Genomic DNA, 144,179 nt, shown 5'->3' with positions numbered 1-144,179 from the left:
ATTGCACTGAATGGACATTCAGCAAACTCTTTTGACTGTTCCCAATTTTTTAATAATTTTTCTTCATATTTCAAATGCATACTTAAACACATAGGATATGTGAAAATTCCTAGTGTCACCCTCCTCCGAAAAAAAAAAAATTAAAAAGGACAGGTAGTGTATTCATTTGCTAGGGCTGCCATGACAAATTGCACTGACCAGGTGACTTAAACAACAATTTTTCTCATATTTCTGGAGGTTAGAATTTTAAGATCAATGGGCCAGTAGTTTTGCTTTCTCCATTGGCCTCTTTCCTTGGCTTGAGTAATCTCTTCCTTGGCTTATGTGGTCACTTGTTCCTCTTCCCTTTCTTATAATAAAGTTATCATTTCTTTTGGAGAAGGTCCTTGGAGTAAGCACCTTTATGACCTCTTTTAACTCTAATTATCTCCCTAATTATCTCCCTATCTTTCCATATACTTACTCTAAGAGTTAGGGATTCCACATTTGAATTTCAGATGTACATAATTCACTGAATAATGTATAGATCAAAAAGTAATTAAATAAAACTAAAACTTCATCTGATTTGTTAGCATTTGACTATCATAATCAAAAAGGCTTGCATTTTAATTTTCCTGAGATAGAATTCAAGTCCATCATTCCAAATAACATAGAGAGTTATAAATAAGAATACTGCATATAACCAATGCTCTTGATATTTTTTACAATGCAAAAAAAAGAATCAACTATAAAAAAGTTGACAAGGGGAAAAGAAATAAGAAAACTTGTCAGAGTATGGATTCAGTGTTAAAAAAAAATTCACTCAGAAACAGATATGAAAGTTTTAGCATTCAGAGATCTCTGAACAGTGTAGTTCAGAAAAGTTTAATAAATTGGCATGAAGTGGTGCCAGTTTGGGGACATCACTGAGGACAAAATCAAAATAAATATGAATTATCTTTTGATTGATATCTCACATACAGATAAAACACAAGCCCATATAGAAACATAAAAGTAAAATATCATATTACAAAACATGCTGGCAAATAATCAGAAACAAAAAAAAAAAAAACAAATAATAAAAAACAACATAATTGTGATGGGAAGATTTCCAGATAAGTACCAGATGTAGAATATAATCAAAATATGTTTAATATCTTTATGAAGTATGGGAAATACACAAAAATTGGAAATGAGACACTAATAAAAGAAATGATGCTAATAAAAAGAAAGAATATAAAAACACATTGATAAATGAAGTTCTAGAAATAAAGTATAACACTGAAATTAGGAATTCAACTTTAGAGACTGAAAACTATAAGATGAAAAAATATCAAATTAAGAGTACAGTATATTTCATCTTCATCTCTAGAGTTCTTGAAGAAAAAAAAATGTAGTGACATTTGAAGAAAAAGTGATTAAGAATTTTTTAGAATAGTTAAAAGGAATATATTCAAATTTGATAAGCACAGTGAATCCCAAACAAAATGCATTAAAGGCTAGCCAGTTCTAGGTATGTGATTCTAAGGAGAACACCAAAGACAATGAAATGAAAGCAGTTAAGAAGAAAAGACAGATAATTTATGAAGAAATTATAATTAGACTCTCAACAGCCTTCCCAAACATAAGAGTATATGCCAGAGAATCCAGATAGAATATATTCTAAGTGGAGAGGAAATAATTGTCAACCTTAATTTCTGTATCACTGAAACGGTCTCATTTGAGTGTAAGGGAATGTAAAGTTATTTCTGCTTATGAGCAACAAGGACATGATACTTAGAAGCATTATCCTTTGAAACAGGATATTTTATATGAATCAACATTACTGAGAATACTTATTTTTGTAAGCATAAGATTAAAGAAATTTTGCTCCTTGAAAATACACCAGGGACCAGAAGGCCAGAATAAGTCAGTTCTGAACTGGAAAATGAATGAAATAGTGAAATTATTAAATCAGGCTTGATTTTGTGTAACAGCAAGTGAGTTTCTTTTACTGCTTCAGTTAGAAATATTTTTTTAAAAATATAGGCAGAAGAGCTAAATAGTCACTTCTCCGTGGAAGACATACAGATGGCCAAGAGAAACATGAAAAAATGTTCATCATCACTATTATCAGGGAAACACAAATCAAAAGCACAATGAGATAACAGCTCACACCTATGAGAATAGCTCAAAACAAAAAGACCAGAATCAAATGTTCGAGGAAATGTGGAGAAAAAAGAAACTTCATATACTCTTGGTGGGAATGTTGACTATTCCAACCCTTATGGAAAAAAGTATGGAACTTTTTCACAATACTAAAAACAAATCTACCATAGGCCCAGAAATTCCACGACTACCACAAGAATCTACCACAAGAATCAAAAACACTAATTCAAAAGATATATGCACTCCTAAGTTCATTATAGCACTATTTACAATGACCAAGCTATGGAAATACTTAAGTAACTAAGAAAAGACAAATGGATGTGGTGTACATACACAATGGAATACTATTCATGTATAAAAAAGATGAAATTTTAATATTTAGAACAACACAAATAGAAATGAAGAGCATCATGTTATACTGACTGATGCATCTCATATTTGGAATAGAGAGAAACAAAACAAAGGAACAGACAAGACTAAATCAAAACATATCCTAGAAATCTGACTATAGAATTGACTGTACCAGAGGAAGAGGGTGGGAGTGAAGAGTAGAAGGGGAAGGCGGAGGGCAGTGAACTATGGTGGAGGATTCTGATTGTGTCGGTGGGGAGTGTAGAGTGGTAAAGTATACCTGAAGAGGTGTGAATCTATATCCCTAAATCATGCACAGCGTTGTAAAGCACTGTTATCTGCCCCTCAAAATAAAGAAAATAGTCAAATCTACTCTTAATGAGGGAGTGTCTATAAGATCTACTTGAGCATTGTTGGAGGAAATTGTGTTCTAATGCAGGTCTCCCTTGCCTGGAACATTTCATGATGTCAGCATTGTTGCTGACAATGAGTGATATTGTCTTAATTAGGGCAAATTATATGCATTCCCAACTAACAAAACCAAACAATGGTAATACTAACAGATTTACACTATAGAGCAGGGTTAATAGAACTTCCTATGTGATGAGAATGTGCTATATATCCACATGGTACAATTAAGTAACTGCTAGCCACAAACTCTTATTGAGTGCTTGAAATGTGGTAATTGTTGACCACTGCGATCTAATTTTTAAGAAGCAAAGTAAACCTAATATGAAGGTTTGAGATCAAAAGTGTAGAGCATGCAAAAATCTCAATAAACATTTGAATTAATCATTGATTACCTATTTTTAAAAGACTAGCATGGGGATTTAAAAAGGTAGAACTAAAAAAACACATAATAATAACAATAAAAATTGATTTGAGTTAAATTGCCACCACTCAAATATTAAATTGTTCTGGAGTCAAGTAGAAGTATTGATTAAACTTATATTTTTTAATGTATGCATTTACAAACATACCAATACACACATATTTCCAAGGAATAGAGGGAACAAATTGAGTAATATAAACATTAACCAAATCAAGTGTGACAAAAATGGCTAAGAAAGTTCAGACCTTTACTTGGGGTATATTTGACCTGTAATCTTGTATTACTGTTAGGTGTATAAACAATGATTTGATATTTATATATATATATTGTATAATGATGATCAAAATAAGCCTAGATAACATCTGTTACACATTTTTTGTGTGATGAGACAATGTACTTTCAGTAACTTTCAAATTTACAACACATGTAATTATATTCACTATGCTATACATTATATTCCCTGGTCTCATTTATTCTATAATTGGAAATCTGTGCCTTTTACCCCCCAAATCACTTCTTTATTCTCTTTGCAGAGGTACATGAATAATTTGGGTAAATGAAAAAACATCCCCATTTTGGATCCCTCTAAACAAAATGAAAGCAACTGACTGCTTTTTTATTGGCTTTCCTACTTCCCTCTGATAGTGTTCACAAGTGATCCTCCCCTGTTTTCCCTTTGGTATACATTCCTTTCATTCTGATAAGCCTGAACTAAAAAGTCACTTTCCTCATTAAAGTAAATCCATTCAAAATAGGAAAAGACACTTTATTTTAATTCTATCTGTAAGTCTAAACTGAGAAGCACTGTAACTCTTTCCAAAGCCTTGATAGGAAAGATAGAAATAAACAGAATGCTTTAACATGTTTCTAAGGATACACAATCCAGAATTATAAATGAAGATGAGTTAGTTGGTTGACATGTTATGAGGAACTTGGGTTAAATTACTTTAATAAGAAATGATAGAAAATGCAGATAGGGGAAATGCTAAGGTTTAGTACAAGTCTCAAACTTGTACTAATCCCATCAGAAGTGTTTAGAATATCACAAGTGTTTAGCTATCAGAAGTGTTTAGAATAGCTATGATGTTTTGATAAAACCTTTTGAAGTAGCTCCTTGAAAAAAAGATTGGTCCATAATCCAGTTCTGCAAGCAAATAAGAGATAAATCCACTGGAGGCTTCAGAGAATTTTTCAACATCTTTAGACAATATTCAAAAATAGTTCCTGACTGTGGTATAACCTCAGCCATTTTTGTGGAAATGGCTTTAACCTGGCCATTGGGGGATTGGATACACCAGCAATCACTGCAATGAAAGGATTCCATTGCTGAATACATTATACTTTGCCAAAGATTTGACTGCATCTTAAAACAGACCGAATAAAGTAATGGTTTTACAGCTTAAACAAGTGGATGGTCCCATTCAGGTGAAAGCTGTCAATGGAGGAAAGCTCTGAATAAAGACACCTGTAGGCCCTCCCTGGTGGTTCAGGGGTTAAAGACACAGCACTATCAAATTATCCTCAGCCACTGCATCAGGAATTCGATCCCCAACCTGCCAGGGAGCAACCCACATGGCACAGCAGACCTCTCTTGTCTCTCCCACTGCTCCCCTCTGTAGTGTATTTCAGTCAATCTGTCTGTTCTGTTCCCCCACTCTGTCTCTGGGGAGTCCTCTCACCCCCCCACCCCTCTGGCTTATACCCCAGTTCATGTATGCATAAATAAATCTTTAAAAAAATAAAGACACCTGTAGATATTATAAAGGGAAACTAAATTGGGAAAAATAACTGTACCACGTTGTCTAAAATAATGAAGAAAAAAAAAAAGTGAGTGAACAAAGAAGGTAAAGAAGGACCAATTGCCCAATCTCCATTTTCTCTTTAACTCAGAGAAGTCACACTAAATGTTAAAGGGTAGATTTGAAATCTTTTAACTAAAATTTGCTTTAAATATATACTTGAATCCCCCGAACTATCCATGTATTAGATAACCATAACCTTGACAAACTTGATGTCTCATTCTATAACTCTCACTCCTAATATTTAAGAAAGGGTTGTTTCATTCTCCATTGTGACATCCACAAACTTAATAGAGAGCTCTGGAGTCAGAATCAGATTGCTCTGGTTCATGAGAACTGATTGTGCTCCTCTGTCGCCATTCTACATCCAGTGATGCTCCATTGTTGAATTGAAATTGAGCACACAGTATAGAAATTAGGACTTATTGGGCCTCCCAGTGGCGCAGTGGTTGAGCGCTGGGTTGCGAAGCTGCCCGCAGCCTCTGCAGCGCTGGTTTGATCCCCGGCTGCTCCCCGGCCACTGGAGGAGGGTCCCACATGGCGCGCAGACCTCTCCTGCCGCCCACTGCTCCCCTCAGCAGTGTACTTCGGTCCTTCTGCCTGCTCTGCTCCCCGCTCTGGCTCTGGTGAATTCTCTCACCCTCCCGCGCTTCTGACTATACCCAGTGCTTGTATAAATAAATAAATAAATAGATAGATAGATAGATAGATAGATAGATAGATAGATAGATAGATAGATAAATCTTTTTTTAAAAAAAGAAATAAATTAGGACTTATTAAAAATGAAATCTGGTTGTTAAATATAAATCACATTACAAACAAATTGTCAGGTTTTGAAGTTTCCTGAAGGTATCTACCTGGAGAGTACCATGTGAACTGATTGTTATAATTAGACAGTGTTTCCCAGTATCCTTTTTCCAAAAGAAGCTCAAAATAAAGATCTCTAGGAGGTACTAGACTATTACTAATCTCTCCTTATATGTGTATAACTTGTGGAATTCCTGTTAATGTTGTCATCAAGGGTTCTTTTTAACCCATCCAAATGAGACTCAATCTATTCATTGTTCTCCAAAACCAGAAATAAAACACTGACACCAATATTCAAAAGTCTTCTAGAAAAAGCACTAATCACCAACCCTTGTAATAAGTTAATCCTGCCAGACAAGAGAACCAATGGATAGGAATGCGGATTTATGCATAAGTTTAGTGCCACAAATAAAATAATTCCCTAGTTCCCATAGTTCTAAACTCAAATTCTATTGTCAGTGCTGAGCAGCTGTATCTTTTACAGCTACCGATTTGTGCTCTGCTTTCTTTAATGTCCTGGATTGAGGTTGTCAATACCCATGTACCTTTCTCAGGGAGATCAATAACATACCTAGATAACAACAGCAATTTACCTTAGAATTTTTTTGAGAAACACTCTCCTAATTATCACAAGTCCTTAAATAGAACAAAAGGATCACAATTTGCCTATAATGCATCTCTTTTCCAATATATTGAATCCAATTACTTTCTGCAATGTTCTAAAGGTGAAATGAGCTCAAAATTCATTCTATCTACTTGTTGATTTGGTCCAACAAAAAAAGAACATAATTTTTCCAAATAAAAGTTAAATTTGCCAAAATGAAGTCGATTGCATAAGTTATACTTATGCTGATGAGGTAAATCCGTCATTTTTAAGAAGTCCTCCCAATCGCTAAAGATAAATTTAAAATATTCCTATATTTTCCTGGCTATTGCCATAAATGAATACCCTAAATTTTTGAAATCATTGCACCAATTTATGATTTAATCAAGTTCTTGGTAAGCAAATACCTTACTTTAAATCTAAGTAAATAATTTTGTGATTTAAAATTATTTCTTCAGTAGCCACTTATATTTACTGTCATGTGTCTTGTCAGCTATATATACATGAGTAGGGACAGTCATTTTTGTCTGATTGTCACAGGAATAATCAGACATTTTAAGTTAATTGTGATCCCTGTCTTCATTTAAATCCAGTTCTACTCTATATACAGCAAGGAAATAATAGTTGCATTTAAATAGTAGAGTTTTTATATCATCTCCCCTTAAATTTGATATTCTTTTATATGGTGCTTAGCTTTGTGGCAACCTGAGTACACAAAAGTTTGCTAGGCCAAAAATCTTACCTCTTTTGAAATTCTATTACTTTATCACAAGCAAATCTTCATATAATATTGTAAAATTTTAAAGAAAAACCTGTTGTCCTTCCATTATAAGAAGAGGGAGAAACTCATTACTGCCCAATCTTTATTATAGAATTATCTTTATTATTTGTTGATAGTTTATATCTTAAGATAAAAATAGAGAATTAACAGGCTGGAACCACCTTAGCAGATCATAACTTGCTCTGCTAGAATAAAACCCTTTGCTGGAAGCAAAATCAACCTGGATGATAATACTTGCACTTACCAGAGCTTGCCAATTAGCAAAAAATAAAATGAATTAATATATATAATGAAAGTATGTCCATGACTTTGGAATGCTTACGTAAAACTGAGTTTTCTTTACCTCAACAGCCATTCCAATTTAAAAAAAAAAAAAAGTTTAAAAGGCTAAAGAATTTTTAATGTTTTCCCCAAAATTGACTATTATAATGGTACAAGTTATACAAAGAGATGCCAAATAGGCTACAACAACAACAAAAAATACCCTAACTTGTAATTATGCCACACAAGTAGCCAATGCTAAAATCCTTGAAGCCATAATGACACTCAAAAATACCTTTGAAGAAAGTGCAAAGAAACTATTGAGAAATGGATGTCTGTTCCTGGCTACAGAAACAGAATGAAAGTTGTTGGGCAAATTATTACTGCAATCACATAGCAGAGGATGCTGTCAAATAGAACCATATAAAAATAAATTTTTATGAAATTATCCATAGCTAGGAAAAAAGTGTTCTGTACTTAATATTTGGTATGGAAACTGTACAAATTGCTGGAGTAGTATGGACTACATATTTCACTGTTACTATTATTTTTTCCACTGTTTCCTAGTAAAAGAGAAAATATTGTGCATGAACAAGAGCCCAAGGTTCAGGAGCTATTATTATCTCCAAACATATATAATTATTTATAGCCATCTCCATAATGAATTTGGAAATGAGCCACTTTCTACTTATTCACAGAAGGCCTGAAATTTTGCCCTGCCAAATTATAACTAATTCTGAAGGATACAGAAAGAGAAATATTTGATTTAGAAGTCCCCAAACTTGAGACCCACAACCCACCCAATGATGAAGATATAGATAGATAGATAGATAGATAGATAGATAGATAGATAGATAGATAGATAGTCATTATTTTCTTTTTCTTTATTTTTGAAGATTTTTTATTATTTTTTATTTATACAAGAGCCGGGGTGCAGGTCAGATGCACGGGAGGGTGAGAGGATTCACCAGAGACGAGTGGGGAACAGAAGAGGCAGGCTAATGAAATACGCTGCTGAGGGGAGCATCCAGCGAGACAGGAGAGGTCTGCTGCGCCATGTGTGTTGCTCCAAGGCCAGCGGAGATCGAACCAGCACTGCAGAGGCTGCAGACAGCTTCACAGTGCTGCACTCAATCGCCTGCGCCACCAGGGAGGCCCTAGTCATTATTTTCATAAACAGCTTTGAAAACATTGTCAGTTTCTCAGGAACATCTCAGACACATCACCTCTAATCTTTGGGACTGGCATAAAAAGCAATACTACTTTGGGTGATGCGTCTGTAAAGATGTCTTTGAGGTGCATGTCATGTAGTGTTTCACCTATATTTCCTTCTATATGTATATGTGTTATATATATAGCAGCACAATTTACAATAGCTAAGCTTTGGAAACAACCTAAATGCTCCAAAATAGATGACTGGATCAAGAAGATGTGGTACATATACACCATGAAATATTACTCAGCAATCAAAAAAGATAAACACATGCAATTTGCAGCAACATGGATGGAGCTGGAAGGGATCATGCTCAGCGAAATAAGCCAGAAAGAAGAAGAAAAATACCGGATGGTCTCACTCATAGCAGGAATCTAGAAAACCTAAATAAGGGACCAGGAAAAAGAATAACTATAAGAAAGAAAAAAATCAAAATCAACAAACAACTATGAACCAGAGACACACTTTGTAGGGGGGGGGAGGGATTGGGGTCAAAATCAGGGGGTTGCAATTGTATGGGGAATATAGAAAGAAAAAAAAAGAAAGAAAAAAAGCAATACTAAAATAAAATCAGTGAAGTTCTCTAAGACACTTGAGCTTTCAGTACTGAGGATCTACCATTAGTTCTAAGAATTGACTCCTTTTGGGTTTTATCAAATCTCCTTTGTTTGAGATAGTTACAGGCAAAAACATATATCTACCAACATCACCTCTTAGACACAGCCCTGTTGTAAATAGAGGATAAATACTGCAACTTGTTTATCTTGTAAGCCCAGTCTAATCCACAGTACAAACGATGAATCACCTTTCTCAATATCTCTTTAAATAACATTTTATGTTGTAAAGACTAGAGAAGTACATGTTGGTCTTCCAGAAGAGATATTAGGAAAAAGATTTAAAGGCTTGACAAGAGCCAGAGATCTACTTCTAATAAATGTTTCATATGTTGTTGGATGAGGCATTAGTTCTTTGTTGAATGTTGCTAGGTTGTCTCTGATCCATACCATATGGGACTCTACAAAAATCTGATCATAATAGGAAGAGGCATCTCTTAAAGCAAGTTATCCAAGGGAGAGAACAGGAAGACAGCCATAGGATCATTTATTACTTACATTATTATGGCCCCACAGTATTGTACAAAATAAAAACAGCGAATCTATATACTTATATACATTATATATCATATGTGTTTCAATTATGTGATACACACATGTATGTAAATATATACATCTATATGCACATACACAATGAAAATCAAAATTTTAGAATATTATGAGGAACATCAAATTCAGGATAATTGATTTGTGCAAGTTGTTAGCTTATATAGGCAAGAAGTAACAATTTATATTGAGAAGAGAAACATGCATAGCTTCTATTACTTTTGATTTCATTTATTTCGCTAGCTGACCATTAATTAGATTTCATTTTACTACAGTTTATGAATTTTATTTTTATCTTCTTGAAGATTTTTTTAATGCATACAAGAACTGGGGTGTAGGCCAGAGGTGTCAGGGGTGAGAGGTTTCACCAGAGAGAGTGGGGAGCAAAACAGGCAGATCTACTGAAATATACTGCTGAGAGGAGCAACTGGCAAGGCAGGAGATGTGTTTATCCTGCCATGTGGGTTAGCTCTCTGGCCAGGGATTAAACTCATGTTGCAGTGGCTGGGGATAGCTTGATAGTGCTGAGACTTTAACCCCTGAGCCACCAGGGAGGCCCCTGTTTATGAATTTTAAGTTGGAAAAACTGTGTTGTATTTTCTTAGAAAATAAAATGAAGGAAAAAATGGGCCAATTTCATTTAATCATTTTACTCCCTGTATATACAACATTAATATAAGCACATAATTGCTTTGTTCTATATTTTCAGGGGCAATTACAGGTAAAAATTGTTAAGTTTTTCTTATGCAATATCCAATATAAAAATTCCCATAAATTGTATGAGTTTGAATTCTTGAAATGAATTGCACTTAGTTCATGCACGTTCTTTAGCACCTAAAAATAGTAAAAATGTTAACAGAAAAAAAAATACAAAAGAAAATGAAAAAAGTTAAAAAAAAATGGGAAACCTTAATGTTGTGGGCATATTTAAATTCCTTGGGTTGTAAGAAAGTGGATATTTCCATTTTGGGGGAGGACCCTGGAGTTGTACTTTTGTAGCACAAACAGCAACAGCTAAGATTAAGAACTAACGAAAACTTCTCCACCTTTGTAAGGTAGTACAAAACAAGATCAATCTGGTTATCAGCAATTACGCAAGGATTTCTGAGGAGGAAATGGATGGATGAAGAAGACAGGGCTATTTTAAGGGCTACAGAAATACAAAATGAAAATCTGGAAGAGTGAATGGAAAATACAAAGCAGATAGTATCTGCTATACATATTTATGCATGTGCATAAATATATATACTCTCTATAAAAATATAACTATACTATATATTTAGTATATATAGTATATATAGATATAGAAATTAGTATGCCTGTGCTTCTTAACATACCTAGAGTTCAGCCCTAGTGAATATCCAGAACAGAGTTACTTATCTATAGCAAAAGCAAATTAATACAGATTAAATATATAGTTGAAATACAAAAAAAGAAGCCTCCAAAAAAGTACAAAACCTGTATATCTCTTCTTTTTTTATCGAGATGCAATTGTTAATAGCAAACACAAAGTGGAGAGTAGACAGAAAATCCATGAACAGATGGGACCAACTGAACCGAACAAGCTTATTCTGCAAAGTAAGCAGAACTTAATTTGGGGTATTTCATATTAATGCCTTGAAAAATCATAAACAAATGGTAAACTGTTCATCATTTGACAAGGATGTAACCATTTTAATCCATTCTCTATCACTGGGGAGGCCCTAATATTGAAACCAATTACTACAAGGAATAAGCAGCCTCTGCATTCTCACTATATAAGGTATCTTCTAACAATAGCAAACCGCTGAGCCTCATTGTACTGTCCGTTTCAGAACTCTCAGTTTGCAAACTTTTCATGTATACAGTAAACTCATACTAATTACTGTCTTAGTTATCCAGTGGTTTAACTTCTGGCATTTTTGAATTTTTCATTTAACTAGTACATATCATTCTGTAAGTTTAAGTGTACAACTTTAGGTTGATTTGATTCATGTATATATTGCAACATGGCTACAAGTAGCCTTTGCTAACTCCTTTATAATGTCACATTTTTGTGGTGAGAATATTTAAACTCTAGTCTCTCAGCAGTTTTGAAGTGTGTATAAATTAGTATTGTTGACTATAATCACTGCGCTGTGCATTAGATCTCCAGAACTTATTTATCTACTACTTGCAAGTTTGTAATTAGAAAAAAAAAATACCACAAGGTAAGATTGTTTCATATTAGCCTCTAAGGAAAAGAGTTAAAATGTGTGTGGGTTTTTTGTTGCCCAAGGTATGGCAATTTTAGGAAGGTAATTACCCTCTTGACAGGAAATTTCTCCCTAATGAACTTTAAATATACACATGTTAGATTCAGACTGGAACATTTCTCTCTTTGTTCTTCTGTTTTATTCTTATTCTTTCCTCCCCCCACTAATCCCCATTCTCTGTTTGTATGCCCCATCACATATTTTATTCTCTTTTCTCCATTTCTATGTGATAGATGTGAACTACATTCTTTATAACAATTTGGACTCGATTAAATTTGCATTTAATTTTCAGTGCACCTCTATTAATGAAATGCTGTTATAGAGAACTGATAAACTGATCGTGCAGGCGTAATGTTAGGTTTGAGAACTTGGTTATATTTTCTGAATTTGGTGAAAGTGGTTCTTTATGTTGTTTTGCATGTTGTCTTCTGAAATTTTTAAATTAAATACACCTGAGAAAGAGAGATACCAGTTAGAAATTTCTTAGGAATTGTTCCAGGAAAAATAATACAGACTGCCTCTCATGATGACAAAATCTATTCTGGAAAGACATTCCTAAATAAGCTATCTTTGGCTGGAACAAAGAAGTAAAGGAAAAAAAAAAAAACAACAGAGGAAACACTGACAGTGATTTTATTTTTGGATATTAAATTCTCTGTATGAATAAAATAGGAAAGAATCATTTTATTAGTTCTGGGGGAATATAGAATTTGGTGATGGCAGGAAGTTTGCAGTGATCAAATTTTTCCTATCTATAAAATGTGGAAATTTTATATTGTTCACATTTTATAACTTGGACTATGTTGATACTTGGTGCGTAGTTTATGTACAGATATTTTCTAGTGAGCTTCATTTAACCACACATCTGAACAATACACACTATGCAAGACGGAAAATAGAGTAAGAAGTGACTTTTGACTAAGTGTGTCCAAGTTTTCACTGTCTCAAAAGGATTATAAGCCATATGTATTTTACTGTATATTTTACAAATGAGGTAATGGACAGAATTTACAGTTTTTACAATATGGGCTACCTTCTAGCTTGCCTATAGACAGGTGTTTTTACAATGCTTCCCATGCAGCTTTACAGTCCTTATTTTTCAGAAAATCATCTGATCTTCTATAAACCAGTTGCATATATTTGTTTTATCATTAAAACCTACAGCCTGAAGCCAATAAAATAGTCAGTCTAGTGACATAGGATAAAATTCCCCAGTACTCAATAGCAAAAGAAGAGTTTAGTTTCCAAGAAGTTTTTTCGAGGAAAATCCAGACGATTTAGAATTTAGGAGTTTTCATCTGATTTCATTTGTAACAATCACATGAGTACTGAAATCACCCTAACCGTTGTAATAATGAAGACTTAGAATTAAGACCATCTGACAACATTACTTACACTTCTGCTATTGCAACTTCTTGCCCAATATGGTGAGGCTGGATATAATGAACTTACATATTTGCTTCTGTAATTTATATAAAATAAATTTTTGGCAAATAATTGTCTAGACAAGGAGATTATTTTAATTGAAATAGATTGATAACCTGGGCTAAAAGTCTGCTTTTTAAACAAATGTATACAAATAAAAAATTTGTATCACGATGCACACTAGTACTAAAATCAGGTCATGCAATACTGCACAATTCTTAGACCCTCACATTTAATGATATGCCTTCAAACATTGATGCCAAACTCCTAGTGCAGTGTCAGGAATGGGCACTGAGCAGATTTTCTGATCCAGCAGACAGATAAAGGAGGAAAAAGACCTGGAGCCCTCAGTGGTTTTTCAGGCTTTTATTGGGATTTACCAGGTACAGCAGGCAGGGGTGCTGGGGGGCCGGGAGGCTAGCTGGCAGGCCTCCCAGTCCCTAGCAAGTCTTCACTCTTTCTGGGCTCTCTCGTGGTTCTCTGCTTTTGTTTCTGTTTCTCCTGGTGTCCCAGTGACGCCGCCCTTAAAAGCCAGGCTTAGCCCAGGTGAATCCCATCTGCATATGCCCACACCCTATTCCAGGTGCCCGCCATCAGGCATGCATTCGAGACCTCCGGGTTCCGTCATCTATCCTAATGGTGGGAGGGCAGAAAAGCCTGATACTTTTACCTTACCCTATACCTAGTCTGTAAATATCTTATGAAGCATATCTTTCATACACTGCTCAGTTTCTATGAAGATGACATTCATCCTGGCTGTAGTAGGTTGATAATTTTAGGTAAATTCTGGCGGATTTATTTTTGGGGATGGGTAGTAGGCAGTTACACACTAATCTATAATAATACTATCTTTAATAGCAATAAAACTGGCAATACTTTCAGTTTATGGAGAAATAAATGAACATGACCAATACATTATTTCATTCAATAATGAAATTATTTCATTCCCAACTTTTTCTTCTCCAGATTTATTCCTCTGGATTTTACACAATAACCCACATTATTTAAATTTATTTGTTCTTAATTTGAGTATTTTATGCATTTTTAAAAAGCAAGTGCCCATCTATCTGCACTTGAGCTAATTATGTTGTAGGGTAAATGAAAGTTAATCAGGGTTTCCCTGCCCTACCGCCATTGGCATGTATGATGGACACCTGTGGGATGGTCTTCTACGCATGCCTGAGGACGGAAACCTGGAGTAGGTGTAGGCATGCGTAAGTGGGCAAACCTTAGCCGTGAGGCTGCGCATACGAGGATGAAAGAGGGCCTTGCAGCAGACCGCAGTGGAGGGCTGTGGAGAACGTCAGAGGGCCCAGAGGAGTAAAGATTTGCACCAACCTAGGTAAGATAAGCTAGGAAGGCTCGTGGCATGTGACAACAGATGCCATGAATCATGGTTCCACCCTCAAATGAGCAGTACCTTCAGCAGCAGACTTTAAGGATCACCTGATGGCACCATAACCTTCATAACTTTTACCTAGGTTGGTGCCCTAACTAGGCTTCTGGTAATCTGTTGGTTTTTGTTGTATTGTTGTGTTCAGTTATATTTTCCTTGTTTTTCTCTGGGTTATGGCTTCAGGGTTTATATTTACCAAGGGAAATTTGTGTTGTAGTAGAAGAAACAACCAAAAAACATGAGGGGGTGAATTGTAGAGGAAATGGAAGATAACCAGGTTTTTTCCAACCTCCCACCATTAGCATCTATGAGCAACAACTGTGATGGTATTACCTCCTGCTTGATAGGTTCCATCAAGTGGTGTGGCCATGTGTAAGTAAGCCCCCCTGAGCTAAGAGACTGCACATATAAATGCAGTGAGCACAGAGCCACTGAACAACTGGGAATGGGAAATTTACAGACACTAGGGAGAAACAGACACCTGAGAGCCCTAGCCCAGGGGTAGGGGGGGAGCGCCCAGGAGGGTGAGCCTCTTAAATTCACTGTTCACTGTTAAATAAGGGTGAGGCACCATCCTCCTGAGATGAGTGGGGGATGTGGCTTGTGGCACAGAAAACAGCCTAAGATGGGAGGAGAGAGCCCCATGTGGAGCTTGTATCCACAGGACTCTGATGCAAGTGCACTTGCAAAGAATTGGCCTAAGCACAGGGGTCTGCTCTTCACATTAGTGGATATGAACCTGAGTGATGGAGGGACAGCAGTGAGTACCCCTCAGGATTGCTTAATTACTCCATTGTCCCCCAGAGCATAGGGAGTCGCAATCTCAGAGCACCTGGGGGTGGATGCAACCTATGGCTTGTGTCTGAGACTACAGCCAGATAAGCCAGGAGGGCTCCTGGCATGTGATAGCAGATGCCCAAGTGAAGCGTGGTTCCCCCCTCACATGAACAGTGCCTTCAGCAGCAGCGTTCAAGGATCACCTGCGGGTGCCATAACACTCAAAACTGTTAACTAGGTTCGTGCCCTGACTGGGCTTCCAGTATTCTGGTTGTTGTATTTTTGTTTTATTGTATTGTTGTATTCCTTCACTTTTTGGGGTCATGGCTTCAAGGTTCATATTCATCAAGGGACATTTGTGTTGTAGAAGAAACAACCAAAAAAAAAAAAAAAGGGGGGAAGGTGGGTTGCAGGAGAAAGTGAAGACACCAGGTTTTTTCCAACCACATGCCATAGCATCTATGATCAACAACTTTGGTGGACCTCATGCTTCATGGCTGACACTTTGAGCATGGTGTGGACATGCATAAGTAAGCTCAAAATTGGGAGATTTACAAAAACCAAGGAGCAAAGGGAGCCCCAAAGCCAGGAGGGGATGAGTCCCCCAACCTCCCACCCTTTGTGCCTTTAAGGGCCAAGCCCCCCAACCTCCCGCTGGCTTGCCTGAAGGGAGAGCCCCTCACATTTGCCCCCCATTTCCCTTAGGTCATTAATTGATTGGTTGTCAGATGGTTGCCCTGTTGATTGTTGTCTGCCCGAATTTGTTGCCAGTTGCTCCAATTCCTTGCCCAATGGGTTACTTACTTGCCCATTTCCCCCCCACCCTTGATTTGTTGCCTTAGGAGCATTAGTTCCCCTTTGGTTGCCTAGTTACCCAGTTGGTTGGTTGCTACTTGCAACCAATTAGTTGCCTACTTGCCCAGTTGCCCTTTGGCCAATTGATTAGTGACCATTATTTGCCAGCATTAATTTTCCACTGTTAGTTGCCTAGCTGGTTACCCACCCAGTTGCCCATTGGTAGCTGCCCATTAGTTAGTTGCCCAAGTTTGTTGGTTGGTTGCTAGTTGCCCGTTTAGTTGCCTATTATTAATCATCCAATTAGATTAGTTGTCCATTAGTTGTCTCTTCTTCCATCCTCATTAACTACTCATCCGTTAGTTGGTTGTAGTCACTTAGTTGTCCATAAGTTTCCCAGAGTTAATAATTAGTTGGTGGGTGGTCCAGTACTTGGTTGTGATTGGGGAATTATCTGTCAGATTAGATTAGTCATCCATTAGCCAGTCGTGGTCCGGTTGTCCATTAGTTATTGGTCTGTCGGTCATCTGTTCATGGTCTGTGGTCAGTTGGCCATCTGGCCTGTCAGTTGTCTGTTTGTTTGTCAGTTAGTTGGATGTCTGATTAGTCGTCAGTTGTGGTCATTAGTTGTCATTAGTCAATTAGTCTTCCATTAGTAGTCTGTTGTCCATTAATTAGTCATCAGTTATTTAGTCAGTCACCTGAATTTACATAGTAAATATTTACAATAGTAAATATTGAATATATAGTAAGTATTGAATATATGTATGACATGAAATACAGTGAGCAAACATGAGGGAATGAATCTTATTCATTCGTTAACTTCTGAATGCAAGACACCACAGAACTTATTCCCTGACTCTGATCTCAACTACATAAAATCTTCCCCTTAGTAGAAATTTATAAGAAAACAGGTTCTGAAGCCAACCTATCTAGATGTCTTAAAATTGAACTAACATTTCAGTATGACATCGTGTCATTTCCAGGAGTGCATCATTATAAATCTGTCCATATATATATATATGGACATATATATATATATATATATATATATATATATATATATACACACACACACACTCATTAAATTCAATGATACAAGTCCAGTTCTATCCAGCACCATATATTTGATCCCTTTAACCCAATTTTGTCACACACCCCCTTTCCCTTCTACTTCTGGTAACCACTTCTTTGCTCTTTAAAATTTCTTACAGTTTTATTTATTTCGTTTGTTTGCTTGTTTTCTGTATATGCCACATATGAGTGATATATACAATGTTTGTCTTTTTCATTCTGGATATTTCACTAAGCTTAAGTCCTTGTAGTTCCTTCCAAGTCATTGCAAATGACAGAACTTTATTTTTTTTTTTATAGCTGACTAGTATTTTATGTGTGTATGTATGTGTATGTATACACACACACACACACATAAACACCACATCCTTAAACACTGTTAGTGGGAATGTAAATTGGCTTAGCCACTACAAAAAGCTATATGACAATTCCTAAAACTTGTAATAATTGAGTATGTATTTACTAATTCTTTGATAATATGCCCTTCCAGTTGTTACTGATCCATGGGTGAGATAATTGTTTGCAAATATGCCCCTCAGATTCTTGATATTGAGCCCATCAAATTATTGCTTGCTAATCTGCCTGTCTGGGTGCATATCCAATCCCACTTCTGGGTATATACCCAAAGAAACTGAAATGAGTATCTAGAAGAGCTATCTGAAGACCAGCGTTTATTGCTGTGTTCTTCACAATGGCCAAGATATGGAAACAAACTAAATGTTCTTTCATTTTCATCAGCCTGGATGAATTGATAAGATTGTGGTGCATCTATGTGTATGTATGTACACACACTGGCGTATCATTCATCCACATTAAATAAGGAAATTTTACCATTTGCAACAAGATGGAAGATATTTGGGGGAATTATGCTAAGTGAAATCAGACAGAAATGCAAATCCTGGATTATCACTTACACACACGTGGAATTTATTTAAAAGTCAATTACGTAGGAACAATAAAATCGTGGCTTCTAAGGTCCAGGAGGGGGGAATGAGGTAACATAGACTGCACATTTTCTGCTATAAGAAAACTAGAGGAGGTGGGCCTCCCCGGTGGTGCAGCGGTTGAGCGCTAGGTTGCAAAGCTGCCCACAGCCTCTACAGCGCCGGTTCTATTGCCTGCTGCTCCCCAGCCACCAGCGGAGGATCCCACATGGCGCTCAGACCTCTCCTGCCGCCCGCTGCTCCCCTCAGCAGTGTACTTCGGTCCTTCTGCCTGCTCTGCTCCCTGCTCTGTCTCTCACCCTCCCGCACTTCTGACTGTACCCAGTGCTTGTATAAATAAATAAAATAAATCTTTAAAAAAAGAAAAGAAAGAAAACTAGAGGAAAATGAGGATCTAAATGCTCAGGATCTAATTAATATATAGTGTGGTAACTCTGGTTAATAATACAATATGGTATTTAAAAATGTCACTGAGAATAAATCTTACCCATTTTAAGCACACACACACATACACACACACACACAGGAATTACCTATATGAAGTGATGATTGTTAATTATCTTCATTCTGGTAATCATTCCACAAGTATATATACAATCATATTTATATTTTTAAAATGTGCAAATATATTTACCAATTATTTTTCAGTAAATTTTGAAAGAAACTTTATCTTTAAATTCCCTGCCAGCCAGAACCACAAATTAAATGATATAGGGAATGTTTCCTTAGATGTTCCATATATATTTGTATTCACGAAAATAGAAATAATTTTCTATTATCTGTTCATATCTATTGATATTTTCCAGAACTGGAATAATTGTTTTCCCCAACCTATCAGTTTCTTCTCTTTGATTTATTACAAATTTGTGGGACATAAAAAGTCATTTACCTTTATCCTTCCTTCTAGTGTGTTGCATTCCCAATTCCTGACTCTTCGACATTTTCTTTCCTTTGTGTCCAACATACTAGTTTAACTGACAATCATTATACTTTCCCTAAATGATTTTTGATTCTCTCCTCTCCAGTTCATTTCTAGAGAGTGTTACTTCATGTCTTTCAAATTTATCACTTTATAATTCTTGACATGAGTAATATAGATCCCCTATCTTTTTTTTTTTTCAAAAATGATTTTACCTTTCTAGATTCTTGGAATTTTCATATAAATTTTAGAAACAATTTTTTAATTTCTAAGAAAATAAAAATCAGATTTTTATTATTTAATTGAATTTTATCTAAAGAAAAATTTAGAAGATATCACCATCTTAACAATATTGAATACAAGCTCCATAACCAGGGTATGTTTAAATTTTTCAAAGTCATCATTTCTCTTGGCAATGTTATAATCTTTAGAGTAGATGTCAAATACCTTTTGGCAGCTGTCTCTAAGCTTACACATGTAATACTATTGTCAATATTTTGACTTGTGGTTGTTTTTCTTGACGTAACAATGCATTATAACATAAGTTTCAGTTGAACATCTCAGATTTAATGTGTTCATATACTATATTGTGTAGTATTTAGACATCTACAATTGCATTTTGTATAGTGAAATTATATACTGCAAACTTTTTAAATTCACTTTTTAATTTTAGGAACTTTAGATTTCTTAGCATTTTCTATTTTGTTGACAACGATATACAAAACAGAGTTTTATTTCCCTTTCAATCAGCATGACTGGAAATTCTCTATCATTTTATTGCCAAGCTAACAAGTTCCATTACAATGTTGATAATATATTTTAAGAGGATTTCCTTATAAAGGAAAGAAAGGGAATACTTTTGAATCATTCACCATTAAAAATTATTAGAGGTGTAGTTTTTTCACAAATCTTTTAAGGTTCGGTAGTTTCTGTGTGTTTCTAGTTTACTGAGGGTTTTTTTTTTCTTTTCAATGTTTTAAATATGGCAAAATATAGTGATTGATTTTTACATGTTAAATTACCCTTGTGTAATCACCCAAAGCAGTGATAGTGAAGGCAAAGATCAACAGCTGGGACTACATCAAATTAAAGAGCTTCTGCACAGCAAAAGAGACAATAACAAAAACAAAGAGAAACCCCACCAAGTGGGAGAAAATTTTTGCACACAACACTAATGATAAAGGACTGATCACAAAAATCTGCAAAGAGCTGATGAGACTCAACAACAACAAAGAAAATAATCCAGTCAAAAAATGGACAGAGGAACTAAAAAGAAACTTCTCTGAAGAGGAAATGCGAATGGCCAACAGGCATATGAAAAAATGTTCAACATCACTTGCAATCAGGGAAATGCAAATCAAAACTACCATGAGATACCATCTTACACCAGTGAGAATGGCACATATTAAAAAAAATAGCAACAACAAATGTTGGCGAGGTTGTAGAGAAAAAGGAACTCTTCTGCACTGTTGGTGGGAGTGCAAACTGGTCCAACCACTATGGAGAGCTGTGTGGAGATTTCTGGACCTACTAAACATAGAGCTTCCACAGATCCAGCAATTCCACTCCTAGGTATTTACCCAAAGAACACAGAAACATCAATTCCAAAGAGCACCTGCACCCCTATGTTTATAGCAGCACTGTTTACAATAGCTAAGCTTTGGAAACAGCCCAAATGCCCAAAAATAGATGACTGGATCAAGAAGATGTGGTACATATATACCATGGAATATTACTCAGCATTCAAAAAAGATAAACACATGCAATTTGCAGCAACATGGATGACGCTGGAAGGGATCATGCTCAGTGAAATAAGCCAAAAAGAAAAAGAAAAATACCGGATGGTCTCACTCATAGCAGGGATCTAGAAAACTTAAATAAGGGACCAGGAAAATGAATAACTATAAGAAAGTGAAAATCAAAATCAACAAAAAACTATGAACCAGAGACACTTTTTGGGGGTTGGGGGGCGGGAGGGGAGGGATTGGGTTCAGAATGGGGGGATTGCAATTGTATGGGGAATATAAAAATAAAATTTATTAATTAAAAAAAAAATAAATGCGTGTTTGAAAAAAATAAATAAATTACCCTTGTGTAACTGGTATAAATCAAATTGGTCATGATTTATTATCTTTTTGTACATTGTCAAATTCAATTCACTAAAAACTTATCTCTGTTCTTGAGGAATATGGGCCTGTGGTATCTTTGTAATGACTTTTTTGATTTTCTTATCAGAGTAATGTTAGTCTCATAGGATAAGCTGGTAAGTGTTCCTTTATTTTTTTTTAAATGTTCTTAAATATTTTATGTCAAACTAGTATTTCTTAAATGTTTTATTAACTCAACTAGTGAATATCTCTGAGCTGGGAGCAATACATGTGAATAGATTTTTTTAAGTAAAGTTAAATTTATTAAATTTACAGTGGGATATTCAAGTTATATATATTTTTTCTTCAGTGAGCAGTGGTTTGAAAACTGTCCCCCAAAACCTTAATTTTAAGTCAAATTAAACAGTTCCAAAGCTGGGGACAGGTCACATCACTGTGGGGTCTCATCCCTGCACTCACAATTGCAAGACACTTCCCAGATTCACAGTGCAACAACAGGGTTATTAACAAGTGGGAAACTGGGAAAAGGTAAGAGTTTCTAAGAGTTTCAATTTCACTGAAGTAGTTGAAATAAGTCAAAGGTTTTGATAATAGTCTCAGTATCCTTCTATTTCTATGGCTGTGGTGACTTTTCTATTGCCTATATTGATCCTTTGTTTGATTCTTATTTATTCTTAGGACATCAAAATCAGTTTGTATTAATTTTTTAATTATTTTTTTCTACCTTGATTTCTGATTGTATCTCTATTTCCTGGTGGATGGCTGTCTCACCCCAGTTAGTGTCCACAGTGCTCAGCAGTTCCACACAAAGATGCACAATCAAGATGGCGCCATTCCTTTGACAAAAGCCTGGAGCTGGTGGCACATGGGCAAGCGGTGGATGAGACTCAGGTCACAGTGGCAAGTTCACGCTGCTGAGGTGGCACCATGCCAGCCAGCAACAACTATTCCAAAGCTGAGCTAGCCAGTGTCAGACATTGGACTGTACAGAGCCAGAGGATCAGAAGTAGAAGCCAGCTGTCAGAGGTATCCAGAGACAGGTCAACAGTGCTGACCATGCCAGAGTACAGGCACTAGTGTGACAGCTCTTTTAGAGACACCAGGCCCAGGCCAGTGGGCACAAGCCACCGGTGCCCATCAGTAGGTGGCATCGGAAGCTAGGGCAGAAGCAGGAACAGTGATTAGACTGTAGTTTGAAGTGGCACTCAGATGTAGAGGTCTCAGAGTTTTACAAGTCTATGAAGTCCTCCCAGGAGGTCTGAACTAATCTTCCAAGGAGTTTATGTCCGAAGGTCTATATGACTCCTAACCTTCTGGAGCCACCGCTTTTATCCCCTGCATTTGAGGCCTAATGGCCCATGTACAATTCCTGCTCACTCATTGGTGCTGATCAAGCTCCAATTGGATTGGTCCATTTTTTAATTCTAGCACCATATCAAAAGGGAAACTCTGGCTGGCCTGCTGCATCCAGGCCCCACCTGCAGTGAAGTCAGGGCAGGCATCTCTGTGGTGCACTCAGGGAAGCTGCTGTGGGACTGGACATTCGTCCCAGTGTCCCTGAACCAGGCCTATGCAGCTGGGGTTGGCCTGCAGACTGGATTCAGTGCCAGCCCTTACTTGTGGTAGCGGAAGCCCTGTGGCTCCTGTTTCAATTTCATTGAAGTAGTTGAAATAAGTCAAAGGTTTTGATAATAGTCTCAGTATCCTTCTATTTCTATGGCTGTGGTGACTTTTCTATTCCCTATATTGATCCTTTGTTTGATTCTTATTTATTCTTAGGACATCACGATCAGTTTGTATTTTTTAATTATTTTTTCTACCTTGATTTCTGATTTTATCTCTATTTCCTTTGCTCTATGTATCTTGTATGTAAGTTGCTCTTTCTGAAATTTTTAAGGCACAAGGTTTAATGAATGATGTAATACCTGTTTTCAATTTTAGAAATTATAGTATTATGCAATACTAGAATATGAATTTCCTTTCGATACTGCACTGTTTGACTAGCATGCATTTTGATGTCATGTTTTCATATTTGCTCAGTTTAAAATACATTTTAGTTTACTTTTTGATTTCCTCTTTTCTGTGTATTTTTGAGACAGATGTTAATTTCAGAAAAGGGATGACCCAACTATTTTTCTATTATCAATTTCTAATTGATAATTGATTTAAGTCCAATTTAAGTCCATCCTATCAAAGAAAATACAAAGTCTTCCAGATTTCTTTTAACTTTATAGGGACTTGTATTGCTCAAATATGGTCTACCTTGAGTAAATGCGCTATGTGCATGTGTATTTCAGTATTTGTTGTTCAATTACATGAAGTTGGTTGACTTCCATGTTAAATTTAATAGGTTCTTAATTCCTGCCAAAATGTCCTCCTGATTATTGAGTGTTAATAAAATTTAGTTTCAATTGTAGATTGTTCTATTTATCCTGTTTCATAAGCTAATTCTTCATGTATTCCTATTCTCAAATACATATTTAAGATATGTATATCCTCTCAATTGACTCCACTGTCATTATTAGACTTTATCCCTAGTAATTAAATTATCTAATATAGATATATTAACTCCATATTCTGTTCGATTAGGGTTATATCTTTTTTTCATCCATTTACACTAAATATATTTCATTTTAAAGTCATTTTGTAGTGGCAATATCATTAATTAATGGAATCATTTTAATATTTGTTGAGTTGTGATTATTAGGGCACTAAGACCTCAGAGTTTATGTAATGGCTGATTTAAATTTACCATCTATTGAATTCTTATGACTTGAATACAATTTGTCATTCTATTTTATATCCTTCTGTGGTTTATTAGTCATAACTCATTTTTTTATTTGTTACATTCATATTTATAGTCCAGATTTTTTAAGTTATCATAGTTTACATTGACTTCAAAGCATGAAGCTACATGAAATGTGAGAAAGAACTTTACAGTAATATATTCACATCTATACTTCTGTCTTGTTGGTGCTACTGACATATTTTACAGGTATTATGTAAATTTGTATTATGTAAATCTTGAATTTTACATATATAAATTTTGAATTTTACATATATTATGAACCACATAATCCATGGCTGCTATTGCATGTTCAAGGTCAATTTTGGAAAGCCTTCCATTTCTGGAAATATGGAATACATACGCTTTTCCATAATCCTCTCATTAAAAACAAACTCCGAATAAGGCAAAAATGACCCTTGACCTTATACATAACTTTCTCAAAAGTAAAATTATAAAACTTTTAGGAACAAAAAGTATAAAAACCATAGGAGAAAACTATGGGGTGTCAGTCTAGATGAAGAGCTCTTAGACCTGATGTTATAAAGTATGAGCCACAGAAAAAATAAATGATAAATTGAACTCATTAAAATTAATTTTCCCCTCTGGAAAAAATCCTGGTAGAATAAAAACAAAAATTAAAGGATGTGGAGGAATATTTTAATCCCTATATCTTTAAAAAAAAAAATACTACGCTATTTAAACAACTCTAAAGAGTCAACAGTAAAACAAATCCAATTAAAAAACAGACTAGTGATATAAAACAGATACCAGAGTATACCAACCAGGGCATAAACATTAGAAAAACTAAAGACATTAAAGATAAACCATCAAAGCAATTCAAGGTAAGACCATGATGATGTTAGAATGATGTTAGAGCTTTTTTTCAAAAAAAATGATGGGCCTCCCTGGTGGCGCAGGCGGTTGCGCACTATGCTGTGAAGTTGTCTGCAGCCTCTGCAGCACGGGTTCGATCCTAGCCAGCCAGCGAGTATACCAGAGGGCAAAGCAGACCTCTCCTGTCTTGCTGTCTTGCCCGCTGCTCCCCTCAGCAGTGTTTTTCAGTCAGTCTGCCTGTTCTGCTTGCTGCTCTGTCTCTGGTGAATCCTCACATCCTCCTGCATATCTGGCCTGTACCCTAGTTCTTGTATAAATAAATAAAATCTTAAAAAAAAAAAGACAATGTAAATGCTGGTGAAGATGAAGAGAAACTTAATTACTCACATGTTAACAGGTAGGAATAGAAAATGACACATCCAGTCTGGAAAAATAATTGCCAGTTTCTTTAATTTTTTTTTTTTTTTTTTTGTGTGTGTGTGGGACCCTCGACGGTGGCGGGGGATCAAACTGGCGCTGCAGAGGCTGCGGGCAGCCTTGCAACCCAGCACTCAACCGCTGCGCCACCAGGGAGGCCCAATTATTTTTTTTTTTTAATGAAAGCAGACACACTTAATATATGTCCCATCAATAGCAGTCCTGAGTAATTTTCTACAGAAACAAAAACTTCTCCACACAAACCTGTACATGGTGGTTCACTGTAAAGTGGCATAACAGCTCAGAATACTACTCAACAGTTAAATAATTAGCTATTGGTGCAGGTAGCAGCTTAGAAGGCTTTGAAAAATATACTAATATCAAAAAAGTAATATCGAAAGATCACATACCGTATGATTCTATTTGTAAAGTATTTTTGAAATGATAAAATTATAGAGATGAAAATAGATTAGTTGTTTCCAAATATGAGGAGAAAACATGAGAAAATTGGTGCGACTGTAAAGGACTAGATTAAAGGTGATCTTTGTGGTGATAGATTCTACATCTCGATTGTGGGTGTGGTTGCATAAATTTTCCTTTACCTCCTTATTTTATATTATGTCCCTTTCTAATAAATTCTGAGACAGTTACCATGTTCTCTAAGACATAAATCTCCTTTTTTCCCCCCTGTCTCTTTGGTAACACCCAATTAAAAAACTTTAGAATGTCCATGCAAACATCAGAAGAAATCTCTATTTTTTCTCCTTTTTACTTTAACAGACACACACACACACACACACAGAGGAATACCACTCAATTATTTTATAGAAAACAATGAAATCCTGCCATTTGCAACAACATGGACAAATCTACAGAGAATGACAAATGCTACATGATTTCACTCATATGAGGTATATAAAGAAACCAAACAAATCAATGAACTAAATAAAACAAAAATAAACTCTTAGACTATAAGACCAAATAAGTGGTTACCAGGGGAAGGCAGAAAGGTTGTTGGGTAAATAAAATAAAAAGGCCAACTCTGTGATAAAGGATAGAATTGGACTTTTAGTGGTGAACTTAATATTGTATGTACAAGTGGTGATGTCTAATGATATAAACTGAAATTTACATAATGCTATAATGCAATGTAGCATTATAGCTTCAATAAAAAATCATAATAAAATAACCACAATTTATGTTATATTTACATCATACTTCATAACATTCAAAACATGTCATATTTAATTATACATAATATTTGTAAATACAAATATAAAAGATTAACACTGTTCATTTTCTTATAACAAATATTAATACATTTCTCATTTCTTACCACTTGACAAGAATTGGCTGTCTTCTGCTTATCTCTTGGCTGAGTCTTATCCTTCTTGTCTTTCCATCTGAGCCATCATGTTCCAGTGTTAAACCAAGCAACCTCTATGACCATATACATAAAAAGGGTTATAAATGTCATTTACAAATAAACGGTAAAACAAATCTCTTTTACTTCTATTGGCCTCTTCTTGATGATTCCAAAAACAAAACTATATAAAAAAAAAAAAATACATGGAAGTGGACCTCCCCTGGTGGCGCAGCGGTTGAGTGCTGGGCTGTAAAGCTGCCCGCAGCCTCTGCAGTGCCAGTTCGATCCCCGGTGCCCAGCGAGGGTCCCACATGGTGCGACATACCTCTCCTGCCTCCCACTGCTCCCCTCAGCAGTCTGCCTGTTCTGTTCCCTGCTCTGGCTCTGGTGATTTCTCTCACCCTCCTGTGCTTCTGACTGTACTCAGTGCTTGTATAAGTAAATAAATAAATCTTTAAAAAAAAAAATACATGGAAGCAAGAAGCTGGACTCACCTGAAGACGCAGGTGAGATAATCCAATGAGTGACTTAGAGCCCACCTTCTGGATTTCTCCTTATGCTTTTGGTGCAAGGACCACCACAATTGTGCAGCCTAAATTGTGAGGTAAAAAGACCTTTTGTACACTGTCTACATTGATTAAGTCAATGTGCACCTTGGAAACACAGCATTAAACTACTGATTTTGGTTTATTTAGTCACTGAATTATTTCATTCTATCTTGATTTTTTTGAGTTTTCATTTTCAGTTTTGCTTGCATATAACTCTGCAAAACCTTCATGAGTCTTCCATTGTTGATTATTATGCTAAAGGTCCAAAGTATTTCAGAGTGATTAAGGGAAATCAATTCATACTTTCATTTCTTCTTTTTTCTTTAAAATAAAATTAAATTTCAAGGTTCCTTTTGATCATTCATCGTTACATGTTATGGCTTAATTTATTTCTTATGTGGACCTTTTCTTTCATTGACAATATATCTTCCCTGAAGTTGGATTTACTTTTTCCAAATCAACATTCTGCAAAAGTGATGTTTTTAATAAGATGTAATATTAAAGACATGGCCAACATTAATTTTTAAAAGATTTTTCAAGTTATAGAAAAAATGTTTCATGTGGGCTAAAATTCCATCCTAAATAAAATGAACTCCAGAAATGGTAAATCATTTCGTGCATTTAGAAGTGAAAGGCAGGTTGAGACAACCATAAGCACATACACTCACACACAAGTGCAAAATGAAAAATATTTCTGAAGCTATTGCTGCATTGGAACTAACACAATATCTGAAAGAATAATATGGATGTATTGTCATATAATTTCATGATAGGAATTAACTGTTAAATGAGGTTAGGACTTAAATTTGCTAAATATAACTGAGACAGCTAGTTTAAAAATAATGTTTCCAATAATCTGTTGGTTATATATTTCTGGCTTATTTTCAATATTTTGAGCATAATGTCCACAATACATTCTACATTAAAAAAGAAAAAGAGGCAAATAATACATTAAAGAGGGCTTGGCAGGAAATAAAACAGTCTATTTCAGTAAAGATTGATCATACTATCCACTTCCTGAATTTTTTATAAATTGCAATTAATGTGTTTGAAGAATGCTAAAAGATGTCTGAATTTTTCAAGTATTATTCCAAAGCACTATGAAAGTTATCACGTTGACATTTGAGTTCTGATTTTATTTTCTTTTGCTGTATAGAGCCTTATTTAACATCTTTCTATTAGCAAAAATAAAGATCATTTCATATTTTCCAAGTTTGTTTTTCATGTCTTTTGCCTCAAATTTTACATTCTTTTTACTTTTTATAATTTCCTAAGATTCACTAATTTATTCAATATGTATAATATTACTGTTACACTCGTGCATTTTAAAATAATATATAAGGAGATTGTACGTATTTTAAAAGTTTTGCTAGTTTGCTAATAAATATAAGTTGCAGATAGCCATGCTGTCATCTAATGTCTACATCACCAAATAAACCTTTGGTTGTTAAGGCAAACATTTAAAATATATCTGACATTCCAGTGATCATTTTTATTTTTATTACTATTCAGCCTTATGTGGATATTGAAATCATGATGCCCAGAGTTAGGTAGACTTGGATTCAAATTCTATTCTTCAGGGCCTCCCTGGTGGTGCAAGGGGTAAAGACACAACCTGTGAAGCTATCTGCAGCCACTGCAGCAGGAGTTTGATCCCTGGCTAGGGAGCCACCCACATGGTGCAGCTGACCTCTCCTATCTCACCCGCTACTCCCCTCAGCAGTGTACTTCAGTCAATCTGCCTGTTCAGTTCCCCACGCTGTCTCTGGTGAATCCTCTTACCTCCCACACCTCTGGCCTGTACCCCAATTCTTGTATGCATGAATAAATAAATCTTTAAAAAAAACAAATTCTATTCTTCAGTTAACAGTCTATTATGTCCCAAGCACTGGAGATCTAGGCACAAACTAAAATTCTTGCCTTTTAAAGAGCTTATGATCTAAAAGCAAACTTTAGAATTCATATACTGCTTGATTCTCTATTTGCCACCACCTTAGGCCCACCAACAGATCCTTTCTCTGCCCTTCTCAGCTTTGTTAAGGATTGAACCTGTGGGCTACATCAGCCTGACCGCCTTCACCTTTGACTTTCAACTATCTTGAAAGAATGAGATTCACTAGCAGAAGATGCTGAATAGAAGAGACAGGTCAGTTGTATTTTTATCCCTATGCCCTTCCTGTCTCATTCTCACTTTTTTGGGAGGTGCTAAGTGACACAGGACAAAGGCTGTGGCTCGGTCACCAGCTTCCTTACTATTTTCTATCTTTGCTACTTCAGACTTCGGAGTTGTTAATGGCTTCATACATTGGGCTAGCTACAGTGGTCTCAATATTCCTTTTTGGATTCTGTAACCCTGCACCTATATCTGTTAACTAGCATCATTAAATTCTCTTGAGTTAGTCTTGAGTAGAGTTATCTTCCTAGATATTTTCTTTCTAAACCACTGCAAAGATAATAATTTTACTCTAGAAAATAATAGAACATTGCAGGTAAGAGGAGAATCTAGAACCAGACTATCTGGATTTCAAGTCCAGCCCCACTATGGATAAACCAATAGATTTCACTCTTTTGCACTTTCCTTACCTATAAAGTGGACATGATTACTTTGTACCTGTCGCTCAAGGTTGCTTTGCAATAACTATACCCTCTAGTGTAAACCACTTTAACTCATGACTTACAAAGAATACATATATATATTATCTATCATTTTTCTGATAAAAATATTAAATAAGATTAAAAAACAAAGAATGGTATAAAATGTCTGAGAAAGTGAAGTAATTTTAATAAGATGTTAGTGCAAATAATTGATTTTTCTACAAAGTATCTCATTACTCATATTAGAACAGGTTATATAGCTTGATAATTTTTCATGTACATTTTAATGCCATTTAAAGTATCGATATTGCTAATGATTATTCATTCACATAGAATCTTTCTTTCCTGAATCTTCCACAAGAGTCTCTCAAAAATTTGACATCTCAAATATTTCTATATTTTTGCAAGGGTCAGAGGGATAATACTTGGACCTTAAATAGTCATTTGCTTTTGCTTGATTTCCCCATAGCTGAAGAGTTTTTGCTTTCTTGGTAAATACATTGAACCCTTATCATTCAACCATCTAAGCAGGGAGGCAGAAATACTACGTACCATGATTTCTTTAAACACCAATCTCCAGGCACCATACATACTGTATTCAGTACTGGTGATGATGGGAGCATAAATTCTGGAAGGCAAAATTAACAGAAATCATACTATCATACTATAATCATGATATTTCCTAGAAACCAAACTTCAATACCCCTTTCAAGATAGGTAGTTCAGCCTTATTGAAAGTAAAGCAAAGCAGTATATATTATCATTATCAGCAAGCAGGATATATTTACCCTAAAAGGAAACTATACTATATAGGCAAATATGTAGCATTTGTCATAGTCACAGACAACAATTTTTAAATCTGTGATTTAACTGATACAACTTTAATTCAGTATTGATATTCTGAAGAATATATTTGGATTAAATATACCTTCATATAAATATATAAATTTATAAATTAAACAAGTGTGCATATATTTATATGTGTGTGTGTGTATATATATATATGTGTGTATATATATATATATATATATATATATATAGTATTTTTATCCCTATGCCCTTCCTGTCTTATTCTCACACTTTTGGGTGGTGCTAAGTGACGGTAGGAAAAGGTTGTGGCCATACACACACACGTGTGTGTGTGTGTGTAATGACTATATAACCTCATTGAGACTTGATCTCATTTATAAAATAAAGATAACAATCTCTCTTGTACTGATCCAGAATTTTTGCCATGATGAGTTAATTATGCTAATTTATTATTTCAAGTGATGCGGGCAGGCAATGAGGGAAGAGATAAGTTTCAATGAAAATTAGTTATTGAACATACTAAATTTTCTTTTTTAAAATTGCATTATTTGTTTTTGGGGTAACATTTCTTTAAAACACTGTATTTGATTTAAGGATATAGGTCTAAGTCTTTTCAGATGTACATTATTGCACCACACCCACTAAAAAAAATCAATAACCCTTTTTACAGCAAGGATGCTAATTCTGGCCATGTCAAATTCATACAAATGGTTCCCAATATTTTATAAATATTGTACATATTTTAAAAAATGAGTAAAGTGAGTCTAAGAGCATTATAGACATTCTTATTATATGACAACTGTCAGAAAGTTCACATATTTTTCCAATGAGGATATTTTCCTATCATGGCAGACTTAGTTGTTTTCCAAATACAATTAATTTAGTGATTCCATTATATCAGTATTTCATTTTTTAACTTGGACTAGTTCCAGTGGAACGGGCTTGATTCTCAACTCTGCTATAAATTTGTCTAGCAGAAAAATAGTTTTGCCAATATAAACATATGACTAAAATGTAAAATAATTTGTTTTCACATATGATAGCCAACTATTTATTAATCATTCATTAAAGACACTTCAAAAGTCACGACAGGTAAATGTTGGCCGAAGTTTCTAGATGACATAAATTAACTGACATTGGCTACTGATCTCTCAAAATAAGCTATGATTACTATATGGATGTATTTTTATAGAAATTTAAGTGACCACTCAGGCAATATCAAAACAGAAATGTAGTCCTAAGCCATTAAACTTATTGTAAAATTGGATTTTTTTTAATTAAGGCTCTGATAAGATGATAGGGGTAAGAGAGCTACTTAAGAAGCAGAACAATATACTTCTCTATAAGTGAAAAATATAATACTTGCCCTATACTGTCAGATCATAGTAAATCTATAACCAGCAGGGAGTTTAATATTGCATATGACAAGAAAATATATCCAAGTTCACCTACAGTACTCCCTGACACCCTTGGCATAGCTACAAGTGCAAGTGTAGGAAAGTGACAAATATGACTCAAAATATTTAGCCTTTCTTCATAGATTAAATAATAGCCTTCTTTTATATATTTCCATCTTTTATGAGATTTAATACACCTTCCAAAAACATATCAATCCATCATTGACCTTGAATAAATGCCAGCATCAGTTATAGAGTGAGAAAAAATTCATGTTTACAAACAGTAGAACTTGAAAAGTAGCTAAGTTCATGTGGGATATGTTGTAGCCTAAAAATAACATTGTGAGAATATAAAAACATTTTAAAATGTGTTTTCACCTCGTCAGAAAAGAGGAAATCAAAACAGAATGCCTTTTTACTATTTAAATTTTAATACTGGCAGGCATAAAAATATCACCTACCAATAAAGAAAAGATTCTAAAATAAACTTGCTAACATTTATTAAATCACTTGGTGACAGAATAGGAAGAAAAATATTCCCAAAATGTAAGGTGCATCCATTGACTAAAGAACACTCTTGTCATTTATTCTACATGACATTTCAATTAATAATGAGAAATAGCTTTATACTGAAAAATATAAAATAAGCAAAGATTGAGTTTATATTATAACAAATATTTTCTTTAAAAATTTCGAGCAAAGAACATATTTGATTTTACTTATTTCCTCTCATATTCTCTTCATTGTTTTGTTTTTAAGAAAATTCCAAGACATATTAAAGATACCATTCTAATTGGATAGTTTACCCAACATAAGCAGGAATCAAATATATTGTAAGACTATCTTCCATGAATACAATATTCTATTGCAATATTTTATTGCAAGAATAATCAAATTTATTGCATTTGTCATATATATGAGTATAAGAAACAAAGAAAATATATGAGAAAATAGAATTTGGCAATTAACATTTTGGGAGGATTTATAAATTTGACCAATTTTAACAGAAATAACAGTGTGTGGACAGGGTCTCCCTGGTGGCGCAGGTGGTTGAGCGCAGCGCTGTGAGGCTGTCCACAGCCACTGCAGTGCCGGTTCGATCCCCGCTGGCCTCGGAGCAACCCATATGGTGAGCAGACCTCTCCTGTCTCTCCCACTGGTCCCCTCAGCAGTGTATTTCTTCATTCTGCCTGTTCTGTTCCCCCCTCTGTCTCTGGTAAATCCTGTCACTCTCCCATGCATCTGGACTGTACCCCTGTTCTTGTATAAATAGAATAAATCCTTAAAAAAAAAATAGTGTGTGGACTTGTTACAGACACTCAGTACAAACATTGCCACTGCCACACACAAAGATATCTACAGAGAAAGGAAGGGTACGTGGGAGTTACTATGTACTAAGAAAGAGAGGGTTCAGGCAAAAAAAGCTGCATGTGCAAAGATCTTGCTATAGGAAAAAAATAGGCAAATTTGAGGAACTAGAGAAAAACTTTAAGGAAAATATTAAACCTATTTTTTTTCAAATTAATGAATAATAGAGAAAATGGTGCAATACAAATAGGCAGAATTCCATACCAATTGCTATGAAAATGATATTAGAAAAAACTGATGCAATATATCTATTGCCTATCAGACCATATGTGGACTACCTGGGAGAGATTATATAAGAAAGGAATCCTCAATAAGCCAGAGTCAGGTGTAGTATAGAGAGCTCTTAAAGACAAAGGAAGAATCAAACTCTTTGAAGAACTGCAAGTATTAATTTGAAGCACAAGTAAAACAGAGGAAGGACACGACTAGAAAGGAAATCTATTAATGGAGAAAAGAGCAAATCCTATAAACCACCAGAAGATAAAAAGGTAAACTTTTATCTCCGGATAGGAAAAAGAATGCAATCACTAGACTGATATATGAGTAAGGATCTAGTAATTGTATGGATCACTCTGCTGAAAAAAAGTATAATTCCTTATTAAATAGTATATATCTATATAACATTTACAAGTGATAGAAATGTAAGAAAATGTCAAGTCTAGAAAATGGATGAAGGCAATGACCTACAGATGTAAGACAAACACTCTGAGGAGTTTTCTCCACTAAAACATTTGCAAATATAATGAGCATGAGCTAGGTTTTCAATATACTCACAAGGAATAGGTAAAAATATATTCAATTTTAAATATGAACAAAGAAAGCATTAATAAATTTGATCATTTAAAGTCTCATAATTTCTTGACCACTTTAGATTAGGAAGGATGTGCTATCTGTGTTTTCTACCCTGTTCACTATCTCTCCTTGCCCCAAAATTCTATATCACTGGTTTGACAAAAAGGGCTAAATTTAATAGTTGGCATCCACATGAAAAAAATACAAATAATTATAAATAGGAGCTGGCCAACATCACAAAATAAATTTATATGATTTGGATATTATGTAAGGTTTCAATTGAAGATGAATTTTGCCAATCAGGTTCTTACGTGTCTTGTTGGTATAGGAAATCTATGATTGATAAAAAAAATGGAGAAAAAAAGAGATTCATTCAACATGATAGTTGAAGAATATCCTAGATTGAATAATGTCTAGGATACAACTCTAGAACATTTTATACTTCCCCATAAATAATTTTAAAATGTCTTATAGTCAGTTGAATCTTTTCATATCAAATCTATATTTAAGACTATTGAGGTTTAATGGACATTGTTTTTATATACTTAAACCATTAACCATGGAATCCAGAGTAGTATAATCAAATTATAATTTACTGAAGTTACAGCTATATTCTATCCTATTAAGCAATACATCTTCCATCACATTTTATTTTCATACTCTGTGTTGAACACAGGGATAATCTACCTTAATCGTATTGATATTGTGCAATTTATAATTATTTTTTTGGAAGGTATTTGTCTTGTGCATATTAGGATGGCTAGCAGCATCCTTGGCCTCTACTAGTTAAAGGACTATTTTGAAGAACAGAATTGCCTCCACAAAGTGCCAAATTCTCTAGAGGACAAAATCATACCCTCTAAAAAATTAAAACTATGAATATGACAAATAGGGCCCATGACCTCCTTCTAGAGGTAACAAAAAAGTATCACTGAATAAACTAAGTACTGATTGTTTTTAATGTTTCAAAGGTATTAAGTAGGAGGTATGCTAGGAATGAAGGAGACCAAAGTTGACTAATATGTTCAGGGAGTGCTTCTTTAGAAGGTGGCTCTTGAACTGAGATCTGAAGAATGAAAAGAAGATCTCTGTGGGAGAAGATTAAATCTTCTAAATCTGCCTGGAAAAGGCAGAAGTTTTCTTAGAAGGCTTTCTATCTAAGGTGGAGATACTATGAACTTGCCTTTCAGAGTTGAAGGTAATTTTCTTTCCCTAGCCTCCCATGAAATGGAAATAAAGTAACAAATCAAGAAAACAGAAGATGGTGTTAAGAAATATGGAATCTAAAATTTTATCCTATTAAGTTAACAAGTTAGCTTGCCACATCGTGAATGCTGGCAGATGATAATAGACTCCTGGGTTTGGGACAAAAGACAAATGATTACTCACAATGATAATAGTATTCAAATTGCCAGAAACTTCTTTGCTGGTTACCAGAACCCCAATTCCCACAGAGTGGCTAAACAAAGGCAATGTACTGGAGACTGGAGTAGATTGCATAACAGGGGAGGTACCCAAGTTTAAGAAACACAAATGTTTTATGATGGCAATAAACATGCCTTCCCTACATTTATCCCAGTGGAAGTCATTGTTTTGTCATACTTGACTGTAAACAACTTTGCCCTTTTCTTTGGAGAGAGACTATGCCTATCTTTTAGACTTCTGGTTATACAAACATTCTTTAAAAAGATAAAAACATTCTTTTTAAACATTCTTTAAAAAAACAACCAAAAAAAGTAGTCATTGTCTCTGCTTGCAAGATGTGAAGAAATGAGACTTGTGGAAAACTGTCTTAGAACATATGGAAATGGTTTCATTTAGTCTATAGTATAGACTATACTGCGTCCCCTAAAAATTCATATAGTGAAGTATGTATTTAGAGATAGAATTTAAAGAGCTAGTAAAGGTAAATTTAGATCATATGGGTAGTCCCTAATTCATTATGATCAGTTTTCTTATAAGAAAAGGGGGAGATATCAATGGTGTTTAAGAAAAGAGAGAAGGCCATGGAGAAGGGGGTCATGTTCAAACTATGGAGAGAGGCATCAGGAGTAACCATGATCACCAACTCCTTAATCTTAAAATTTCAGGCTCCAGAGCTACAAAAAAAATTGTAATGTGTGTTACCTTGTTTGTAATATTTTGTTATGGTATCCCTAGAAGACTACTGCAACTAATAAGCATGTTTGGAAACCTGAAGTATAGATTATACATAATATAATGAACAGTCTTCAGAGAAAAAAGTATAATTTTGATCATAGGACCATTTAAATGTCAACATTTTTGAAAAGTCTCAGATTTTTGCTTACTTCTAAATTACCAAGCTAGAAGGTTACATTTTGGTAAATGCTGGTATAATATGTGAGATTCTAACTGGGCCAGAGATAAGGGATATTTTATATCCACAACAGTAGCAATAGCTAGATTATGAGCATCTTGTCTTGATTTCCTGAGCTCTAGTTCCCACAAGGCATGATAAAGAAGGACAGATGACATACAGGTAGTGGTTGACATTTAAGTAAAGGAAATCTGTATATAGGAAACATGGATCCTTTCTATGGCCAATAGGTATGCTGCTACTTTAACCTAGAAGGAGATTGTCTTCTAAGGATATAAGCCCACCTGACTTTTGCAGCAGATGGAGAAATTATCTAGCTTCCCAAGCTCTTAGCTACATCAACATCCTTGAGAATTAGCCCAAAACTAGGGACCTGCAAGATGTAATAGAGAGAACAGCAAGTTACCTTTAACATTAAGATCAAAAAAGAAAGAACCAATGATGTCTATATGAGAAATAAGTCTTGCACATCTTTTTTTGTTTGTTTGTTTGTTTGTTTTTTCCTGCTGATAGTTTTCTTTGGAAAGGTGGAATGTGCAGTTCCCTCAAGTCAATTTAAGGGGAAACATGGTGATGGGTTTTTTCACAGATATAGCTCTGCCTTTACTCATGTCTGAAGCCCTCAAATGCTACTATCGCATTTTACACTTTGGGAAAAACATGCCATTCCTAAATCTTCATTTTAGATAATAGATAGTCCCAGGAAAGATAAAATTATTGTAACTAACATTTTGGTGTGAAGTTTTAGCTCAATGACTTCTTTCCTAACAAAAGAAATAGGAGTACTGGAGAGCAGTAGGAAATTTTACAAGGTAGGAAGATATAAGCAGAAAATATAGGTGTTTAAAGATAATTTAAACAATATTTACATTAGGAATGTCTATCTTCTTCCTACAATGCAATAATTTTCTACATTTTGAATTTTATCCTTTTACACTGGCTAGTAAATGTACTCTTAAATATGTGTATGACTGTTTTTCTAACGCCTACTGACTTTTTTTTTTCAAATATTTATTTATTTACGCATACAAGAGCTGGGGTACAGGCCAGAGTGCGGGGGGTGAGAGGATTCACCAGAGACAGAGTGGGGAACAGAACAGGCAGACTGACTGAAATACACTGCTGAGGAGAGCAGTGGGCAAGACAGGAGAGGTCTGCTGCACCACGTGGATTGCTCCCTGGCCAGCCAGGGATTGATCTCATGCTGCAGAGGCTTAGGATTACTTCATAGTGTGGTGCTAAACCCCTTGTGCCACTGGGGAGGCCCTGCCAACTGACTTTTTAAAAATTCAATATTAGGGCCTCCCTAGTGGCACAGCAGGTTTGGTGCAGCACTGTGAAGCTGTCTGCAGCCTCTGCAGCGTGGGTTCAATTCCCGGCCAGCCAGGTAGCTACCCACATGGCAGAGCAGACCTCTCCTGTCTCACCCACTGCTTCTCTCAGCAGTGTATTCAGTAGTCTGCCTGTTCTGCTCCCTGTTCTGTCTCTGGTGAATTCTCTTACCCTCCCATGCCTTTGGCCTGTACCCCAGTTCTTGTATAAATAAATCTTTAAAAAATTCAATTTTAGACAGACTTTACTTTTAAAACAAAAATTAATGATGTTCAGCTCCTTGGATAATTAAATTTCCTTGTCTAATAATGAGTGCAGTGTTTAACGCCATAAAATTCTGACTCAAGCTTAAAATATTAATCAGCTAGTTAATATGGTAAGGGATTTCTATGGGCAAGACTAAGATTCTACTGTGATAATATATTTGCATGTGTATTTATTTTCAAGCTATACTTACATTATATTTTTATACTTATATACTATTCTTATTATAAGTATGTATGTGCAAATATGTTGTATCAGGGATACTCTAGTATGTCCCTGAGGACACACTGAAAGAGGAGTCGAGGAGCAGATTTGCAAGACAAGACTCTGCTGCTCAGTGAGAAGTCCTCTTGCTCTTTATTTATTAGCAGTATGAACCAAGCATGATTGATTATGTGATAAGAGCAGGAACAGGGTCCAGGGGAGATAAATGGTAAGCAATTTTTATAGGGTACCCGGGGTGGGGGGGATATGTTGACCACATATACAGGGAGGACTTCCACTGTAGGTACTTGATGTAATTTCTCAGCTATTCCCAGACCACCTCAGATCATGGTCACACAATCAGTCAATGGCTACCTAAAAGCCCCCAGGTTTGCCTCTTAATGTGGGCCATTGTCTTAGGGCAGTCATACGGTAATGCTTCTTCCAAATCCTACATGCACAGGTGCACAGAGAGGCCACACAAATACATACTTATAATAAGTGTAGTACTAACCCTAAAGAGACTTTTCTATTTCACATGCATCTGAATAACTGCAAGAAATTATGTTTGTGTCAATTATGTGGTACAAACCACAAATTCCAAAGTATGTAGAGAAGGGGTAAATCACTGTAAAGAAAAGTGTACAGAAAAAGGAAAGTTTTCCCTTTAATGGAAACAAAACTTTGGATACATAGGGAGCGCAAAGCTATGGCAAAATAGAAATATGTTGATATACAAAATTAAAGACAAGGTTGTTGTTATGACTGAATTGTGTCCCACCTGAAATTCATACATTGGAGCTCCGATTTCCAGTGAAACTTCACTTGATGATAAGCACTTCAAAGAGGACATGAGGGTGGGGCCCTAATCTGATTCTAAAGCTGTCCTTATCAAAAACAGAAGAGACTAGTGCCCAAAGGAATAACCGGTGAGGAAATGTGGAGGAGATGGACTGTCTGTGTCACCAAGAGCTAACTCCACTGACCTTGATCTTGCACTATCACAAGTGTGAGAAAATATATTCTGTTGTTTAGGCTACCTGGCCTGTGGTACTTCGGTATGGCAGTTCAGGCTGATTAACAAATATGTAAGACATGTTTCAATAATGTGGCTGTGTAGTCTAAGGAAAGATTTCTATCATTCAGAACATAACAATAACCAAAATAAATAAATAAATAAATTCCTAGAACTCATATTGTGTGCATTGATTACTTAAAGTTCTGCATGTAATTATGGAAGTATGCTGTATGGTAAACCATCATATCAGTTGATATCTTGGGGTTAAAACTTGAGACTGTAGATGAATCCAGAAAGGACTGACAGAACTGCATAATTAAATAACATTTAGTTAAGACTGTTTATGACAGAGCAAAAAAGAATATAACCCTTAACTTGGATATTTTCTTTTCTACTTAGGTCAGAAATGGTAGATTATGGGAACATACAACTTGGAGCTATTTTTTTTTCCTTTCATCCATGATAAAGTTTCATTCATGATAAGTTAATCATACTCACTTCTTCATGCTATTTCATGAATTATTACATGACCCTTTGTTTCCAAAACAGTCTGATATTTTTGATCACAGTTCCTGCTTTTCAGACTGTCATAGGTGTTAATCTAATCATCTATAAAATATTTCATCCTCAGTTCCCTTTTCTTCTCCCTTCCCAGCATTAGAATATTCTACTCTCCTTCATACCATCCACAAACACTTACACTTGAGCCTGAAATAATTTTATAACAGCTCCTCAAAAAATAGTACTCTCTCCATAAACAATCCTATGCAATATGCAAAAGGGATTAGAAATAGTATTCTAAACAGAATCCATAATCAACATAATTTTATGCATTTATATGATGTGTTAATTTTATGCATTTATGAGATATGTTAATAATGTAATAATATTGTTATATATTACTCTTACATATATATATCCCCTTCTTATTGAAGAGGAAACTTAATATCAAAAGGGTAAAATGTCTTCCTCAAACCATGCAAGCTGGCATCAAAAGCAGGTGTTCAGTATGAGTTTGCTATTTTCTTCATTATTTCTCAGTATTTTCAATATTGACATTACTACCATCATTTTATATTAAGATATCTCTTTGAGGTAGTTACAGAGCCATAGAAAGCATATAGGCAGGCCTCATTTTTTAAGTAATAAGGGATTTCTGCCAACCAAAAGCTACAGTGAATTGATATAAGGTGAAATATTGATTGTGCATAAGCAAAATATTGATTATACATATTTATCCACATATTGAGAATATGAAATATCTAGGTAGTTGAATCCTAGCATAGTAGATTCCATCTTCTGAAAGGCAACTCTAAGTAAAAAATAAGAGCAGGATTGAGAATCAATATTAATATATTTAAATAACTGGAAGTTATGCCTTAGTGTCTTAACTCAAGCACATTGAATATTCAAAACTCTCCTTCTCAAACAACTGAAATTCAATGTGAAACCCAATGTAAAACCATTCAGTCAAGAGGCAAAATGTACTGGTAGAGCTAGAAATTTCACATTACTGCTTCCGTTGAGTGGTATAGCTATCTAGGACTTCTAAATTTCTACTCTGTCCAATTTTCATCTCTTCTTTCTGCTTGATTTTCCCAGATCAACTTCCTCTGCATGGTTGGAAACTTGACAGCCTGCACAGTTTACATCTATTTGATTTGCTAGTAGTGTGACAGACACTCTGATTATTTAAACCTCGAAAGTTGTCTGTCCACCAGTCAGATTTTCTATGAGATAACCAGCTCTTAGTCAAGCAGATACTGAAAAGAGGCAGAGTCCACCTAACACAAAGGTGGACACTAGACCTCAGGTCTATGCGTTATCAAGATACTCAAGAATAGAATAGAAAATACAGTCATATATAACAAAATTTCTTTTCCCACATTGGAGAAAGAGTAAAATAATGTTGGCAGATGGAGATTTTCTTAAATAAAACCCAGAAAAGGGGCTCTGGAGACTGTTTGTGACTTGCAATGATGCAAATGTATTCAAAGCCATCTTGTTTTAAAATTTGGACAGGGAGTGGCTATTTGTCAGTAAAGTTGCACAAGAAATGCAATATTTCTTGGACTCATTAGATAAGATGATCACTGTTTAGAGTTTCCTCACACCATGTTGATGAAATCCAAAACACAGACTATGGAACGTAATCAATTTGAGAGTATTCTCAATGGTCAAAGTTATTATGATTGTAATTGAACTGGAACTCTGACACTAATTCAGAGTTTGAAGAAGAGAATTCCACCTGAATCATAATTTTAGGTATTTTAAACACTAACACTAAAAGGCAATTCATCCAGAAGCTGGAATGGCCCAGCACAAGATTGACTGAATTATCTTGGTCCCACATGCAGTAAAGACAGCTAATGTGAATAATTCAGGCCCTCAAATGAATCTCAATTTTGTGAACTAAAAGCCCTTAGATTTCCCACATGCGTTGTAGTTATGCCAAAGCGAACTAAGAGTACATCTACCTCCTTATTTTTCCATCTCCTTTCTCTTTTCTCCCTCTGCTATTTGCTTGCCAACATTTTCAACTAATGTTTATAACCGCCTTAATTCCCCATAAACTAAAAATGTAATAAGATACTGCAAAATATAGCTCTCTCTTTAGTGATGTATTGGGTGGAGCAGGGTTTTATATTCTCAGTCAGCCGTTTATAGCCAGAATTATGAAAGCCCCTTTTGGCACCAGGCTGCAGGGATGATGTATGGGGACAATGGACAAACAAAAAAGAAAAGCAATTTCTCCCATGTGAAGATTTCACCCGTTTAGTCATAAGTGGTCTAACTAAAATTATAATACATATTAGAGAAATGAAGAGTGAATTAGTGAAAAGGTTTGGTTTTAATATTTCTTTTTTTTCATCATTATTATCATTTATTTATTTGTGAAGTGATGACAGGTACTTGGCTTTATTCAGGCTATTAGGGGAGACAGAGTTCCTGCCCTAACAGTTTTCTATTGAAAGTGCACAAATTCAGGAAGTAAGGCATGATTTGGTTTATATAGGGATAGGGATGAGGTCCTTTTTTTACAGAAGTGTGACATTTTACTGCTATTTTTTCTCTACTTAAGGGAGAGAGTGATTGATGCCAAGAAAAAAAAAAAAAGAAAAAGCCTTCTTAGGATAAGTGAATAATCCTCAGTAGAAATGCAATATTGTAAAGGAAGGAAACAATTTAGTTATTATAAGTTATACAAAGCATTATAGTATCAGATGCTCCTAATTAATAAATATCTATTTTCTGTTACCGGACAATGGTGTCAACAAAATGTCTTCTGAACAGGAATATCAAGGCACTTTAGAAAGAACTCCTACCATAGAAAGAAAAAAAGAAACTTTAAAAAATAAACAAAACTTTTTGGCACACAAATAAAAATATAGAATCCTCGGTCTGATAAGCTGTTCATGAATTATGGTCTTTTAAAGACCAAAAGACACTACTGTATTAACAATGATTTTTTTCCATTATGTCATTTATGCAAGAAAAAGGAAACAAAGCTTCTTCCTGATCTTTCCCCACTGAAGACAGAGACTAAAAACTTCAGATAATATCGGTATGCCGGTGGAAAATCGAATGAACACCTGAATTGTGCTTTTGAATTTGCTTCCAATTAGGAGTGATAGATTGTATGCATATTTGATAAATTATGTTTGGTGCAGAGACAAAATAAACATTGTTGATTCCAAATTAAAGCACAGATGGAAATAAAGCCGGAAAAGACAGCTTCCAAACCTTCCCTATAGCACTTGAATTATGTTTTAAAAGATTGCATCGTCCTGTTTCTGAAGTTATGCAGGGGAGGGAATCCTTTTCCTTTTCAAAGATTACACATGAGGTTACTTGTCTTTTCAGAAAATCCCTGTGCAAAGATGTCCCACTTTGGTGTACTGCATTTTTCTTTGGCAAACTTTTACAGCTCAGCTCGTCAGCATTACAAGGTATGGCAGTCTCCAAATTCCTGGCTGCCAGCAGGACAACAGGAAATTCCCACCACAATAAAAGAGTTTATAGTTTTAAAAAACTTATTTTCCAGGAGCAGAAAAGCTGATCTTCTCAACAGGCAAATATAAAACACTTCACTGTTAGAAGAAACTATGCTTTTTCACTTTTTCTTATAATTATTTCAAACAGCTCTAGTTGAAAGACACTCAGTGCATTCAAGGAAAATCAGCAAACAGTTATGGTAAACCACATGGCTTTGTTCCTTATGAGGATGAAAGTGATTCAAAGTAAAAAGCCAGGAAAGCTGATGACTAAAAATAAATGTACATGCATATTTCTTTGATAAAATAGAGCTTTTGTAGTTATAAATTACTCCTGTGTGAGGTCTCACTGTTAAAATATCATTATTATTTTTGGTATTTATTCTCTCCGGGGTACATTTAAGATAACCCATTTGCAGGTGTACATTTTAGGAACTAGGTTTTTTTTTTTAATTTCTTCTAATTTTCAAATTTATAGACATCTACACAATGAATTTGAACAGCCAGAGCAAATAAAAGTCTTCTTTTAAGTAAGTTCAATAGTTACATCCAATAGAAAGACGGGTCTGCCAGGAAAAGAAGCCCTTAATCTGTTTCCCAGCCAAAGGAAAACATCACCAGTAAAACTATTCCCAGACCAGGGAGAACAAAGTTCTTCATTCACAAAATGAAAGACGCCAAGGACAACCAGAATGTTTATTGAAATCCAAGGAATAGCTTTGATTGCAAAATGTTCAATCTTTTTAAGTGGAACTAAAATTTATTTGGAGATAGTTGCAATTTATTGACATCAGGAAGAGACGCATATACTCACTATTCTTTCACAAAACTTCTTTGTCTTTGTGTACCTCCATATTTACTTTAATTTTGAAATATATTACATTCAACATATCAAACTCCTGTTACTGTATTTTTTTTTCATAAAATCACACCCTTTGTACAAACCACTTCAGAAATGCATCACATTAACACTCTTTGTTCTAAGCTAACTTTTTTTTTTTCTTTTTTGCTTCTAAAGTCATTCCTGGATAGTATGGTATGTATTTTTTCACACACAAAAAAAAAAATGCTATAGAAGAATTGGCACAGCATGTTAAGAGAAGGTTCACTAAGCAAGTGAAGTTTAACTACATCAGTTAAGCAAGAGTAAGGCATAGGATGGAAAAGATTATTAAAATTTGTTAAGAGCTTTAAATGTCTTTTTTAAGAAGTTTGGATTTGTCCCACAAACAATATAATGCCATTGCTGGTATGGAGGTGGTGGGAAGGGTGGGATTAATGGTTTGTGAGAATAGCTTAATCAGAGATAGGGTAATCAGATCTAAATTTTCACAAGATCAATCACTGTGATGAATGAGGAGAAGAGTAGAGAGTCTGGAGTATTGCCAAATGTTAAGTTTTTATTGTAATAGCTTAGTTAAAAAATGATGAAATTCTGATATCAAGAGGATAGAGAAAGGAAATTAAAATGCTTTGGATGGGGAATTTTTGTAGGTAGAGTTTAAGGCAAAATATATGGCAAGGATTTTAATGTAGAGGGCTAGAAGAGGTATAACCCTAATAATTGACATAGGAATCATGAGAAGACAAACCAATGTGGACATATCTATGAATTTTGAGATATAAATTTCACTCAATATGATCAGCAGTGGTTACCAATTGGAAGAAAAACATAAAGCAACTCATAAACTGTTATCACCTCATTGTTGTCTCCTTCCTATAATGAGAAGATAACCTACCTCACTAACTATAAAATAAAAAAAAAACCAATGTAATCTTAGATATTTTCAGTCACATACTTGAAAATAGAGTTAAACAGAAAGCTTAAGTAACCTAATAAATATACTCGGTTTAGGAATCATTTTATAGGATTTTATGCATCATTCTTTCTCCTCAAAGCAGCAAGATATAAATCATATATCACAATTTAGCATAAAGAAAATAAAATATTCACTTCAGAATATAAAGAAGCAAAAGGAAACAAATCAAGGTTAAAATAACAGTAACTATTAATAGGTAACAATCATTAGACCAGAGTACATTATCTGTATTATATTACATATAAAAGTTGATTAACCAGCCTCCTTGGTGGTGCAGTGGGTTGAGCACAGCCCTGTGAAGCTGTCCACAGCCTCTGCAGTGCGGGTTCAATTCCCAGCCAGGGAGATTCCCACATGGTGGGGCTGACCTCTCCTGCCATGCCCGCTGCTCCCCTCAGCAGTGTATTTTGTCGGTCTGCCTGTTCTGTTCCCTGCTCTGGCTCTGGTAAATTTTCTCACCCTCCCACGCTTCTGACTATACCCAGTGCTAGAATAAATAAATAAATAAATCTTTAAAAATAAATACATAAATAAACTTCTTCCTTAAGAAATACCAAGACACCATTCTGACCCCAATCCCTCCCCTGGGGTGTTTGCAATTGTATGGGGGAATATAAAAATAAAATTTATTATTTAAATTAAAAAAAGGAAATACCAAGACATTGGAAGATGGTTATAAAAATCTTTAAATTATTTTATATTACTGAAAACTAGCTATTATGCAGTGCTCTACCCTGTCAGATTGTTCCTTTACATATCACATCATCATGATATAATAACATCCTTAGCTGTAGCTTTGAATACATGTACCTACTGTTTTTTTCACTTATACATTTTGGGATACAGCTTGAGGAGGATGTCCAGCTTCCCATTTGGAATTACAGTATGCCAGTCATTGACATTTATTAAATATATTTGTAAAAAAGAAATTCATTGCAAACACTGAAGGTACTAGATTTCAGGACAGAAAAAGAATCGGCAGAGCAAATGAAACAAGAAATATCATTACATTCCCTAACGCCAATAATTTTTTTCTTCCTAAAATTAGCTTTTCACCTCCCACAATTAGTCTTTCTTATTCCTAAAATTAGCCAAAATAATCCCCAGTTTTAAGATCTGGAAAGATGAATATATTTTAATAAGAATTTAGTTGAAAGAAAAAGAATGGGGTAGAAGTTCTGGTGTTAACAACCAATACAATTTAGAAACTCATTCTAATTATTTGTTCCAGATTTAATTAAAACTCTATCCTGTGGAGAAATTTAAGTGTCTATTGGAAGTTTGCAATGCCATACTTCCACAATGATAAACTAAGTTAAATGTCTACTTTCAAACCTGAAGACAAAGAGAGAGATTTAAATTTTCTTTAGTCAGAGAAAAAGCCCCATGGTTTTCCATGATTAAATAAATTCAAACGACAAGCTAAAATCAATTAAATTTAAAGCCGAACTAATACAAGATGCAATAACTTTAATCTGAAATAAAGAATTTGCAAATAATTTTCATATTGGCATGCATTTGTTTTTCATTATAGTTGAAGCTGAAAATAATTTGGAAATTAATGCATGTGTATTAATTTATTATGTAAATAAATATGTATTGAGATATGTTAAAGATAGTATAGTAGGCATTAGACATATAAACAATAAAGGACAAGAGTACATTCTGTCTACCAGGATGTTGTGATTTAATGGGGCATTTCTTGTCCTGAGTTCTACATATGACTAATTTTGAGACACAATATCAAATATTTTGAGAACACACTTTCATTATCAAATAAATTCAAGAAATTTGCTTTTATTCCCTTGAAGTATATTTTCCATTATGTGTATTAGATGTTGAGATCTAAAGGGTAAAACTATGAATATTTGAATGACTTTCTTATATGTCTCCTAAATCTTGTACAGGATACAATATACATGACTTAATTTATGGCTAAATTTATATTTCCTGTTGGAAGAAGATATTATGTGATCTAGCTCCAGAATTAGACCATTTTATTGTTTTATTGGTTGAGGATCACATGAAATATTTGGCTTGAACTTAGAAGCCAAAGCATGTTTAAAATGTGTAAGTTTAAACATTATTTGCAGCATCAGCCAGTTGCTACCATTGAAATGTATGAGATAACTTAGACCAGTTGAACTAAAATTAAATTCATATAGCTTACCTCAGTTTTATTCTGGAGCAAATGACAAAATCATTTGCAATATTTATATGTCTTTTTCCTCATATTTGTTTATATGCTTATTTTTATTTTCTTATTTACTTACTTTAAATAGTTGAGATTTCAAGTTGTATTCTAAATGAGATTTTTCTTGAATGTGGGCTATTTGTGCTTGTTGAACCTATTTTATGAATGTCTTGGCTATGGAATTTGTGCGTTTATGTGTGTGTGTGTATATGTGCATAAAACTTAATAATTATTCTCAGAAATAGTGTCCCACGCTATTCTAATATGCAAAGTCAGTGTCTTTAATGAGCAATACGAATTTGGTGAGAAGGTAGTTAGGAGAGAAAAATGATTAAAATATAATTTGTTGTTTTATAGAATATATCCATCAAGCTTTGTCATTATCTGCATGATTGAAGCAAGGCAATAATTTCATTTGTACATAATGAATGTATTTTTACATTTTTCTATCCCTGTTGATATCAAATCAAACCTAAAAGAAATTACATATTTCTCATATTTTCTATCAAGTCTCTATATCAATTAGCTATAGATATTAAAATAATAAAAAACAGATAATAAATGGCAGTGGAGAAAGAAAAAATATGAGACTTAAAAATTAGATTCTTTTTGGGTAGGTGAGGAGACTTTCTCAAGGGAACAACAATTATCAAGATTTACAAGCTAATTATTTCTTTGAAGACTCATATAAATTCAACAGACATAATATGAGCAAATGACACCTCAGAACAAATTAATTTATCAGACTGACTTGCCTCAAACACATTAAGGCCATAAGGGAATTAACAAAGTGTAGGCTAATTTTGTGGTAGAAAGAACTTAAGGAATGTGATCAAGAAGGGAAGAGGTAGATAACAAATTGAAGTGTTGAGAGTATTATGGATCCACTAAGTACCTGGGATACAATTATAGATAAATGAAGGAGAAAATAAAAAATAGTTAAGATTCTGAATTAAAATTCATATTCTTAGCAACTTTGGTCAGCTTTCACTCTTAAATAGGCAGTACATGTTCTAAACATCTACCCAGGAGTTGTTAATGTTTACAGAAAATAAAAAGCAAAATTTTTAGTGAAAGGAAAATTAAAGGAACATTTCACACACTTTGGGTCACAATCCTGAATCATTCTACTTTGTTCAGTTGAACACAGCAAATCATTACTATGAATTATTTATTACAAAAAAACTTCTCAAAACTACAACCACATGCCATTGCTTTCAGATAAAAACACAGAACTACTTATCATCATGGAACAAATATACATTTTTATGCTATTTTCATTGATTAGTTCGTACATAGTTTACTAAAATGCTAACTAATCCTAGAATGACATAAATATGTGTTGATACTACTTCTTTTATATTATTAAAAATGTAAAATATCAAACTTTTAAATAGTCTACAAGGGAAATAACAACAAAATACCTGTCATATTGAACACTGTGTAGTCTGATTAAGAAATAAGTAATTGACAATTATGAAATAAACAAATTATGGATAGGCATTTTTGGATGAACTTTAGAATTGTTAAATATGTAGTTTAAAGCACATTTGAACTGGTATGGGATATAATTCCAGTGCTTATAAAGTAAAAAAAAAAAAAAAAAAGAACATCTTGTAAAATTTCTGTCAAAGAATTAGAGAACCAAATAGATTTTCTATTATATGTCTACAATAAAGAGAAAATATAAAGAAAAATTGGAATCATTTAAAACTAAAATGTGTCATTTAGCACTAAATACAATGGAATACATACGTAACAAAAGTTTTAAAATGTATTGTGTGTTTAAAACACATGTAAAAGCGAAGTATATGTCATCAATGGCATGATAAAAGAATGTAACTGGGACTATAAATTGTATTTTATGTGATTCTTACACTCCCTGGAAGTTATATAATATTATTTAAAAGTTAACTCAGATTATTTTAAAGTGTACACTGATCACATTTTTTAAAAGTGATGGAATAGATAAGTTGGTTAAGAGATAAAATGGAGGGCCTCCCTGGTGGTGCATGCAGTTGAGTGCCACATTGTGAAGCTATCTGCAGCCTTTGCAGGGCAGGTTTGATCCCAGCGAGAATCCCACATGGTGAAGCAGACTTCTATTTCGCCCGCTGCTCCCCTCAGCAGTGTATTTAGTCAGTTTGCTTGTTCTGTTCCTCACTCTGTCTCTGGTGAACCCTCTCACCTTCCCGTGCATCTGGCCTGTTCCCCAGCTCTTGTACAAATAAAATAAATCTTTAAAAAAAAAAGAGAGAGAGGGGCGGAGCAACATGGCTGCGAGGAGACGCTGCGAGTAAGATCTCCCATTAAAAAAAGTTAATAGGGAGGAAAAGCGGCAGGTCCCAGTGAGAACTGGGACACGGAAGGTAAAAGGGTGACGCCAGCAAACTGCCCTAAGAAGAAAGTTGCCATAAAAGAGGACCAGAAGGGAGGAAAGCACAGAACCCTGCTCCCCTCCCCCGCCCACAGAGTCGGCACTCTCCGACCAGCAGACAGGAGGGAAACAACAAACTAAAACGACCAACAAGAACAAACAACGCAGCAAGCGGGACTGTGAGTGGAAAGGAACTATTGCAGCCACCACACCCCATGAACAGGAGCTGTGGAGAACCCTGCAGGATTCGCCCCAGCAGTGAGCGAACGGCTCCGGGCGCCATTAGAGAAGAACAAAGAGACTCTGGAGGAGACCTGCACTCAGCCCCCCTGCCGGCCAGTAAGCTTGCAAGCATGCTTGGCGCCCTTGAAAAGCAAACGCGGACCTAGATCACTGCTGCCTAGGTCCCCGCGCCTGAGACCTAGGCTTGCGGGGAGACAGCGGAGGCCCTCACGGGGGTGAAAGTCCCTCACTGAGTGAGCAGGAACCAGGCGCCCAGGCACGGGAGCAGGTGCAAAAGGCGCCATTCCCGCGCCACTGAACTGGGCTACACCCGCGACCTGGACCTGAGGGCTTTGAACTGAGACCCGGGGCACGAAATTCTGGGCGTGGGTTCTCCACGACAGTGGGGCACAAGGCAGACACAGCACCCCAAAGCCGTTGAGGTTTACCCTAACATTCTCGCTCTGTTCCCTGTCCCACGGGGGTGGGGGGATTGAAAAACAGCCCCCTAAGGACAATAGGAGAGATCTCTGGCGCCACCTAGCGACCAGAAAAAAAAGTCACTAACACCCCATAGAACAGAGAAATTTCTTAAAAAAGACTTCTTCAAAAGGGCAGAAGGCTTCTGGAGGACCCAGTGGCCAGCTGGAAAGTTAGCCCACACCAGGCCCCTTCCAACCAGCATTCTGAGTCCACAGAGGGAGCAGGTACCCACGTCCGGGGCAGACCGGGCACACAGAAGAGTGTGCCTGAGACCGGATGCGCAGGGACAGCGTCCCGCTTCGCCAGTTTAGAACAGAGACATTTCTTCAGTAAAGACTGCCTAAAACCAGCAGAAAGCTCCCCAGAAGCCAGAGATGGTTCCTGGAGGAGCCAGAGGGGAGCGGCGAAATTCACCCAAGATGCCGGCCAGTCCGAGCAACACAGTGTCCCAATGCATACGACAAATTAGAAAACAGACAGTAGGGAGTAGAAGAACCACACGCAACCTAACAACGCCTCAGGAAAGAAGCCCACCACAAAAAGAAAACACCCTCCAGATTGCAACGACAGTAACTTGGAAGAATTTCTGAGCCTTCCAGAAAGAGAATTTAAAATTGCCGTGATTAAAAAACTGACAGAAGTCATAAAGGAAAACAATGATCAGAAGAAGGAAATTGAGTCCCTAAAGAGGGAAAACAATGGTCAGAAGAATGAAATTGAGTCCCTAAAGAGGGAAAACAATGGTCAGAAGAATGAAATTGAGTCACTAAAGAGGGCAGTAAAAGAAATGCAAGAGATCAAAGAATTAATGGAGGAACTAAAGAACTCTGGGAAAAGCAATGAAAGCAGAATAGATGAAATGGAAGAACGAATAAGTACTCTTGAAGACACAGAAATAAAAAGAACCAAAACAGAAAAGGAAAGAGAAGTACGAAGGAAAAAGAATGAAGAAAGACTTCGGGAACTATCTGACTCCATGAGGAAAGGAAATATAAGAGTTATAGGAATTCCAGAAGGAGAGGAGAGAGATGTAGGAACAGAGAAAATATTCCAGGAGATAATTGAAGAGAACTTCCCAAATGCGAAGAAGGAGCTGAAAATGGATATACAAGAAGCAAGAAGAACACCAAACTTCCACGACGAAAGGAAAAACACAGCAAGACACATAATAGTAAAGCTCCCAAGAATCCAGGACAAGGAAAAAATAATGAAGCTGACAAGAGGGAAGAAACAGATAAAATTCAAAGGAAAACCAATCAGGCTGACATCAGACGTCTCTGAACAAACACTACGGGCAAGGAGAGAGTGGAGGGACATAGTCAACAGACTCCAAGAAAACAGATGCCAACCAAGAATACTCTATCCCGCAAAGCTCTCTTTCCTCCATGAAGAAAGAATATGGACCTTCCCAGACAAAGAGAAACTCCGGAATTTCATTACGACTAAACCCCCACTCCAAAAAATACTACAAGGAATCCTAAAGCCAGAACCTCAGAGGGACGAATAACAACGAAAGAAGACAAAAAAAAAAAAGTTATTAAAAAAACAAATAAATAAAATCAAAGGAAAGACAAACACAATGGCAAATACAGATGCTAACATATCAATATTAACTCTAAATGTAAATGGACTAAACTCTTCAATAAAATGACACAGAGTTGCAGCCTGGATTAAGAAACAAAACCCAACCTTTTGCTGTCTCCAGGAAACACATTTAGCTACAAAAGACAAAAATAGGCTCAAAGTTAAAGGATGGAAAACAATCCTACAAGCAAATGGACCAAAAAAAAAAAGCAGGAACAGCTATACATATATCAGATAAAACAGACTTCAAACTCAAAAAAATAAAGAGACCCCAATGGTCACTACATTATGATCAAGGGGACAATACTTCAAGAAGAAATAACACTCATTAACATATACTCACCAAACGAAGGAGCACCAAAATATATCAGACAGCTGTTGTCCTCTCTGAAAACAGACATCAGAGAAAACACATACGTAGTGGGAGACTTCAACACACCACTATCAACAATGGGTAGATCAACAAGACAAAAAATAAGTAAAGAAACTAAATCTCTAAATAAGGATCTAGAGCATTTGGGTTTAACAGACATCTATAGAACACTAAACCCTAAAAAAAAGGAGTACACATTTTTCTCAAGCGCACATGGATCATTCTCCAGGATCGATCACATACTGGGGCACAAGACAAACATCAACAGATACACCAAGATTGAAATCATCCCAACCATCTTTTCTGACCATGAAGGCATCAAACTAGAAATAAACCATAAAAAGAAGGCAAGGAACTATCCTACCTCATGGAGATTAAAAACCACACTACTGGAAGACCACTGGACTAACGAGGAGATCAAAGAAGAAATTAAAAAATTCTTTGAATTGAATGACAAGGAGGACACTAATATCCTAAATGTATGGGATGCAGCAAAAGCAGTAATAAGAGGAAAATATATAGCAATAGAAGCTCACATCAAAAAACAAGAAAGAACTCAAAGAAACAACCTAATCTCGAAGCTCAGAGATCTAGAAAAAGAACAACAAAAAAACCCCAAAACCAGTAGAAGAAAAGAAATAATAAAAACCAAAGCAGAAATAAATGAAATTGAAACTAAAAAATCAATCCAAAAGATCAATGAAACCAAGAGCTGGTTCTTTGAAAAAATCAATAAAATAGACAAACCCCTAGCCAGGCTCACAAAGGAAAAAAAGGAGAAAGCACAAATAAACAGGATCATAAATGAAAGAGGAGAAATCACAACGGACACAGCAGAAATCAAAAGAATAATCAGTAACTACTATGAACAGTTATATGGAAACAAGTTCAACAATCTAGAGGAGATGGACAAATTCCTACAACTCTACAATCACCCAAAGCTAGATAAAGAAGAAATAGAACACCTAAACAGACCAATTACAATTAGCGAAATTGAAATGGTAATAAAAAACCTCCCCAAAAACAAAAGCCCAGGACCTGATGGATTTACAAATGAATTCTACCAAACATTCAGAGACGAATTAGTGCCTATCCTTCACAAACTCTTCCAAAAAATTGAGAAGGAAGGGACAATACCAAACACGTTTTATGAAGCCAACATTACACTAATACCAAAACCGAACAAGGACAACACAAAAAAGGAAAACTACAGGCCAATCTCCCTAATGAACACTGATGCAAAAATCCTCAATAAAATTTTAGCTATCAGAATCCAACAATGTATCCATAAGATAATTCACCACGACCAAGTTGGATTCATTCCAGGGGCACAAGGATGGTTTAACATCCGAAAATCAATCAACGTTATCCAACACATCAACAAAAAGAAATATAAAAACCATATGATAATATCAATAGATGCTGAGAAAGCTTTCGACAAAGTGCAACACCCATTCATGATAAAAGCCCTTGAAATTCTTGGGATACAAGGAACATACCTCAACATCATAAAGGCCATCTATGACAAGCCAACAGCCAGTATCATCCTCAATGGTGAAAAGCTGAAAGCAATTCCATTAAGATCTGGAACAAGACAAGGATGTCCACTCTCACCACTGCTTTTCAATATAATACTGGAAGTCCTAGCCAGAGCAATAAGACAAGAGAAAGACATACAAGGAATCCAAATAGGAAAAGGAGAAGTTAAACTATCACTATTTGCAGATGATATGATAATATACATAGAGAACCCCAAAATCTCCACAGAAAAACTAATTCAACTCATCAATCAATTCAGTAATGTGGCAGGATACAAAATCAACACACAAAAGTCAGTAGCCTTCCTATACACAAACAATAAATCTGAAGAAGAAGAAATCAAAAAAACCATCCCTTTTATTATCGAAACAAAAAAAATCAAATATTTGGGAATAAATCTAACAAAAGAGGTAAAGGACCTATACAAAGAATACTGTAAAACACTGTTAAAAGAAATAGAAGAAGACACAAAGAAATGGAAAGACATCCCCTGCTCATGGATTGGAAGAATAAACATTATTATAATGGCCATCCTACCAAAAGCAATATACAGATTCAATGCTATTCCAATCAAAATCTCAATGGCATTCTTCAAAGAAATAGAACAATTATTGATGAAATTCATATGGAATCACCAAAAACCCCGAATAGCCAAAGCTCTACTGAAAAAAAAAAGAAGGAAATGGGGGCATCACACTCCCAGACTTCAAACTATACTACAAAGCCATAATCATCAAAACTGCATGGTATTGGAACAAGAACAGACATACAGACCAATGGAATTGAATAGAAAATCCAGAAATAAACCCACAGATTTATGGTCAACTAATCTTTGACAAAGGAGCAAAGACTATGCATCGGAGCAAAGAAAGTTTGTTCAATAAATGGTGCTGGGAAAACTGGGTCGCTACATGCAAAAGAATGAAGCTTGACCACTACCTCACACCATACACAAAAATCCACTCAAAATGGATTAAAGAACTAGACATAAGACCTGAAACCATAAAATACATAGAAGGAAATATAGGTGAAACACTACGTGATTTGCATATCAAAGACATCTTTACAGACACATCACCCAAAGCAGTGATAGTGAAGGCAAAGATAAACAGCTGGGACTACATCAAATTAAAGAGCTTCTGCACAGCAAAAGAGACAATAACAAAAACAAAGAGAAACCCCACCAACTGGGAGAACATTTTCGCACCCAACACTAATGATAAAGGACTGATCACAAAAATCTGCAAATCGCTGATGAGACTCAACAACAACAAAGAAAATAACCCAGTCAAAAAATGGGCAGAAGAGCTAAAAAGAAACTTCTCTGAAGAGGAAATGCAAATGGCCAACAGACATATGAAAAAATGTTCAACATCACTTGTAATCAGGGAAATGCAAATCAAAACTACCATGAGATACCATCTTACACCAGTGAGAATGGCACATATTAAAAAAACTAGCAACAACAAATGTTGGCGAGGTTGTGGAGAAAAAGGAACTCTCCTGCACTGTTGGTGAGTGCAAACTGGTCCAACCACTATGGAGAGCTGTGTGGAGATTTCTGGACCTACTAAACATAGAGCTTCCATATGATCCAGCAATTCCACTCCTAGGTATTTACCCAAAGGACACAGAAACATCAATTCCAAAGAACACCTGCACCCCTATTTTTATAGCAGCACTATTTACAATAGCTAAGCTTTGGAAACAGCACAAATGCCCAAAAATAGATGACTGGATCAAGAAGATGTGGTATATATATACCATGGAATATTACTCAGCATTCAAAAAAGATAAACACATGCAATTTGCAGCAACATGGATGGCGCTGGAAGGGATCATGCTCAGCAAAATAAGCCAAAAAGAAAAAGAAAAATACCGGATGGTCTCACTCATAGCAGGAATCTAGAAAACTTAAATAAGGGATCAGGAAAATGAATAACTATAAGAAAGTGAAAATCAAAATCAACAAAAAACTATGAACCAGAGACACTTTTTGGGGTGTGGGGGCTGGGAGGGGAGGGATTGGGGTCAGAATGGGGCATTTGCAGTTGTATGGGGGAATATAAAAATAAAATTTATTATTGAAAAAAAAGAGAGATAAAATAGAATAAAAATTGACTCAAACTCAGAAAAGACAGGAAAGTAGCAAAAAAGAAAAAAAATGTAAAAAGAACAAATGGGAACAAATCGAAAACAGTTGGCAAGATGCCAGCCTTTTGTCTAATCATACCAATAAAAAAAATGTTTTTCCTGAATTTGATAATGCCCAATAAAAATTAATGACCCTTCAAAAATGGGAAAATATTATTAAAATATTTTGCAATTCTTCAATATAGACTCTTGGACTCCAAAACAGTATAGAACCATTCTGACTTGTGTGCAAGATAATAAGGTTTTGAATAACATTGGAAAACACATGAAATTTAGTCAAAGAAGCAGTGAAAGAGTATTTACAAGCTGCTCACTCTATATTTATGTCCTTAATATCACTTTAAATAATCATATCCATATTAACCTATATTAGTAATTATTGTTTTAAAAATAAAATAATGTACATATATAAAAGTGCTTTGATATTTTTGTTGTTTTAATAAGGGAGTGTACTATAATAAAATGTAAACTATTTTAGAGAATGCATTGAAAACTGACATTTGGCTTACAGCAAATAAGCACTAACCATCAGTTGATAGCATATATTGAATAATATTTATGAATCTCAGGGGATAATTGTGTGTGTCAAAATCTTGATATGCTGTTTCTTCCCCTGCCACCATGAGTCAAAGTATGAACCAGTGTTTGAACAGAGACTCTGATTCAGTAGATCTCAGGTGGAGATGCAGTGTTTAAATCCACATCAAGTATTACAGCTAATGTTTGTGCATTCTCCTAATCAGCAGCTATGAACATCATTGCTGTCAACTTAATTCTTTTGAGTTAAGACTATTGTCAGACCAAGTAAGGGAATCCTAAAAATTATCTGTGTGAGTTAAGAAAATCTTGTTTCTTGGCAAATTTGGAAGGGATGAAATTATGGAATTGGGACTATACTATACTATAATATTATATAAATACATATAAATCATAATATTGCTCTCAATTAAAAATTCAGAACCCCAAGATATTTCAAATTTCAAGTAACTGGCATGCATTCAATTTTTATATCACCTAAACCATCACACTGGACAGTTATTAAATTATGGAATCTCATGATCTTGAACCACAAGTGCTACTTTTAGATTATTTAACATTTATTATGTTAAAATTTCATATACATATACAAGTATAATCCATCTAATATGATAGTATAATAATGCATGTAATCATAGTAAATAACGTTTATGTTGTTTTATATGGACACATCTCTATAACACATTGCATTCAAAATGTTAATTCATATTTTCTGAGTGGTTTATCTAAATTAATATGAACATTGTGCCTGGTCATTTATACTGCTTCTTTATGCTACTTGGTAACCTAAAATAATAGCATTTTAATATTGCAAATCATAAATAACTCACTTTCTAACAATAAAAAAAATAAAATCCTAAATGTTTTGTAGCTCCAAATAATGCAGTTATAATCTTCATAAGGTTTGAATGTCCCTGGAGAGTGTTGAACACAACATTCAAAACCAAGGCTAGCAAGAAAAAAATATATATGAAATTTCCTCTAAGCAGGACTTTGTTGCTCAGAGGAAGAAAAGTGTGTCAGCCAGAAGTGGGACACTTTCTAGGACTGAGAATAATAAGAAGGTAGGACCTCCCTGGTGGCACAAGGGGTTAAGCACCACACTATGAAGCAATCCGCAGCCTCTGCAGCTCAAATTCAATCCCTGGCCAGCCAGGGAGAAACCCATATGGCGAGGCAGACCTCTCCTGTCTCACCCGCTGCTCCCCCCTCAGCAGTGTATTTCAGTCAATCTGCCTGTTCTGCTCCCCACTCTGTCTCTGGTGGATCCTCTCACCCCCCACATCTTTGGCCTGTACCCCAGCTCTTGCATGCATAAATAAATCTAAAAAAAAAAAAAAGAAGAAGAAGAATAGGAAGGTAGCAGAAAACTCCTGCAAGGAAGAACGGAGGCAGATGGCCCATTCCCAACCGGCAACAGAAGTTCCTTGCTATACTGTTTTGGCACCTCACTCTCACATTAAGGAATCTCTCTAACTGTGCTTTGCAAGCTCTATTTACTAAAGTAAAACATTTGTTTGATGAAATTACTCTGAAACCCTGAGCGACTCATTGTAAATGGTATCTAAATAGCTTTTTATGTAACTTTAATAATAATGCATGATACATAATACTGGTTGTAGATGAAGGAATGCTTAGTACATATAAAAGAAAAGTCAAGAAACATGGAAACATTTAGCATTACTAAATGTTATAAAAGCAAGATGATAAAATAAAGAACACACAGAGAATATCACCGCCTGTTTTATTTTCGTTTTGAAAAAACTATTAGCTTTTATCTTTATTTTTAAAACAATCTCAGTCTTGCATGGCACCTAGTAAAGTCATGTTTTCTATTACTGTGTGTAAAAGATAAGTTTTTACCTAGATATAATCTCTTAATTTTATTCTGCATATAAAGAGCAAAACAATTTCACATGTTTCTTTGGTTCCTTCTGTCTGCATTTAATATTCTCATCTTGTCTAGATCATATTTCAGTGGTTTTTAGAGTGTGGTCAATGGATTCCTGTGTGTCTCTGAGATGTTTTCAGGGTTCCATAAGGTCAAACCTACATCCATCACAATACTAAAATACTTTTTTCACAGGATGTATCCATGGTAGAAAAGGGGTCAGTGCAGGGGCATGAACTGAGACTGTGTTACCAAACAATAGCAGTAGGTTTTTGTTTTGTTTTGTTTTGTTTTTTTCCAAGTTCCACACACTCACATAGGGAAAATAAAACAACAACCAGGTTTATTTAGGAATACCCTGATGAAGCAACAAAATGTAAATCATTCTAAATCTCTAATCTCTAAATCTCTATCTCTAGATATGCCTTTTAAAAATCCTTTGATGAAATGGAAAGTACACATAAAGTGTTGTCACAGCAAAAGTAGAAACATTGTTTTGATGAAAAGCACATGTGCAATTGAGTTGCTAGCTGAACTAGCTGCTTCTTCAGTAGTGGGAAATCATTGTTACCTGAAAGAATGACTGAAGAACAATGGTTATCCAGACATGGGTATGTGGCAGATATTGTCTCATAAAATAACATAGTAACAAGTAATCCTGTTACTTCTATGAAATCAAAAGATACAATTTATTGCTAATAAAAATTTTGATCTTTCAAATTTAAGAGTATTGAAAAACTTGTATCTGCTACTCAGCTTATCTGTAGTTGAAATCATACTATTGTAACTACTTAACTACTCAAATTGTCCATTGTAATTTCTTATCTGATTGTGCCTTCAAAGTACATATATATTGTATAAATAAATAATAAATCTTTAAAAAAATAAAAAACAAAGTACATGTATAGCTTAGGGTCCTTTTCATAGAGGACACATATAAATGCATGTTGTAAAAATAATTTTCTATTGGACTTCAAGTTTCCTCTCTTGTAATTGTCTTGTTTTCTTCCTCTAATCACTTCTCACAAGCTCCTCTTTGTTCATGTTATCATTCTCCAGGTTTCCATCCTTGAGTTCTTTATTTTTCATCTGTTAACTTCAGTTGCACCTATGATTTTAATTTCTATTTGTTTACTAATAGTTCCAAATCATTATTTCCCAGTGACTTCTCTCTTGAGATCATGATTCCTTTAATCAACTGCTTACTGGGCACATCTAATTGCTGCTATCAACATATGAAAGTCACAAACAATAAACTCAAATTTGACTTTGCCACTTTCTCCTCAAGACCAATTTTCCTCTCCTCTACCTGTATTCATCCAGTTAACAATGTCTCCAACTCCCTACTTACTCAAGAAAAAACCAATCTAAATCCTTCCTAATATAACAATATCTCTCTGTAAAACTCCATCTAACCCATACTTTTATTCTCTGACAATACCGATTCTATTCCATAAACATATCTTGACTAACCTTCTCTCCAACTCCACAGATCTTCATTATTTCTCTTCATTATTTCTATGGACAATCACAGAGACTAAATGATTTCTCTGACTCAGTCCCCTACTCCTGTACACCATCCTGCAAATTGCTGCTAGTGTGATTCCCCAGACACAAATCTGACCATGTAACCTCCTTGATAATATTTCTCCTCAGACCTATCATCATCACTATACATGCAATTTCAATCTCATATTGCAGTTTTTGCCTACTGAAATGATCATGAGGAAAAAGTGATATTATTTATTTATTTTAAAGATTTATTTGTATACAAGAGCTGGGGTACAGGCCAGAGGCACAGGAGGGTGAGAGAATTCACCAGAGTCAGAGCGGGGAGCAGAACAGGCAGACGACTGAAATACACTGCTGAGAGGAGCAGCGGGTGTGACAGGAGAGGTCTGCCACACCATGTAGGAATCTCCCTGGATGGCCAGAAATCGAACCCGCACTGCAGAGGCTGCAGACAGCTTCCCAGTGCTTCGCTCAACCTGCTGTGCCACCAGGGAGACCAGGGAGGCCCACTACCAAGTTTTAAAATAATACTTTCTAATGTTATTTTTATGTAAAAAAGATAAATTTGTAAGTTTATTTCATTTCATAAATATTTGTATCTATAAAATGTAATCAGTTTTCATATAGGATCACCTCTAATATGCCACATTAGAATGAGTGGTTATTATTTTAATCACGAAAGTTTTTATTTGGCTTTGTAGTGATGATGTCAGACATTTTCTCCTGGTATGTCTGCTAGCATACACTTCTGTTGATGACATATTTCTGCTACATGACAACTGTTTGTTCCAAGGGGCTATGATTGCTCCATTCTAATTAGCATGGCCACTCTGGTTTTACCAAGAAGGTTCTGTGTCATTTTTTCCATTTGAATTGTCAAGTTTTAGCATTTCATGCTATGTAATTTTATAACCAACTTAGAATCCTCTGAATAACAATTCTGCTTGCTTAATTTACTTACTGGTAAAAGGAAAAGCAGGCAGGCACAATATTTTTTTAGGCATGACTAGAAGATTTCGAAATATCTCAGTGGTGGAAACATTTTCCTCATTGATAATATCTGTCTCTCAGCTCTGCAGAGTTGTCAAGATATGTTTCCTTCAAAATAATCCATTAAATTTTAAATGCAAAAAGCATAACAAAGTATTTTTGTAGAAATGTTAATGGAATTATTTAGAGGTATTTTTCACAAGAATTTACAACTTTCTCATCTTAATGGCACTCTCGCCTTATCTCCTAATTGATTGTTTCTCTGAAGAAGATAAACTATTTCAGGACAATATGAATATGTTTGGTATTCCCTTTTAAAATTTGAACTGCTTTTAATTAGTGCAACTGGCATGATCATTCTGATATCTTGCTTTGTAAGTCCTTCGTGGGTAAATTTTCCTCAGCATTTAGAACAATGCAGTGCCAACATCATATAACTGACGGGTTTCATGGTTTAGCACTACTTCAACATTGTTATCCGTGGTGTTCCTAGCACATGTCATGTAAAAGTTCTTTCTTTCTTGAGTGTATCCTTTTGTTATAGGAGTAAAAAAGATATTTTTTCCAGCATCTACTACCCCTGCTGATTAATAAGGAAAATGCATAGAGGTGACACTAACCAACATCACTGGATATAGCCTAAGTTTTCAGCTCCTTCTCCAGCACAGAAACTCTAGGCCTGTTGATCTGGAAAAGAGATTTCCATTCATCTGATATGAGGTCCAGATGAAAGGTAGCCTATCTTTTCTTCAACTCCTTTTGTCCAAATCTCATTCAAAGTGATCAAAAGAGGTATTTGTTCAAATAAATTGTTCTATCCTAAATCCTTGGTGGGTACTCTAGTATTTTATTTGCCATGCTTTTTGGTAAGCAATCTGTACATATTTGAGTATTTTTACATGAATAAACTTAAATCCATTTCAACATAGTACACATTCTACTAACCCAACACTAACCCCTTGATCCATCCTCAGCTTTCGAGAAAATGACTGAATAGAAGGGACACTAAATGAAATTTTAAACTTTCAACTAATGTAATTTACATAGAAATCTTATACTCCCTAGTCCATAGATTGTAGGAAAAGGCAATTATTCAAATCCTAACCTCTAATCTAGGAATTAAGGGATCAAGCTAACCACTATTGCTCTCATTTTATATCCTCCCTTTTTTGATGAATCCTATTTCCTAAGACAGTCTTTAATAAGATAGCATACTGCCATAAAAATATCTTTAGTATGTGAATTGTCTTGGCTACAAAATACAATTCTGAAACCTGTATAGAGACATCTGGGTTGTTGTGGTGATACTGATGTATGTTCTACAATTTACTTCCTTGTGTCATAACACATAGATTGCACATAAAAGAGTTAGTTTGGCCCCTCAAATATTTTCTTCTGATACTTTTACCATTTGTAAAGCTATTTTTAATATTTTGTAAAACTTCCCTCTGTGGGTCCTCCCTGGTGGCACAAGGGGTTAAGCACCTCACTATGAAGCAATCACAGCCTATGCAGCACAAGTTCAATCCCCAACTGGCCAGGGAGCAACCCATATGGTGTAGCAGACCTCTCCTGACTTGCCCGCTGCTCCCCTTAGCAGTGTATTTCAGTCAGTCTGCCTGTTCTGTTCCCCACTCTGTCTCTGGTGAATCCTCTCACCCCTGCATCTCTGGCCTGTACCCCAGCTCTTGTATGCATAAATAAATAAATCTTAAAAAAAAAAACTTCCCTCTGTGATAAAAATGATTCCTGTAGGATCAGTGTTCAATTTGCTAAGGAACTCATTCTTTGTATAAGTCGTCCTGACTCCTAATCACATGATACTAACATGTGACACACTTCTTTTTTCCCAGTGATAACAAATATCTTATTCTGCATTTAAAGCCATTATAATTTAATTTTCTAAGAAGGCCTATCACAATGTCTAAAAAAGGGCTCCATTTTAATAAGAACTCACAATATATATATATTAAAATAAAAATTTGATGGAATCATGAGGTTTTTATCATTTTTTATATTAACATACTATAAACATTGCAATTTACTTTAGACCAATGACTTAACTTTCAAGACTCTGAACTGCTTATGTTTGTGAAGTTTCACTCTAACTGAAGAGTCCTTACATGTAAATGCCTCTGAGATATGACTTTCTAAGTGGAGTGACTAGTTAAGCAAGGATCTACAAGTATTTTGCTTATTTCCTGTAAACACCATTTGGGATTTTTACTTTTAGTAAAAAGACAGATACCACTATTTAAAGATAACATGACCCAAAGTTGTGTTGTCAGATGCATAGCAGTGGTATTGGGAAGGAAGGTGGACTAGAAAAGCATCATAGACACTCTTGGCCAATCCCCCAAATGCTGCTTCCTCCATGTACATTTCTAAGTCTCATTGACTATGCTTATTATTCAACTTCTATCTACTCACCCCACTCTAGAAAGTATCTGTGGTTAAATAAGGGAAGTAAAACAAGGTGGCCATCATTAGGGTTCTCAAGATTAAGGATTTAAAAAGAAATATTTTGAAAAGTAAATGATAGATAGGGATTTGTCCTGGACTATATTCTGTATTCAGAGACTTTAATAAGTAATAACAAATTCTCCTTTAAAAGTAAGTTTTCCTACTTTGTGGGAAAATTTGCCATGATGTAAAATACAGTTTTATCCTAACCTAACAATTCATAGAAGAACTTTTAAAGCAAAGACTGTAACTACTGTAGAATTGACTGCATAATTTTTTCAATTCAAAACATTTTAATCTATATCTTACATTAGGTAGAAATGTACAATTTTCCTAAGATTATTATCAAGAAAAGAGCTATTTTATTGTTCACAATTTGTTACCCTCCTCACTCTCCTTTCTTATCCTTCCACATTCATACTAATCTATAAGACATTATTCACCATTACCTGATTGAAGAAAATTTCCATTTTCTGGCAAACATAAGCTCATGAAATCCCCAAAGAGACAAGTAGAAAAGATAAAACCTCTCACAAAGAACGAATTGTCAGTTGTTCTTATAAATTCAAAGTTGAAGAAAGAAACAGTTGTAATCATCTAACAATTATGTATTCGGGAAGAAACTGTTCAGTAAAACTCACATAGCATTAAACCCTCTTGAGATATTATTCTGCATCTTGAAATATATTCAAGGAGATCAAAATACAGGGTGACCTTTACCAGAACGCCCACATTTCAAGACACTCTCCCCATTCCTGATTCCTTTCCTACAGGGTCGGTCTTTTCTAGCAGCTGCTGTATTGTAACAATCCCTTGGTATGACATCATTTTTCCAAACAGTAATTTATCATCTCAGACTTAATACTTTCATTTGACTAAATTCTAAATTTATCACATGTTAAACAATTCCTGAGGGAAATTATGCATGCCACCTAGAAGCCATTCTTTAAAGTACAGTGGTTAAGCAGTATTGCCAAAGATTAGGCACACTGCCAAACTGCTATCATTTAAAACAAATCAAAAGAGTTTAATTATGTTGCATTAAATACAATGATTATAAGTAGGATGTGTGTAAGAAACACTAGACAATTTATATTAATCAAGAACCATTTGGGATTAAAGCACTTCTTTCCCAAAAGTAAGTCTCAGAAACTTTTAAGAATCAACACTTAGGTTCCAATTCTACAGTTAAGTAGAGGTGTTGGAATCTCATAAGGATGGAAATGTAGAAAATCTGTTGTCCACTTTTGCCAAACATGGGAGGTAGCCCAGATCCACCCAGATCATCACTTTCTTCCTTTACTCTGAGTGGAATACCCACACCACAACCTGCAGTATCCCTAGCATTATTTAGCAAAGCAGTTAGTTGCTTGCAAAATCACCAATGACAATGAATCAGATGATAGTCTTGTCTTAGTAAAACATGAACTCTTGTCTGGGCTAAGTGTCAGTGGAAATGATGTCAGCAAAAATGGCGAAGAGATATAAAGGGGATGATAGTCAAATTATTTTGTGCACGAGGCATGCTTTGCTACTTCCAGCTGGATTATGTCTCTTTTGAAAGGAAGGTTTTTAACATAAACTATCTGTCCTCTTTTTATTACTTATCAAGCGGAATATTCAAACTTTCTGTATAATTTGAAATCAGAACAACCATATTACATTTTTGTGCTTCATTTTCAATTCCAAAGTGATTTTGGTGCACCCCTTACTAAAAGCACCATTCTCTCTTCCATGTCTCAGTGTGACTTGGTATCAGAAAGAAAAATGTGTGGGAGTGAAAAGAACTTGAAAATGTTTGTCAAATACTTCTCAATCATTTCAGGCTAATTTTTTTTTTTTTAATAAGAGGGAAGACTCCTTTTGTTTCCAAAAGATTAGAAAAAAGCAACATCAAAGTTTAGCCCTATCTCAAACTTCATTTAAGTTTCAAAATATCAGTGGCAACATCAAAATGAAATGTGCTCTTTATTTATTGAGGTAACATTGATTTACAAGGAAATGTGTTCTTTGTTTTAGGTTTACTTATTTGCCTGTATTTACACTCTACTACATGGACTGTTATAACTTCTCAATAACTGTGCAAGTTATAAAAGTTTTACGGTTTCCATGCCTCTGGAATGTAAGAGTTAGATTTTAAACATTCAACACTTAAATGCCAAAATGTATTGCTGGGAGAAGTTATATAATCTCTTGCTGGAGGTCTTTAAGGACAGAATAGATACCTCTCCCCTGTGTTAGTTTAAATGTAACTATGCCTAGAGGGAAGGAAAAAACAGTAACTAACCTCTTGAGAGACTTCTAAACTCTATGATTTATGAAAGGGTACACAGGATTTCAGAGTTGTGTTTAGAAATACCATCTGGTGGCCCTTAACACAGAAAATTATGAAATATGCATACTAGATAGTACATTTAAAAGAACATGTTTTAATGAACTACAAAAATTTAAGTTTCAATTTGTTGACTTGATTGGAAAATCAGATAATATTCACTGACTACAATAATAGACCAAAAAAATGTTCCCACAAAATATATACAAACCAAATCCTGGGAAATCATTAATATTATTTGGGAAAAGGGCCTTTGCAGATGTGACAAAATTAAGGATTTTGAGAGATGGACTTAATCCTGGATTGCAGGTGGATTTTAAATTCAGTAACAAATTATATAGTATATAATAAAAACAGATTAGAGATAGAAGATACAGAGATGGCGAGAAGGCAATATGAAGACAAAGACAGAGCTCAGAGAGATACAGCCGCAGCCTCAAGCCAAAACCAGGGATGCTGCAGCCATCCCATGCTGCTCCGGAAGCTGGAGGCCAAGAATAGATTCTCCGAGAGCCCCCAGAGAGTAAGGCCTTGCCAGATAGGACATCTAGCTTGCAGAACTGTGAGATAATACATTTCTCTTGGTTTAAGCCACTAAGGTTGTGATAATTTGTTATAGAAGCCACAGGAAGCTCATATGTCATGCTTTAATAAAATGTTAAATCTTAATCTTATTTAATATGACAATCATATTGAATCATTTGACTTACATAATTTTTTATATTCACTTTATTACTTATATTCAAAGGATCTACTAAATAATATTATATATAAACATAAGTTTTTGCAACATTTATAAACTATGTTCCCGATTTCAGAACTAGGACAATAACAATCACTGCACATTCCTATTTGTTCCACCCACTTCAGTCCCTGCCATCTATCCAGGGGCTATCATTGTTAGAAAATTTATGATCATCATTCATTATATTTTTATTACTTTATCCCATCTTTATCCCATATTTATATTTCCATAAACAAGATAAATGGTTATCCCTTGTAAGCATTAAAAATGGTATCATTCTGAATATAGTCTACAGTAACACATTATTTTTTCAACAATACAGATTAAAAATGTGTCTTACAGCTTTAGTTCATTTACTTTCTCAGTTATACAAAATATTTTATTGCATGACTGTAGGAGCTTTGGGTTGTCTGCTTCCAGTTTTTGATACAATAAATAATACTGTCATTTTGATTCTTTTATACATGAATTCTGAGGCACATATACAAGGGTTAAGTCAGTATCTCTCATTTTTTTATAAAACCTTTCTTGGTCGGATTCCCCAGCTCTGACTCAAGCTTTTGTTCTAGTCTCTCTTTTCATTTCAGTCACTAGCTTCGCTAATCTTAGTCTGCCAACATACTTGATATTGGAGTCTTTGCTCTCCATCTTCCTTTTGCCTGAAAAGTTTTTTTTTTTTTTCCCCAGTAACTTCCTTCCTTGTCTTTCATTTCCTTCAAGTCATTTCTCAAAAGTCAAATGCTTACTAAGAACATACTTCATTGAAATCTCTGTCTTTTACCCGACTGATAATCCTTGTCCCCTTACTCTGCCTTTTCCTGCTCTAATCTCTCCACAGTACTTATTACTTTCTCACACAGGGTATATGTGAGATTTTTTAAAAATCATTTTTGTTTGTTTGTTTTATCCTCCGTAAACAAGATAAATGTTTAGGATAAAAGTTTTTAATATTATTTTTAAAGCAATATATCATACATGCAGAACCCTGTCTAGTAAATGTTGATGTGAGGTATAAAGTAGGTGAATAAGGAAATGAGTTGTCCAAATATTCTCCCCAACTTGTGTCTTGCTTTTTCAATATTTTCACAATATATCAATATACTAAAGCCCTTAATGTTATCAGAATAAATTTATCTTGCTTCTAATCCACCTCTTTATACTAAGGTCATAAACTAGTTTGACATAATTTCCTGTAAACTTTAAAAAGTTTTACCTTTCACATTGCTGTAATGAGTGTGTTTGGTGTGAGGACTGAGAATTCCCTTTTCCCCATACAGACAATCAGTTATCTCTGGATCATATATTGACTAGTCTCTTTTCCTCAAGGCTCAATAATGTCATAGATCTCACATTTAAAGGTTTTATGAGATTGGTCTTGTACCAGGATTCTGTGATCTGTTCACATAGCCAATTTGACAATTCCAGCCCCAATATTATGTGGGCCTAAATTATATTACTTTATAAAAACTCCTCATTGTAGACAGGATATACCTGATCATATCCTTTATTTTTAGGGGTATCTTTTTTCTTATTAACCTTTTGCTTGCCCAGAAATTTTGTCCACCAAAAAAACACTTGATGGATGGCGGGGGAGGATTTTTTATTATAATTGCAATATATCTTTACATCAATTTTGGGACCATTGACAATGTTGTCCTATTGAGAACTCCTAGCTATGGTTTTGGTACTTACCTGTAATGATTTAACATTTACAAATATTTCTACTAGTCATGTGTTGTTCACCTCTCATAAATCCAAATATATTATGATATATTCCTTGTACTTTAGTGAGGTCTGCTAATAATTTAATATTCTTTGTATGTAGGAGTGATTTTGCCTACAATTTTCATCATTTTTTCTAGTTTTCATATCAAGTATCATGGTATAAAACATGAATTATGGTCTAATTACATTTTCTATATTCCTTGAAAGAGTTTGAGTAATTTTAGAATAATTATTTAAGTTAGATAGAATTTTTCTGATAAAAAATACCTGGCCTGGTATTTTTACTGTGAAAATAATTACTTCTAATAAGTTATTAGATTATTTAATTTTCAATGAACAGAAGGCAACCAAAAACAAATTTAAACAAAAGAGCAGAGTTCATTTAACTAGAACATGAAAGCAATTAAGAAATTGTTCAGACTGTTTTTATGAAGAAAATAGAAGTACAAATAATTAGCCCAAAGAAAGGAAATATACCATCACCTGTTCTTTTGGTTTTTGTTTTTTTTTTTTTTTTTTTGTTAAAGGGAGATTACATTTTTTTTTTTAAGATTTATTTTTATTTATTTATACAAGCACTGGGTACAGTCAGAAGCGCAGGAGGGGGAGAGGATTCACCAGAGCCAGAGCGGGGAGCAGAGCAGGCAGAAGGACCGAAGTACACTGCTGAGGGGAGCAGCGGGAGGCAGGAGAGGTCTGCGCGCCCTGTGGGACCCTCCTCTGGTGGCAGGGGAGCAGCCGGGGATCGAACAGGCGCTGCAGAGGCTGAGGGCGGCTTCGCAACCCAGCGCTCAACCGCTGCGCCACTGGGGAGGCCCTGTTCTTTTTTTTTTCCCACAATACAATGATTATTATGAGTGTCAAATTCCCAACTACATAAATTTCTTTCTAGGAAAATATGTTTTATAAATTAGCTTTAAAAGAAAACATGAATGGGAAAATATTTCAAGAAAAAAATTAGAGCATTATTTATAATGCTGGAAAAGTATCACTGAATCCAAAATAGGAAATGCACAGCTCAACTCATCAGAAACTGCAACAAAGAAACATGAAGCCCAAAAGCTCACTGGCATTATACCCATAATTTCTGCAATGTTACAGAATCTCTTATTTCTCTTCTATGCACATAAACTTCATTCTCTTTTTTGTTTATAACTACACTGTTCAGTACAAGAGGTACTATGTAAATTTTAATTTATTATGTAAAAATATTATATTCTCAAACTAATCAATTCCCAATAATCAGTAGCATCCTGTGGATACCATTGAACAATGCAGATGCAGCATATTTTGAATAGTGTAGATATAATATACTCTTACCATCAATTTCATGATGGAAATATCAGAAGTTGCAACTAAAAACCAACTTTATAACAGTTCTTAGATAAAGATATTAACAGACATTTACTGGAATGTACAATTTTCCAATCTCAAATTGCTAAGGAAGACAATTTGGTGACTCTAGATGAACTTAATGGCTGCAACTATTCTAGACAATTGGGACAAAAGAAAGGATGGATTATATGTATTTGATGTAATAGACAGTATTCATAGGATTGGACCAAATGAACCATCTCACAATATTCTAGAAGCACTGTAATTCAATACAGTTTTTGTGATATTTGCCAAAGCATTTTAAGTGGTGTGAGAGCACTTAGGTATTTACATAAAAAATACTCAGATACATTAAAATGTTTATATAATTAGAATCTCTGTGATTTGCACTCCAACTGCTTGAGAGCTGCTTCCTGAGAATTTGTTTTTTCTTACCCCACTCTCTCAACACCCATCCCCAATACTCTCACTCTTATCATTAAGGGACTAGGGTTGCAATTAGGTGACATTCCCTGAGGGTAAAGGAAAGACAGTAGCACTTTGCTCTGGAAGGTATGCCATCCCTTTGAACAACAACCCACTTGAGAGACTGGGAAATCCCCACTGGAATTCCCACGGAGGGGAGGGCTGACACCAAATTTCATACATGAAACAAATGGAAAGTGAACCATGGGAAGTGAGAAAGTGGTGATTACAATGTGCCCACCACCATGTCGAAAATCTTGCTTACATGGGAGAAAAAGTAATATTCTGAAGAAGTTGATATAGAAGTTCAAGGTTTTCAATTTGTTTAGTTTGCTTTAAATAGTTGAATGTAGGCAAGGAAGTACTATAATAGAAGGAGTAGAAATTATTTTTTTTAAGTGTACAGAGTATAATGGAAGGGGAGATGTATCAAGTACTATTTCTCCCATGGCTTTGTAATTCCTGCAGTAGCATGATGATATGTGGGAACTGGATTATAGATGGTAAATCAAGGGCTAAAAGATTAGTGAGTACTGTTTAGACTGAATTAAGTTGTGAAAATGACTTAGAGCTTTAAATTTTTCGTAAACAAATAATACATTTTAAAAGACTAGTGTCCTTGTTCAGAAGCAAAGTGACAGATTAAACTATCATTATTAAAATACCCTATTTTGTGTTTCTTAAATTCTATTTCCTAAGCAATCTTAAATAATTTTTGAGTATCTGCAGAATCAATGATAAAATATACAGATAGGACTAACATTTTTAAAATTTATCTTTCAGTTGCATGTTAGTTTTAAAAACTTCTTTCTCTTTCATAATGCGTTCTCATATGATACAAATATAAAAATTAACATGCATATGCAGTCATTGATTGAGAGTTAATTTATACAGCACCTATAAGTGCTATAGTCTGCACTGTTATCCTAGACTGGCATTCTCACAATACCTTCTGGTTATACTTCAGAGTCAGCTCTATTTTCATTGTTTACTGACAGAGCAGTACTGCATGTTAATGTTTTGAATTTCACCTCAACTCTGAATAATTTAATAGTTAAATAATCATAATCCAAAGCAAATTTCACAAAATGAACTGATATTAGCCTCCCTAACTTTTGACATTCATTTGAAACTTGCTATTATTATAGGTAGTATTAGCCATGAACCAGAAAATGTGAATTCTTTAATAGTAGAAATATAAAATACCTCTGCTACTAAACTCTTCAGAGGAAGCTGACAGTGAATGAGATGACAATTCAACAGTTTTCTGGCACAGAGTGTTTAAATATTAAAATGTAACTATATGATTTCTTTGAGATAAATCAATTATATTAATGGTTATCTCAGGGTTATTTCTTTTATAAGATAGTGTACTCATTCTGTTACACTATTGTTTAGGGAATGACTTAACTTTAACTAAATTCTGTTGTAATTTTATATTCATATTTACATGAAGGAATCCTACACATAATTATTTAAGAATCTATGTAATGCTCATTAACTAGTCATCACTTCATAACTTGAAACTTCATAACTTGAAGTTTGGGATAATAATATTTGTCGTATATGTTAAAATGTATTTTAAAATAATTTATCTCAAAAGTATATGTAAAAAGGAACATAGTTTTCCAGTAAAACCTAAGTAACTGCAAGTAAATATATCAAAGATGATCTTAGCCAATCAAAATTGAATTGCACTTTGTCTAGTTACCATTTTTGAAACAAGCACTACTCTTCTTTAATTCTATAAATTGTTGGCATGATATTCTTGATTAAAAATGACATTTGGTATTATAAATTGTCAAGAACAATCCAGCCATTTTTGAAGTTATCTATACTGTGAACATTGTAAATACAACCAAAATGATTAATTGAGAAGAAATAAAACCAAAAGTTTTGGAAGTTATTAGATAAGGACAGATAATATATCTTTCCCTTTGATTCTTCCCCAACCTCCAACTGAGTCCTAGAACTTTCCAGTTGTCCTGAAGTTCTCTTTCTAACTGCCCACATCTTCACAGTTCCAAGTCACTCATAGCATAGGGTTGGAAATCATTTCCCACTAAGCAAGTTTTGCTTTCTTAGCATTAAATTTGTTAACAATGCAGCTTCCACTAAAGGACTTCAAATTTATGCAATAAACAACTTGTAAACAACTTAGTTTATTCATTTTATTTCTTTACACCCCTGACCCTTTCCCTCAACACCTCCCTCTTAACGTCAAAAGCTTTACTTCTTTCATTAATGCCACTATTTCTCCCCTAAAAAGAATTCTGCTTTGTAGAATTATTATTTGTTTGGTTGTTGTTGTTGTTGCTGTTGTTTACATAAACAGCCTTACCCTGATCTGCTAGTGTCTTCCTTTTATCAAGATCCAAGTGCTTAAATTCTACTTCACTGTAGCATTCAGAAGTTGCCTGGGTGGGGGCAAGGCAGATGTTTTGAATATCATAGTCTCAGGCTGAAAATGTAGCCTCTTTCAAAGAGATCACCTTAGGGTGACCTGATCCAACTCTACTGGTTGGGCTCCAGAAGTTCTACATTGAGAGCCTAGGGCTAAAACCAGTCAGCATCACTCTGCAGGCTTACTCCTCTATTTCTCTAGTAATGCACCACTGTCCTTTATGCCAACTCTTTCCCCCATTCTCCCTTTTTCTGTGTAGTTACTGGTCTCAAAAATATCTCATGTGGGTGTGTGTCTCTCAGTTAACAGTAGAAGACTGCATATGAAATCTTCCCCCTGGGATCTAGAGGGTTGCACTGCCCAGGAATTGTTGCAAATAGTTTAATTAGATTTCCCTACCCCTTTCTGCTACACTGTTGCTCCCAATGTACAGTAATCCACTGTCTGTTCAGAGGTTGTTTACCTTTTTCTGTTGTAATTTAGTTATGAATAAGTGGAGATGAGCCAGGCATCTTTACTTTGCTGCCATCTTGACAGACTAAAACTATTTTTAAAATGTATGGTTTACTAAATATTTAGCATAAACACATTTCCTTGTGTATGTTCTTGTGTGTGCATCTATATACATATTTATCTATGTAGCTATGTACGCTGTGTTTTGACAGTAAATATCTAATATAGCTCCCTATGACCTTCATCATCTAGTGATCTAGTATTACATATAATGTCTGATCCTTAATGTTGACCACACTAGTGACTTATTTCTAATGAATAGAATATGGTAAAAAGTTTGAAGATTTTAGAACTTTCACTTCTGCTTTCTTTTGTTCTCTCATTTATTGCTTTGATGGAAGCCACCTTCCACTTTGTAAACCCATGTGGGAAGATACTGAGGCAGGTCCAGGGCCAAACAGTCATTGAGAGACTAAGCCCCTAAGTTCAACTACTCCTGAGGAAATCAGTCTGACCCGTAACAACAATAATGAACTGGTAAACAGTTTCTTTCCTATTTCAAGGTCTGCAAAACCAGTTGACCCTTTAGTTGAGATGCAACTTTATTTGCAGTCTTGTAAGAGACCGTGGACAAGCCAGAAGTAGCCAAATTTCTAAACAACAAATACTGTGAGATAATAGATTGTTATTTAAGCCCCTGCATTTTGGGATAATTTGTTATGCAGCAAAAGGTAACTAATGCATCTAAGTATCTAATGATGCAGTACTACTGAAATATTTACTCTTGATTCTATCACTTACAAAGGTAGTGGTAAATATCTTAACCAAGTGCAATAAAAGGTCATCTAGCTTTTTCTGTTCCTGTTAATTACTGCATAGATAAGTTCAAGTTCTAAAAATTAATAAATGTATGTTTTTTAAATGTAAATTGGGAAAAATACTATCATTAAAGTCTGCAGACACATTATCATTAACTACTTTTCTCTGCTGGACCAACAATAACATAAATATTCTTTTAAGCTGCTCCAGTATTACAGGCTGAATACTATTTCAAATGTTTTATTTTTTAAAGTTGATTCCTCCTGCTTCCTATTAAGAGATAACCTTCCAACTTTTTTTATTTTTTTTTCCCCATACACTCTGTCTAATGTGGCAGCATGGTGCTTTTCTGTTTAATTAGATTATGATTTCTAATTTGTGTCTATGCTGACTTTGGGAAAATTAATTCCTGGAGTTCATAGCTACATGTTTCAAAGATGGCTATCTCAGAATAAAATATAAAAGAAAATTCCAGTATTCGTGTCTCAATTTACATAGTGATTTAATATTTTAAGGGAACCCATTCTGTAGAATGACTATAAATGGAAATATTTTGTTTGTTAGGGATAATAGTGTTGGTGATAATACTAATATTTAAACAATATTTATTAGCTTTGAATAGAGCTTTCACATATATTATGTTTTCCTAAAGAATACATCCTGTATTAGCTAGTAGTATCCCCATTTTCATATGAAAAACATGTCAATTAACTCATGAAAGGCCACAATTTCTAACAATTGTGTTAGAAATTAAGTTTATATACTTTGAATTCAAAGTTCTGCTTTTTATTACAATTAAGAATATTTAGCATGCCTCCCTGATGATGCAGGCAGTTGAGCGCCACACTGTGGGGCTGTCTGCAGCCTCTGCAGTGCAGGTTCTATCCCAGCCAGCTGGTGAGAATCCCAAATGGTGCAACAGACCTCTCCTGTCTCGCCTACTGCTCCCTTCAACAGTGTATTTCGTCAGTCTGCCTGTTCTGTTCCCAGCTCTGTCTCTGGTGAATCCTCTCACCCTCCCACGCATCTGGCCTGTACCCTGGTTCTTGTATAAATAAATAAATCTTTAAAAAAAAAAATAAAGAATATTTAGCTTAAGCAACTGGTGCCAATTATATGGTGATGGATTAAAACTAAACTTTTGTTGATGAACCTAATAAAGTATACAGATGTTGATCTATGTCTAAAGTCTATATAATATTACAAATCAATGTTTCTTCAATTAAAATATATATATATAATATAAATGAATCTTAAGAGTCACAAAAAGAAAAAAAGATGAGCCAAGTAACAGAGAATCCACAAGACAGAAGTAAAAATGATGTCTCAAGAAAACAGTGAATTAAACTACAAATTTAGAAAATTTGAAACAGAGTAGCAAAGCCACCAAACCAGGCTGGAGTATGTATAGAGGAGCTTTACTAGTCACTGAAGGAGCATTAAGGCAATAGGTACAGATGTCTACGGAGCTGGAAATGGTCTTCCTCAAGAAAAAAATGGGAGTCTTAAGATGTTGGGTTACTATGAAAAGAAAGCCAGTAAAATTTTATCCACCAGTTCAAGCAAGAGAGGGAAGCTTGACAATTTTTTTCATGACCATGGCTTAAAAATAATTCACCCTGGAGAAACTGAAACCACAGATCTCAGACACATGGAGCAGTGGGGTGCTAATTCACACAACTGACATTGTGAATCTTCAAAATGAGAAATTATTACCAAACTGTTCCACAGCCATGAGGCTTTGATTCTAGAGACTGTAGAAGAAATAGAAACGTGCTTCTAAAGTAGAATAGATTGTGACAAAGGGTGCTAACTAGAACAGAATGTTAAGTCAAGAGGTTTATGAATATAGAATAGATTTCAACCTATATAAATTAAAAAAAAATGTGTTGTAAATAGGGAACAGCAATATATACAGGTGAGTTGTAACTCAATAATGGGAATGCAGTCCTCTTCAAGAGGGAGGGAAGACCAGTAAATAAGAAAGTAACCCTTCCTATGTGGAAGAGAGAAAGTATAGAATTAGTATGTAATTAATAATACATTTGTGACACTGAGGTATATTTTCAAATATACCTGTATATTTGAGGTATATTTGAAAATATACCTCAGACAGTGTTATAGAAGGTAATTATTACAAGAGTAATGTAATGTGCTTGCAAATTTATTTTATAAAAACTTCTTATAGTTATTTAAAACACAGGGATTGTCTTCTGAAATTAAAGTCAATTAAAAAAAAAAGAAACTACCATATGCAAGATTGACTGACTTAATTAGCATTTAAGAAGCCCTTTACTATCTGCCAGATAATCAATAAGTTAATTGAATAAAGATAAAATGTTTGATAATTTGATTTCTATTATCTGTCATACACTAGTATCAGGTTTTTTGTTTTGAATAATACTTAATTCCCTGAGTTGGAGGAGGCAGGCAGGGATTGTGCTGGAACTTTATGAGAAAATATACATTTATTTTGAGGATAAGACTAAGGCATACTTTTTGACAGAGGGAAAGATCAGACTATAACAGAGAATGGTTGTTTTCCATTTCTGGCATGTAACATGTTAAGTTACACCATCTGAAATTATAATACATATATTACATTCAAATGTATTGACATTTTTTGAAATGAAGTGAAAATTAGTTCAATTTTCATTTTGTGCTATTTTCTTGTTGCAGAAATAAGCCATTAAAATAAACAACTGTTTGTTAAGTTGTCTGATACATTATATGATTGTATTGTCACCAATTTCTTTTTACAAATTATTCTGCCCACAAACACATTTCTTAAGAGAAATCCTACTTATGCAGCTTTGCCAAAAGATAACAGCATATTATTAAAAGAAAATACACTACTTACACCTTTCCTTTAATATTATAAAAAATTCTACACCTAAATTCTAGAATTTACTTTTTTAAGACAAAAAATTGCTCTAACAAATCTTATATCACATAAAGCATCTTTAAAATTATTTTAAGATAGGATTCCAATTCCTCTGGGTTTGAGGTCATTGCTTTGAAGTACCAAGTTTTAAAGAATTTTCCCCACTGAAGTATTCAATTAAAGAGAATCAATAATCAACTGGAGTTTTTAAAGTATTGTATATTGAGGATAATTTTATACATATTTGGGCCAACCCTATTTGGCTGGGCATTTACCCACAAGGGGACGGATAATTTTAGGTTTTTCATTGGAAAACTATTATCCTTTCTTCTCATCTCTTTATATGCTCACAAATTATATTAAAGTTATCTTCTATTGAAGGTCTTAAACACTAAGAATATGCTTTTTTCCTTATTCAGCAGATGGCAGAACCTATTTAGAGTCTGTAAGTTTGGGGGCCTGAGGGTTCCCCACAGCCTGTATCCTAACACTACAGCAATAAATATATCAATATGCTGTTCACTTTAACCTTATCTAGTGTCATATGGCAATCAATCAATTTAAATTAGTAGAAGGAATACTAAAGATGATGTTTTCCTGATCTCCACATTTCAAACATGACTTTCACCATGGTAACTGAGTGGAAGAAGACTCTTGCTGTTACAACAGTAAAAACAAAAACAAAAGCAAAATAAAAAGGTTCCCTAGACTAAAAATTATGAATAAGTGGCATTAAACTCTAATCATCCTTTGTTCTTTGTTCCTTCTACCCACTCCCATTGAGTAACGATAAACCATATTCATCTGCATTCCTGGGAACTTGGAAAACTGATTTGAGTAACATTCCTAGTAAAACTCTCTGCACCCCTCTGGGGTCTACAGTAGCATCAAAAACTAGCATCTGCTAATTGCTGAGAAAACATTCCCTAGGAAAAGTCAAGCACCTTGACTTGCCAGGCACCTCCTGGAACCTGGAAATGTGAAGTCCTGCATTTCCCTCACATTCCTTTGCCCCTTAAGGATCCCAGCACTGGGGAGCCAATTTTTTTTTTTTGGGGGGATGCCTGTCTGCCCCTTCCATTGATGACCATCTCAAATAAACTCCTTCATGTGAACACATTTTCTTGGTTCAGAGTTGGGCTCTCTGAGCACCTGCAAAGGTCAAATTCAGTCTTTTATAATGCCTTCGTGTTTTTGTTTCTGTTGCAAGCCTGTTGATATTCTGAGGATTTGTCAACATTTTCACTTTCACAGGTTCTTATTTTCAGAGTCTTTTAAAATCCTCTAGACATAACCTACAGTAACATCTAAGCTCTATAACACCACTACAAAGTAGAAATATGAGTCATCATTTTAAATTTTCTAATAGTCACACAAAAATGTAAATGAAATAAGCATAAATTTTAATAGTAATGTTACATAGCAACCCTAATATAAAAGGGGTTGCCTGGCTGTGGGTCCTCACCCATGCGCTTAAAGGGGACTTATTAATGCTAAACTGCTGACACACACACAAGGTTGATAAAAGGTTTCTTTACAAGGTAAGGGGGAATGGGGAAATGCATAACTCAGGGAGAAAAAGAGGGAGATAAGTTTGTAAATGCATCCTACCTGTTCCACTGACCTAAAATCCCAATGACCTGCCAAGCTGGCAAAAAAGCAAGCAAGCTTCATAGCCAAGAGCGCAACCCCTGGCCAAATGGCTGGTTATATACTCAAACAGAAAACAAAGTTGCTTAACTACACCCTCAGGTCCTCCCAACCTTCCCTTTGGTTGCTGCAGGGGGCCTTGATGCCCCAGCCAGATAAGACACTGGCAAGCAGCTAAGTCAGAGGGCCTCACATGGTGGGGCTAAAGCTAAAGAGCCTCACACAGTGGGGCTGAAGATCTAACATTCCTTCATTTTTTTGTTCTTGGTCATAAAAAGAAACAAAATTTCTCAAAAAGTACATTAGGCAATAAATTATATGCATCAGTATACTTCAAATAAACGACACAGAAAATTATCTGTTCAGAAATTAGTTATTAAACAATTTGGCCCACTTGACAATGGGAGACAATTTATTGTCTATATCTGACAAGCAATCCAGCACAATTATAGTAAATCCTTCTTTTGCTTTTTTAGAAGTTTCTTTGGAAAGTTTTTAAATGAAGTTAACTGTGTTAAGAAGTTTCTAGGTAGAAAAAGTTCTGATAGCTGAGCAGCAGCTGCTCTCCGGCTGAAGGCCACAAGAATAGAATAGTCTTTTGATGCTTAGGCTTTAGCTGATAGGGAAGCACTGGCCTGGCGGCTATCAACTGTCTTAGGTAATTGTCTAGCTGAAATAATAAGTTTTACTGTTAGGTTTGTTTTTTAATCTATTAACCTTGAAGACGACTGTCTAGCTGAGACCAGTAGGAGCCAGTAGTCCATGGGAATATAATACACTAATTGTTTCTGCTTTGTGCATGATGATGTAATTTTTCTGATTACTAAAAATGAATAAAAACCTGCTGAGTGTCTGCAGAAGATACTTGCACCTCATCCAGTGTCAGTGTCTCCTCACTACCTCATCCCCTTCCCTTTAGCCCCTAACTTGTCACTTAGGCCGTCTCATCCTTTCAGGAACCCCTGACACGACATTTTGCCGTAGGCTGGTCCCCAGCATTTGGTGATCATGGGATTTGTATTTCCCAGTGTCTTGATGAAATGAGGGTGGAGTGCACAAAGTCTGTATAGAGTTTGTTCAGGACATCCTTTCCCCCTAACAGTAACATTTTAACCCAATATATATCCAAAACATCCTATCAATATGCCCATTGAATATTATATACATTGTCAATTCAATGGTAGAAATTAACATCAAAATGATCATATCTCATCAATATTAAACAATATGAGATCTTGCTGTCAACTGAATATTTGTGCCCTCCTTTTCCCCCAAAAAAATTCATATGTCAAAACCTATATTACGTTATTTGGAGGTAGAATCCGTAAAAACCAATTAGTTCCTGAAATGGAACCCTCATGAGTAGGATTGGCACATTAAAAAAAAAAAAAAAGATTCAGAGTTCTGCATCCCTTCTGCCATGAGAGGATAGAGCAAGACTATAGTTTATCTATACAGCAAGAAATAGACTCTTATCAGACACTGAATCTACAGGCACCTTTTCTTATCTTGGATACCTTGGAGGCTGGGATAAATGAATTTTTAATAAAATTTATTTGGGCCTCCCTGGTGATGCAAGGGGTTAAGTCTCAGCACTATATAGCTATTGACAGCCACTGCAGCATGAGTTCGACTCCTGGCCAGGGAGCTACCCACATGACACAGCAGACCTCTCCTGCCATGCTCGCTGCTCCCCTCAACAGTATATTTCAGTAGATCCACCTGTTCTGCTCCCCACTCTCTCTCTGGTAAATCCTCTCACCCTGACACCTCTGCCTACATCTCAGATCTTGCATGCATAAATAAATAAATCTTAAAAAAATAAATCTCTTTTAATAAAATTTATTTATAAGTAAATGTTTATAAGCCATCCAGTCTATGGTATTCTATGGAATACAGTCCATCAGACTGACCCATCTTTCAATCTTACCTGTTCTTTTCAAGGCTCTGATTTTAATGTGTATTTGATACTGATACCATATCTTGATCCAAATTAACCACATTCTAAGTACAAAACAGCAAATGGAGGTGGTAGCTAATCTATTGATCAGCATAGATCTATAGCATGTTTGTCTATGTGGTAGTATCAATAAGGTAATGATAAGATAACTTGAAATCTGGCAGTCACATTTCATAGACTTAAAGGGGACTACAGAGAAAAAATAACAATTTGCTTCTATGCATGTAATATTTCTTTTCCTTATATATCACCTTGTTTTGCTTCGGTCTGAGCCCAGGGGGATATTTCCCTACCCCTCTGGGTTCTTCTCAGACTGATAAGTAATGAAACAGTGTCAGAGGGCTGACAGAAGACAAAAGATCAATTTAATAAAGTATACAAGAGCTATCTAAAGTGATTATGTGGATCCAGATTTTAGTCAAGGAAAGCAGGATTTATTGTAAATCCTAAACTAAATAATGGGATACAGGTCTGCAATGCCAAGGGATGGGAGGATACTTCACTTGGGTGATGACTTCTTACTCTCAATGTAAAGATGGGTTTCTCAGATAGAGAGGGCATTTCTACCCATAATCCTACACATGGATAATACTCCCAATTTGCATTCTTCTAGGTAATAAAAGTGGGACAGCTTCTTCAATTGCTTCTCCTTAACCTTGAGGGCTTTCATTGTTCTCATCTTGAAATAATCTGCATTCTACATACAAGAACATGTTTGTTGCTTGAGACCACTCTGAGAATCTTGGGAAGGTCAACTCTGATAATATTGGGGTGATCTTTATTGAGCACCCCCACTAGCTTTCCTTTCTCTTTTAAGCAGAAACAATATCTATCCATCCTGGGAATTGTTCTTTATTTATGCCCACTCCCCCACGCTGCCCCTGTGCTATTTCCCATATTAGCCCATGCCTCTATACAAATGACAACTTGTTTGAGCATGCCTATTTAAAGTTGCATTACAACTATATTTAAAATTTTATTTTGTTCTCATTATGATCCCCAAATGCTGAGGAGTTGGCATTAACACTTACATTCTCCAGATATTCCCAGAGGGAATTGTGCTTAGCAATTTGATGTGAAATGCAGGTGTTAGAAATAAAAGTGCTCCTGAAAGCAGAGCTGTTGGGCACCACTGTTATTTTGTATTCTTCTTCTGGCTAGAAATTTGATACTTTGATGGAACTACATTATGTGCTAGCCCGATAAATCTCCCTCTAGGCACATTTAATGGATGAAAAGGCTAAGGCAAAGAGGAAAGATTAATTAGCTTGTCTGAGGTCACTTAACACTAAAATGGCGGGGACTATGGCAGAGATATAAACCAAGAAGCACAAATTAGTAAGAATTCACACAAAATAGTTAGAATTTCATTTTCCTTGATAACACTATAACTACAGTTATAAATAACAGTAATTTCTGGATGCTACCCTTTCAATTAACTTAAACTGCTCAGTCATATTAGTCTCATTTAAATACTTTTGTATTAATTTTGTATTTGTCCTCAGGCTTTCTCCTATGAAACTATATCTGTATTGTTGTACTATCCTTATGAAATCCAGGGGATGTTAACTTATTATACAATCTGTGTTCCCAAAGGGATCTTTATATTTCTGCTTTACTTGAAAATATTTGACTCTGAATTCTTGTAAGAAGTGCTATCAAAGAGCTCATACCAATCTACCCATCAGTTACCAGTTATATGCAGCTCATTTAAATCTTAAATTACATATTTGGAGCTAGAAATACTGCAAGTATATAATATAAATGTGATAATATCACAGATTACAAGCATTATGAGTATTACATAAGAGTTTATAAAATGTAAACACTATTTCTTAAGTTATAATACTAAAATTCACAAAATTGGAAGGCTGAAGAATAGAACATAACCCAAGCTGGTGATAATAGTGCCAAAATATGTGAAAATGTAAATTTTATAAAGACAGCATTCCTTTATTCATTTACCAAGATGGGCTTGGTGTTCTCAGCATTTCAACAAATTTTTGGGTTCCTGACCTCTCTGAAAATATCTACTTTAAAAAAGTTGCAGTTATAAATTCTTTCTCTACTCCCTTTAAGATAAATCTCACACTCTCTTGCCAATATTACAACCCATGACTGTCTTCCGCAACAACCTGAGAGTCATCCTTTCAAAGTTCAAACATTAGAACAGCATTCTTACCCCACAGTGTCTGAGGCAGGTAAGGGCCCAACTTTGATGAGCACCAATTAGCAAACATATGGTCTAATGATGTTGACCAATGTTCCCTTTAATGTCCTCCATACTCTTACTAGCTCACCTAGTGCTGAAAAACCCTCCTATCTTATGTTTTAACAAGTTCCATTCTTTCACTTAACTGCGATAGTCTTGACCCCTATTGCCATGGCATTGAATAGTCTTTATTACCACTTTAAGCCTGTTATTCTATGAATGCAAATATAATTGAAAAAATATATATACACATATATATATATCTTGTTATATATCATCACATATAAAGTTACATGTATGTATTTACTAATATGTATTGTTTTAGGTATATACAGTAAATACATAGGTATCATATCTACATATGTACAGTTTAAGTATACATATTTATATAGGTAGGTATATACATATGCATATATGTATAGTTAAAGAATATATATATATTTATTTTAGGAATGTATTTAAAAGATTTAATGGTATTTTTGAATAAGGTTGTTTAAACTACAAAATTTTTAGAATAAAACATTAAAGTCAATTGAAATTTTAAGTAATAAGGAATATTGTACCTTAAATTCATAATATGGAATATTGTACCTTAAATTCATGATTTAAGACTATTTTTTAACATGCATATGCTCAGATTGTATTCGCAGTTGAAGAAGTTACAAAATAGAACATGTACAGTAATAGCACATTACTCAAATTTTAATTTGAGTGCATTTAAGTAAAATAAAGTCTGAATATAACATCAAATAAATTCATATAGAATAAAATTTACACCTTTAAGATAGTAATTGCTGGGTGTGTCCTTTATCATGCAACTTTAATTTACATCTTTAAAAATGCATTGTCAATTAATTTCTCTGCATTTAATAAATACAGCATAAGCAATAAATTATATTATTTACCTTAAATTTAAAAAAAAATTAAAACTTCTTGGTGTGAATTTATGATATTTTTTATATACACTTAGGTCTAAATTTCCTGAATATATATGGTGGTTGGGAAAATTAACTTGTGCATGTTTCATTATTCACACAGCTGTCTTAATTACAAGAAAATTGGAAACAGTGAAGTTTTTTTTCTGCCATACACCCTTCAGCTATTTTTTAACTTCTTCATGTTTTATGCTTTATGATCAACTGAAATTAAAAGAAAGTAGTTTTAATTTAATACAAAAGTTAATTGTTCAGAACATTCTGCCAGTTTGTCTGGTCTTAAGTCTTTAAGTACTTTGCCTGAAGCAAAACAATTGCAGTTACTCAAAATACATAACATTTGCAGGGTGTATGTATTTTAAGACTCTCTGCACAGACTGGCCACAAAGTTACCTTCTGTTGTGTAATGATCCTTTCATTGAGCGAAGTATTATTTTTAGCAGAGTTAGTCTTCCATAGCCTGTAGCAAAAAGACAGAAAAAAAGAAAAGACTAAAACACTAGCCTTCCTTTTTTGTGACATATGTTAGTTACTATGAGGCACTGTACTCCATAGACTTTAGCACCTGGAGACAGAAGAAATTGAGAAATTGTTTTTCTTGTATCTGCCGTAGACATCTGATTTACTAAGGGGAGGCAGCAGTGAGGGAAGAAGATACTCTTTTAATAAAATTGGGTGCAATTTGCAGTACAATTACCTGGTTACCCTTTCAGAACTGAACATCAAAACGTTGAGGACTGAATCAGATAAAATATAAAATCATTCCCAAACATTCTTCTTATTTACTTCAGTTAAACAGAATTTCTTTCATAAATTCAGATTGACTTGGATTAATATTTCTGATTTTTTATGTTCTTCAGACCTAGTAATTTCTTGGGTGTGAAATTAACCCTTTCTCCCTATTTTGTTAAACAGATGTTAATGTTTAGAACAGTTTTAGATTCACAGCATCATTGAGTAAAAGATAAAGAGACATTTTGATGCCCTGCAAGTTTTGGCAATTATCAATGAAGCTGCTGTAAACATCCCTGTGCAGGGTTTTTTGTTGTTATTTGTGTGTGTGTGTGCGCGTGTGTATGTGTCGACATACATTTTAAACATTGAGTAAATACCAAGGAATGAAACTGCTAGTTTGTATGCTAAGTGTATGTTTAGTTTTGTAAGAACCCACCAAGATGTCTTGAATAGTGATCATACTATTTTGCATTTGCACCATCAAAGTATGAGAGCTCATCTTCTGCCACATCCTGGCTAGTATTTGCTGTCATTGTTTGAATTTTGGCCATGTGCTTTGGTATGCAAAGGAATCTCATTAATGCTTGTTAACATATGATGTAGGGCATATTATATGCTAATTTTTCATTTGCATATTTTTTGTGAGCTGTCTGTTAAGGTCTTTACTCCATTATCAATTAGGCTGTTATTGTTGAGATTTAAGAGTTCTTTGTATATTTTGGATATCCGTCTTTTTTTAAGACTTATTTTCTGTATTCATGCTTACAAGAACTGGTATGTAGACAGAGGTGGGGGTGGTGAGAGAATTCACCAGAGACAGAGTGGGGAGCAGAACAGGCAGATCCACTGAAATACACTGCTGAGGGGAGTAGCGGACAAGACAGAAGTCTGCTGCACCATGCGGGTTAGCAAACTGTCCAAGGATGGAACTCAGCCCATATTGGCTGGTGATAACTTGATAGTACTGAGACTTTAACCCCTGCACCACAGGGAGGCCCCTTGGATATTAGTCTTTTATCATATATATATATGTATATATATATATATATATATACACACACATATATATATATATAATCTGCACATATTTTCTACAAATGTTTGGCTTCTTTTTTTAGTCTCTTGACAATATCTTCCAAAGAGCAGAATTTTTTTATTTTAATGGAATCCAACTAATCAAGTCTTTCTTCACAAACTGAGTCTTTGGTGTTGTATCTATAAATCATCACCAAAATCAAAGTCATCTATATTTTCCCCATTCTTTGTGTATATCTGTTTTTGCCTCATCTTACTTGCTTTTACAGGTGAACACTCATTTACCTTGGCAATTGTGCCTTCCTTTAGTTACTGTAATACAAATGAGTGTGACTTTAAACTGTCTTAGAGCTTTCTCTGAAAGAGAAAAAAGCATACAAGGCAGGAAATTAAAGTCAGAGAATTAATAGCTTAAAGAGCAACCTCAAACAATGACATACACAAATTGGCATTAAATTCCTGCTTCCATGTCCTTTAGGCTGGTCAAATTTGACACTAGTTTTCTACTCTGAATCACAGAGAGCACAGTGTGGTGAATGTGTATTTATGCATGTATATCTATATACACATACACAGATATATTTCATACACACACACATACTTTACTGGACCTGAAACCTACAGTCACATTATCTTGACAAATTTATTCTATTCCTAGCTTCTGAATAAAAGAGAATTTTTTTTTTATTCTTTGAAGTTATACTCAATTGTTGCACCATCTCAGTTTCCTCATTTCTGTATTAAAAATGTGTCTGTCTCATGAAACATGTCTCATAAATCAGGAGATACAATTTCACATGGTCAAAAAGTAAATACTTCTTTTCAAGTCATTGAGTTACAACCAAGGCAAAACCTCTGTCAAAAAAATGTGAAGTTAATTTATTGTAATTGGAAAGCACATCAGCATAATTAAATGTATCTTCCAGTTTTAAGCGTCTTCGTTTTTTATCCAAATCATGATATGTTCTTTGTATGTGGGAGGGTTGTTTTTCTCTTTTTCTCTACTATTGCTATTTTATCCTATCTGAAGGGATCTCCACTCGTCAAAAACTCCGTATGTCTTCACTCACTGCTGCCCTTAGGAAAGAAGTTGTCTATCTGATAAATCTGGAAGTAAAAATTGGCCCACTCAACTCAGTTCAATACTTTTTCCACCTTGCTGGATGCTGGCCTGCCTACAGAGAGTTGGCATTCCACTGTGCTTTTCTACTGCAAAAGTTATAAAGGGACCACCCAGTAGGTTGGGAAAGTAATCCTCTGTCTTTGGGCAGCAGTGCCTGTTGGCAGCATATGGGAAGCAAACTCTTGATTACTAACCTGCCTATCTTAATTAGTTCCAAACTTTGTTCAGTAGCAATGCTATAAAAATAGGTATTCATTCATTCAGTAACTCATTTATTCATTTACTTTTAATTTTTAAAACATTCTATAAGGGGTGACTTATTCATGAATATGGTGTGGTAACATACTTCTGAATCATGTAGAGTAAGTATTGTAAACCAATGTTACCTCAATTAAAAACAAGTTTCACTACATAGCAATAAATGATATCCATTTCTTAAAATGTCCCTATTAGCCTCTCGATCTTGCATTATTTAAAAAAATAATCCTTTGATAATTAAATGCCATTTTTGAAGATTTTTTTTAAACTTGAAAGTAAGTTTTAGCCTTAACATATTATGTCCCTACTAGATTACCAATTTTTCTTTTATAATTTATTTCCTGAAAGTTCTTCTTACTATGTTTCTTATTACTCAACCACCCTTGAAGATATTTAAAATAGAAAAAATATTTAATGTGTTTCCTCTTTAGAAAAGAAAAAAAATTTCAAATTTCATAAATATGAGCAGAATTTATTCACCTCATGCATCTTTTGTGAGAATCTGCTTATTCAATATTTTAAATCACAAAATGAGATTTTTGGGGTAATACTACTTGAAATGACACTTGAATAATTTATGGTAATTAGTATGTTCAATTTGTTTCCCATTCCTTTCTAGACAGTTAGTACTCTTGGCTTATCCAAAGTGGATGAGTAGAAAACAAAACTTTAATATCTTTTTCTAGCATTCTTTCATAACTAAACAATCTGTCTAGTAAGAAATCTTAAATAAAATAGAATTATAGCTTAAAATTGAAAGCACAGAAGAATTTCCAGGAAAGTTTTCTTGTATATATGCTTCTTAAGCAAAATTTCTATTTCTGCTATGATGCAGGGTTAAGAAACCAGTATTTCTTAGCTGGTAGTTTTTATCTTTAAGTGTTTTGATTACATATTCCATTCTTTCCTTGCCCTTGGTATTTCTTCAGATGTCGGATGTATGCCTGATAGCGGTTCTTTTATGTATTATATGCTTCCCAGTCCACCCCAGCCAGCTTCAATGTTCCTTTGTCTTAAACTCTTGTAAGTTTAACTTCTATATGTTGATACAGTTAGGTAAGCAAGTGTTCTCTTTACCTTCATGGACTTGTATATTTAATTCCTTCTCCAGGTTTGGGAAATTTTCCTTTATTATTTCTTTATATAAGTTCTCCATTCCCTTCTCTCTTTTTCTTCTGAGATACTCACTATTCTTATATCATCTTTGCTCATGGAGTTGGATGACTGAGTGTGTCTTCATTGTCTTTTCTTTGGCTTTTTCATTCTTCTACCTAGATTCTTTGTTCATTATCATTTCAAAGTCACTGATTTGATCTTCTATTCGGTCTATTCTATTACATAGCTTTCTCCCAAGATTTTTCTCCTCTATTGATCATTTTCATCCTGCATCTCCATTGTTTTCTTAAAGGTTCAATTTCAATCTTTTGTTTGGTTGTTTGTTTTTTTATTTCTTAAGACATTCATTTGTTTTTCCTGAGTTTTCCTGTTTATCTTTGATCAGCTTCTCTGTTATCTTCTGTCTTTATTGTTGGATTCTGGGGATTTATTCTCTCTCTGTGATATAGTATTCCCTTGAGGACTCAGGTTACCATTTGTGTTTTTCCATTTCCCCATTTTGGCATTCTTACTATGAAGGGTGTATTGCTTCCACATTTCCATTAGATGGTAGAGTGTGTCAAAGAGAACCAATCTATAGTTGGCTCTTCTGGGGATGAAAGAAGGTCCTGGGGGTTCCATAATTGGTGAGCATTGTGTGTGTGGACTTGTGTCCTGCCTACCATATGGCTGATAGAACTTCTCTTTGTGTTTCAAATGCATGTCCCTACAGGCTGAGGATTGGGCTTTCCACATAGCTTCTGGTTTGCTTTCAACTGTTTCCTTGTCTCCACTCAATCCACATACAGCAACTTGATCTTGAAGGGTAATGGCTAGGGGGATTGGTACCTTTCTGAGCTTTGTCTCCCCCACTGGAAGCCTGCATACTTAGCTCACCCCAGCTTTTTCACATGTATCTCCCCACTGCACACAGATTCACAACTTGCAGTGAATCTGCAAGTCCAAGCCAGAGATAGCATGCCAATAGGAGGAGGAGGGGGTCATGCCTTTGTCTCCCTGTAACTTTAAGTCTATAGAAGCTCCCTTCTAGGCAAGTTTTTGGTGAGATATGCCCACAGTGCTGTGCTGTCTATTATTATGGGGCCAGAAGATCACCAGTGCTTACAGCTTCTTTGTAACTGTAGACTAGAGGTTGGGACTGGAGAGGCACATGGTTTCTTAAAAACCAGTTATTATGTGTTAAAAGGAGCTTTATTTAGTTCAGAGGCTCTCAAAATTTCTATTCAGAATGTGTATATCCATTTACTGGAGTTACTGGTAAATACAACAGGAACATAGTAGGAAATATTTATAAGAACTATGTTATATAATTTTAAATTCATAGATACTACAACTAGAAGGAGAACTTCAGGAAATTTTCCAGCAATTAGTATGCTCTTCTATCACAGATATACTTCGTTTTTGATAATAATCTTTTATGTGCAGCCTTTGAACTTCAAAAGTGCTTCTAAAACATATGTAATAAAATTTCTTCCAAACATCTCTGGGTTAGGTTTTATTATCATTATTTTATAGGTAAGGTAAATAAATCCCATAGGTTATACAATTTGTCTGGCATAACACAGAGCATTTGTGAGTTGAGCAGGGATTAAACTAAATATTTCACTTAAGTCCAGTGATTATTTTCCTATCATAAAATTTACTCTTCCCTAATGAACTTATTTGGCAAGGTTGTTGGCCTACTTTCAAAATGTCATTTGTAGAAATAAGGTCACAGATTTCCAAAAGTACTGATCTCAAAACTTTGACAAGATGGTTATTACATTTAAAAAAAAAATCTAGAAAATTAAAGGTTGATTAATTTTACATAATATATGCTTATTTATGTTTTTACACAAATATATAAATAACTATATCAGGATTCATTTTGATTAGCAATAACATGTAAAATAATACATATCTTAGTGTCCAATGTTCATTAATAATAATAGTTCTTATTTATACAGAATTTACAGAGATTTCATAGCTTTCTTAAAACTGCTACTCATTAAATAGCAGATTTAAAACCTTATTTTTATAAATTTCTACACATTAATAATGGTGTAATATTGGGAGATAAGTAAAATATTATTCAAATTTTGGAAAATTGTTTAATCTCTGAGCAAAATATTAGGTATTTAATTTTGTCTCTATAGGCATACAATGCTCCAATCCAAATGAAAACTTGATAGTTTCACGCTGTACTAAGAAACTGTTACTTTATACTCTAAGAACTAAACATTTCCTTTCACAGTTCTTTAGAGATTATAACTTCAAACAAAATCTCTTTTAACTTTGTAAATATTAAAAATTCAGAATAAATGCAACCATTTGTATGCAACTCAGTTGAATCACCTAGCATATGGTCATATGTATTCCTTTGGATATTACATTGGAAGATTGATCACCAACTGTCTCTCACATGAACTGATTTGATGATCAAGATGGTCATATATAAAGACTTGGTTGCTTTTAGCATTTAGAAAATTAAAGTGTTCTAGCAACAATATTTTTCATAGATCACACAGATAAATATTCATTCTAGTAAGTTATCTCATTTTATTCTAACATTAAATACTTCTTATTTCTTTCTCCTAATAGCATTATTTTTGTGATCTATTTATCTATCATCTACTTATCTTTGATTAGCTACTTATCTAACTAGGTATCATTTATCATCTCTTTACCTACTTGTCTACCAGTCTATCTATCACCTATCTGTATAACTTAAACTACCAGTCAGAACAAATAACACAAAATTTAATTCATTTAAATAATAGCTGGAGTTTATTGGATCACAATCTTAAAAATCTAAAGCTGGAGAGAACTTTACTTGAACCAGAGGCTGATGATATATTTAAGGCTGCATATCCAATTGTCTGATTATTGTAGCTCTGTCTTTGCTGTGTGTTAACTTCATACTCAGTTTTATTTTACTCATAGTGATCAAATGGCAGTCCACTTCGACTACATGATTTTTTTTTCCATCTAAGAGAAGAACATTTATCAAGTGTGTAATTCTTCAGGAGAAATTGTGAACTTTCCTGCAATTTGATCTCCTGAACCAATTACCAGTGTTAGGGGAACGTGATCTTTTAGTTTGTCTTAGTTTAGAGCATTGTCACCACTGGAGCATCTCCTCAAAAATATCAAAACTAAATGCAACAACAGAACTACTGTGATTGGTCTAAGACAATTAAAGCTGTCCCTTGGAACTTGGGATATGGTATAAACACCTGAAACAGTGAGTGTGACTTAGTTCTCAAAAGAGCACCTGCACACCTATGTTTATTGCAGCACTATTTACAACAGGTAAAACCTGGAAACAACCCAAATGCCCAAAAATAGATGACTGGATCAAAAAGATGTGGTATATCCACACCGTGGAATATTATTCAGCAATCAAAAAAGATAAACTCATGCCATTCCCAGTGACATGGATGGAGCTAGAAGGAATTTTGCTCAGTGAAATAAGCCAGAAGGAAAAAGAAAAATACCGGATGGTTTCACTTATAACAGGAATATAGGGGAACCAAATAAGACATCAGTGTAAAAAAATAATAACAGTACAAACCACAACAAAGCAAAAACACACAATTATAAACCAGAGACATACTGCAGGGGAGGAGGAGGGAGAGGGTTGAGAGGAAGGGAGTGAGGAGCACAGGGGACTGTGGTGATGGGAAAGGAAATTCTAGGGGGACTCAATCTGAGGGGGTGGGTGGAAGAAATATTGTCTAAAAAATGTAAAAATATGATAAATGTTAAAAAAGAAATTTAAAAAATAATTGATATAGTTGTAAAGAAAAGGAATGGGAAATGGTACACAATTCCCGAAGGTCGCATGTTCGATAATAATATAGGTACATATATTATATATTAAGTAAATGCAACAACTATGATAAAAGAAACACTGAAATCAATAAAATGAAAAAAATTATAGTCTATCAAATGGGATTAGTAAACCAATGTTTTTTAATGAAAGTGCCTGGATTCCTAAAAGTGAAGAGCTGAAAAACAAATTGAACTTGATTAGACATATAGATTAAGACTGCTAAGATTTAAGCTTTTAACAAAAGTCTAATATTGTGTCAATTTGGATTGGCTATTGTGCTTGAGGCATGATCTTGAATTATGAAAAAAGGTTTCACATTTTCTTCCGATTATCTCTGAGAATCCATGAGTAGTGATAATTAGTAACATTTTAATTGGTAACATGTAAAAGTACATTGTGACCTTTGGTAATATTAATAATAATATTGAAATGTTATTTTTTCCCTTAGTATTCTAGCAAACACTAGTAGTATTGGTTAAAATACTGGAGGAAAGATAATTAAATTTCTCCACTGAGAAACTTTAAAACTATCAAACATTCTGTGTGGTCACAGAATAAGAATGTGATGGGTAAAGATAAGAAGCAGTCCTCTGTGTCTACTAGGAAGATAAATACAACTTTTTGTAATCTAGTAATAAACAATATCATGGTGGGAAAGTTTTTGTTGTTTAGGGCTGCAGAAAGCTTTTCATTTCGACAATCAACCATTTAAATTTTATCATAAGAAAGTAAATTAAAATAGATAAGAAAATAATAGTAACATGAACAAGAGAAAACCTGCTGAGTGAAAATTTGTGGACTCCCAAAAAGGAATGCAGTAACAGTCAAGTTCGGTCTTTTGGTAAAAGGCTGCTTAACACTGGAGCTTGGGGGCTGTTTGTTCATGTCCCAGAGCACCTGCTATTAATTTCTGACATCCCATTTCAGGAAGAAATCTTGTTTCCCTGGCCTCTTACATCATGCTTTTATAAAAGTATCCAAAAATAAACTAAGACAGATAGCTTGTTTTTCTTTTCTTTTCAGCAAAATATCTACATTAGCAATTGCCCAATTGTTATTGGATAGGCTTCAAAAGTAACAAGATACAGGTTTATTAATTCAATTCAAAGTTAATAGGTAGTTAGACCAGGATACAAATTTCAATGTGTCTAATTTCTAAGAGCATCCACATGACCTATATTCCACAACTGTATAGAAAGTCTGTTTCGAAAGCATCTTCATACATGTTCAATTAAGCTGTATACTAACAACTGTTTAGATCAGTATACATAATTATGTTTAGTTTGTTTTTTTATTTTATCAGCTAAAGATGCCATTTCCTTGAAACTTCTTTTGCATAAACGCTACCTTGGAAAATCAGTTTGCCCTTTCTCCCAGTTACTCCACAACATACCTTACATTTAACTCTGATTGGCAAAAACTTTCTTTATAAAACATTTACAGAATGTTTATTTCAATTTCTGCCCATTGAAGGAGATTTTTTTTTAAACAGGTCATTTGTTTCTTATTTGGAGCCATATCACCATCAATGATGGGGCAGCAGATGCCTGAAGGGACCTAGGCTCCCCAGGAGGCCATCTCCCATTTCGGGCAAGAAACGAGTGGCTGTGAAGAAATAAGGTGCCAGTGACAACCGCATGGCACTCCAAAGTGAAGGCCTAAACTGTAGGTTAGGACGGGATCTTTCCGAGGCCTGAAAATCATCCCACCTCAGGGACTGATTTGATTCTTGAAGCCAACCTTCCTGTCATTCTTAATGCCAGTTCTTAATCTATTACCCAATTTTGACAAAAGTTGGAAGGAAATGGAAAAATAATTTTTCAATCAGCTATGGTCGAAAAGTTCCTTTAACATCAGAAATTGCAATGGATAAATTACCTTAAGATTTTTCTAATCATGTGGTCAAGGTTAAATATTTATCAAAGTCTTCTTCTATTGTTTTCCAAAAAGTAAATATATGTAGTGTTCATAAGATTTATGCATATTTTTCTCTCAATCATTGCATTGTAACACATTTGCTTTTAAAATAGAGAATATGATTTTTTTTTAGTCAGAAAAAACATATTTGGAAATTTACTTAGCTGTAAAATTGCTATTGTCAACTATACTATGATTTCTTCCTTTCAGAAAAGCCATAAATAAGGTCAGGGGGTATTTAGAACCCTCAAAACATGAAGTAACTTTATCATTTATTCATTCTGATTCTGGGTTAAAGGAAGTCCTTTTGTGTCTTGAAGTAGAATTCAGACAGAAGTCAAGAGAGATGCTATAGAAGAAAGAGATGAAAATATTTCATTGTATAATGTAGTTTCCCAAAATATACGAGGAAGTTTCCCCACTGATAAAAGGGGGGTGGTTTTGACATTGATGTTGGTTGACAAACAGCTGATGTTGTAGACATAATAGAGTAATACAAGAATTTGGAATTCATGCCCTTATTCTCTAAAATCCAAATGTTTATCTGAATTTCTAGAGTCTCCACCCTTTATATACATATATTTATAATTTATTCAGTGTCCTATGCATGTATCTTTCTGTAAGTATATTTCAAGTCACCAGGGAATCCTGAACTTCATTAACCTTAAGGAAATGGATAGCTTCTTATAGTCATAAAAATTAATCTTGCCTACCAACCTTGGTCACAAATGGAAGTCTATTATATTTTATTAGAGAAGAGCAAATATTATTAACAAATATTAATAAAATTATATAACTAGTGACCATTATAGAACAGAAGTTTTTATGTATTTCAATGAAAATTTGCCAGTGAATAATAAATATTTTATAAGACACTGATTACTTCAAATATATGAAAGAGCACAGCAATGTTGCATCAACTTTCATCCATGCAAAATCTGAATAAGAATATATTTAAGAGTTGAAATTTATACATTGCTTTAATATTTGAGCTTGTAATTGAACTATGCAAAATAATTGTGACATAATTAATGTTCCTTATTGCTTTCCTATGATACCACTTTATAAAGAAAATAAGTACAAAATTAATATTTAATTGGATTTAATTATAAATATATTTATATAAAAACAGAATTATAATATATGTGAATTATATAAATTTATGTTTTATGGTATTATAAATTGAATTGTCTTTTAATTGATTAAACTATAGCTGATCAATTGAGCAAAAACAATTAGTTTTATCACAACTTAATATTTATTAAACACAAAGCAATGTTTTCTTTTCTCCAATTATTTCATGTACTCATGAATAATTTATTGTTATAGTAGTTAAGATACATTAGTTATATTACTACTTTTTACTTTATAGATTCAAGGGTCAAACAAACTTAGAAATAACAAGTACTATAACATAATGATATTGATTTATAATATTAATGATATTCAACATCTAATTCTTTGAATTCTTCACAAGACTGGGACAAATAATAATAACTAGGTTAATTAGATCTCTCAACTATTTTTAAAAGAATTGGAACCCCTTGATTTTAAAATAATTTTTACTCAGTCATTAAATAAAATATACTTTATAAACAGCACCCCAAAAGAGGGTTGGAATGGAGATATTAAGTTCAGGCAAAATGGACAATTTTTTTAATAGAGATAAAGAAGGGTGCACTATGATTAAGTTACCAATAAACCATTTATAGGCATATATGGATGCAGAAAATATCTTAGGCAAAACTATCTTGCTTCTAACACTATTTGTGCTTATCAGATTATTTAAAGTTGTTTTTTGTGCAAAGCAAATACTAGGTTTTATTCAATTTCCCTAGTTTTCCCTCTAGGGCAAAAAATACTATGGTAAAAGTCTAGAGAAGAGATCTACTGGGCCTCCCCTGGTGGAGCAGTGGTTGAGTGCTGGGCTGCGAGGCTGCCCGCAGCCTCTGCAGCACCGGTTTGTTCCCCGGCAGATGGTGAAGGTCCCACAAAAAAAAAAAAAAAAAAAAAAGAGATTTACCTTTCTTCATAAAGGGATAAAATGGCGATTTTAAGATAAGTTTGGGAAGGACTGTGTGATATACCATTCACAAACATGATCTCAGAAAATCAATTTTATCAGACTGAACCAAATAGAATTGCCATTCTGAGATCAAAGTTGTGTAAATATTTGCTATTTCATATGGTTCAATATTAGTAAGAAAAAGTAAATATGGATTTAAGATCCCTGAAGAACTTTGTGAATTCCTAGGAGTACATATTCATTGTTTGGAGAAAGTTGTCTATATCATATCATATTCATCTCATTGCATTATTATCTCAATTGCATGTTAAGTATTTGTGTATTTTCTCTAATATGGTTTATGATTTCTTTCAAGAAATGGGTCATGTCTTACTTTTTTATCCCAAAATAGAGAGCATAATAACCACCTTGCAGATGTTAATGAATAATTAAAAATAAAACACAAACATTTCAATCCCTTTGTCATTCTATATTTATAAAATTCCCCTAGCAAAGTTCATGTATAATCTCTACGCAAGCTCTACTGAATTTCTTTCATGTTTTCAAAAGTACTGAGATATTTCTTTCCTGATTATTTTCCCCTTGACTAATTTCTATTCACAATTCAAATCATAATTCATATTATACTTCTTCAGAAACATGTACAATGAAACCATCTTCAAACATGAATGTGATTCACCTTGCAATCCATCCTATATAATAAGTGAGCCATATGTATGTATGTGTACATGTATATAATCACAGGATTGTGTAAACAAGAAAATTAACAGTTTTAGTTTCTGAAACATTCATCTATTGATCTATCTACACACTAATACATAATATATGCACATACTATCTCTTGATATAGATGCACAAATACATACAAGTGGTAATTTATACATAATACATATACATGTATGCATGTATTTGAAGTTTAATATTTACTAATACTCCATACCATTTAGTTATATGGAGTAATGAACATTTATTATTGATTTCTTCTTTAGAAATTAATGTGCATTAATATTTTATAAATACTCATGTTTCATTATAATTTCTACTAGGTTGTCATTTATCCATTAATTTGAACCACTGAGAAAAGAGAATTTATGTGTCAAGGTTATAAGATGCAAAAAGGCAGCATTTAATTATACTGTAGTTGAATATGAAAGTTGAAAAAAGAGCATTATATGGGACTAATGGGCCAGCAAAAATGCAAAGTACCATTCGGCACTGAAGTAATTGGGCAGAACTGTGGAAAAGACTACAATAAATGATTACTTCATTAATTTTAAAATTAAAGGGCAAGATAAGGTGGTCACTATCATAGGGTTATTAAGGTAAAACAAGCTAATCAGCACATTTCAAATGTAAAGTTGTCAGTTAATCATGCAATGATTACCATTTTCTGAAGAGTACAAGAGAAAGCAATTTATTCTCAATTTATCAATCAAATCATGCAATCAAATGTTTTACTGAAAGAATAAGAAAGTCTTAATTTATTTTTATATTTTCTTAATATAATTTGACTATTATGTATTGGTAGGCAAACTATAAGAAGATGGTAATTTTTATTTCATCTGCGTAAGCATCAGAAAAAATGATTTTCCTATGAAAATAATGACAAATGTCAAAGTCTTTCATACTTGACTACACTAACATGGTGATTGTTAATGTGAACCACAGATTCAATTACATCCTCAACTCACTCTAACAAAAATAAATTTTACTAGTAGAATTCTTAAAAACAAATTATATCATAAAAACCTCATTAGCAAAAGTGTACTTATAGAATGCTAATTCTAAAAGTTAAAAAAAATCAGGAAAATTATTTTTAAAAAATTACAAAACAGAGATGAAAGAGTTCTTGAAAATAATTATCATATATAGCAAATAGAAGAAAAAGCTCAGATAGGTAAAGTTCCCAGGATTACATGATGGAGGATCTGTATTTGTTCAATTAAGTTTAGTTTAGGTTACCTAATAAATAGAAATTTAAAGTACACTGGTAATCATATAAGTGTTATGTTTAATATTTATAAATATCAGATAGACAGATGATAAATAGGTAGGTAGGTAGGCAGGTAAGTAAGTAAGTAGATAGATGATAGGTAGATATAACAATGGCAGAGATAGATAAACAGTAGATAGGCAGAGAGATAGATAATAGGTTGATAGATTGAATTTTGGTTTTGGACATGGTGGGTTATCAGGGAATAAATTTATCATCTCATATGTAAAAATATAAAACCAAGCAGACATATGAAAAACAGTATTAAAATATTGAGCAAGAGACACCACAGGTTTCGTGATTGCTAAGAAGAGGATAACATATAAAATGAGTATTGTAATTGCTCTAATCTTCTTTCTGGATATATTTTCTATGATGTGTAAGAAGGAATGGAGAAGCCAACAGGGCATAGTAGTTGTTTTTTTTTTTTAAGATTTATTTATTTATGCATACAAGAGCTGGGGTACATGCCAGAGATGAGGAGGGTGAGAGGACTCACCAGAGACAGAGTGGGAACAGAACAGGCAGACTGACTGAAACACACTGCTGAGGGGAGCAGCAGGTGAGACAGGAGAGGTCTGCTTTGCCATGTGGGTTTCTCTCTCGCAGGCTGGGGCTTGAACTTGTGCTGCAGAGGCTGTGGATTGCATCATAGTGCTGTACTTAATCCCATGTGCCACCAGGTAGTCCCAGGGCATAGTAGTTTTAATGAACCAAACAGGCTAAAGCAGATGGACATTAAATAGCAAGATATTCAAGAGAAAAGAGTATGCAATAAAGAATTTTTGGCATTCCCATTAAATTCTTGCTGAATGCATATATATTTTATGTTTATATTTATATATATGCAAGTCTGAGTAAGATTTATCAGAGAAGTGGGAGCTCAATGATTCCCAGAGCAACCATGGGTTGGGGAAATATTTGAAGTTCATGTGGCAACAATAGACAGTCTTCATTAATCTCTTTGAGCATTCAATAAAGATCCCTGAAAGACCATACCTTAGTGTATAGATTAAACTAATTCTTCAGTGAAGACTACACTTAATTATAAAGCTTAAAAATAAGTCTCCAAATGATAAAACTGAGCCAAAGTAATTTAACTGACCACCAAAACAAATTCCAGTTCTCTTTCCAGGAAGATAGCAGAACCCAGACACATAAAAAAAATTCAACATATCCAAGATCCAAAGAGCAACACAATGTAATGAATGCACTGAAGAAGAATCGAATATCTCATAAGTATGTTGCACTATTTTGGGCCTCGCTGGTGATGCAAGGGTTGAGACGCAACCTATGAGTCTATTGCAGCCAGTGCAGCACAAGTTTGATCCCCAGCCAGCCAGGGAGCTACCCGCATGACACAGCAGACCTCTCCTGACTCGCCTGCTGCTTCCCTCAGCAGTGTATTTCAGTCAATCTGCCTGTTCTATTCCTCACACTGTCTTTGGTGAATCCTCTCACCCCCTCATACCTCTGGCCTGTATGCCAGTTCTTGTATGCATAAATAAATAAATGTTTTTTTAAAAAAAGAATGTAGCACTGTTTAAAGAAAAAGTGTGAACATTATATGTTAACAAAGGAAATATAAAATGGAATCTAAAGGAACTTCTAGAGTTGAAAAACATATAATGCCTCAAAGGTATAATTACTTGGATAGTTTAGAGGAGTTTAATCATGTATTATGCCCATAAATACATTAATAGAACCTAGTTGAAACAAAACAGAGAGGAAAAGCAATGAAAAAAATAGTCTTAATGGCTTACAAACAGTATCAAGTTGTCTAACATAAATGTATCTGGAGTGCAGAAAGCAACAGGGGAAGAAGACAGATTTTTTTTTGTCAAAAATAGTATCTCATCTACTATGGAAAAAACTATACATTTAAAAATAGAACTATGTTATGACCTAGCAATAACACTTATGGATATATATCCAAAGGAAATAAGAATCATGAAATATGTACTTACATATTAATTGCAGCACTTGTCACAATAACCAAGATATGGAAATGACCTAAGTGCTCATTAATGGATGAATGGATAAAGAAAATATGTAATGTACATATTGCTGCACATTCTTACAAGAAGGAAGTCCTACCATTTGTAACAACATGGTTGAACTTGCAGGGAATTAAGCTACATGAAACAAGCCAGTTCAGAGGAACAAATACTGCATTATTTTACCTGTATATAGAACCAAAAACTCATAGAAGTAGAGATCATAAAGTGGCTGTCAGGGGTAATGAGGAGAGGGCAATGTGGAATGTTGGTCAATGGATACACAATTTCTGTTTTGATAGCAAATTCTGGAGAACTAATGTGACTATGGTAAATATACTTTATGGTATAAATGAAATCTGTTAAGAGGATTAAGTGTTCTTACCACTGACACCACACACACACACACACACACACACACACAAACAGACACATGAAAAAAAAAAGAATAAAAAAAAGAATACAGTTACCATCTGAGTTGATGAATATATTAATTAGTTTGATCATGACAACTATTTCACAAAGCATTTCTATATCACATTAGCAAACAATATAGCTTAAATATATATATAAAATTTAAGATAGTTTTAGAAAAGTTTAAAATTCAAAGCAAAATTGAGTGGATTACACAGAGGGTTCCCATAGTTCCCACATAGCCTTTGCAACCAGACATTATTACCTCTTCCATTATCAAAATTCCTCACCAGAGTGCTACCTTGGTTAAAACTGAAGACACTATATAGACACATTATAATCATCCAAAGATGATTATAATCTTGGTTATTGTGACAAGTGTTACATAACCATTTACTCTTTGTGTTGTATATTCCAGGGGTTTGGACTAATGCACGATATCATGTAGCCATCAACACAAATGCAACGTATTTTCACTGATCTAAAGATTCTCTGTGCTTCACCTATTCATTCTTCCTTCTTGGTCTATTTTTTACAGCCTCTAAATGTTTACTGTCTCCAGTTTTCCCTTTCCAGATGTTATAAATTTGGAACTACAAAATGTAGCTTTATCAGATTTGCTACTTTTACTTCATAATATGAAATGTTTCCTCCATTTTTTTTTATGGCTTGAATAGGTCGTTTCTTTGATGTGGAATAATATTCCATTGCCTGGAAGTGCCAAAGTTTATTTATCCAGACACCAAATGAAGGGATTCTTGGTTGCTTCCTAAGTTTGGTAATTATGATTTAAGTTGCTATAAACATCCATGTGCATATTTCTGTGTGGCTGTGTTTTTAATTCCTTTGGCTAAATATCAAGGAGTTTGATTGCTGGATCATATGGTGTCGAATTTTGAAAAAAAAAAAAAACTGTCTTCTAAATGGTGTGCTATTTGCCATCAGCAATGGATAACAGTTCCTCTTGCTCTACATTCTCGCCAACTTTGGTATTATCAAGGTTTCAGATTTTGGGAATTCTTATAGATGAGTAGTGGAATCTCACTGGTCTTTTAATTTGCATTTGACATATGATGTGAAACATCTTTTTATGTGCCTATTTGCCATCTGTGTACCTTCTTTGGTGCTGTGTCTGTTAAGTTTATAAATGGGGTCTCCCTGGTGGCACAAGGGGTTAAGACACAGCCTATGAAACTATGTGCAGTCACAGCATCAGGAGTTCCATCCCCAGCCAGCCAAGAGCTAACCACATGGTGCAGACCTCTCTTGACTCACCCGCTGCTCCTCTCAGCAGTGTGTTTAGGTCAGTCTGCCTGTTCTGTTACCCACTCAGTCTCTGGTGGGTACTCTCACCCCTCACACCTCTGGCACATACCCATTTCTTATATACATAAATCTTTTTAAAAAGATTTATAAATAAAATAGGTAATTTGTTTTCTTTCTCAGTTTTAAGAGTTGTTTATATATTTGGATAAAAATATTTATCAGAGGTGCTTTTTACAAGTATCATCTCCCAGTCAATGACTTAGCTTCCCATTCTCTTAATATTGTTTTTTGCAAAGCTGAAGTTTTTAATTATAATGAATTCTAACTTTTCAATTATTTCCTTCATTGTTGTAGATAAAGTATTTACCATATCCACAATTATCCAAATTTTCTCTTGTTATCTTCTAAGAGTTTTATAGTTTTGTGTTTTACATTTAGGTCTATGTTCCGTTTTGCTTTGATTTTGGTGAAGGGGTAAGTCTGTGTCTAGATTCTTTTTTATTAAGAGAACTATAACTAGTCAGTGACTTGGTCAAGATCCAACAATAGCAGCAATAGAATTAAACTGGGCCTTCTGAATATAAATCTATTTCTCTTTCCAGTACACTGTGACTCTCCTGGTACACACATGTAATTAAACAAATGATTTTTTTGAGTAAATAAAAACTTTAAGATAACAAATTCTAACCTCATTAATGGTGCCATTCACCTTAGTTCACCTTGGTTATTAGACTGCTTTTTACTTCACCAGATGGCCGAGCATCACTTTTAAAATCTTTATGTGTATAAACATAAATAAGAAATTTTTATTATGGTTTATTGAAAAAATGCAAGTGGCCTCAAGGTCTTATACAAATAAAATTTTATTAGATTTTCGTCAGTAACTGATATTATGAAACATAAAATGCCTATAACTTTGCAAACCAAGGCTTATAATGATTTGTTTACTTGAAAAAAAAACATTTAATTTGTCTCAAGTTCAAACTAACAACACTGCCTGACTAATTTTTATTTATTTATTCCAAATACAACTGAAAAGTGCCATCTCTTGTCACTTACTAGTCTTTGGATCGCTGAGTTTATGTTTAATTTATTATCAACTTGTGATTTCTTTTCCTTTTACAGCTAAAAATGAATCGAAATAAAATAATGATTTGCTTTTTCTGCCAGACAAGATGCTAGGTACTCTGTTTGCCAAGCTTAAAGTTTATAAGCAGCCGCATGCCTTTAATAAAAACTTTAATGAAAACACAAAATAAAAACTGAAATGTCAGAACACTTACCTTTTACCATAGAATCATTAGTTCTTATCACTTCAAATCAAATAACACATCACTTGCATAATTGCAATTAAATGTTTTGACAAGTAGTATAACCATATAGGAAATATAGTGTTTCAAAAATGAAGCATTCAGCATATATAGGGAAAATTTCTTGTCAAAACAAAGTTCATCATGCAGCTGAACCGGGGAGTCTGACAGCTAGTGCCCATTGCTTTAACTACATTGAATGTCATTAAAAAAATACAGATATAAGCTATACATGTAATAGTTGATAAAAACAAATTAGTTTTATCTCTACGTATCCAGTTCTTAGCACAGCTAATGGAAAATGCCCTAACTTTTATTGCTAGAACTTATTACCAAAATAAATATTATAGATTTATTTATCATGTGATATGCGGGTATCAGAATGTTGCTTCAGGAGGACAGGACTTTTGTATTTTCACTATTCGAAACCTAAAACCAAGGCATATGATGGGAAATCAAACAATATTCATTGTATTAGAAATATTACATAAAAGTCAATTTTTTCAGTGAAAAAATCATTTAACATAAAGCAAATGAATATATCAGAAAAATTTCATTTGGAATGTTGACATAGCCTTGCTTAATTAGCTTTTTCAAAAATACGTAAATGTAAAATAGAATACTCGGACATACACTCACAAAAGGCAATTACAATGAATGAATTTTAGGACAACTAACATGCTCATATAATTAAATTAATACCAATCTAAACCTGAAATGGGTGAATATGGAAGATGTGAGCCAGGAATACAGTAATAATAATAAAAAATCTTTTAGAAAATAATGATTTCAGAAAACATTTTAAGGAAGATTGATGCTTAGTAAACCTGGAGGTCGAAAGTATTTTTGACTGTTGACAAGCCAACAAAGAGTATATGGTGGGAAAAAATAGTGGTGATCTGATTATCAAATGACCAATAAATGAAAATACATAAAGAAAATCTAAAACAAGTTCTACCTAACACAGAAGTAACCAGGGGAATTGGATAGAATTGTGAATGACAAAACAAAACAAAATCTAACAAAATAACTACCTGTCTACTGACCTATGTACATATTTATCTAGCTACCTAGCTAGCTAAGTAAATATTGGAACTATCTGAAATCAGAACCCAAAACAACTAAAAATGCAATTTAAAAAAATAGTGTTAAAATAATAATAACTCTGTCAATTAACCAATGGTGGTTCTTAATTTCTTCTAAGAATTTAAGCGGTCATAGCCTTTTGTGTTCTCCAATGATTTCTAATTCAATATCTCATTTTAATGAGCATTCTGATAAAGAAGGCAAACTGAGTGACTTACAAAAAATCAGGAATTGTGATAGGATCTGGATCAACAGATAAGCAAGTGATATTTTTTCTCCCTTCAAGAATTAATTCTATAAGTAAACATACTAAGTTCAGAATTGAAATGGATTTTCATTTATCATCTAATCAGATCTTCTAACTCTAAATTCAGTATGTTTTTAATAGTATCTGCCTTATGACATAAGATAGATATTATTATTTTATTAGTTCCTAACTAATAATAACGGATGAATAATATTTGTCACTGCAAATTTAATACAACCAATAAACATTGGAAACAATCTAAATAATCAACAACTTGGAATTTTTCACAAAATTTGGTGGATTTCCACAAAGGAGTGATAGTACTTGTAATAGAAAAACATTGTGCATAATTAGAAAAACATTGTGTATAATTATAATAATTCAATACATATTTCAAAGTCCAGAAAACTTGGTATTGCACGTAGCCTCAGCAATGACTGACAAAGACCCTTTTCTTCTAATGCTCATGAGATTCTATCATCCCCTCTTTGTGAGTGTGGACTGGTTTGATTTTCATGATTATAATATGACAGAGTGATGGGATCATCGCTTCCAAGACTGGGTTATTAAAGACAGTGGCTTCTACCTCAGACACTTCCACACCACATTGGATCATTAATTCCAAAGGAAGCCAGCGTGACATCAGTGAACGTGGGAGTGGCTCTTCTGAACCCTGACAAACATCAGGTATGGGAGCTTGGAAAAAGAGCTTTATCTCTCCCATTCTTGAGATTATTTTTTTTGTCAGGTTTGAACTGACATTTTAATTGCAGTTTCCTGGGTTACTTCAAGTCAAAACTACATGTCAAAGCCACAACCAGATCCCCAAGTCACAGACACTGAAAGACATTAAGTGTATGTAATGTTCAACCACTAAATTTTACAGTAATTTGTTACACGGCAAGAAGTAACTAGTACACCTGACTTTAAATCCTACATTTGCTCACTGACTGGATGCCCTTAGGCCTTGTATTTGGGTGTTCTTTTACCTTAAGTTTCTTCATCTTAAAATATGCATAAAATATAATCATGCATACATATGTACAAGTTAGAATTACCTTAGGATTTTGAAAGATATGGGTAGTTTGGTGATGGGTATGGTGTGGTAATAAATCTGAAGAGGTATGAACCTGTTCCCATATATCATATATAGCATTGCAAACCAATGATACTTCAATAAAAAATAAATAAAATTTTAAAATGGAAAAAGATATGTATTTACTTTAGGCTTTTGCCATATTGTAGACATGCAATTAAATAGCTCATCTAGTAATTAAGTTGTAGAAGAGTATTTACTGATATGAATGACTAGGCTGTATACATAAATTTATTTTATTTGCATATATTTTCAAAATTTTCATATTAATCATGTGATAGTTAAATATTAAAATGTCATTCATTATGGACATAAAATCCATATCAGTCCAGATTCTCCACTAGTGAAGTCCAGGGTTAATCTTTTTAACAAATAAAGTCAAAGTTATTTGTAAAATCTATGAAACTGATAATAAGTAAATAAAATGTCATTCAAACATTGTAATGCTTATTTGTAATCTGTTAATAAAGTAATACAAAACTATAAAGTAAAACTATAAAGCTATTATAGATCTATAATAACACTATGAAGTTCAATATGTGATTTCAACTAAAATGAAGATTTGGAAAGAATTCATTTAAAAAGAAGAGAATGCAATTTTAAGTATCCTTTTAATACCATTTTAATTTTATATTTTTTACAAATAATTCACATTTCACTGTTGTTATAATTTGTTTGTTTTAAAAAAGCAATTTCTATTTAGGAAAAATAACAGAAAACTACTTTAACCTCAACACTGCCTCAAAATACAGATGACAGGCATGGAATAAAATAAAGTCCTTTTCTAAGAAATATTTCTTTCATCTTTGCAAAGATATAGGAACTAGGGTAACTTTTGGTTCTTGAAATCAAAGATCATTTTGATTTCATCACTTCAATATGAATTGCAAATTTCTATCACAGTCACATATGTTCATTCCTCCAGTGCATCTGCTAGGTCATTTATCATTTTCAATCTGTATCCACAGTTCCCATTTATTCTCCAAATACTGGTTAGAAAAAACATTTAATATCAGAATTGGCAAAGCAACTTTTAGCTTTTATTCTAATTCAAAATTTCCTACATAAACTTATCTGTCTGTTAAAACTTAATAGTGAATGCCATAGACAGGTAAAAAGACATTTCAACTCTGTCAATATTACCTAATTTTAGGGCACCATTAATGAAAATTGTTTAAACATGGTATGTTTTAGAAAGTATTGTAATGGAAAAATTTAGGACTTTGTTTTTGTTGGATGATTTGTGAGGTTAATGGAGCTATTGTTTGTGTGTATGTGTGTGTGTGTGTATTTATCTCAATGAAAAAATTGTCCTAATTTTTCATTGGAAGACTATTTCATCGGAAGACTATTTATCCTGTATTTTGCAATTCTAGAATATTTTCCTAAAAGAAGTAACCCAAAAATTTGTGCATGACTCTACTAGATTAGTAAGCATACTTTTGCCCCTCACCACTTCAGAAAGAACCTAAGTTCTCATTTTCACTTTGAATTCAATTTTCAACTCTCAGTGAAAAACCTAAATTCGCATGGATATTGTTTTGATCTCTGCTGCCTAAAAGACCTAGCCCCAGAGCAACAATATAGCACAATAATGATGAGTCTAGAATTTGAAAGCAGCAGTCCTAGGTTCAAATTTCATTGAAGTTACATATCATTTTTGTGCCTCTATTCTGTACATGTTAATTGGGAGAGTAATAATAGTACTATCTCATAGAGTTGTGAAATGAAAATGATTTAACTAATGAGCTTGGAATTGTTACTGGCATATATTTAGTATGAAATTGTTAGCTATAATTGTTACTATTAATTATGAATATTATTAATTATGAAAATCATCCTCTTCTACATGATTTTGCCCTTTCTGTTATTATCTAAGGGTTTTCTATTTTGATTTATTATCTGTTGCTACTTAGCAAAGTAGCACACTAACTACTGCATATGTCATAAATGTCTTTCTTGACTCCTTATAAATGTTCACATTTCTCTAATCTGTTTAAAAAAAAATACATCTATCCCCTCATTGTCTTATCTCTCAATTCTCTCTTCTCTTTACAAGCAAACTTCTTTAAAGAATGGCTGAAGTTTGTCAATAATATCTCAGAACATTTCAAAGGTACGCAGAACCATTTTATCCCTAAAAAGGAACAGGGATAGGGCCTAGGACACATCACTGTACCCTAGCTGATAACCTAATCTATCATTTCCTTTAATTAGGTCCTCTTCTTCTGTCTCTCTCATTGCAGTTGCTTTATCTCACCATGAAAACTTAAGTACTATTTTCCTCTTACTTTTCTAGAAGCTAAACTCTCAGGGATATCATATATATTCTTTTAATCTCAGTGGAAACTCATATGTCAACAACTTCCAAATCAAAAACTCCCTCTCACTTGTTTGTCTGGACTTCAAATATCCATATGCTCTTCAACAAATACATATAAATACTATTTCAGCTACACAAGCATCCCATCACTAAATTTGATTCTTTTTTCTAAATGACTTATCTCATTGCTTGGTAACATCATACAATATATATATTTCATACCACATCAAGTTTAAGGAATCAACATTATGAACTCAGTGAGGGCTCTGTTTACCCATCTTGTATTGCATTACCATCCATAAACCCAGAAATAAACATTTTCTTGAATTAAAGTTTTTTTTCTTCCTCACTGACAAAGTATACCAAATTTATAAGTTAATGAACTCAGTCATTCTTGATGTGTAGTTCAAATAAATAAAACCATTTCATGATCAAGTTATTTTAGTAGATTTTGAATGGGATTTAAAATATACAATTTATATTATACTTAACGTATTTTATGCAGACTAATTATCTCTAGGAGTCACAGGAAAAGTACAGAAGGATGTAGCCTTAATAAGAACTGTAACAACAACAACAAAAAAAAAAATGACAAAAGTGATGTCAGAACTGAGCAACAGCTTGTTATATCATAGGAGAGATGCAACATCTAAAGGGTGCAGAGCTGGGCCCTTCTTGTTAGCACAAGTTATTTTCATACTTCTGCATTGTATTTTCTAAGTCCTTGGTCACATCACTCACTCCTAAAAGCTGCATAACACAAAGAGTAATGCTTTATATAAACTAGATAAAATGCTTTACAAAATTGGGATAATAATATTGGCCACCCACCAACTTCATAGGAATATCCTGAGGAATAATGAGATCATGTTTGCCTGGTTTTATGAGATCCATGGATGAAAGCAGTTATAAAAGCAGAAAGTCCTAGAAGAAATTCTGCTGTGTTTTGAGTGGCAGGTACAGAATCTATGCAAGAAGAATATGGCTTTCTGTGCTAACTGAAGGAAAGGACACTGCGAGAAGTAAGCTGGGTAAAGTAAGAATACCAAGAAAATGAGGGTAACTGGAGAGGAGGGGTGTCCTCCAGAGATTTACAATAGATTGTATTTAAACATCCCTTTGTTTTCTTGTTTTCAATTAAATCCTTATTTAAGAACTGAAACACATCGTAATTGCTTTGGATGAATATGCATTAACAAGGAAAGATAGTGTTTGACTTTTCTGAATCATCCTTTACAAGGGCTCCTGACCATAAAACTATTTCTAGTGAAGATAAGCTATTTTATTCGCAGTACAGTGGAGAATTATAAGTGGAATTTCAAAACTCACATTGTTCATTTCAGTTTCCCTGTTCATTGAGCACATCGTTCCAAGTACATGAAACAGAAAAAGTTTCATAAAGTAAATCAGAATTTCTCAAATTCTGTTCATGAAAAATTATTTGATAGAGATAGCCTATGAAAAACAGTAAGATTCTAAACCCTGAATGAACAGGTTTAACCTTATTATTCACCAAACATATTATCTTACCAAACAGATATTGCGAACAGACTTATCACAAGACACTGAATCAAGAACCAAAAAATCTCCTGACAAAGAAAAGTCCAAGAGAGATGAGTGTATTCATGAATTCTACCAAGCACTTAAAGAATTAAAAGTAATTCTCAAACTCTTCCAAATAGTTGAAGTGGAAGGTGCACACCTTAACTCATTTAATAATGCCACCACTATTCTGATACCAAAAATAGCAAAGAAAACTATTGGTTATATACTTTATGAATAGAGATGCGAAATTTCTCAACAATATTTTATCAGACTGAATTCCACAGCATGAGATAAAAAAAATAAACATAATCTAGCAGGTATAAGCACTTATTAATTGACAGCAGTTATTGTCATAACATTTCTATTTTATTTTCAGTTACAGCACTCAGTCCATAGTTCAGCACATACTATGATTTTCTGTTGCTTTGGCACTGTCTGTTAGGGGATGATTTTATCTCTTTCATTATGTGTGTGCAATAATGTAACAGGATAGAGTGAGTTTATCTTCTTTAACTAGGCTGTACACTCCTCTACTGGAAGAACCTTTGCTCTTTTATTTTATAAATTCCTTTAAACTAAAATATTCTTGTCCATAATAATTGTTAAAGCACAGTTGATACACAATACATGATTATTTGAATAAATCAATGAATGTATAGATAAAAGAAATCTGTTATACTAAAATAGAGACTTTTTAAAACTTAAAACTCAAAATAAATATGACTAAGGCATTGAGATATAGATTTTTCTTCAAACTGTCCATAGTTTAACACCATGTTAGAACACCAGGAAACCTCTTGGATGTACGTTTACAGAGATCATTAGCTATATCCTTTTTTATCTTGCATTTCTACACACCACCAATTACATTCTGATGAGCACAGATGCTCTATAAATGGAAATACATGAATGGTGATGATTCAGTAAGTCACTGACACAACACTATACCGGAAGAGTGGGTCTTTGAATACATTTTTCTCATTTCTGTTTTTAAGCCCAAAGGAAATGCTACCATACCACATGCCAGTAATAACCATTGCATGGAAAAGATAAATTTATAGCAATACATCAAGAATTAATCACCTTTGATTATGAAAGATTAAACTAGAGAATGTTCAATTAATGCAGAGCTAAAATTAACAGAATAGTCCTAGCTTGTCTGGAAAATTATCTGGAATGTTTAAAAGGCTTAGTTTTTATTTTAATTCCTTTAAAACAGTTGACTTTTAAAATTATTATGTGCTAAGGAAAGTATATCTTAGGACTTTATAATAAGTATTTTTATTGATTAGGGTTTTCTTCTCAGCAAACTGACTGTATTCTTTTAAAACCAGATTCTTTGCGTACAACAAGAGGAGTAATGACTATCACTTGTGTTTACCTATTCTTTTGATAGGATTCATTAATAAAATGATGCTAAGATACAAATGGAAAAGTCTCGCTCATGCATAAAATGCAAATAGATTTAAAAGTAGTACTCCCTTTTTTTAATCAATGCCAGTATCCCCTTACAGTAACATGGCTTTGATAAATAAAAGGAAGTTAAACCAGTTAAAACCAGTTCTGTCTTCACAATTCTAGGCAATTTTACATATTTCTACCATAAAATGATTTTATATTTCCTTGAATCTCTTCAATTTTAATAAAATTTAATTGCTTCTTCAATTTTAAATTTCTAACTCTTGCTCCCTTATATTTCAGACTTCAGTTTATGTGAGGAAAGCACATTTTATATTCATATCACATGCTTCAATTGGTAAGAATTTTAGGAAAAAAAACAGATTTTATAGATTCAATGTTTTAGTTCATTTGGAGTGTGGTAAATCAGGAAGATAAATTGAACTATGCTGAGTAAATAGCTCATCAAAATTCACATTGCTGGGAAAACTACCTTTTTCATTGGGAGATTAAATTTACTGCTTAAATTCAATTTTTAACAATCCAGCAATTCAGCCATAGGGTTAATGAAAAATGTGGTTGGAAAATTTCTGCATGTTGGAAATTTTTAATTTGCCAATTAATTATTTTTTAATTAATTTATTTATTTATACAAACACTGGGTACAGTCAGAAGCGCAGGAGGGTGAGAGAATTCACCAGAGCCAGAGCAGGGAGCAGAACAGGCAGAAGGACCGAAGTACACTGCTAAGGGGAGCAGCGGGCAGCAGGAGAGGTCTGCGCGCCATGTGGGACCCTCGTCCAGCGGCCGGGGATCGAACCGGTGCTGCAGAAGCTGCAGGCAGCTTCGCAACCCAGCGCTCAACCGCTGCGCCACCGGGGAGGACCTATTTGCCAATTAATTCTGATATGAAAATGAAATAAAAAATGTTTAGGTGAGATCATTATGAAGCTTCTGATTTTATCTACTTTATTGAGCTACAATTGACAAATATAATTGTAAGATATTTAAAGTTTTGGGGGGAGTAGGTGACTCCCTTTCCTATTAGGGTCTTCTAGACTAGAAAACAATCAAGTTAACATCATGCCACTTGACAAAAGGAAAAAAATAACTTTAATAATAGCATGTATATCTCTTGTATACAAGGAAGAAGCCCAGTAAAATTGAATAACTCGCCAAAATGTTTATGTCATCTCCTTAAATAAATTCAACTAAAGACTAAAGGTTTTGGGAAGCAGAGAGTGTAAGGTCAGTAAAGGTAGCGAAAAACACAGTAAACAAGGATCTGATAACTATGAAGCACATTTAAGATACCGCTTCTCCAGTGATAAGAGGTAAGGAGATTGTGTGTTCAATTATTGTGAGGGAGGCACACACCTTTACAAAGAGATATTTTCCTGTATACCAGCAATTATCTCTTCATAAGGGTTAATGTGCAGCATCTCTCAGAGCCTCTCCTTTGAAATAGTGGCAGATTTTGTTCCCCTACAAAGTGTATGGTATAATTTGATATACATATACATTCATGAAAGGGTCACCCCAATAAGTTAATTAACACATCCATAACCTCATATATACTATAAGGTCCAAGTCCTTTATTTCTCTGGTAGAAGTTGGGACTTGGGAGTTCTCTGCCCTCTTAAGTCACTAAACTGAATTTATATCTCAGTATTTCCCACCTACTTCCAAGTATTTTCTCACTTATTTGATGTGTAGAAATGGCTCATCTAGTTTCTAGATCCCTTTAAAAGGGAATTGATTCCTGTATAGCTGCATATTGATTGCAGTTATGGAAGGAGGAGAACACAGGAGATTCCTATGTGACCATCTTCGTCAACTCCTATCCTATATAATTAAAAAAAAATTTCCTTTAATTTGGAAAGCTTCCCCTTATTGAGGGATGAGATTCATAGATTTAGCAATACATTAATGACAGTCTAACAATGGACACTTATCTACAAATTTTATTTTTTAAAGATTTATTTATTTATGCATACAAGAGCTGGGGTACAGGCCAGAGATGTGGGGGGTGAGAGGATTCACCAGAGACAGAGTGGGGAACAGAACAGGCAGATTGACTGAAGTACACTGCTGAAGGGAGCAGAGAGCAAAACAGAAGAGGTCTGCTGCGCCTTGTGGGTTAACTCCCTGGCCGGCCGGGGATGGAACTTGTGCTGCAGAGGCTGTAGATTGCTTCATAGTGTGGTGCTTAACCCCTTGCACCACCAGGGAGGCCCCATATCTACAAGTTTTTAAATAGAATTCCTCTAATATGGTAAGTACTTACTAAATTTTGGTGGTATTATTAACACTCTTGCTACTACTAGACTGCTCACTGCCAAAGATCAAATAGCTAGTAAATGATAAAGCTTAAAGTTGAGTCCAAAGATTCTAGGAGATTAAATTTAAGGGTTAAATTATAAGTAATGTTTTAGTGGTATGAAAATTATATATTTCTGAAAAATAACATTTTTGAAGAATTCTTCTCCCACATGTTATCTATATTTTGAGAAACTAAACTGGTATAGATGGAGATAATGGAGAATTCTGAACATCGTTATGACTGTGGGATTTGAGACTATTTTTCCCATGAGCAGATAAAGCATTAAAGAGACTTTTAACAGAGTAATGGCTTATGTGCAATAGTATGTTTCATCTGGGATTGATGTTAATGATGGATGAGAAATTTTTGAAAAATGAAACACAGAAGAACAATTAGGGTGGTATTGAAATAGACTAAAAGATGATGTGTTCATCTTCCACTAAGGCTGGATAAGTTCCTGCCGGGCACAAACCTCTCACAGGTAATTATAAATTCAGAAGAAATAAATGAAGCTTAAAGCAACAAGAACATGATCAAAAGCAGACAGATTCTAGAGGTGAATCTAAAATTATAAAAAGAGAATGACACTGAGTGAGCAACCATTTTTATGACTGTTCATCTGAGAAAAAGTCAAGTCAGCTTTAGTTGAGATAACTAAAATAAAAGTGAAGAATTTTCTGATCTGAAAACTGGAAGAGAGATTTCAAAACAACCTCAGATTCTGGAAACCCACTCCACTCAAAGACAGATAAGACCAAATGTGAGCAAGTTACAAAATGACAGAAATCTCCTACATAATTTATAGGAATATTAATTGTGCAATTACTTTGTAAAAATATCAAGTAGTTTCTTATATTCCAAAAATATGGCTCTATAATCTCGCCATTCCAACACTAAGCATGCGCAGAGGAAAAATTAAAACATATATCCACAGTAATATTTTATAAGCGCCTCAATCATAACCCCACACTGGACGCAATCTGGGTATTCATCAATAAAATATTGGGTAAACAGTCATTTGTCCTTGAGTGAATCTCAAAAATATTTTGCTGAGTCATCTTTCACAGAGTACATAATGTGAAAGCAAAGTTAATATTGTGAGAAAAATTAGAATAGCTTCTGAGAAATGAAAGTGGGGATTGACCAGGAGAAGCATGAAGGTACTTTCTGAATTATGTTAATGTTCAATATCTTTGCTATGTTTTTATTCTGAAAATTTTTATCTGTTCCTTATACTCCATCATGCATGTATTTGCCAAAGCAAATATAAATTCTGGGTATGCTGGAGCATAAAACACAATGCACTAATGTTTACAATTTACCTTAAAACAATGAATTGATGAGTGGACTAAAAGATGAATATGTACATATGTGGCATTTATAGTAAAATGTTAATTGATGGCAGAAATTAAATGTCAGGCATGCGGATTTTCACTGTGAAATTATTTCAAATTGTTGTAATTTTAAAATAAAATAGTCACAATAGAGACTTGAGAAGGTACTAAACTAGATAACATTGCTGTTGGTACTGCTAATGAATAAGATTATTTTTTTAAAGATTTATGTATTTATGCATACAAGAGCTCGAGCACAGGCCATAGATGCAGGGTGGGGGGGTGAGAGGATTCACCAGAGACAGAGTGGGGAACAGAACAGACAGACTGACTGAAATACACTGCTGAAGGGAGCAGCAGGCGAGTCAGGAGAGGTCTGCTGCGCCATGTGGGTTTCTCCCTGGCTGGCCGAGGATCGAACTCGTGCTGCAGAGGCTGCATAATTGCTTCATAGTGCAGTGCTAACCACTTGCACAACCAGGGAGGCCCTAATGAATAAGATTAACTCTACTTCTTTTATGCTTTATATCATTAAGTAACTTTCAGGTTTTTCTTCATTGAATATCAACATCTCTATATACTATATCTATCGCTACTAACTGCCAATTCTATCCTTCACTATACTGTTGTTTCTTACTCAATTTACTTACTCCTCTTCCCCTTCCCTTCTGGTAACCACTAATTATTCTAAAAGGTTTTTTCTTTTACTTAGTTCATTTGTCCGTTTTCTACATATGAGTAAAAACATACAGTGTCTTTCTCCATCTGACTTATTTCCCCAAATGTAATACCCTCTAGGCCCATTCGTGTTGTTGCAAATATCAGGAGTTGATTATACATACATGATAACCAGCAAAAGGAAGTACTCTGATAGGAATCCACATCTCTGGATCTGGATTTGGCATCTCTAGAGCTCTAACTTCCAAAATGCAGGAAGATTTCACATATGACTCAAGCCAAATGCATATAACCACAATATGAATATATGGGGGGGCAGGGGCCCACATTAAAAACATACAATTCAATTGGTACCTAAAGGGGATGGTTACAACCTGGTGACAAGGTTGTGGAGAATGGCAGCACAGAGGCAGAGGGGGCAAGATCTGGAGAATTCCTGAGAAGTATTCCTTCTCAAAATATGAAGAAGCCTTCAGAACTATAGGAATGATGTCCACAAACATCTCCAATAGCCTTAAATTTGGCGCTTATACCAAGAGGCATTTTGTCAGGACCACATGTTAATTTTAATTTAACCACTGTCTTTTTGCACAGGCAGATTTTAATCGAGCCTTGCCTTTTGCATGTCTGTTTATCATTGCATTCATAAACAGGTGATTGTTTTTTAACTGATAACTTTAGTTGCTCTATCTCAATTTTCCCTACCATTCCATCAGTCAAAATCATTACAATATCAATATATATAACACCAAGAACAAAGCCTATGCCTTTAAATAAAACCACTATACAACAGGGTATGGTGGAAAGATGAAGAATCTATGCCAAAAAGTAAGGTTGTAGTAATGGATAATTTTATGTCTGCGATATATTTTACAGATCATGAACTCGTTACATTGTCAAATTACTGAATAATATAATGCCAATGACAAAAATTAATATGTAGGCTGTAAAAGTTTGTTTGTATGAATTAAGCAGAATAAATTTACAAATTCAGCAAAAACAATTTTGTGTATTTGATGTAGATTTGATACCCAAGCAAAAATTGCCTATCAGTAATAAGACATTATTAAAATGGAACTAAACAGCACACTAAAATTTAAAAATTCATATTATATCAATAAATCACACATATGGAGGGTAGTTGTTGAATATTTGAAGTCAGTAAGATTACCAGAGGAAATTACTTCAGTGTCAAAAAGAAAAGAAGAGATAAAAATATAAGAGAGAGAAACATCTAGAAAGAAAGGAAGGAGAGAACAGGAAAACAAAACTGGAGGAAGAGAAAGAGAACTCACATATGGGTCAGTATATCCTTTACTAGAACACTATACATGGTTGGACCATAGAAAAGAGACAGACTTGTATTATGTAGAATTTTAACCTTCCAAACTTTTTGTATTGCTGATTATAAACCCAGCGACATTAACAAATGATCATCTTTGATCAGTCACTTCAAGAGTACACTATGCCTATTTTATGATGCTGTCTTAGGAAAAGAGAATACAAGAATGAATAAAAATGGATTCCTGAAATAGAATATGCTATATGCACGTGAGGGATGAGGTATAAAAAGTTAAATATCAGTAATATGTTGGATCATGTACCAAGAGAAAGCTCTAGGAGCTAGTAAGCATATTCTCTTCTTAAAAGGAAAATTAGGTTTTTTGCTTTAATATCTAGCACAGACTTTCTCCGTATAGTCACTGAATTGAATCGGACTGATGTGATTCAAAGTATGGTAGTATCAATAAAATTTTTGAGATTCAAAATTGTGGTTTTTATTTCTCTGACTAACCCCCAGAAAAAGAGGTAAAAATTGTGTTATGGGCTATATGGTTCATTCTGAAATTTGAGATCCTATTGTTGACATAATAGCTACTGCTTAACAATAAAATGCTGGGTTTGCCCTTTTTGATTTCCCTGCTCTTTGTGTTCCATTTGGCAGAATGCAGTCTCAGGAACAGTGTTCTATAAACACTTTCAATTCAATTCTGCTTTATCAATGAAATTTTTTGAGTCTCAAGGCAGAGCTTCATACTGTACAGTCCAATAAATGACCTCAATTTTCTTCAAGTTTATTGCCAAGTTGTAACCACTGACTCAGCATAACGATTCATCATCCTTTCTTATGATGAGTGAGTTTTCTGAATGCAGTTATCAGCATATGGCAGATTCTATATGACTGCTTCAAGGACTTTTGTAGAGGCATGCATATGATTGAGAATTCATGAACTGTTCCACTTGTGTCTCTCCTCTGGATGCACACATTTAGCAAACGATGCAGTGAGCTTTCAAGGGCTGTGTTGGAATTACTTATTGCTGCACAGTTTTCATTTTACCAGAAGCTTAAATGTCAAAAGAAATGTTCCCCACCATTTAATCAAATTTTGTATCAAGGTGAAATGCTTTTCTGGTAATGAGTATATTTAATTTTTCTAAGAAAAGATTGATTCTTCCTTTATAAAAATAATTAGAAAATTTACATCTATTATTTTTGTTAGATACTAGAAATTTCTCAGATTATGTCCTTCTGGGGACATTATTCTCTTGGACAACAAGCTTATAGCCAATTGCCAAGATTTCTTTTTTTTTTAATTTATAGTTTTTAAGAGTACATAAGAAAAATTTAAAAATTTGGTATCAATGAAAGCAACTGAATAAAAAATGCCCATCCTAATAGAGAAATGGCACATTAATAATGTCAAATGAGTTAAGGACTTAAAATCTTACAGAAATACTTTGTGCATTTAGTAAAAATATCAGAATAATAATTACTGTTTTCATTTGCAGCATTTCCTCTCTTCTGAGAAGTTTGATTGAATCATAACCCTAAGAGACAGTTTTCATCATATATGCCGAAATCATATATACACTATACATATTTTATTTGCTGTCTATATAGCATATAACCACTGTATATAATAAGTAACATTTTTTCATTAAATTTTATAATTAAATTTTATTATAAGGAAATGAATTTCTATTATTTACCCTCTTGCAGTATAGAGATTGTAAAAATTTGAATAAATATCTAGGTAAGATTAGAAATACTTAATTTCCACTTCCTAGTAAGTTTCATTAACAAGGAATTTTTGCATTCACAGGAAGCTCTTTGTTCTCCACAAGAGGTTTAGGTGTTCTCCACAAGGCTTTTCTTGCTGTTGTTGCAAACAGCAACCTTTTCAAATAACAGTAGGATTTATAACCCTTAGTGTGAAATTCTAACAGGAATGTGCTTAATGAACTTATGTGTGAGCGACCCAAACACAGGAAGTGGTTTGGGAGATTCAGCAGGTGATGACTTGATTTTGCAACCAGACATGAAACCACTTTTCTAGCACCTGGTGGTCTCCTAATATTTGGCTTTTGTAATCAGTAGAGTGACTCCACAGTCATTCAAAACTTTTCTCTTTTACAGAGAGTTATTTTTGATGGCTAAAATGTCAAGATGCCAGTTATATATTTTAAAATATAATATATACATACGTATGTGTCTATATATCAAACACTTTGGTATATCCATGAACCATCTTTAGAAAGGAAAAGAAATTGATTTATGATCTGCTTCAGGGGAGAAAGGTTGAGGGAAGGTCCAAATGATCTGCTATTTCACAAACTCAGCTTAAAATATTCAATATGGAAAGAGACCATATTTTGGTTAGTTGTCCTGAATCCCATCAGTGCAAAGTAGAATTATAATTTTGTATTTATTAATAAGGTGTTGATACAGGCATATAGAAAATGAGCCAATATTCATTGAACAATCCTACTCATAAAATTATTTGTCACATATATTATTTATAATATGTGTTACTAACCTCTATATCCCATTTTACTGATTTGCTTTCAGATCCTGCAAATCTATTTAATATCTTTTTAAAAAACATTATACAGTAATACCTGATACTATAATTTCTCCACTCAGCTTTGGAAATGGACTTAGGTATAAATGGGCATCCATTTTCATATACAAAAAATAAAACATACATATTTCATTTCAAAACATCTTGGAATTTGATTGGAATCATACAAAAATCAAGGGGCTGCCCCCCCCCTTGTGACAATACTATATTATATTGTTTTGTCATCTTCTTTTAAATTATTTCCAAACAGGTCAAGGGGAAAGTTGATATTTTGGTGATAAGTCAATCTCTGAATACAAGTACAATCAAGATTCAATATAAAAACTAGATTCAAATAACAAATGGTGAGAAAATATCTAGAAGATAAGGTGTACAATGTGAATGTTGGCTAAATATCCCAAGAGATTAAAAGATAAAATTAACAGAGAGCAAATACCAATTATTTCAAATAAGAAAATGTGTTAACTGAAGGTGCCATTGACAATATAAGGTCCAGTGAAGGACTCTTTATTAAGGTCTATGGCACACAAACAGAGAAAAAATAGGACTAGACCAGTGGAGAAACACCAAATTGAGGGGTTTTTTATGATACTTTTGGTCCAACTACATAATCATGGAATCTAATATATAAATAGTAGGCTGAATTCTGCTTAGCATCAGTAAAACTTACTTTTGAATTTAAACCTATCAGTATTTTTAGACAGTCTACTTTGAGCACAAGTATGTAGCACTTATAAAGTAAATGATACTCAAAGTAATGATAAGGTTATTTCAGTGTTTGAATTTAAACTCTACCTATATAATTTTTCAGATATTTGTCAAATTACTTGTTTAGGCTAAGTTTTGTCATCTATAAAGTAGATAAAACAATAATTAACATAGGGTCATAGAAAAGTATAAAAGCATCTAATATAAAATCCCTGGCAAGCATATGTTTAGCAAAAAATGAGTACTCCTTATGTAATATTTACTTTTCATGATAGGGTTGACCCTGAGAGATTTCTTCATCACTTATTCATGTTTCCCAGAACATAGCTTGATCAGTGGGGGAGGGTGAAATTTTCTCTATTGGAGGAATACAAACAAAAAATAAGCAGTATCTCACAAGGGTTTCACTGGGTGATGGTCTTCATTATAATCTAAGACTATAACCTTATCACCAACCAAATTACATCAGTGAACATTCAATCACAATTCAGTTTCTTAAGAATGTGAATTTCAAATTGTCTTTTCTCATTTATAGCATCACTTTATACACATATATGCCTCATTATTTCTACTAAACCTTGGAGATCCATTCCGTAGGATCATGGCTTTTGTTGTCCTGCCTTCTCCACTTTTAATAAGATTCTGTAAACTTTAGAATTGTAGCTTACCAACACTTCCTTTCACACAATCCTTACCAATTGACTGCAAAAGTGTTTTGCTAAGTGGCAATGTTTTCCTGTGTTTCAAAATTTGAAAATCTCATTTTGAAATATATCTTAAGATTTAGGTGGTCAAGAATATATTTTCATAGTGAAATGGAGTTGTTAACACTTAAACTCAATTATTAGTGGAGAAGGAAATGTGATTCTATCAAGTATGTCTATTTTTTAAAAATTAGTATTAATGATTATTTGCAAATAATGTGTCATTTGCTGAAGCAATCACATAGAATAGTATGTCAGTTCCAACTACTATGGAAAGCTGTGTGGAGTTTCCTCAAACTGCTAAAAATGGATATTCCAGATGATCTAGTAATTCCACTCCTAGGTATCTACCCAAAGGACACAAAAAGAATTCAAAAGAACACTTGCATCCCTATGTTTACTGCAGCACTATTTACAATAGGTATGCTATGGAAACAACCCAAATGCCCAAAAATAGATGACTGGCTCAAGAAGTGTGTATGTATATACACAGTGTGTGTATACACACACACACACACACACACACACATATACGCACATATACACACACACATATATATACATATATATATACACATACATACATATGTACATATATACACAATGGAATATTACTCAGCAATCAAAAATGATAAACTCATGCCATTCACAGAAAAATGCATGGAACTGGAAGGGATCATGCTCAGTGAAACAAGTCAGAAAGAAGAAAAAACTGGACAGTTTCACTTATAGGAGGAATGTAGAGGATCCAAATAAGGTATTGGGGTGGGGGAAGTAATTTTAATAAAGTAAAAAAATCAAAATCAACAGGTAACTATAAACCAGAGACATCCTGCAGGAGGGAGAAGGCAGCAGGATCAAAACAGGGGTGGGACGAGCACAAAGGTCTATGGTGATGGTACACAGGTGAATTGGTGGGGGGAATTTCTCAGGGACTATAACCAAGATGAGAAAGCATACATTGTACAAAAATGAAGAATGATGTAAAAAATATATAAAATAAAATTTTAAAAAAAGAATGGTACACCATTTTTTCAATATGGACTGATACTACAGCGCTTTTTAAAAAATAAATATACCATGATATTAACTCTACTACTCTTATATTAATTTAATAGATAATATAGCACTTTTTCTCTATGTCTTATATTAAAAGATAATCACATATAATTTTAAACAACAATATTATCCACTGTAGAAAAGTGCAGAATGAAATGGAAGAATTATAATTAAGTTATATGAAATTTAATATGTAAATACTCAGAAATCACCACACTGGGAAAAAATAATTAACTGATTGATATTAGAATTCAAACCATCATTTTAATATTTTAATAAAGAGTCAGACTTTCTTGTGTATGGAAAGAGAAAGAGGAAAAGTAGTTTCAGGTGAAGTAGAAATGAAATGTTATTGCAAGGTGAGTGGATTAACCAAGAAATAAGTTGTCACAAATAACCTTGTTGGTAAGGATAGTGTCTATAAAATTTTGTATGTTATCCCATACCATACAAGCCATCCAGAAAAGGAATTTTTTAATGAATTCCCAGTGTCTGTTAAAACATATATTTGAACTCTGGAATTTGAAATAAATCCAAGAATTATATATTAATTGGTAAAGAATAATTGAAAATAAGTTGGAAAAATGTGTAAGAAGCAGGAGAAAGTGAAGACCTCTAGAGATGGTATCAAAAAACTGTAGAAAACAGGCATGTACAAATAAACATTTTAATACGTAATGTTCAAAATATATACCTTAATCATTATTAACTTCTAAATACATTTACTTCCACTTATAATTTTTAATCAACTATTACTTAATGTTTTTTGTCTCTTGCTTATTTAATAGCATTTTGTTCAAATTTCTTCAAATTATGGCTTATTTTTAAATGGAATTCTTTGGATAAATATATGACTATTGAAATTCAAAACTTATGTTAAAAGTATGAGACCATCCCTCTAATTCCATCGTTGCTCCTACAGTAATTGCAGCAATAAAAATGTTCTTGCAGATTTCAGAAATGTCTAGAATAGGGGCAGTACCATCCATACAGAGAACATAACAGGTAAGGTCTCTGTATCTCCTCTCTGAGGCTTATGCCAGTATTACATGAAAACTTTTCTTAGAAGAATAAAGGCAATGTGGATGAATGTATTAATAACAGGCAATGAAATGTGATATATTCTTATCAGACAAATAAAGTTTAAACCCATAAATTCCACTTACAAGATAGCTATCCTCACTGATGCTCTATTCTTGGGTGACCAATCATCCTGGTTGCCTAGGATTTTCCCAATTTTAGCACTGAATGTCCAACATCCCAAGAATCCCTTCAGTCTGAGGTAAACCAGGAAGGACAAGTACCCAAATTTCCTCACAAAATGGAATATCTTCATAAGATTTCTGTTAGGTTAAGTCATAAATGAGAAAATATTTGAATAGCAATTAACATAATGTGGCATATATTCACTAAAACTATATATAGGAAGAAAAGCTCACTGAGCTGTTATTATTGTTATTGTAGTAGTAGTTGTTGTTGTTGTTATTGTTATTATCACCATTATTATTATATCCTAAATAGGCTATGAGATATACAGATATAGATATCTCCAAGTTATTTTATCTCACATAAAATATATATATTTATATTTTTAAAATATATATATACCCACACATACTTTAATATCAAAACTAAAATCTTTTCTCATTTGTTTTGCATTGTTTTTATTTTTTCTTATTGTTATTGAAGTATTATATATAGAGAGAGATATGCATATATCTATATATCTCTTCTAGGTTATTTTATCTCATATTAAATATATATATATATTTTAAAAATATATATATTCTCCAGGGGTGTATGTGTGTGTGTGTGTATACACTTTAATTTCACAACTAAAATCTTTTCTTGTTTTTTTGCATTGTTTTTATTATTTTTTCTTGTTATTGAGGTATCATTATTTTACATCCTTTCTAGTGTTTTGAATTTTAGGATTTCAGCCCCCAAGTATAGTCACCATAGCCCTCCCACCATCTCCCATCATGAAATCACCCATAATCCTCCACTAAAGTCCACTGTTCAAAACAAAAATCTTAATTTACATTTTCCTCATGATGGGTACCTTAACACCTAACTTAGAAATAAAATAAATTATTAAAACAATAGCAAGTGTAAACTGGTAAGTATTCTTGTATATAGTAGGAATTCTATTATGGGTTTTTGTTTTATTTATTTTTTTGTAGAAGAACTGGGGTATAAGCCAGAGGTGCAGGAGTGTGGGGGCAGTGACAGGATTCACCAGAGACAGAGTGGAGAGCAGAACAGGCAGATTTACTGAAATACACTGCTGAGGGGAGCAGTGGAGGAGACAGGAGAGGTTCACTGTAAGCTATGTGGGTTAGCTCCCTGGCTGGGGATTGAACACAGGCCATATGGGTTATAGCATTGAGACTATAGGCCACCAGGGAGACCCTTAAGGGTTTTAATATTTTATTTTACTTTTGTCATTGTCTTATTTTTCTCTATAAAAGCAGACCTAAAGTTAGCAATCACCAAAGGTCACAGAGTTAGAAAATAGAGCAACAGGACATACATTTTAAAAATGATCTAATTTCCAATTATTTGCTTTTAAGTAACCTGCTTACTGACTTCTCTGGAATATGGTAGTCATGGTAGGTGTTGAAATGAAGGCCAGATTTCTCAGACTATAACCCTAAAATGTTGAGCCTCTACATTATATCAAAGTACACAACTGCATTATTTTGACTGTTAAGTTTAAAAGAGAAGAAAGCAAGATACTGACATTGAGTCATCAAATAGCATATGAGTAGATTCAACAGCTCCTAGATAATATTATATATCAACTCATTTCATGTTTCTGAGCTCATCTTCTACCAGTAGCAGATTCTATGACAATCAGTTGAATGTGTTTAATTTAGGTAAAATCCCAAGCAAAACCAATATGAAAGTAAGAGAATGAGACAAAGAAAAGAGGGCAGCCACTAAAGAATACATTATCAAGCCCATTATCGCAAATGAAAACTTGAGTTTGCTGGAAAACTCAAGGAATCAGTATACAACATGTATCTTAAAGGTACCCAGAGAAAGGGGGAGGAGCTGAAGCATGAACATACAAATTCCATTTAGTCTTTAGTGGAAGCCCAGCAGGCTTTAGTAGCCAGTGTTTTACTTTCAGAGCAGACTTCAGCCACCAGAGAGAGCCCTCAGACAGTTGAAAATAGGTCAGAATTCACTAAAATATATAACTCAGGCAGATATGGCCAGGCAATAACAGTGTCTGCTACACCATATTCTACTTATTTTTTATTAATGTTACTTATATTTGAACATATTTAAATTTATTATTTTATCTAATTTGCCAGATATACTAAAGGATTTTAATTTTTATGTCTTTATTGAAGCTGTCCAGTCTTTATTGAATCTTTCTTTTCTTTCTCTACTTGTATTACTTGTTATTCTAAAGACTTTTATCTTAAATAAAAGCTTTTCTGTCCTCTCCAGATCATCTGAGAAAAATATTTACTTTCTCACATTCTCTTATGATGTTATTTATAAACTTTTCTATTTTATCAAAAAAAATTAATAGTACTTATCTATAGTTCTAAGTCATCTAGGAGCTATCTGCCAATTTTGATCTCTCTAAGTAGTTTCAAAGTACTATTTTTACACATTTTGGATCAGCAGTTACCTGTTCTACTAGTCAGTATTTAGAATGTGTTCAGTTTAAGTCAAATTGGAACAAAACATAATCACCTTAACCTCTGAGACTACAAACATTGGCCAAATTATAAATTTCTATTCAATAAATAGTTAATATAACATTTCCCTAGTTTAAAATTATTTGCATGAGATTAGTCCCAGAAAAGTCTATCCTGATTCCAAATCATATACAGGACATTATTCATATAATATAGTCAGAAATTATTTTCCAGGCTAATTTTTCTATGTATTACCTTTGTCTAAGTTGATGTACAAATATTCTATCTAGGCAGACAGTTTTGGAATTTTCCTTTGAAATTCTTCAGATAAATATTTTTCAAAGTTTGAGAAAAACCTAAGAAAATATGTTTAATATTCAACAATTATTTTTCCATAAATTTCAACCACTTCTGCACTGCCTAACAAAGTTGTATTATATAGGTGATTTTTATGCCTACTTAATTCACTAGTGATTTTCTTTATATCTCAAGTGTTGATCAAAGATAAAGAATAATGTAATGCTTTTCCCCTTATTAAGCAAAAATCCTGTGCAAATAGATCACTAGATTCTTTTTTTTAAATCTACCATTAAATTGCATTTTTATTTGACAAACTATCTTTTAAATTCAAACATCTTGGTGTTTCAGAGTTTATATCCAGAGGTAAAATTGCTAAGGTCAGATTTGTTTTTTTCTCTTAAACATACTTTGTATACATAGAACCCAAGATAAAGGACTGAAAATATTATGTTTGGGTTTAATACGATCATTATATAAATGGGTTTTATTTAAAATAAAAGATGGAAAAATATATGGTCAAAAAGATCTAACCCATCTCAACATTTTCCTTTCATAAATAAATGATGTCCTGAAAAGGGTAATTCTTCTAATACCCAACAGCTAGAAGGAAATAACTGCTGATCATTCTGGTCTCCTAATCACATTTCCTAAATTCAGCCAATTAAGAAATCAGGCATAGGTGATGATATGTGGCACTCAAATAGTGTCTAATGGAAGTAACCTAAAGCTCTAATCACCCTAATCTTTGTCCACAGGATAATGTGGAGAAGGCAGAAGTCTGACTAGCATATTGCTCTAGTGCAGTGCTTCTCAAACATTTAATTTCAGGACTCTGATAGATTCTTAAAACTATCAGATATTCCAAATAACTTTTATTTAAGTATATTAAATCCATCGATGCCATATTGGAAATTTTAAATGGAGAAACATTCAAAATAACTATCAATTATTTTGAAAAGCAAACCCACTGCATGTTAAAATGAATAAAATGTTTTTAGGAAAAGTAACTATTTTATAAACTGCAAAGAAAAACAATGTTAGGTGTGGCATTGTTTTATATTTCCCCAAATATCTTTAATGGCTATGTAATAGAAGACAGCTAGTTTCTAGCTTCTTGTATCTAATCCTGCATTCAATCTGCTGCAATATCACAGCAGATAGTCTCCAGAAATCTCTATTGCATCATTGTAAGAGAAAGGAATTGAATAATGACAAATAATTTAATACTGTTAAACAGTGGGATCATATGGATCTTGTGAAAGGGTCTATGATGTCTAAACTGCCCATCGAGAGCTAATGCATTAGTGTAAAATGCAAACTTCTATAACACTATGTAGATATACTAAAGAAAAATCCTGAGGTCTGGACTAAAAGGAATAAAACACATAAGCTGAATAATTTGTTGTGAATCTTATAAATGTTCTGAGTGTAAGCATCCTTAGATTGGTGATATGAATATTATCAAAGATTGACTTTAAAAGAAAATGATAAGAAATCAAAAGTCCTTGTAAATTTCCTATGAACATCTTTTGTGATACTCACTTTTCCTCATATCATGAACCTTGCAGTTTTACTGCAACAAAATGTTTATAGATAGATCTTTGTAAACCTATTATTTGTACATTTATGTTATGGACTTACAAATAATTTCCATCCCTTCTACATTGCCCTTGATATTACAATAAGTGACCATTATAAGTGAGATATTAAATTACCAAGAGAAAGTCTGCTTTCTTTTTCATGTACTAGGTAAATGCTTCTGTCCATGTTCATTGTATATTTTCAATAAATATTCATTGACAATTGTATAAAAGAACATCATTGATATCTGCTCTAAACTAAGGTTGTTGGCTCAATTTATTTTCCCTTAAAGCTTAAAGGAATATATCATTTTTAAGAAAGGTGCCCTGAGTAACTTTCCTGCTTTGAAATCAAAGAACTGAAAGTAGGAGTGATTAATATGACCATATATAACTCAACTAGTTTCCATCTACTTCATTTCCCAAAGGAAAGAATGATCCTAAGTTCAAAATATTATCCAAAGATCAAAAAAAAAAATGGGGACTGAAAACAAAGCAATTAATTGATGAAAAAAACACACCAATAACAGCAGTTATTAAGTGATTTCAGGAGAGGTAAGAAACAGAAACAAGATTGTGAAAAATTGAATGTCAGTGGGATGAACCCTGATAAAAGTGCTGAATATAAATCACTGTGCCTAAAATATAACAATGTAATAAGCATATGCAGAACTGTAGACCTTTTCTGAAGTGGGAGAAATACAAATTTGTTTACGAAATAAGTGGTAATACTTGTCAGATTATAAAGGATCTATAGCACAGCAAAATATTAGCCTTGAAAAGTTATATTCCACCATCCAATACTGAAAGAAGGAAATAATTAATCAAAATGTATTGAATGCCTGCCTATAGAAATATCTATATTTCTGGAGAATAATAATGATCATAAAAGCCAAAATTCCTTACCTTGGGGGCTGACATTCTAGTTAGTCAAAGAAATCATTCAATCTTCAAAGTAATAATTCCATCAAATACAGGAGGAAGGAAGGACCAAAGAAGGGATAGAAGGAGGGGTGTAGGGAGAGGGGGAGGGGAGCTGTTGAAAGAGAGGGAAGGGAAAGCTGGCCAGAGAGGGTGAAAGAAGGAAGAAGTGACAATTGCATGGAAGAGACAGGAAAGGGTGGTCCAATTTTAAATAAGAAAATGGTTCACTAACAAGAAATTTGAACAGACATCAATGACGACAAAGGTAAACTATGGAAAAATCTCAGGCAAAGGATATAACCAGTACAAAGATTCTCAGGTGGGATCAAGTTAAAGTGTTGAATGAGCTGAGAGTGGAAATGAGGGTCTAATTGATGGAGTGTGTGCTTGGCCATTTTAAGATTGTTGGCTTTCGTCCTGAGTAAAACTTTTTGAGACTCTCAAATATATAGATTAGTTACATGAAAAGGATTCCTTTATCCACTATGTTGAGAAGAGATAGTAAGAGGCAAGGGAGGTGGCAGGCTGGCCACTAAGGAGGCTATTAGAATACTGTAGGTGAGAGGCTGTGGCTTGGACCCAGATGGTAGCCATGGAGATGGTCAGAAGTAGTGAAATTCTGGATATAGTTACACTTTAAAGCTCAGAAGAGTTGTTGAACATTCAGATACGAGGTGTGAAAGAAATAGAGTTGTCAGGAATGAATCATGAGACTGAAGAAATTTGTAACGAGAGGGGAGAACAAAATGGAATGAGTTCAACTGAGATGAACCTACATTTAACAGTAAAAAAATTTGAGGTCATATTCCAAGTCAGAGTGTGTCAGGCAATTTTAAGATAGTAATACGTTTGAAACAGCTGCTGTGAAAAATTTGATATGGAAATAAGATAAAAATGTTCTCACTATTTTTGAAACTTTCAACCTCACACCACTTCAGGGAACACAAAGGATATAGATGAGTCTCTTGACTGAACTCTCAGAATTTTGACAACACAGTTTTGGGTTAACTGCATTAATACATCTAATGTCTAACAGTGCCTGCCGCTCACCATCTCATGAAATTCATATGTGGCTACTTCTCTTCGTTGACTTGACCTAAACACTATCCCTGGACTTCAGACTTTTGCCTTAAACTCCAAGAAGATGCCAGTGTTTCAAGGAGTTTAATGTTGTTGTGCTTTAAAAAAAAATAAAATTATATCATTCCTACTCCAGAACTTTAAGAAGTCTAGAGAATAAAAATGTTTGAGAAAGTACATTAAGTCATATGAAACAGTTGCAGTGGTCAATTACTGTTGGTCAAATAAATTCATATTTATTTATCTATATGCTAAATAACATGAGTTCATTATTAGACTGTCTTGTACAAGATTTTTAGCCTTTCAGAGTGTTCAATATAAGTAATTATATGTGAATATTATGCAGAACTGTGCTCTAGCTACTACTATTCTTGTAGCTAAGTCATCTTACCTCTATCATTGTATATAAGCTCATTATGACAGATATGAGAAAAGAACAAAACAAATTTATTAAAGAAAGAACAAGTTTTTCTCTTCAAGAAAACAAAAAGTTTTACCCATCACTCAGCATTCTTAATTTTCTCATATGCACACTGGAAAAATAGAAAAAAAATCTCATATATAGATATTAATTCAAATGTAAAATATTTTTAAAATGATTTCCACTTTCAGGACTATTTTTCAAACATAATCTTCTATACCAAATTATTGAATTCAGAATTTAAACAAATCTTCAGTAGTACTTTCAGACTTATATGATTTCATTCACCCGAATTTTATAAATTTGTGAATATTGTTAATGAATCTTTAGCAAGGACTTCATTTTAATATGTGATTTACCTACATAGTTTCATTTAATAATAAAAATTTTGAACATCTATTATATGCTGTTCACACTATGGGCACTTGAGTAAGTAGAAAACATGAGTCCTTCCCTAGCAGATATTTAGGACTGGTAGAAGTAATGAGTTAGAAGCACAAGAAGACATAAAACAATAGCATATGGGTGGTTCTGGTAACCTGAATAAGGCCTGAGTGGTCAAGGAAGGACAAGATATTTAAACTGAAACCTGAAGAATGTTTAAAGATTAGTCAGCAGAAGTGGTTAAAAAAACAAGCAAAACAAAGTCCAGTATCATTTAGAATTTAGACAGGAGAATCTGCAAATTAGATACTTGGGAACTTGCTAGAAGTTCCACAATGTATACATTTAAAAGAAAGAAGATGGCCAATATTAGCTGGAGAAATAAGCAAAGTTCACACATAAAGGTGATTATAACCTAATAAGGAGTTGAACTCTTATGTATGCAAAGTCTAATCTTTTGAACATTTTAAGCAGATAAAATATTTCTTTTTATAAAGGGTTTATTTTTATATATTTGTTTTATTTGCCATATTGTAAAGTTCTATACTCTTCTGTATATAAAAGGGAATGTGTATGCTTTGGGGTTCTTTTTATCATAAAACTTTTCCCCTCTACTGTTATTTTAATAAACCACTAGAAAATTAATTGTTGGGGCACAGGAAGAAATTTCCCCACCCCATCTGGGTTCATTCTAAGATTGGATGAATGAACAAATTAACATCAGACAGATCAGTAGGAGAAAAGTTCAAAACTTAATAATGTACATATGGAGAATTTACATGCCTGTAAATTCTAAAGAATAATGGAGCAGATCAGAAATATTTACCCTGCATTTTAGAACTTGAAAAGTTTGGGGGATGGCAGGAAGGATGGCGTGTACATGACAGACAAGAAGGGGTGACCTCATCCTTATTCTGAAAGATGTGATTCTTAGAGGACATGTTAACGAATAAGCCAATAAGTGGATGAGACCATCCAAAACATTTTCTTCCAGATGATAACGCGGTGGGGGTGGGGGGGCAGTAGCAGTGATTTATTCTAGTAGGGAAAGAAAGGGCAGAAGCTGAGGATATGATGATCTCTTCTGCAACTAGGGAAGGATGAGGAACTTAGACAAGAGCAAAAGTTTCTTTTCAACCTCTGGGAATTTTGCTGTGCTTAGCTCAAAATGTTCAACATGCTTGGAGGGATCAATTCTGAGAATTTTGGGGTTCATCTGATTTGGGCACCTTCAGATTTAATTTCCTTTGTTCTCTTCCTTATTCATATTTTTAGACCACTTCCTTCTCCAGAGGAAACAGTTTCCTTGATGTACATATATATTTATTTCACCTATGCTGTAATATGTTTCACATGTGTATACCATTAATAATATTTACTACCACTTAGGAGTTGTAAAATCTTCAGATAAACAGTATAGCCATGTATAGCCTGAAAATGTCTTTATTCTTTTCTTCTAAATAAGTTGTTTTCAAAATACATATTTATTGTAAGTAGTGATATCATTTTTATAATTTCTATCATCTTTTGTGTTATCGATACATTATAAATTTTATTTCTTTTTCATGTCTTGCCTTTTGTTGGATGAAGCATTATTTAGAAAAAGAAACTTTCCTATTGCTTTTTTACATACTATTACCATTCTTTTGCAGTATATTTATAAAATGCATTTTAACAGTTCATAGTTAATTATATAGCTCTCCCCCTTCAGAATCAGGAACAACATCGAAATATTTTGATTCCAAACTCCTAGCCTCCCCTTTTCTGTATTTATTTTGGTTTGGCTTAATGTTAAAGCTTAAGGATTAATATGATTTTAAATTATCTCTATGTGCATATTTAGATTTCCCAATATTTAAATTTCTTTGCTCTAACTTTCTTGATGAAATGTATTACTTGCAAAATATTGTTACTTGCTTTATCAATTCATTCCGCTAGGTCTTTATTCACATGAATCTTGTTTCAGTTTGTCATTCTTTTTGTGGACAGTATTTTTTGTTTGTTTTGTTTAATTGGCAAGGTCATTATTGCCCCCTCTCTCTTGGTTACTGGCAGATTATCTCTGTATAAAATTTGTCTATAATGATAGTTACCACCTATGAGCTCTCTGAAGGTATCATCCTGTTGTCTTCTATGGTGTGTGCTTGCTCACAGGAAGTAGGCTATAAACCTACTTGTCATTACTTTATAAGTAATTAGCCTATTTTTCTGGTTTTCAGATTTTTTTCTGCTTTTCAGATTTTTTTAAAAAAGATTTTTGGAGAATAACGATAATATGTCCAGATAATGTTTTTTAATGTAGCCTATTCAGGGTCACATGTGAGCCTTCAAAATTTCAACACATATTTCAAATTGAAAATATTTCTTCATTCTGAACAATGTTCAGCATCAATCTTCCCCAAATTCTCCTTGCGTGCTTGTGAAGGACACTACAGTCTCTTCATTTGCTATATATTTACTTTATGCTGGCCCCTGGACAACTTTCTCAGATGTATTTTGTTAATTCTGGGTACCAAGGAAATCACACTGTACCACTCTGAGTCTTCTCAGATTGGACAAATAATCAAAAAGCATCAGGAACATATAGCCAAGGAAAATCCAATCAATTTAATAATATATGTTTAAAGAATTTACATGGTGTAAATTCTAAACAATAATGGAGTGGACTGGAGATAATTATCCTGTACTTCATGACCTAGTGTGTCAAGGTAATAGAGCAGGAGACTTCACATAACAGGCAAGAAAAGGGGTTACTTATATTTACTCTGAGGGTAAAGATGAGTTTCTCAGAGAAATGATTAATATTTTTGCAAATAAATTATCAGCTTAATTAATTAATTAATATTTCTGTAAATAAATTACTTATGTAATAAATTAATATTTCTGTAAATCATGATTAATATGTCTATAAATGGGATGACTGAGATGCCATTAAGTGAAATAAAAAACACATGAGAAGGCTTAGGTTGAGAGAATTAGGTTGTAAGTTTCCTTTTTGATATATTGATCTTGATATCTTTGGGACATCTATTTAGGAAGACAGTCTGATATATGGTCTGATGCCTAAAAAGAGATTTGAACCAGATTTTTTAAAAACTGGAAACAGTCTGCATCTGCTTTACAATTCAAACAAACTGAATATGCTGAATGACCTAGCAATATATGTAGAGTAAGAAGAGAACTGAGTTTAACATACAATTTTGTATTATTGTGACACTTCAGGTGTAGCAAAGAACCAGAGAATAAAACTGAGAAAGAATATCCAAGCAGTAAGAAGAAATTCAGGAAGAATTATGATTAGAAGCCAAACTAAGAAAATTTTCATGATGGAAGTAGTTTAAAAAGAGTATTAAATACCTTTAGCTAAATAAAATGAGGAAAAAATAACCATCTCTGTACATAAAGACATAAACATCAGTGAACTTTACTAGAAAAGTTTCGTCAATTCCTGAGGTAAAGTGCAAATTTCAATGTGATGAGAAAAGTTTAAGAAATAAGGAAATAGAAATGTTTATTGTAGATAATTAATTCATTAAGTAATTCAGAAATTAAGAGGAACTAGTAAATGTTGATTGATTAGAAGGAAGATTAGATTAAAAATAAATGTTAATTCTCCTCAAATTGTTCTATATATTCAATAATTTTAGAATAAAAATGCCCATACATTTTCTATGTAAGCTAGAAAACTCAATATTAACATTAAGAGGTTAGATAACTATTAGATATCTAAACTTAATGGAACAAAAAGAATTAAGATAATGTATATTGGCATAGGATTGTGTTACCAACCAACAGAAAAAGAGGCAAAAAAAAAAATTCCAACAGATATTTTTATATTTAAATTTTAAGACCTTACCCCTGGAAAAATGAAGATCATATATAGAATGCTTCCAAATATATTAATTTCAAAACAAAACAAAACCAATTAACAGTGTTGGGAGTCAGTACAGTACTTATATTCATTTTTATAGTTTCTTTAATTTTTAAGTTAAGACTTTATTTTTGAAGAAGTATAATATTATAGCAGAGAGCCTCCCTGGTGGTGCAGGGGTTAAAATTTCAATGCTATCAAGCTATCACCAGCCACTTTGACATGATTTTTATCCCTAGCCAGGGAGCGCTCCACATGTTGCAGCAGACCTCTCCTGCCTCACCCGCTGCTCCCCTCAGCAGTGTATTTCAGTAAATCCTCCCATTCCATTCCCCACTCTGTCTTTGGGTGAATCCTCTGATCCCCGGCACCTCCGGCCTGTACCCCAGTTCTTTTATGCATAAATAAATAAATCTTTTTTTTAAAAAAAAGAAAAATATCTAGCTAGTTTTTGAATCCTACAAACTACTTTTTTTTTTTTTCATTCCCCATAAAGTCAAGGGTCTCAAGAGATATTTTGAAAGGCTGTTTATGTTCTATGTCTTTATCTGAGTGCAGCTTACACAGGTGTGTGTTTTTCTCGGGGCATATACTACTTAAAAACCTTATTTAAAAAGTGTTAAAATAAGACTAAAAAATAGTAGAAATCAGGTTGCAATCAATTTTACTTAAAATGCTTATTAAAGTATTCTGCACCTCGTTGTAAAACTTCACAATAAGAATTACAATGTACCATTTGATATTCATTCATAAATTATAAAGACCATAAATAATTGCTTAAATAAACTAAAAGTTTACATCTGATGCAAATACTTAGTGGTAAAAAGTTCATGTTAGGTCCTTTCCCCAAAGTCCTGAGGAACACAGCCTATCCCAGGCTGTGTTATGGGCTTCATTTTCAGTGCATGTGATGATGGCTGAAGCTACAGAAATAGTACCCTAATTTAGGCAGTTGGACTGAGAGAAAAAAAATGAGGTGAATGTCATTTAAGTAGAGCCCCAAGAAACTGTCACAAACGATTTCTACTTATGCCATTGGCCCCAAATTAGTCAGGCGCCAATCACTTGGAACAATGAATTTTGGGAAATAAAAAATTTACTTTGAGTGGTCATGTGCACATTTGAAAAACTGAGGGTTTTTTTGTTTTGTTTTGTTTTGTTTTGTTTTTACTGGGACACAACAGTTATTGCTTTCAGCCATCAATCTCTATCATACAAGGGACACTATAACAGCTGTTATAGAACTTCTTAAAATAACAACACTGAGCTTTCAATTGTCACATTCATCATAAGGAGCTTTAGGGAAGAGTTAATATGAATTATTCTAACATTATTTAGGGAAAAAGATCATGTAAGTGTAAGTGAGGTAATATATAACTAAGACAAAGCAGTGTCTAAGTTAATGAACTGTTATAAATTTAAAAAAATATATTCTGTCACTAGATGATTCCAAATCCTTCTGAGGAATGCCAAAATTTCAGGAAGCATAAGTGATCAGTAGAGAAAAGTAGATGTTCTCACAGATATTATATTTCATTATCTTAATCATATTGGATGTTACCCAGGAAAGTATATTTCCTTTACAATTTGTTAAGGTGAAAAAGTCATGTTCCCTGAAAATTGTTCCTGATTTAACCCATCCTGGTATAAATATTCTGAAAGCAGGGAGATATTTTATATTTCTCAGAGTTAAATTATAGCCATATGCACACATGCAGTGAACGTAAATATGATGTAATGAAATGTATTTCAAAATATGTAAGAAATTATTTTTTTTATTTCTATAAAATTATGCTTAAATTTCATCCTCAATCCTCTGTCCTCCTCTATCTGAAATTTTATCTCCATTTTTTAAAGAAGTAACTTTTAAAAAAACACAACTTTCATTGCTATTATCATTCAGTATTTCTGATTTTACACTATGAAATCTTACCTAGCACTGCAATGCAGCAGCTCCCACAAACTCAACATTAATAAACAAATCTATGTATTATTTTTCAACATTTTATATAACTGTGTAACATTTGATATTACTGTCCACTTCTTATTTTTTCTTAAAATCTTGATCATCCCCCTAGAAGCTGTTCATACAATCTTTTCTATTTCACTTATTGGCAACCCCATACATTTTGGTTTTGCAAATTAAAATCCATGGGGGTTATCTTAGATGGTTATTTCTCTTCTATCCACTTACCAGTCATTAAGGAATTTCATTATTTCCACTTTTACATTTTATTGTCTCCACTACACCTACTCCAGTTTATGTGCAACTCCTCTCATCTGACTATGACAAAGACTTTCGAACCATTCTCCCTTCTTTTGATTCTTAGATACAGCTTAGCACTCAAAGTGAGTATTTGAAAACACAAATTAGAACAAGCCACTCCTCTAGTCAAAACCCTGAAATGACTCCCAGGTTCACAATGAACATAAACTAAAGTCTATCCAATGGCGTATACAAGGCCTTGTAACATCTGTTGTTGCTCTACCTTTACATAATTTTCAGTGGGCTAACAATCTTGTCTGTTAACTATTAAAACATTGTTTTGATGAGGATATTAGAAATCCTATTTTTTAAAGATTTTAATTTTTATTTATTTATGCATACAAGAGCTGGAATGTAGGCCAGAGGTGCCGGGTTAGGGGGTGGGGGGTGTTGAGAGGATTCACCCAGAGAGAGTAGGGAGCAGAACAGGCAGTTCTACTAAAATAACACTGCTGAGGGGAGCAGCAGGCGAGACAGGAGAGGTCTGCTTTGCCATGTGGGCTAGTTCCCTGGCTGGGGATTGAACTCATGCTGCTGTGGCTAGTAATAGCTTGATAGCACTGAGACTTAACCCTTAGGCCACAAGGGAGGCCCCTAGAAATCCTATTTCGATTTCCTAGGGAGAAAGGAAACATTGACTATCCTACTCACAGAAAATGCAAGTGTGCAGGCGTCTAGGAGCAGCCAGAACAAATATCCATACTACCGTACTCTCAACACATTTGTTTTCCACATTGGCTTCACCTTCTCAGACTGTATTTCTCTGCCATGTGGGAAACATAACCTCCTAGCAAACCCTAGACTCAAACCTTACCAATATGAGCTCTAATTTCAAATGTTCAAGGGAGACCTTTGGCTAGTTATGGCATGCATGTGTGTGTCCCCTCAGAGTCTGTGTTTTGAGATCCTGTTCTCCAACATGACTATGTTTGGAGATGGGACCTTTGCAAAGAAATTAGTTCATGAGGGTGGAGGCCACCTGGTAGGACTAGAGTCTTTATTAGTGGAGGATGGCAGCCTAAAACCAGGAAGAAAGCTCTCTCACCAAGAATACAATCCACTGGCACCTTGATTTTGGATTTGTCAGACTCCAGCATTAGAAGAAATAAGCTTATTGTTTAAGTCATCCAGTCAATGGTAATGTGTTATAGAAGACCAAGCTGAATAAGCAACTAGCCTGTCTTGAAGGAGAGCAAGACTGGACTTAGGAAATAGTTTTCTTCAAATCTTTGATATTTACTAACCATGCAATTTTGGAAAGTCACTTAATTTTTCTGGACCTTATTATTCTGAGCAGTAAGAATAGCTGTATCAGCTGATACAGCTATTCTTTCTAGGAATGAATAGCTGATACAGATATCAAGAGAGAAATGGTCAACATATGTAAAGTTTTTTAGAAATACCATCAATCAGCTAAGCTCAAGAGAAGCACAGATTTCTCCTAACAGAACTGTGTATGTGTACAGAAAGGAATCACTGTACTCCCAAAACTTAGATAGTATTATAAACTAACAGTGAATCAAAAACTATAGATATGTTTAAAAATTTGATTAAAATTCCCATCCATTAAAAAAAGAACTTATATTTGGAGTAAGAGAGAATTATTTCCCCCCATTGTGGTTTTTACATTATTAGAAGAATTTAGAAGAAGTGCAGATTAGAGAACGTATTGGCAACTATTAAGAAAAAACAGTTGAACAGGATATGCTCATAATATATCAACATTGTTTTCTTTAGGTCTCAGATAACCTAGCTTAATACAGATCATAAATTGTGATTTTTTTTTTGAATTTTTAAAACATAACAGCAGATAGTACTAGTTTGTCATACTGGTTATACTGATAGTGATAATTATAAAATCTTGACTTCTTGGCTTTATTAGCATTTTTGTAAGAGAACAGCTGAAAGCACTAAAGGCTACATAAATGTATGCGCAAAGGAAACACATTACTCAAGTGAACACATTAAGGAATATTACTATAGTGTCTTGGAAAGCCAGAATCTACAGAGCTAGATCACTTAAAAAATAACTACTCAAGTACATAAGTATGTCAGCCTAGCACAAACAAAGAAGGGGATTGGTGATTATTCCATTGTTAGGATTTATAGGGAGATGATTGGAATGATTCAGGAGCTCTTGTTTTGCAGGAGTACGAATATATTGTAATATACTTAATAAGGAACAATAGTAAGTATGTTTGGGCTCAAAAAGCTCTGCCATTTGCCAAAAATACATCACTCTATTTTTAGAGTTCAAATGTTTATTGCTCTTATGTAGTGTCTATTATGTAGCAGTGTGTTTAAATATAAGATGTTTGAATTTGTTTCTCTTTGTGGTTCCAACATAAAAGACTTATCACCAAGGGACTCTACATGGCTAGAATCTGAAGTAGTCAGATACCACCAAGAGACTTAATCCAAATATTATGTATGGAGTTGTGGTTTCATAGCATACACCAAGACATGTGATTTGATATTATGCTTGAAAAGAACATACAGATTTCAGATTGTTATAAAGTTCACACAGGAGTTTATTGGCTTTACTAGATTCCCTTACACTGAATACAGAAAATAAACACAGGGAAAGTGAGCTGATTAAAAATATGCACTAGAACAAGCTAGCTAATTTTCTGATGTGACAAAAAAGCAGTTCTGAATATGTTCAGTAATATCATTTTGTGTGCATGTTATAGAGATAACATACATGTATGTGCTTTTCATACATGAATAAATGTTTATTTAAATTTTCAGAGGGACTGATGGTTTCCACTGAGTTAGTCATAAAAGCCAAGGTGTAAACCCCCTGAACTTACTGTCCATATTTTCAAGATAGTTGCAATTAGACAGGTACTCTGTAGAGCAGAATAGGTTTAAGTGTGGAATTTAAGAGCTTAATAATAACAATAATCTTGCATTGATTATTTCACTGAACATTTTAAATACATCCAATTCAAAAATGACAACTATTGGGGACTCCCTGGTGGCGCAGCAGGTTGAGCGAAGCACTATGAAGCTGTCCGCAGCCTCTGCAGCGCGGGTTCGATTTCTGGCCGGCCAGGGAGATTCCCACATGGGGCGGCAGACCTCTCCTGTCTCACCCACTGCTCCCTCAGCAGTGTACTTCGGTCCTTCTGCCTGTTCTGCTCCCTGCTCTGTCTCTGGTGAGTTCTCTCACCCTCCCGCGCCCCTGGCCTGTGCCCCAGTGCTTGTATAAATAAATAAATCTTAAAAAAATGACAACTATTAACTAAATTGTTATTATATTTTTATTTTCATAGAAACCTGACTCATTGCTATTTTCTCTGCTGGACTTCAGACTCCATAACACAAAGTGTCAATGCCAGTTTCATTCCCGATTTTACTCTAGATCCTAGACAAAGACTAAACTCAATAAATATTTAGTGATTGAATGGCCCTCCAGGATATAGTTAATTAATTTATGATTTTAAAAGATTGGCAGCTTATGCACACACCCATGGTTAGTAAATGTTGTACCTAGGATTAAAATTCAGATGAAACTCAATTCAGAATTAATACCTCTTCTTATCCTATACAAATTTTAAAAAATCATTGTGTTGAAATACATGTATACAAATTCAATGATTTTACTATTTTAAAGTATACAACTCAGTGTCATTTAATATATTCACGGTTGTGAAAAAGCATTATCACATTCTCATCAACAAAGATATTCTGTCCCCATTGAATAGTTACTCCCAATTCCCCCTTCTACAAACCTCTAACACTAATCTGCTTTCTATCTCTATGAATTTGTCTATTCCGGACCTTTTCACTCAGTATAACACTTAAATGTTTGCCCATTTTGCAGAAGTTACAAGTAATCATTGTAATAACTGAATAGTATCCTATTGCATCGATGGAACACATTTTATTCATCCATTTAGCAGTTGATGGACATTTGGATTATTTCCACTTTTAGGTGTTGTGCATAGTGCTATGACAGACATTTATGTACATTTTTTAACCCCTATTTTCAACTCCCTTGGGTACATAGTCAGGATTTAAATTGATGGGTCTTATAGTAATTTTCCGAGGAATCACCAAGCTGCTTTAAACAGTGACTTCACAACATTTTATTTCCATTAGTAATGTATGAGGGTTATAACTCCCCTACATACTTGCCAAAACTTTCTTTTTATTTATTACAATTCCTCTAGTGCTAATGAAGTGGTATCATTGTAGATATGGCTGCACTGCCCTAAAGACTGATTACTTAAGCATCTTTTTATGTTTGTTGGACATTTGTATAACTTCCTTAGAGAAATGTCTATTTTTGAATTGCTACTTTTCCTTTTATTTTCAATGTGTAAAATTCCTTTGTATTTTGGATGCAAGGCCCTTATTATTTTCTATTCTATGTGCTGCCTTTCCACACTCTTGATATTGTCATTTTATGCAAAAGTTTTTAATTTTTATGAAGTTCATTTTTTAATTTTTTTTCTCTAATTGTTCATGCTTTTTGTGTCATATTTAAGAAGCCATTCTAGGAATAGGTTTCTGGGCTCTAATTGTCTTCATCATTCAAGGGGGATAATTCCTGGTACCAGTGAAAAGTAATATAGCTCTGCAGATACAACCCATGATTTTGAGGAACCCACCAGACCAAAACCCACAAGGTCCTCTTTCATGAGAGAATTGTTTCCAATTCCTTAGTTTTTAAACAGCGTATTTGAAAACTATAGCAGTTCTCCCTAAGTGAGAACCTGAGGTAACACACTGTACCATGGGGACTTCGGATAGCTTACACCTTCTCAGGCTGAAAAGAAATCAAGAGACTGAGCCCAGCATACTGTACCTTGTACCAAATCTCAGCTGCTTTCTGATAAGCTAGCTGATGAAGTGTTGATGATTGGGAATGTTGAGATTGTACTTGTTGTTATGGTGGGAATAATAAGAAATGTAGAGAAAGTGCTAATCAACATCGCATGCAAAGTATATGACATAAAGGCCTCCCTGTTGGCACAGAGGTTAAAGACAGTGCTATCAAGCTATCTCCAGCCACTGCAACATGAGTTTGATCCCCAGCCAGCCAGGGAGCAACCCACATGGTGCAGCAAACCTCTCCTACCTAGCCACTGCTCCCCTCAGCAGTATATTTCAGGAGATCTGCCTGTTCTGCTCCCCATGCTATCTCTGGTGAATCCTTTCACCATTCCTCTGACTTACACACTAGTTCTTGTATGCATCAATAAATATTTTTTTTAAAAAAGTAGATGATGTAACAGCTGCACCTGTGGCTGTTGACCAGTAGGTTGACACAGATGACAATAGTGTTAAAAACATAGTGGTTCCTCCAGGAGTATATATGAAAGTGGCTGGCTATTTGAGGTCTTTTCAGAACCAAAAAAAAAAAAAAAAGCTGATAGTTTTTAAGATCATGCTTCCAGAGGATATAAGGAGATCAACACCCAACTTCTGGAAGTTGTCAATATCACTTGATAAGGACAAAGCTAACTACAGCCCAGCAGGGAGAGAATCTATCAGCAATCCAGGAATGCATGAAGCAAGAACTTTAGTGGGAAGAGCTATGGGCCAGCAAATGGCCTCACTTTGGCCCAAAACTAGGTACTGAAGTTGATAAAGTTTTTCCCAACACCTGAAGGTTTGAACTTTGAGGATCTCAAGAGCCAACTCCAGTCAAGCAAGTTGTGGGTTTTCTAAGCAATGAAGGGCATATCTATTCCACTGTGGAGGGCGATCATTTTAAATCCACAGATGCAGAGTAACTGGATCTAATTGGGTACACAAGATATTCTCCAGCTGGACTTATTTTCACAATCTGTTGTCTCCAGCTGTCCATATGTTCAGCTGGTTGACTTCCAGGAAGTAGGATTCATCTATAAAAGGTCTCAGTTGACATACTTTTGAAATTTACTGTTTATGTTTTTTGAAGCTCAAAGGGAGATGGGCAACTTGACAGGGATATAAACCAGAGTGAAATTTCTTAAAGAAGTGACAAGCTAGCAAACCACAACATCATGGTAGACGAACTGAAAGATAATGCTAAGAGAAAGTGGGACAGCATTACTTAAATCATAATTGGGAGTCTCTATAACTAAATTATTTCCTATCAAGAGAAAATGAGTGGGACTAGGGCCTGTCAACAGAGCGTGAACCAATAAACCCACTATTGTCTGCCAATTTTTGTTCTCCATTTTGGTTATGTGGTATTATATTCAGAATTGCACTTTCCTTCACATTGTCATGATGGCTGCAGTCAGTGTGTTTTCACAAACGTAAGGTTCTAGAGTGGTGGCCTTACAGGATAGTGGAGAAGAAAAATATTACTATATTTTGCACAAAATAAGTACATCCACATATCTAACAAAAGTAGTTCTATTAGTGCAAGAAATGTAAGAATCCATTGCAGTTACCTGATTTTTCTTAAGTGTTCCAAACACATACAATAGGAAAGGATAGTCTCATCAACAAATGGTGATGACAAAACTAAATTCCCACATGCAAATTAATGAAACTGAGCCCCTATCTTACAATATAAATAAAACTTGACTCAAATGGAATAAAAAGTTAAATGTGAGACTAGAAAACACAGGGAGAAAGCTTGTTGACACTGGACTTAGCGATTATTTCTTGGATTTGACAACAAAATAAAAAATAGATGAGTGGAACTATATCAAATTAAAACATATCTACAAATAAAAGGAAACAACCAGCAGACTATAAATATAATCTGCAGAATGGAATGAAATATATACATAATAAAGTTAATATCCAAAATGTTTAAGAATCTCCTGCAACTCAATGGCACAAAAACAAATGGTCTGATTTCAGGACAAAGGATTTGAATAAACAACACCTGAAAATATACATAAATGGGCACCAGATACATGAAAATTCACTCAGCATCACTGATCACCAGAGACATGCAGATTACACGATGACATACCACTTCACACACTATAGGGTGGTCAATCTCAAAAAGACAGATGAAAAGTAACGTGCAGTTAGACCTCTGAGATGCTCTTATTGGGTATGCAGAATGTTGCTGACACTCTGGAAAACAGAAAGAGTTTCCTCAAAAAAAAAAATAAAAACAGATTACCATATGATCTTTAATTGCTACTTCTGTGTGGAATCCCGGGCCCTCTTTGTTATTGGGGCTACTGTCTTGGTGCCCAGGGTTCCTGCTGGTTAAATTAAAATGTAGAGTCAGGCAAGGGGCCACTCACCAAGGCAAAAATCATGGTATCAAGATCATACTGTGAAATTAGTATCTGCTGAGAACAGCAGGCAGACATGAAGGCCAGATTAGGAAAATCAGCAAGACTACCTTACTTACAAAGATCAGTAGAAAGTTAGATAAGAATAGGGATTAGAGGGCCTCCCCTGTTGGCGCAGCGGTTGAGTGCTGGGCTGCGAAGCTGCCTATAGCCTCTGCAGTGCCGGTTCGATACCCAGCCACTGGGCGACGGGTCCACATGGCGCACAGACCTCTCCTGCCACCCGCTGCTCCCCTCAGCAGTGTATTTTGTCAGTCTGCCTGTTCTGTTCCCCACTCTGGCTCTGGTGAATTCTCTCACCCTCCAGTGCTTCTGACTGTACCCAGTGCTTGTACAAATAAATAAATCAATCTTAAAAAAAAATAGGGATTAGAGATAGTACACTTTGATTAGTGGAAAATATGGAGCCCCCCAAGCAATGGCCACTGGTCACTCCACCCTTGCTTGCATCAGATGATGGCGCATCCCCACACATGCACATTCCTCCACATACCTGCCCATCTTCTCAGAACTTGGTTCTAAATGTAACTTTGTAGGTGTTAGCTCTTCTAGACCTCTCTCTCTGGACTTTGAGTTGTCTTTCCTTCATCCTGTGCCACTCTCAATGCTGCTGCCCGTGAGGAGACAATCTGATATACAGTCACACAAATTAAGATCATGATCTCAAAGAGATAGCTGCACTCTCACCTTCACAGCAGAATTATTCACAATTACCAAGAAAGAACCCAAATATACATCAAAAGATGAATGGGCAAAGGAAATGTGGCATATACATTCCCTGCAATATTACTTAGTCCCAAAAAGGAGAAGCCCTCCCCTGCCATTTGCAACAACATAGCTAAATGTTAAGTGAAAACAGTCAAAGAAACACAAATAACTATTACAATTATATAAAGTATCTAAAGTACTCAAACTCACAGTAGCAGAAAATCTAATACTGTTTGCCAGAAAGTGGGAGAAGGGACAAATGAGAAATAGTTGCTTAGTGGCTATAAAGTTTCAGTAATTCAGTTATGCAAGATAAATAAGTTCTAGTGAAAGTGTGTACAACAAAAAAAAAACTATATTTAATAAAATATTGTGTACTTCACAATATACTATGAAGAAACATCTCATGCTAATTTTTTCCCAAAGGAAAAAAAAAATAAATGAATAAAGCCCACATATAAACAACACAGGAAAGATGATGGGTATGTTGGTGTACCGATTGTAGTGATGATATTAAGGGTATAGATATATGTTCAAAGTCCTCAAGATGTATATAACATCAATTATACATCAGTAAAGCTTTAATTAAAAGTTACTGGGGATTTTGGGGGTAGAGGGAGGAAAA

At 34.1% G+C, this 144,179-nt stretch overlaps 1 pseudogene across 1 annotated transcript; it reads left to right on the top strand.

The window, feature by feature from the left end:
* The first annotated feature begins 136,503 nt into the window (after window positions 1-136,503).
* LOC311168358 (replication protein A 32 kDa subunit-like) lies at window positions 136,504-141,331 on the top strand (annotated as a pseudogene). Its single transcript has 2 exons — window positions 136,504-136,566; window positions 140,857-141,331. The product of its transcript is annotated as a replication protein A 32 kDa subunit-like (transcript).
* The last annotated feature ends 2,848 nt before the right edge of the window (window positions 141,332-144,179 follow it).

This window comes from Talpa europaea (genome assembly GCF_964194135.1).
Source record: "Talpa europaea genome assembly, chromosome: 3".
Classification (NCBI taxonomy): Eukaryota; Metazoa; Chordata; class Mammalia; order Eulipotyphla; family Talpidae; genus Talpa; species Talpa europaea.
Note: the sequence above shows the minus strand (reverse complement) of the source record. Positions and strands in the feature narration are given on the sequence as shown.